Here is a 144,179-nt window from a genome sequence, read left to right as displayed (position 1 = left end):
CTTTTTCAGTTCTGCCCACAGATTTTCTACAGGATTGAGGTCAGGGCTTTGTGATGGCCACTCCAATATCTTGACTTTGTTGTCCTTAAGCCATTTGGCAAAGCACCCCCACAACATGATGCTGCCACCCCAGTGCTTCACGGTTGCGATGGTGTTCTTCGGCTTGCAAGCCTCCCTCTTTTTCCTCTAAACATAACGATCGTCATTATGGCCAAACAGTTCTATTTTTGTTTCATCAGTCCAGAGGACATTTCTCCAAAAAGTACGATCTTTGTCCACGTGTGCAGTTGCAAACCATAGTCTGGCCTTTTTATAGCGCTTTTGGAGCAGTGGCTTCTTCCTTGCTGAGCGGCCTTCCAGGTTATGTCGATATAGGACTCGTTTTACTGTGGATATAGATACTTTTGTACCTGTTTCCTCCAGCATCTTCACAAGGTCCTTTGCTGTTGTTCTGGGATTGATTTGCACTTTTCGCACCAAAGTACGTTCATCTCTAGGAGACAGAACGTGTCTCCTTCCTGAGCGGTATGATGGCTGCGTGGTCCCATGGTGTTTATACTTGCGTACTATTGTTTATACAGATGAACGTGGTACCTTCCGGCATTTGGAAATTGTTCGATGAATCAGACTTGTGGAGGTATACAATTTTTTTCTGAGGTCTTGGCTGATTTATTTAGATTTTCCCATGATGTCAAGTAAAGAGGCACTGAGTTTGAAGGTAGACCTTGAAATATATCCACAGGTACACCTGCAATTGACTGAAATTATGTCAATTAGCCTATCAGAAGCTTCTAAAGCCATGGCATCCTTTTCTGGAATTTTCTAAGCTGTTTAAAGTCACAGTCAACTTAGTCTACGTAAACTTCTGACCCACTGGAATTGTGATACAGTAAATTATAAGTGAAATAATCTGTCTGTAAACAATTGTTGGAAAAATGACTTGTGTCATGCACAAAGTAGATGTCCTCACCGACCTGCCAAAACTAACTTTTTCTCAACAGTTGGCCCCATTTCTGTTGGAGGTCTTTTCTTAATGCATTACAAATAATGCTCTCCCTCCCAGTTTGACTCAAGGTCTGATTACATTAATACATAAGCCCAGGAAAGACTTGCTTCTACTCAATAATTGGCATTCAGTCTGTCTGCTCAATAATGACTACAAAATATTAGCCTCTATAAAGAATGAAGGCAGTATTGAAGAGACCCAATCTGGCTTCATGAGGAATAGACATATATCTAATATTATCCGACTGGTGTTAGACCTTATTGACTATTCTGATTTAATCTTCGAAGATAGTTTTATTGTCTTCCTAGACTTTTATAAAGCCTTCGATACAGTGGAACATGAGTTTCTATTTCTCTCCCTTGAGAAATTTGATTTGGGGGAATTATTTTGTAGTACTATTAAAACTCTTTACATGAATGGGAACAGTTCAATTAAATTAAAGCATGGCACTTCTCCTAGATTTGATTTGAAAAGAGGAATTAGGCAAGGTTGCCCAATTTCGCCTTACCTTACATACCTTGGGATTACCATATCTAAGGATCAACAGGAAAGATGCTCATTCAATTTTATACCTATTATTGAAAAAACAAAAAATAAGTTGAGTCATTGGTTGCAGAGAGATTTATCCATGAAAGGTTGAGTATTGCTTTCTAAAGCTGAAGGTATCTCCAGACTTACTTATGCAGTCCAGTCCCTATATCTTGACAACAAAATAGGTAAAGCGGTTGACCAGGTGCCTTTCAACTTCATCTGGAAAATTCGTTACCATTATATTATGAAATATGTAGTTATGAACTTATATGAATATTTTGGTCTCAATTTTTGGGATTTTCCTAGTTTGAATAATACTTAAGATAAATTGGGCTAAACATATTTTAAAGAATCCAACTTCAATTTTGAATTTCATCCCTCATTATATCTTCTCCCGTTTTGGTGGCCTCAATTTTATGTTACTTTATAACTATAACATTGATAAGATTCCTGCAAAATTATCTGCTTTTCATAGACAAGTATTCATAGCTTGGTCGTTAATATATAAACATAAGTTTTCCCCGCAAAGGTATTTCATTTGCAACAATAAGGACATTTTGTATAGAAAAAAGTATTTATTTTTTAAGAACTGGTTCAATAATCATATCCTGCTGGTGAGTCAACTTTTTAATGCAGAAGGATTGTTACTCAATTATGAGGATTTTTATCTCATTACAATATCCCTGTAACACCTAGAGAGTTCGCCATAGTCTTTGATGCTATTCCATCTGGAACTCTCATGTTATTTAGAGGTGTAGCCAGACCTCACCTTCTTGACCTACCCTCGCTTAATCCAGTCGACTCTCCAATAGGGAAAATATGTTTCTCCTTGCTCCCTCAGAACAACAGATCTATACGTGCTTTATTTCAAAGGTATATTGTATCCATTCCTTATGTCACAAGTTACTGGAATACATGGGTCAGTAATATCTTTTGGAAAAAGGTATGGTTATTACCACACAAATACTTGCTTGTTGACGAGGTCAAAGAGGTCTCTTTCAGAATGATCCATAAGTATTACCCTGCGAGTCATTACCTGAAGAAACTCAAAAAGACAATAACATTGATTGTACTTTTTGTGTTGAGCATCCAGAAACCGTTTCACATTTATTTTGGCATTGGCTACATGTAAAACAATTATGGAAAGATATTCACAGTTTTATAATTGTTAATATTCTTCATGACTTTTGTTTATGGGAGAATGTGCTGCTCGGTTTCCTTAGCCATAATAAAGATAAAGAAAAACAAGTTTACCTCATAAATCTAATTGTGCTAATGGAAACATTTCATATTCATAAATGTAAATTCACTAATAAAAAAAACACTCTTCCTTGTTTTCTATAAGGAATTCGAGCAGTACATTAAGACCATTCTACATTCTTCTAATAAGAAAGCTGTTAAAACAATCAATATGTGTTTCTTTTAAGGTCTTTGTATAATTTCTAATTTGTTGTACCCCCTAGCATATGTTATCATTGTCTATTTATGTACTTATTGTATGTATAAAGACTTTTCTACATTGGTAATAAAAAAATAAAAAAATATATATAATAATTATAAAAAATTCAAAATGAATTAAATTCTTTTTGCCAAAACTATAGTTTGTTTTAACAAGAAATTTGTGGAGTGGTTGTGTATGTAAACTTCCGACTTCAACTGTACATATGGACAAGCGATGTCAGAGCGGAACGGACTAAGATGGAGTAGAATAGTATAGAGAAAAAAACGGTATAAACTGTACATATGAGATGAGTAATGTATGATATGTAAGCATTATTAAGTGAATGAGATACTGTAGATTAGTATAGAAAAGAGTATATACACATGAGATGAGTAATGCCAGATATGTAAACATTAATTGTCTAAGATACCGTAGAATATTATAGAATACAGTATATACATATGAGATGAGTAATGCAAGATATGTAAACATTATTAAGTGACTGATACCATAGAATAGTATAGAATACAGTATATACATATGAGTTGAATAATGCCAGATATGTAAACATTATTAAAGTGACAAGTGTTCCATTCCTTAAAGTGGCCAGTAAATCCTAGTCTATGCCTAATGGCAGTAGCCTCTGATGTGCTAATGATGAAAGAGGGGTGAACAGGCAGTGGCTCGGGTGGTTGATGTCCTTGATGATCTTTTTGGCCTTCCTGTGACATCGGCTGCTGTAGGTGTCCTGGACGGTGGGAAGTTTTCCCCCGGTGATGTGTTGGGCAGACAACACCACCCTCTGGAGAGCCTTGCGGTTGCGGGCAGTGCAGTTGCCATAACAGGCGGTGATACAGCCCGACAGGATGCTTTCAATTGTGCATCTTGAAAAATTTGTGAGAGTTTTAGGTGACAAGCCAAATTTCATCAGCCTCCTGAGGTTGAAGAGGCTCTGTTGTGCATTCTTCACCACACTTTCTGTGTGGGTGGTCCATTTCAGTTTGTCAGTGATGTGTACGCAAAGGAACTTGAAGCTTTCCACCTCCTCCACTGCGGTCCCGTTGATGTAGATAAGGGGGTGCACCCTCTGCTGTGTCCTGAAGTCCACGATCATGTCCTTTGTTTTGTTGATATTGAGAGAGAGGTTGTTCTCCAGGCACCACACTCCCAGTGCCCTCACCTCCTCCCTTTAGGCTGTCTCGTCTTTGTTGGTAATCAAGCCCACTACTGTTGTGTTGTCCTCAAACTTGATGATTGAGTTGGAGGCGTGCTTGGCCATGCAGTCATATGGGTGAACAGGAAGTACATTAGGGGGATGAGCATGCACCCTTGTGGGGCCCCTCCTCCTGCACAAATGTGCCAGTAAAATATTTTGCACAAACATTTTTGCACACAACATTCCAGTCAATTTTTCGGTATATAATAAACATTACAATAACTCACTTTTTTGTTGTTGAATTGATTGAAACTATATCTCCAAAGTTTAGTAGTGCTGTAAATTCCATGTCAAAGCTAAATATGAGTTGTGGTTAAACTTTTACTGCAGTGTGCTAAATCCAGGTCACACAGTGTTTTTCGGTAGTCTTAAACAAATCTACTTTGAAAGAAAGGTATAAACCTCACACACATGGTTATCGGCAAAACAAAGACCTGTACCATGTCAGATATACACTACCATTCAAAAGTTTGGGGTCACTTAGAAATGTCCATGTTTTGAAAGAAAATTAAAAAAATGGTCCCTTAAAACCTGTTTGGGATAGGGGGCAGTATTTTCACAGCCGGATAAAAAAGGTACTCGATTTAATCTGGTTACTACTCCTACTCAGAAACTAGAATACGCATAATTAGTAGACTTGGATAGAAAACACTAACGTTTCTAAAACTGTTTGAATGGTGTCTGTGAGTATAACAGAACTCATATGGCAGGCCAAAACCTGAGAAGATTCCATACAGGAAGTGCCCTGTCTGACAATTTATTGTCCTTCTGTAGCCTCTCTATCGAAAATACAGCATCTGTGCTGTAACGTGACATTTTCTGAGGCTTCCATTGGCTCTCAGAAGGCGCCAGAAAGTGGAATGAGAGCTCTGCAGTCTCTGGGCTAAGCACAGCAGCTCTGTTTGTTACTGGCCTGCCTGGGGACAGTGACACTGGAGATGCGCGTCCACGAGACTACTCCATTTTGTTCTTTCAGTCTTTGAATGAATACAATGTCGCCCGGTTGGAATATTATCGCTATTTTACAAGAAAAATAGCATAAAAATTGATTTTAAACAGCGTTTGACATGCTTCGAAGAACGGTAATGGAATATTTTGAAATTTTTTGTCACGAAATGCGCCCGCGCGTCACCCTTCGGATAGTGACCTCAATGCACGAACAAAACGGAGCTATTTCAATATAACTATGGATTATTTCGAACCAAAACAACATTTGTTGTTGAAGTAGAAGTCCTGGGAGTGCATTCTGACGAAGAACAGCAAAGGTAATCCAATTTTTCTTATAGTAATTCTGAGTTTAGTGAGCACCAAACTTGGTGGGTGTCAAATTTGCTAGCCTGTGATGGCCGAGCTATCTACTCAGAATATTGCAAAATGTGCTTTCGCCGAAAAGCTATTTTAAAATCTGACACCGCGATTTCATAAAGGAGTTCTGTATCTATAATTCTTAAAATAATTGTTATGTTTTTTGTAAACGTTTATCGTGAGTAATTTAGTAAATTCACCGGAAGTTTGCGGTGGGTATGCTAGTTCTGAACATCACATGCTAATGTAAAAAGCTTTTTTTTTTTATATAAATATGAACTTGATTGAACAAAACATGCATGTATTGTGTAACATAATGTCCTAGGAGTGTCATCTGATGAAGATCATCAAAGGTTAGTGCTGCATTTAGCTGTGGTTTTGGTTTTTGTGACATATATGCTTGCTTTGAAAATGGCTGTGTGATTATTTTTGGCAGGGTACTCTCCTGACATAATCTAATGTTTTGCTTTCGCTGTAAAGCCTTTTTGAAATCGGACAATGTGGTTAGATTAACGAGAGTCTTGTCTTTAAAATGGTGTAAAATAGTTGATTGTTTGAGAAAATTGAATTGTGGTATTTTAGTTGGTTTTGTATTTCGCACTGTGCGATGCCATTGGCTGTTGGCTAGGGGTTCCGCAGGAAACTTGAACATTTAAAATTGATCAGAAATACAGTGTAGACATTGTTAATGTTGTAAATGACTATTGTAACTGGAAACGGCAGATTTTTTATGGAATATCTACATAGGCGTACAGAGGCCCATTATCAGCAACCATCACTCCTGTGTTCCAAAGGCACGTTGTGTTAGCTAATCCAAGTTGATCATTTTAAAAGGCTAATTCATCTTTAGAAAACCCTTTTGCAATTATGTTAGCACAGCTGAAAACAATTCCAAGGCTATTCCATGTGAGAAATTGCCAAGAAACTGAAGATCTCGTACAACGCTGTGTCCTACTCCCTTCACAGAACAGTGCAAACTGTCTCTAACCAAAATAGAAAGAGGAGTGGGAGGCCCCAGTGCACAACTGAGCAAGAGGACAAGTACATTAGAGTGTCTAGTTTGAGAAACAGACACCTCACAAGTCCTCAACTGGCAGCTTCATTAAATAGTACCCGCAAAACACCAGTCTCAACGTCAACAGTGAAGAGGCTATCCCTCCATTTTGCAACACCATGCCATACCCTGTGGACAGCACTTGATTGGAGCCAATTTCCTCCTACAACAGGGCAATGTCCCAAAGCACAACTCCAAACTATGCAAGAACTATTTAGGGAAGAAGCAGTCAGCTGGTATTCTATCTATAATGGAGTGGCCAGCAGTTACCGGATCTCAACCCTATTGAGCTGTTGTGGGAGCAGCTTGACCGTAGGTACGTAAGAAGTGCCCATAAAGCCAATCCAACTTGTGGGAGGTGCTTCAGTAAGCATAGGGTGAAATCTCTTTAGATTACCTCAACAAATTGACAACTAGAATGTCGAAGGTCTGCAAGCCTGTAATTGCTGCAAATGGAGGATTCTTTGACGAAACAAAGTTTGAACGACACAATTCTATTTCAATTAAAAATCATTATTTATAACCTATTTCCTATTCATTTTGCAACTCATTTCATGTATGTTTTCATGGAAAACAAGGACATTTCTAAGTGACCCCAAACTTTTGAACGGTAGTGTTGAGTTGAAACATATTACATTTTGAGTTTGCATCCCAATATTACACTTTATATACATCACATAAGACTGATAAATAAATAGTTGATTAATTGTGAAATTATCAAATCAAATGTATTTATTTATATAGCCCTTCTTACATCAGCTGATATATCAAAGTGCTGTACAGAAACCCAGCCTAAAACCCCAAACAGCAAGCAATGCAGGTGTAGAAGCACAGTGGCTAGGAAAAACTCCCTAGAAAGGCCAAAACCTAGGAAGAAACCTAGAGAGGAACCAGGCTCTGAGGGGTGGCCAGTCCTCTTCTGGCTGTGCCGGGTGGTGATTATAACAGAACATGGCCAAGATGTTCAAATGTTCATAAATGACCAGCATGGTCAAATAATAATAATCACAGTAGTTGTCGAGGGTGCAACAAGTCAGCACCTCAGGAGTAAATGTCAGTTGGTTTTTCATAGCCGATCATTGAGAGTATCTCTACCGCTCCTGCTGTCTCTAGAGAGTTGAAAACAGCAGGTCTGGGACAGGTAGCACGTCCGGTGAACAGGCCAGGGTTCCATAGCCGCAGGCAGAACAGTTGAAACTGGAGCAGCAGCACGGCCAGGTGGACTGGGGACAGCAAGGAGTCATCATGCCAGGTAGTCCTGAGGCATGGTCCTAGGGCTCAGGTCCTCCAAGTTTGGATTCTTCACACACCACAGTAAGACATTATCCCATTATGTTACCTTCTCATGCTTTTTTTATTTAATGAAAGTAAGCTTTGCTTTTATACTTACAAGACCATCAGGCTTGATTGAGCTGTTTTTGTGTAGTAATGTGGTGCATGCCTGTATTTCCTTAAACGTTTATTTTAGCAATACATGTCATTGAATAAAAATATCATAATAAAATATTTTTTAGGTTAGTAGGTGCCTGACATAACAGCAGGTGGAGTTGTGTTGGACACAGTACCTCAGATAGATAGAGCCTGTCTGCCTTCCTGATTTCTGTAACTGTTAGCATACCTATGTAATATTGACATAAACTCAGGACCACTTGTGTTTCAAACATGGTCCTGTCTTATTTATGTGGTGATCAATGGAGAGTTCATTACCTCTGTCAAAAAAATATGTATATTAAAGTTGTTTGTACTTGAATACATGTTTTCAACAAAGATGTTGATGCAACAATATTACACATTAGCTCTATGTCTAAAAAACACGCAGCCAAATGATATGCATGTACATATATATACCAGTATCATTTGAATAGCAGGACAATGTAAAGTCCATTATCCTTCTGAAGAGAATGAATTAGGCTGTTTGAGAAGGCAACTTTCCTACACGTAGGTTGAAGTACGATACCAACATAGCTACTGTAGTGGGTCAAAGCTGTGTGCTGGAAAATCTTGGTAGAGCATGGGTGGAATAGGCATTGTAGTGCTCATGAATTTCCTTTTTTTTCAGCTTCAGGCCAATGCTTATGCTCACTTAAAACGTTGTTTTCTGTTTTTAATTTCCATGGTTTGACACCAGAAGGTGATTATGCAACATTATTATACAACATTATAATACAGCATAACAAAGCAATACAATTTAAGTAAAAGTAAACAATAATGACAAATGGCAAAATAATGTAGTTGTTAGTATTTATTTAATATTAACAGCTGATTTTCCAGTGGGATGCAAGCAACCAAAAACCCATTTAAGCCAATATGGAGTAAACCGGGAAATATTTAAGACAATCGAGCAAGCACCTGGAAAATATACAAATAATTAACATGTTCCCATTAACTATTTACATGAAAATGTTCCTTAAAGTTTACTGAATAAAGGCCTAGTATTACGTTATGAACTAACCAAAGTGATTCATCATTAAATATAACACTTACAACCAAACGCACATTCACCAGATGTAGTCAACTTTGTAAATACAACTCAGCGGTGGCCACAATTGCTCTTGACAAGCTACAGGTTTATGCAGGCTTTTTTTTCAAGCCCAGTTCTAACACACCTGATTCTACTATTCATGGTATTGATGAACAGCTGAGGTCTTGATGAACAGCTGAGTAGTAGAATCAGGTGTGGTAGCGCTGGGCTTGAATAAAAAAGAACATGCATAACCCTGTGGATTATCAAGAGCAAGTAGTACAGTAGCTCCTGATACAAACACTGCTGTGAAACACATGTAAAGTACAAAGTCATTAGACAAGTACAAAACACTCTTAAGAAAAATTCTAATAAAGCACTGAACATATTTACAAATCTGAAATTGGACAGGTGCTCTAAGTCCTTTAGCTACAAATGTTGTTAGTACTTCTGTACACAGTTGTCCAACTCCAGTAAAATAGCATACATTCCCACATTTATAAATGGCTGTATAAATATGAAAACAGATGGGAGCACTCCAAGATTTGTAACAGAACATTTAAATATTGATAGTGTGTTAAGTAACATGTGTAAACATGTGTACTGTGTGCATTTTAATTGGCATAAATCGTTTGTCAGCTCTACATGGGCCAGCTTGCATTTCTCTGTGACCGGCCAATGCCTACAATCCGCCACACTGCCATAAAGCACTGTGTCCCTGGCAGTACCGTAGGGATGGCGTGCATCTCAATGATGAGGGCAGCAACCCTTTTTTTCCTTGAGAGTCTGATAGCTGGTCTCTCCTCTGTTCTAGCAAGACGCACGCACAAACCTAAATGCTATTTTAAGAGCCACCAAATCAATTAAAATCAGTGCGTGTGTGTGTCGGGAGGGGGCTGTCAAAACTATCAACAAAATAATGGTTCAAATGTATCCTCCGTGAGGCGAACCCACAATCTTCAGATCCACAAGCAGTAACTCTAACCATTCCAATACGAACATTGTTCTAAAACAATAGTTTTGACAGACTATTTATAGTAAATGGACAGTCTAGAAGTGTTCGTTCCAAATTTATTTTGTTCATTCAATCAGTACTGTTTGAATGTTTATTTATCTTGCTTGGTTAAAATACAATAGTCTAAAACAGACTAATTTAACAGACTCACCAAATTAGCAAGCATGTCATCTCCTTTTGGCAGAGAGGGGGTTCGATTAATCTGGCCCTGGTACACCGGGCTATGGCCCTTCACTTCATCGGGCGAAAGCGGGGAGGGAAGGTATATAAAGTGTTTTTATCAAAAAGCAATCACTTTTACATGTGAAATCACAGTATCCTACTCATTACTACACATGCTTAATTACGTCACTTTTGTTCTGAGCCGACTTCGCCGTCAGACAGGGCTCAAGATCGAACGCAATCAACTTTCAGCCAGCACAAAAACACACCAACACGGGAGACCAGGAGAGATTAATCTAACCCCCTCAATGACTGATGTTTTACAAGGGTGCACCATGTGCAGCACCCACACCCCCTGAATACTTTTTACTTGTGGATGGTGACTTCAGATTTTCTGGGAGTACACTGAAAAGTAACTTGACACTGTGTTAATCAGTTACCACACATTTGGATTACAATAATGACAAGGCAGGAGCTGGAATTTATTATACATACATAACATTACATGTTTGAAACCGTGATGCTGTCAGTCGTGGTTATATCTCAGATATAAAATACTTTTATCCGTAGGTTATTTTCAATATGTTACCACCTATAATAACAAACGACATTCGACTGAATGCTAAGTAGTCATGTTCCTAACTGCCCACATGCTCTAGCGCATGCGCACAATAAACAACATGAATTAACACATGCATCACATCTTCCCCCCCTTTCAATAAAACATTGTTTATCAACGGTATGTCTCCACATGTCCATTACTCTGTGGGAAGTGGGGGCTGCTTGTCACATTTATGAAGTCATGCTCCTTACTGAGTTCTTTTAGCTCTGTACTTGCCAACTGGGGGCCATTATCGCTAACCAGGATCTCCGAAGCTAGCAAAGGTTGCTTTGAGCTTCGCTATGACCTGGCTATTGCTCATGGTTGGAAGGTGGAGGATTAAGTAGTTTTTATTTTTGTACTCACACAGCTCTGTTGTTATTTTCTGCCATGGTCTGGAGGGAAGCTCACTGAACATTAATCACTCTTTTCTCTGTGTGCTCTTAGTTTCACAGCAAAATGCACACATTTGCACCTCTGTGATAATCTCCTGTGAGATTTTAGGCCACCACACTGACTGGTTAGCTCTCTCCCTGCACTTAACCAGCCCATGGTGTCCATCATGAATCCTATGTAGGACTTCTTTCCTCATGCATGTGGGAATGACTATGGGCTTTCGCCTGATCACTAGCGAATGCGTCTCTGATAGTTCCCCTCTCACCTGATAAGTCTCTTATCGATTCAGGCCACCCATTTCTGATGAACCACAGCACTGACTGCAGCTGTAGGTTGAATTCTGTGTCCAGTCTGATGTCCTCCATTCACTGTGGGGAAGCAGGTAGATTACTTACAACTGATGTGACATACACGGCCACGTCGCTGTGTGAGCTGCTCCACCCTTGTGGTTTCTCAGTGGACCCCTGGACAGAGCATCAGCTATGGTGAATGTCTTTCCTGGTGCGTAATCTGCGATTCCACTGAAACGCAATCTGAGCGTACCCTGTCTCTGCATCACTCAGATGCCTGCTGCAGTAGGCGACTGGTTTCCAGTCCTCACCATGCTGTTGAAGTAGGACACCTACTCCGTAGCTGCTGGCATCAGCTGACACTGCTGTAGGCTTCCTGGAATCATAATAAGTTAACACTGGAGCAATGGTTAGTGAGTGTTAAAGTCTCTGAAATGCTAGCTCCTGTGTGTGTCCCCAGGCCCACTCTACCTTTGTTTTGAGGAGCTCGTAGAGCGGCGTAGATAGCTCCGGAATGTATTTCCCCAAATACTGAACCATCTTGAGAAAACGCTTCAGCTCGCTGACGTTCTGGGGCTGGGGGAAGTTGCTTATTCCCATGACCTTTTCTGGGTTTGGCCCGACACCTTTTGCGTCAATGATGTGCCCCAGGAAGCGAAGCTGGTTTTGTTTGAACTTACACTTGTCCTTGTTCGATGACTTTGAGCACATTTCCCAGGCGCTCGTCAAGATCCTGCTCAGAGTTGGCATAGATCAGTACATTGTCCATGTTTATACTGTAGCCACACCCTTGCAGAGTTTCCGTCATTTTTCTTTGAAAAATCTCAGGGGCACTGGTTATTCCGAACAGGAGACGTTTGAAGCGGTATCTTCTAAAAGGTGTGATGAAAGTGGTCAGCTTGCTTCTTTCCTCATGTGGATGGAATTGGTAGAACCTGCTAGCTGCATCTGGTGAGGTGAACACTTTGGCTCCTGACAGTTTCGACACGATTTCCTCCATCATGGGAAGAATGTTCTTTTCCCTTTCCACTACTTTGTTCAATGGTTTTAGATTGACACCGATTCGGACGTTGCCTTTTGGCTTTAGCACTGGCACCATAGCGGCACACCATTTTGTCAGCTCTGTTACTTTTACCACCATGTTCTCGTTTTCCATGCGATTTAGCTCCATTTTAACTTTAGCCATTAGCAGCAGAGGTACTCGCCTAGCTGCATGTACTGCGTAACGCTGGGCATCCTCTTTTAGGACTATTTTCACTGGTTCAGTTCTTGGCCTCCCACAGGACCCGAAAACATCACTGACCTGGTTTATGCGCGTAACCAGGCCGATATCTGCAGCAGTTACATGGCTAAGCAGATTGTTGACACCCCCTCCTGGTATCACGTACACAAGGAAACTGTGCTGTTGTCCCTTGTAGCTAGTGTTAGCCTGAAACTGGCCTAGACAATTTAACTCCCCCCAGGGCTGCTCAGACACGCTTCAGCGGGGTGCAACTGTCTCCTTGGTGAGAGCTGCTTAAAAGTCTCTTCACTAACAATTCTTGTGTCTGTGCCTGTGTCCATTTAAAAGCTTGTAGGGGTGTCCCCTATGTTGAGCAGTACAGTACAGCTAGCCTGCTTGCTAACTGAGCCCAGAAAATGGACTTGATCCATCTCTTCTGTGATCTCCCTCACAGATTGTGGTTTACTTTTACACACACTTTCCCAATGTCCTTTCTTATTACACTTGTTGCAAGTGCTTTCGAATGCTGGACATCTTTCCTGGTTAGCATTCCTGCTTTTACCACATCTTTTACAGTTTCTTGCATTGTGGCTTGTTTTAGCGTTGCCATGTCCTTAACTCGCACCCTTTTTCTCCCAGTAGCCCTCTCTCATCCTAGTGGAGCTGCTGCAAGCTACATACTGTATTAGCCCATGCTGCGGTTCCCCCGTCTGCCTAGCAACATCCTCAGACTTTCACACTTGTTGAATAGCCTGTGCTAACGTCAATGTCGGCATCAACTGCAACTTTTGAGAGAGTTCTTTGTCTGTGACGCCCACTACTAAAAGGACTCAGATATGTTAACCTCTCTGGACTAGGCGGGACGAATTCGTCCCACCTACGCAACAGCCAGTTGAATCCCGTGGCGCGATTTTCAAATACCTTAGAAATGCTATTACTTCAATTTCTCAAACATATGACTATTTTACAGCATTTTAAAGACAAGACTCTCGTTAATCTAACCACACTGTCCGATTTCAAAAAGGCTTTACAACGAAAGCAAAACATTAGATTATGTCAGCAGAGTACCCAGCCAGAAATAATCAGACACCCATTTTTCAAGCTAGCATATAATGTCACAAAAACCCAGAAGACAGCTAAATGCAGCACTAACCTTTGATGATCTTCATCAGATGACACACCTAGGACATTATGTTATACAATACATGCATGTTTTGTTCAATCAAGCTCATATTTATATCAAAAAACAGCTTTTTACATTAGCATGTGACGTTCAGAACTAGCAAACCTCCGGTGAATTGACTAAATTACTCACGATAAACGTTCACAAAAAACATAAAATAATTGTTAAGAATTATAGATACAGAACTCCTTTGTGCAATCGAGGTGTCCGATTTTAAAATAGCTTTTCGGTGAAAGCACATTTTGCAATATTCTCAGTAGATAGCCCAGCCATCACGGCTAGCCATTTAGACACCCACCAAGTTTAGCCCTGACCAAACTCCGATTTACTATTACAAAAGTTTGATTACCTTTGTTGTCTTCGTCAGAATGCACTCCCAGGACTGCTACTTCAATAACAAATGTTGGTTTGGTCCAAAATAATCCATCGTTATATCCAAATAGCGGCGTTATGTTCGTGCGTTCCAGACACTATCCGAAGTGTAAATAAGGGTCACGAGCATGGCGCAATTCGTGACAAAAAAATTCTAAATATTCCATTACCGTACTCCGAATGTCAACCGCTGTTTAAAATCAATTTTTATGCCATTTTTCTCGTAAAAAAGCGATAATATTCCGACCGGGAATCTGCGTTTAGGTAAACAGAGGAAAGAAAACAAAGCATTCGGTCGACGCGGGCACGCGCCTGAGTCTCACAGTACTGTGACCAGCCACTATGCAAACGCGCTACTTCTTTTCAGCCAGAGCCTGCAAAGCCACGATTCAGCTTTTTGCCGCCTTCTGAGAGCCCATGGCAGCCATAGGAAGTGTCACGTAACAGCAGAGATCCTTTGTTTTGGATAGAGATGGCAAAGATGGCCAAGAAATGGTCAGACAGGGTACTTCCTGTACAGAATCTTCTCAGGTTTTGACCTGCCATTTGAGTTCTGTTATACTCACAGACACCATTCAAACAGTTTTAGAAACTTTGGAGTGTTTTCTATCCAAAGCCAATAATTATATGCATATTCTAGTTACTGGGCAGGAGTAGTAACCAGATTAAATCGGGTACGTTTTTTATCCAGCCGTGTCAATACTGCCCCCTAGCCCTAACAGGTTAATCCTTTTTAGCACCGAAATCACAGTTCTCAGCTAGCTCAAAAAGAGCTCTGATGTATATTTCTGCCTTTTCTTTCTCTCTCTCTTTGGCAGCGTTGGTATTAACCTGCCCTCTCGTGAATGAGAGTCCATTGTGGAATGAAGTAGTCATCATACTTTTATAACACTATATCAAAGTTTGTTTTATCCTCCTGAGCGAATTGAAATGAGCTGAGTATATTCTCTGCCTCACTGCCCATCATGTAGATTAGCGAACTGACCTGAATGACTCCAGCTTTGTCTAGTTTTGTTGCAGTCCTGAAACGGCAGAATCCCCTTATCCACTCCCGCCATTCCGAGGGGCTTTCGAACTTGAATTGCTCTGGTTGAATTTGGACATTTCGGCGCTATCGTCGTTAGATTTGATGGTCGGCTACACTTCTGACACCATGTAATGACCTTAGTTATCTCTCAGATATAAAATACTTTTATCCGTAGCCTCTTTTCAATGTCTTACCACCTTTAATAGCATACATGCCAAATAACAAATGACATGTGACTGAATGCTAAGTAGCCATGTTCCCAACTGCCCTCATGCTCTAGCGCATGCGCACATGTAACAAAATGAATTAACCCATTCATCACAGTCTTACCTTACCGTAGCTTGGTCTATGGAATAGCCTATCTAACTAGTTTTGCAATGCCCATTGCATGCATTGCAAGGTAGCTAGCTAGCAATGTGACAGTTTCCCAAAGTTTGGCATTGGCTTTGATCCTGCTTTGAACCTATTTAGCTACAGTGAGGGAAAAAAGTATTTGATCCCCTGCTGATTTTGTACGTTTGCCCACTGACAAAGAAATGATCAGTCTATAATTGTAATGGTAGGTTTATTTCAACAGTGAGAGACAGAATAACAACAAAAAAATCCAGAAAAACATGTCAAAAATGTTATAACTTGATTTGCATTTTAATGAGGGAAATAAGTATTTGAGCCCCTCTCAATCAGAAAGATTTCTGGCTCCCAGGTGTCTTTTATACAGGTAACGAACTGAGATTAGGAGCACAGTCATAAAGGGTGTGCTTCTATTCTCAGCTTGTTACCTGTATAAAAGACACCTGTCCACAGAAGCAATCAATCAATCAGATTCCAAACTCTCCACCATGGCCAAGACCAAAGAGCTCTCCAAGGATGTCAGGGACAAGATTGTAGACCTACACAAGGCTGGAATGGGCTATAAGACCATCGCCAAGCAGCTTGGTGAGAAGGTGACAACAGTTGGTGCGATTATTCGCAAATGGAAGAAACACAAAAGAACTGTCAATCTCCCTCGGCCTGGGGCTCCATGCAAGATCTCACCTCGTGGAGTTGCAATGATCATGAGAACGGTGAGGAATCAGCCCAGAAATACACGGGAGGATCTTGTCAATGATCTCAAGGAAGCTGGGACCATAGTCACCAAGAAAACAATTGGTAACACACTACGCCGTGAAGGACTGAAATCCTGCAGCACCCGCAAGGTCCCCCTGCTCAAGAAAGCACATATACATGCCCGTCTGAAGTTTGCCAATGAACATCTGAATGATTCAGAGGACAACTGGGGGAAAGTTTTGTGGTCAGATGAGACCAAAATGGAGCTCTTTGGCATCAACTCAACTCGCCGTGTTTGGAGGAGGAGGAATGCTGCCTATGACCCCAAGAACACCATCCCCACCGTCAAACATGGAGGTTGAAACATTATGCTTTGGGGGTGTTTTTCTGCTAAGGGGACAGGACAACTTCACCACATCAAAGGGACGATGGACGGGCCATGTACCGTCAAATCTTCGGTGAGAACCTCCTTCCCTCAGCCAGGGCAATGAAAATGGGTCGTGGATGGGTATTCCAGCATGACAATGACCCAAAACACACGGCCAAGGCAACAAAGGAGTGGCTCAAGAAGAAGCACATTAACGTCCTGGAGTGGCTTAGCCAGTCTCCAGACCTTAATCCCATAGAAAATCTGTGGAGGGAGCTGAAGGTTCGAGTTGCCAAACGTCAGCCTCGAAACCTTAATGACTTGGAGAAGATCTGCAAAGAGGAGTGGGACAAAATCCCTCCTGAGATGTGTGCAAACCTGGTGGCCAACTACAAGAAACGTCTGACCTCCGTCATTGCCAACAAAGGTTTTGCCATCAAGTACTAAGTCATGTTTTGCATAGGGGTCTAATACTTATTTCCCTCATTAAAATGCAAATCATTTTATAACATTTTTGACATGCGTTTTTCTGGATTTTTGTTGTTGTTATTCTGTCTCTCACTGTTCAAATAAACCTACCATTAAAATTATAGACTGATAATTTCTTTGTCAGTGGGCAAACGTACAGAATCAGCAAGGGATCAAATACCTTTTTCCCTCACTGTAACTATGTTTTGTGTAAGAAAGTATGATATATTGTGGTGCATGAACTGGTCATATGCTTTAGCTAATGTTACAGTCTTATGATGGCTAATGTTAACTGGCTATCATAACAGCCAGGGACGTTCACTAGCTTATTTGTGCATATTTATTTGTGCTCTGATTACACGCAGATGTCTATGTCAACAGTTTACACATGATGACTTCAGCCTTATATGAAAAACCTTACTAGGCAAAATATAGCTAGCTTTTCTCACTTGATGGTTAGCTATCTAGCCAGGTTAGCGCTTATCTGCCTTGTATAACGTTACTTTAGCTAGCTATCTAGCTAGCTACCCAATCAAAATAAAAACACATTAAATGGTTAGCTACCTTTTCTTTGCCTGTTTGTTAGCTAGTTAGCTTTCATCTGACTGGTAGCTAGCTAAAGAGGCTAGCTGCTGGACTTTGGACAAGCAACCTAATGTTAGCTAACTACCTAGCTAATCAAAATATCTGTTTGCATTTATTGATTAACCTCAGCTTGAATACCACCATATAGCTAGTGTTGTGACTTGACTTTAACCTCAATCTGAAGACTGTTATTTATCGAATTACCTATATATGTTTAATTGTTACACAAATTAATAATTTAACAATTAACTCATTAGGATCTGGGGCACCACAAGAGCGGTTCTTTAAAGAGTTACCTATCACATCTATAAACAGTCAACGTATTAATCATAAGCTCGTATCATATCATCATTCTGAACAGTCATAACCTCCTTGCATCTGCAAAAACCCGCTGAGCCTTACTTATGATTCAGTACTACACAAATTGGTTAAATTATTTATTTACTAGCTAACTAAATGGTAACACAGGATCAACACACACTTAATACATTAAAAACAGGTCCCTAGCGGACTGACAATACGCCTGCTTGTTACCAAAGACATGGAGTGGGCGAGAGAGAGGGACAGAGACACTTAACGTTGGTACATTTTAGAAACTACTTCTCACTTATTAGTACTCCTATACCTTGCACACAAATTTCCACATGCTTGGAAAAAGAAATCATGAATGTATTTACGTGAAACTCTGGCATTCTCTATGGGGGTGCCACAGGGTTCAATTCTCAGGCCGACTCTTTTCTCTGTATATATCAATGATGTCACTCTTGCTGCTGGTGATTCTCTGATCCACCTTTACGCAGACGACACCATTCTGTATACATCTGGCCCTTCTTTGGACACTGTGCTAACAAACTTCCAAACGAGCTTCAATGCCATACAAGATTCCTTCCGTGTCCTCCAACTGCTTTTAAATGCTAGCAAAACTAAGTGCATGCTCTTCAACTGATTTGCTGCCCGCACCCTCCCGCCAGACTAGCATCACTACTCTGGATGGTTCTGACCTAGAATATGTGGACAACTACAAATACCTATGTGTCTGGTTAGACTGTAAACTCTCCTTCCAGACTCACATTAAGCATCTCCAATCCAACATTAAATCTAGAATCAGCTTCCAATTTCGCAACAAAGCCTCCTTCACTCATGCTGCTAAACATACACTCGTAAAACTGACTATCCTACCGATCCTTGACTTCGGCGATGTCATTTACAAAATAGCCCCCAACACTCTGCTCAGCAAACTGGATGTAGTCTATCACAGTGCCATCTGTTTTATCACCAAAGCCCCATATACTACCCACCACTGCGACCTGTATGCTCTCGTTGGCTGGCCCTCACTAGAATATCCGTCGCCAAACCCACTGGCTCCAGGTCATCTATAAGTCTTTGCTCGGTAAAGCCCCGCCTTATCTCAGCTCACTGGTCATCATAGCAACACCCACCCGTAGCCCAAAAATACCATAGCGACACCCACCCGAAATATACCGCAGCAGGTATATTTCACTGGTCATCCCCAAAAAAGTATTCTTAAAACAATGCACGTTCTTTGGGTGAATTTGGAGGTAGACCTAAATCTTTTCTCCTTGATTTACAACCGGGCGTGAGTTGTTAACCCACAATAGTTCCCTGAGAGGGGGTCTGGTTGAAGTAATTTATTGCAAACCTGATCTAACCTATTTGGATCCTTGCAGGACAGTCATGACAGTAGACTAGGTTTGTTCACATACACTTCTTACGACTGGTAGTATTGTTTATTGTTATTTAACTAGGCAAGTCAGTTAAAACTTCTTATGGCTTGAATCCCTTTAGCGGGATTGATATGACAACAGCCAGTGAAAGTGCAGGGCGCCAAGTTCAAAACAACAAAAACTCATAATTAAAATTCCTCAAACATACAAGTATTGTACACCATTTTAAAGCTTTACTTCTTGTTAATCCAGCCACAGTGTCTGATTTCAAAAAGGCTTTACGGCGAAAGCAAACCATATGATTATGTTAGGTCAGCGCCTACACACAAAAAAACCCAGCCATTTTCCAGCCAAAGAGAGGAGTCACAAAAAGCAGAAATAGAGATAAAATTAATCACTAACCTTTGATGATCTTCATCAGATGACACTCATATGACTTCATGTTACACAATACATGTATGTTTTGTTCGATAAAGTTCATATTTATATCCAAAAATCTCAGTTTACATTGGCGCGTTATGTTCAGTAATCTTTTGCCTCCAAAACATCCGGTGATTTTGCAGAGAGCCACATCAATTTACAGAAATACTCATCATAAATGTTGATGAAAATAGTTGTTATACATGGAACTTTATATAAACTTCTCCCTAATGCAACCGGTGTGTCAGATTTAAAAAAAGCTTTACCGAAAAAGCAATAATCTGAGTATGGCGCTCAGACACAAAAACATGCCATACAATATATCCGCCATGTTGGAGTCAACAATAATCAGAAATAGCATTATAAATATTCACTTACCTTTGACGATCTTCATCAGAATGCACTCCCAGGAATCCCAGTTCAACAATAAATGTTTGTTTTGTTCGATAAAGTCCATCCTTTATGTCCAAATACCTCCTTTTTGTTCCCGCCTTCAGTTCACAAATCCAAATTCACGACGCGGAGGTCAGACGAAAACTCAAAAAATCCCATTACAGTTTGTAGAAACATGTCAAATGATGTATAGAATCAATCTTTAGGATGTTTTTATCGTAAATCTGCAATAAAGTTTCAACCGGAGAAATCCTTTGTCTTCAGAAATGCAATGGAACTGAGCTACCTCTCAGGTGAGTGCGCATGGCTGAGCCTCATGCCCTGCTGGCTGTGTTCTGACTCCAGGAGCTCTTATTCATCCTCACTTCACAGTTGAAGCCTCAAACACGTTTCTAAAGACTGTTGACATCTAGTGGAAGCCTTAGGAAGTGCAAAATGACCCCACAGACACTGTAGTTTGGATAGGCAATCACTTGAAAAACTAAAAACCACTTCCTGTTTGGATTTTTTCTCAGGTTTTTGCCTGCCATATGAGTTCTGTTATACTCACAGACATCATTCAAACAGTTTTAGAAACTTCAGAGTGTTTTCCATCCAAATCTACTGATAATATGCATATCTTAGTTTCTGGGAGTGAGTAGCAGGCAGTTTACTCTGGGCACGTCAGTCATCCAAGCTACTCAATACTGCCACCATCCATAAGAAGTTTTAAGAACAAATTCTTAATTTACAATGACGGCCTACCAGGGAACAGTGGGTTAACTGCCTTGTTCAGGGGCAGAATGACAGATTTTTACCTTGTCAGCTCGGGAATTCGATCCAGCAACCTTTCGTTTGCTGGCCCAACACTCTAACAACTAGGCTACCTGCCACCCCAAAGCATGGTGCCTGTAGCTGTGTTGTTTCTGAGCAACGCACCCAGTGTTAGAACTCTGAGCAACAAAGAAAATGTTTGCATGGACAGAAATGAGCACGCGAGAGTGATGTAAATTATAAATTTCATCAAAACTGTTGCCCCTAAAAACGTATTCAATCCGAAAGGTGTCAAGTCTAATGGTCACTTTATGAGCACTGTAGTCTTGTTCCTGTCTGACACCAAGATATTGAGCTAGTTCTGGGGAAAAAATTGTCTGATGACCCTAATGCTAACGACCCAGTTAAAAATCTGACATGTGTTTAACAATAATGTTTATTATTATTGCAGTGACCACTGAACCAGGGTCTCAACATACATTGTATTCTCAGGGTTATTACTGTATATAAATATCAATGATTATAGTAGGGTTGTTCCCTGAATAGAGTGCCTTTTGCGTCCCTTTGATATTTTAACCCTTATACCCTGACTACACCGGTCGCGTCGCGTGCGCGAGCGTGAGCGTTGCAAAATAAATTTAGAAATCTATGTTATTCAGTTATTGAACCCACACTGCTCGCGCGCGTTAACGAGCGTCTGCGTTGCCAAGGGCTAAAATAGAAGTCCTTTCTATTTCTGACGTAGATCGCGCTGCAAGTCCTGCCTCTCCCATCTCCTCATTGGTTTATAGAAGCAGGTACCCACATGCTATCTCCTCATTGGTTATACCCACGTGGGTGATTGAAAGACGAACTGTGTTGCCGGTCGTCGTAGTAATACTATGAAAGTTTAGATGCCAATCACCATATAAGTTCAAAGATGAAAAAGCCTGGAAGGAGGAGAGATGACTAGAAATGATTCGGTTGACTGTTTTATGTGTGGATTCATTGTCGGAGTAAAGGACCTTGTGCATTTCAGGTAAAATAACAACTCAATGTTTATATCCCAGGACAAATTAGCTAGCAACAGCAAGCTAGCTAAATAGGACAAATTAGCTAGCAAGTGCAAGCTAACTAGCTAAATTGCCATAAATGTTTCATGCTTTTCGACCTGTCCCCGAATTAATGTAATTGGTTCGGGGAGGTTTTGATATTTTAACCTGCGTGTCGTGATCACGTTTGGTGTGGGGGGACAAAATAAATGTATGCATGATGGTGCATGATGGCGTACCCGCGCAGCCGGTTTGTGTTCCGTGTTATACTACCAACATATTGTACTTGCATGGATTAACAACTGTGGTCATTTTGACCCCAAGAAGAAACTATTGGAAAAAGAAACAATCATGGCAAAATATCAACTTAATTATTGAATTCTTTAAATAAAAAATAAGCAAAATTACAGTTAATTTGCATGTTATGTAAAACAAAAATATAAATGTTTCCCTTAAAAAATGTGTAGCTTCCCAATTATTTAGATTTTTGAAGAACAAGTTGATTGACAAAGTCATGAATGAAGCACCTTTTGGGCTATGATCAAAAATATGCCTCTGGGGTCAACGGTAGTAGAAATTGTGCATTGGTGCACAATTATGTGACATTTTTAATATAGACCATATGGAACATTCAATGAATCTGCATTTTGACATGTCCCTCACATTTTTTTTCAACTTCTGTGAAGATATCCTTTAAAAACATGTTTTTAAACGATTTAACATATATTCAAATCATAGTGTAAAAGCAGGTGAGCTCATTTTACTCCTATTGGCCATTTTGTGGTCGAGCATAACACCTCAACCCTGTTACCCATACTCTTCATGACATAATTAGGTGAAATAAATAGTTTTAAAATACCAAAAATACACTCTATTGGTGGAATGACCCAGTACATAGTCTCCAAATCATGTGGTCATATGCTTTATCTGACTCATCCAATCACAACCTTTATCTCAATTATGTTCAGTTACTTCAGGACTCTACGTGGACCAACAAGAAGTGACTGGAGTTGTAGGAGGGAATGTCAACATTCGATGTTACTATAGTGAACCTGGAGCCATAGGGAAGTGGTGCAGGATGAATGGCTCTGGCTCTTGTGTGGCTGTGGGAAGTTCTGGGACTTTAGATGGAACATTTGTGATGTTAAAGCAGGAAATAATTAACTCCAGCAACTTTGTCTTTATGGTGACTATGGGTGGACTGAGGATTGAGAACACTGGCTAGTACTGGTGTGAAAAGGGAGACCTACAGATGCCTATTCATATCACTGTCAATCAACCAATCATAACACAGAGTACCACCATGAGTACGTACAGATTAAACACTTATCCAATGTCCAATCCATGTTATATCTACCATCTGTATCACTCTCGTACCATATGGATTCATTGTAATCAACATCGCAATTACCAGGTTTTAATCATATCAATCTAAATTATACGCTGTCAGTTTATTGGAGCTACTGTATAATTTCTGCCTCTCACAGTGATAAAAGCTCCAACCACTTACTAAACTTCACTAACAAGTGCTGAGTCTAACACTTCTTAGCCCATAGTCACCTCTTCTGTTACAGACCAGAACAATGGGGGAACTGACGAGAAGCGACAGGAAAGGATCCAGAGGTTTGTATTCAGTCTGTTGCATATCTCTCACTTTTTAAAATTCATGGTGATACTGTAAGGGTGTGGGACACCTGACTAGAAAGACTGATCAGAGCAGAGACAGGTGTCTGGGTTAACAATAATACTTTAGTTTCCCAAATTACAAAGAAATCTGTATTTATATCTGTTCTTGTTTCAACATTTACCACTTTCCCATGGTTAGATATATTTTTGTGTGTCCTGTGACATACAGTATATACACATTTGTGGCGTTCTTCTCTCTTTTGGTCAAGTTCCTTTTTATGATGCGGTTAATGTGTTAGGCCATGAAGTATTTCCTCTCTGTTGCAATAGTGCAAAGAAAATGATTCCTTTGACATGTAGATCAATGACTGCAGTAGCTGTGCGTGGGTAAAATGACTGGGGAAGCCAAGGCAAGAAAAAAGCCATATTACAACCTACAGTATGTGTTGTGATAATTGCGTTGTTTGCTCTATAACCTGTTAGTTCATATGACTTGCCACAGTGATATATATACACTACCGTTCAAAAGTTTGGGGTCACGTAGAAATGTCCATGTTTTTGAAAGAAAAGCACATTTTCTGTCCATTAAAATAACATCAAATGGATCTGAAATACAGTGTAGACATTGTATATGTTGTAAATGACTACTGTAGCTGGAAACGGCAGATTTTTTTTATGGAATATCTACATAGGCGTACAGAGGCCCATTATCAGCAACCATCACTCCTGTGTTCCAATGGCACGTTGTGTTAGCTAATCCAAGTTTATCATTTTGGTTTTTCTAACGACTGCCTCGCCTGGTTTACCAACTACCTTGCAGACAGAGTTCAGTGTGTCAAATCGGAGAGCATGTTGTCCGGACCTCTGGCAGTCTCTATGGGGGTGCCACAGGGTTCAATTCTCGGGCCGACACTTTTCTCTGTATATATCAATGATGTCGCTCTTGCTGCGGGTGATTCCCGCAGCATTTACTCCTGAGGTGCTGACCTGTTGCACCCTCTACAACCACTGGGATTATTATTATTTGACCCTGCTAGTCATCTATGAATGTTTGAACATCTTGAAGAATGATCTGGCCTTAATGGCCATAATCTCCACACGGCACAGCCAGAAGAGCACTGGTCAGCCCTCAGAGCCTGGTTCCTCTCTAGGTTTCATCCTAGGTTCCTGCCTTCTAGGGAGTTTTCCTAGCCAGCGTGCTTCTACATCTGCATTGATTGCTGTTTGTGGTTTTAGGCTGGGTTTCCGAATAAGCACTTTGGGACATCTGCTGATGTAAACAGGGCTTTATAAATACATTTCATTTGATATTTAATTTCAATTTGAATAAATTGTTATATTATTGAATGGTTATATTGTCAATATTATATAGTTTATCTGACACATAACCTTTGTCTTTTTTTCTCTAAGAGAGTTCAGGTATTCCAGGCCTATATGTTGACCAACAACAAGTGACTGGAATTTTAGGAGGGAGTGTCATTGTCAATTGTTATGGTAATTCTGAAACTATGAGGTTGTGCAGGCTGAGTGGCTCTTGTGTGGAGAGTAGTAATTGGGAATTTAGATGGAGCATCAGTCGAACTAAAGCGGATCATTGATGCCAGTGGAAAAATAGTTGTAACAGTGACTATGAGTGGACAAAAAATGAAGAACACAGGCTGGAACAGGTGTGCATTGGGAGACCTACAGGTAACTGTTTGTATGACTGTCAATAAACAAACCACAATACAGAATCCCACCACCATAAGTAAAGACAGTGATAATTTACAACGATCCATGCTTTAATCCATAATTTCCCAATTTAGAAGTTAGTCTCAGAAATGCTGAAAGTAGTGTTATTTTCTTAAAACCTTTACAGCAATGCAAATTCCAGCAACCCAAGACATCTCTGCAGTTATGACTGGATAATCTGCAGCCACCTTTACCTGTTAGGCTTCAGCCAACACTTACAAGCTCCAGATGTAAGTGTACAAAAACACCCCTAAAAGATCACCACTGATGTTAAACAAAATGTAAACATATATATGCCTGAAAAGTGTTGATAAAAGGCATGTTTTATATAAATAAATAAAATGTATTCTTGCCTGCACAAGGTCTGTGGATGAAACTTCTAAGTTTGACAGTTCTGCATTGATATTAAGAAAACTAAGATGTTAGTGGTTAGAAAATAAATAACTAAATATGCAAATATATTCTGGAGAAGAAAGGTATAGTACAGGTAAGTAAGGAGGTAAGTATAAGTGTCTAGAAATAAGAAGTGTCCCCTGTACACCCGCTCTCCAAAAACTGTCTGTCTGACTGAGTTTCAGAATGACCCGTAAAAACAATGTTCTTTATACATATTGGAACAAACAATTTTGTACCTGGTGAAAGCTGGAAATGCACTTATCTTCCTCCTGTGCACCATCATTGCTGTGATGAAGTTCAGGGAAAGCCAACGATGATGATGATGATGATACAGACAATATATAGAAACCAGAGAAGTCTGTCTGGAGCAGCCAAGGGCCACGTTTATACCAACAGTTTGCAACAGGTGCAAAGCTTGAACCTTTTTTCTCAGCAGGAGATTAAACACACACAAACAATAAGATAAAAACTGTCATTATGGTGTTTTGCAGGTACTTTTTAATGAAGCAGCTAGTTGAGGACTTGTGAGGCGTCTGTTTCTCAAACGAAACACTCTAATGAACTTGTCCTCTTGCTCAGTTGTGCACCGGGGCCTCCCACTCCTATTTCTATTCTGGTTAGATTCTGTTTGCACGGAGAAGTGTATCTCTCCAAAAACTGTGGTCTTAAAAGAGATGTAAAAGTTGTTGAGTTGTTATTTTTATTGTGAATGAAAATATGCTAGCCATTTATGTTCTGAAAATAGTCTACGTTTCCTCCTCTACATTTTCTGATATAAAAATGCCTATCATACCCATTTCTTAGAACAGACAATGAATACAATGTGTAATGTTTTTGTTGATTGATGTTGTCTTAAATTAAGATTAGCGTTTTTCACTATATCTTCCACAACCTTCTAAGGTATATGAATTCTTCTGAGAAAGCGTAATGTAATATGTTTTATTTTTTACGGCTGTCTATCCGGTCTTTCCATTTATAATCTACTGCTAGATTACAGGTTTTGCAGAGTATATTATTGTCTGCAAAGAGCATCCCAGAGGGGTATTGGCAGACAATTTTTTCAAGCAATATTGTGATTTTAAATGTTTGATCTTTTCTGGTTTGATTCGTAGTCTCATCCCTTTAACTGTACTAATTGTTCACTTTTTTTACAACTTCTGATGATCAGGGATTGAGTGTGTTGAAGAGCATCAGCTTGAGCAAAGTGAGTTGCCAAATAATAGGTTTTGTGCAATTAAGATTTTAATTTAGGCGATCCCCCCCAACAAACAATCACGCACAACCAGACATTGAATGTTTGATTGGAGGCAGCTTGTGTCAATTAGCATTTCGTAGTATTTTCTGCCTGCAGCAAACCCAATGGGTCATTCTGGAATACTGGTCAAAGAACACCCCCCACAAAAACAACCAAAATGCCTGGCCCTAGTCAGATGCCCTGTCTTTTTCCCTGCTGCAAATCCATTCATTCATTCAAGCTTTGCTAAAATCCTGGCTGTGGTTCAATTGCATAATTTTTACCGCCTCGGCCCTTGGGCTTACCACTTTCCCTCTGGGAATCCCCGCCGAAACCGGATGCAGTTTGATTGCCATCTTAAGTTCAATTCACAAAAGTTACCCACTCGGCTTTAGATTTAGCTCGAGGGAGCGAGTGAACAACTTTGATCACTTGCAGGGTTGTAATTCAATGAAAAATGTAGTGTCAAACACAAGTGGCATTAAGATAAAATTACTATGCTTTCTTGCTAGCTACAAAATGTGTATAGATAACATTAATTTTAGCGGTGGCAAATGGGAATATGATGCTCAAAGTTACACACAGTCATAGTGAGGAGCATATAAAGCATAGCTAGCTAATAGCTACATAAACATATATTTTGGTGTATTCCAAAAATGTATTGGAATAAATAACCAAACTATGAAGAGGGAGGAAGGAATGATTTTTGAATGGACCACCCTTGCCCGGAAATTCGTTCATCCCGCGATGATTATGTTTTCAGCCACCGGTAGCTTGTGGGTGCTTTTTATGCGCTACAGTCAATTATGATTGCATGTCTACTTACATTAACTATATCATTATTAATATACACCTACTGTATGATAACTAGAAAATTACTTAGCTTACTAACGTTAGCCTGCCTAGCTGGAACTTCTGAAGAAGGACAATTTTTTAATTATTATTTATTTATTTAGTACCACAATTTCTAACTTATGTATATTCGTTTTTACTTACACTTGTATGCTGACTACTCCATATTGACGTTGAGGTTTAAGGTTTCAGCTGACTTTTCTTAGTAGATGTACAATCCTCGCGAATTGAATTATGGGGCGTTTCAGGCCCCGAAGTGAACATAATTGTACACTTGCAATCTCGATTAAAAATGAGGGCTGAGGGGCTTACGTTGCGAACTTCCCTTGTTTGGCTAATTGTTTGGACCGACGTCCAAGATGGCGACGGGGATTCCCCCAAGGGCATAAGGTGAGGGTAAGTGGACAAGGGTGTCTTTTATGAGTTTGAAACGCAGCCCCAGTTTCTGGTTGGTGTTGAAACGCAGCCCCAGTTTCTGGTTGGTGTTGAAATGCAGACCCAGTTTCTGGTTGGTGTTGAAATGAGAGAAAATAAATAATGGTTCTACAACTTTTTATTTTTCCTTTGTGGTGGAAGGAATTAAAGTTTTAGGCTATTATTTGGGGAGAGAAATATGATGGTGCATCAACTAGCAGTGAAGTAGAGGAAGGTGACGGTAAGTTGAGCTGTTCAGACTGACCTTGGGGTGGCAGGTAGCCTAGTGGTAAGATCAGTGGGCCAGTAACTGAAAGGTTGCTGAATCGAATCCCTGAGCTGACAAGGTAAAAATATGTTGTTGTGCCCCTGAACAAGGCAGTTAACCTACTGTTCCCAGGTAGGCTGTCATTGTAAATAATAGTTTGTTCTTTACTGACTTGCCTCGTTAAATAAAGGCAGATGTTATACGTGTCCTATGGAAGTTAGGATAGCCTGACAAATGTGAAAGTTGGTTTGGTGTCTCGAGCTTCAACGGTTCAATAGGTACTTTTGGTGAGTTATTTTATGCAAATAGTTATAGTTGATAAAGATTTTAAAGAATTGTATCCTGAATGTTTTAAAGTTGGTCTTCTAGCTTAATTGGCCAAGGAGTAGTACCATTTTGAATAGCTACCTCTGTAATCCCATGGTTCTCATTCAAACCCACGTTGATTTATCAATATGCTAAATGGTTGTAGTTCAAAAAGTATATAAAGTATAACAAATATTTTTACCATCAACCTAAGTAAGGTCAGTCTAAACAGCTCAACGTTGGTTTGGAGTTGATAGCTTAAATGGTGAAAGAGGAGATTTTTATTTATTTTACCTTTACCAATGAAGATTCCAGATTGAAATAGCAGAGATGTAGCCCAAGATGTCATACCCTCTAATGTTTTGTCTAATCTGTTGGAAAAGTGGTAAACATTTCAGTTGTTTATAAGAAGTTAGAGGAAATGTCGTTGTTAGTAAAACAGCTGTATTGTTTGGTCGGTAGACAATATTTTGGTTTTCAATTTCCGATTTTGAATAGCAGAGAAGTTGAGGAAGATTTTATGCGCTCTAGCTTTTTGTCTAAGTTGTTGGAAAAGTCGTCAAATTAGCTGATTGTGTCAACAGTTAGTGTTTACAGTGAATAGTTTAAAAAGTATAAAATATTGAAAAAAGTTGTGGCTTTTATTAAGTATGAGGAGTAGAGGAGGATATAAAAAAAATAAGAAGCATGTTGAAGATTTAAAGTGAGGACTCCATTAATTACTGAGTTTATCAGTGAACTGAAGATGGGGAATAAACCACAAACAAATTCAGATCTTAAATGCAGTCGTATCATATTTATACAGTGAGGGAAAAAAGTATTTGATCCCCTGCTGATTTTGTACATTTGCACACTGACAAAGACATGATCAGTCTATAATTTTAATGGTAGGTTTATTTGAACAGTGAGAGACAGAATAACAACAAAAAGTCCAGAAAAACGCATGTCAAAAATGTTATAAATTGATTTGCATTTTAATGAGGGAAATAAGTATTTGACCCCTCTGCAAAACATGACTTAGTACTTGGTGGCAAAACCCTTGTTGGCAATCACAGAGGTCAGACGTTTCTTGTAGTTGGCCATCAGGTTTGCACACATCTCTGGAGGAATTTTGTCCCACTCCTCTTTGCAGATCTTCTCCAAGTTATTAAGGTTTCGAGGCTGACGTTTAGCAACTCGAACCTTCAGCTCCCTCCACAGATTTTCTATGGGATTAAGGTCTGGAGACTGGCTAGGCCACTCCAGGACCTTAATGTGCTTCTTCTTGAGCCACTCCTTTGTTGCCTTGGCTGTGTGTTTTGGGTCATTGTCATGCTGGAATACCCCATCCATTACCCATTTTCATTGCCCTGGCTGAGGGAAGGAGGTTCTCACCCAAGATTTGACGGTACATGGCCCCATCCATCGTCCCTTTGATACGGTGATGTTGTCCTGTCCCCTTAGCAGAAAAACACCCCCAAAGCATAATGTTTCCACCTCCATGTTTGACGGTGGGGATGGTGTCCTTGGGGTCATAGGCAGCATTCCTCTTCCTCCAAACACGGCGAGTTGAGTTGATACCAAAGAGCTCCATTTTGGTCTCATCTGACCACGACACTTTCACCCAGTTGACCTCTGAATCATTCAGATGTTCATTGGTAAACTTCAGACGGGCATGTATATGTGCTTTCTTGAGCAGGGGGATCTTGCGGGCGCTGCAGGATTTCAGTCCTTCACGGCGTAGTGTGTCACCGATTGTTTTCTTGGTGACTATGGTCCCAGCTGCCTTGAGACCATTGACAAGATCCTCCCGTGTAGTTCTGGGCTGATTCCTCACCGTTCTCATGATCATTGCAACTCCACGAGGTGAGATCTTGCATGGATCCCCAGGCCGAGGGAGATTGACAGTTCTTTTGTGTTTCTTCCATTTGCGAATAATCGCACCAACTGTTGTCACCTTCTCACCAAGCTGCTTGGCGATGGTCGTGTAGCCCATTCCAGCCTTGTGTAGGTCTACAATCTTGTCCCTGTCATCCTTGGAGAGCTCTTTGGTCTTGGCAATGGTGGAGAGTTTGGAATCTGATTGATTGATTGCTTCTGTAGACAGGTGTCTTTTATACAGGTAACAAACTGAGATTAGGAGCACTCCCTTTAAGAGTGTGTTCCTAATCTCAGCTCGTTACCTGTATAAAAGACACCTGGGAGCCAGAAATCTTTCTTATTGACTGGGGGTCAAATACTTATTTCCCTCATTAAAAAGCGAATTAATTAATAACATTTTTGACATGCGTTTTTCTGGATTTTTTTTGTTATTCTGTCTCTCACTGTTCAAATAAACCTACCATTAAAATTATAGACTGATCATTTCTTTGTCAGTGGGCAAACGTACAAAATCAGCAGGGGATCAAATACTTTTTTCCCTCACTGTATATTTTACCATTAATTAAGCAGGGAGTTACCATTGAGTCCAGGGTCTATTTTACAAGCCCTACATATACAATTGCATATGAACCAACGTGCATTTGCATCATTATAGAAAGTAATGTCCTATCTTTGTTTGATGCTCCCAACCGAAAAAAAGGTATTTACAACGTTTTGACCATGTTGGTCGTCGTCAGGTTCAACCTCTATTTCACCAGGATGTTGCGCAGGGCACAGAGCTGCGTTAAAGATAGAGATGTCTATTTGTGGATCGGGAAGTAGAAGACACACACCAGGTCACCATTACAAAAACACCCACTCTCTCTCATCCACTCATGGCTCCACATCTCCTCCTTGTCCTGCACATCCTTTTCTTCCTCACTGGACTTTCAGGTAAGAGAGGGTACGCCATTTCTTCATTGATGTTAGTATCAAGGCTCAGTTCCTCCAAATCAGACACTGAGTACATTCTGACATTCATTGGACTTGTGCGTTCTGTCTACTTTGCCCAAGGACATGCTAGTCACATTGTGCATTGTCATATTTTGTCTGATGTGTTGATGAGAGCTATTTTTAATGATAGGTCTCCACATTCAACATATGTATTTTTCAGCAGTTCTCTTTTTTACTTTTTTTTCAGTAAAAAATTAAGAAATAGAAAAGGCAAAATCTCCCATGTCTACAAATATATTTGTAGATTACAAATATTCATACCTATATGTTTTCTAACAAATGTTTAGTAACATATTATACACTAACATTTAACATTTTTTTATGTTCAAGGTTGTACTACAGTAGTACAGTATCAGAACAACCATTCAGAGTATGTTTCAATATATAAAATATTACAACTTCAACTCCTTATTCTTTTCAAACAGCACTATTAATTAATTGTAACTAGAGATTATCTTTTTAGTTTAGGGGTGTAGTATGTCAAAGATAAGTATGATTTTAATGGTCAAAGTGTTGCCTCTGATCATGGCTGGACTTGGGTGTGACAACATCAGCACATAAAAGTAGATATCTCAGTCATTATCTGCTGTCACAACCACTTTTGGCCAAATTTCCAAAGTAATTTGGTTGATCAGCTGGTGGGACTTGTTGAGTAAAATGTTTTAATTCAAAACTATTTGTTGTTTCTTGTTGTGTCTACAGATACACAGAGTGTGTCCACAGTGAGTCATGTGTCTGTAAAGCAAGGAGGCTCCATCACCATCCCATGTCTCTATACTCAGAGATATAGAAACAATGTGAAATACTGGTGTAAGGGATATTATTGGTTAGGTGGCTCTACTGTTGTACGCACTGACCATCCTAAGACCAGTGGTAAGACCCCAATCTCTGATGACATCAACCAGCACATCTTCACTGTGACCATGACAAGTCTTAGTCCTAGTGATTCTGATTATTACTGGTGTATTGTGGTGAGGAAGAACAAGGCAGATGATGGGGTTAGACTGCAGCTATCTGTTACTCCAGGTAAGATGCACTGCTTGAAAATCCAGTAATGCAGGTTGAATAGTGCTCAGTAATGTTGCATGGACAACTTTAAATCCATAGAGGAATATTGGTGAATTATAAAATAGGATTGAACATACCAATCACTGCAAAATATGCTTTATCAAACAAACAGTCTGTTCTGACCCAGGAGGCGTACACAAATAATTCATTTCATTTCATCTTGAATATACACTGCTCAAAAAAATAAAGGGAACACTTAAACAACACAATGTAACTCCAAGTCAATCACACTTCTGTGAAATCAAACTGTCCACTTAGGAAGCAACACTGATTGACAATACATTTCACATGCTGTTGTGCAAATGCAATAGACAACAGGTGGAAATTATAGGCAATTAGCAAGACACCCCCAATAAAGGAGTGGTTCAGCAGGTGGGGACCACAGACCTCTTCTCAGTTCCTATGCTTCCTGGCTGATGTTTTGGTCACTTTTGAATGCTGGCGGTGCTTTCACTCTAGTGGTAGCATGAGACGGAGTCTACAACCCACACAAGTGGCTCAGGTAGTGCAGCTCATCCAGGATGGCACATCAATGCGAGCTGTGGCAAGAAGGTTTGCTGTGTCTGTCAGCGTAGTGTCCAGAGCATGGAGTCGCTACCAGGAGACAGGCCAGTACATCAGGAGACGTGGAGGAGGCCGTAGGAGGGCAACAACCCAGCAGCAGGACCGCTACCTCTGCCTTTGTGCAAGGAGGAGCAGGAGGAGCACTGCCAGAGTCCTGCAAAATGACCTCAAGCAGGCCACAAATGTGCATATGTCTGCTCAAACGGTCAGAAACAGACTCCGTGAGGGTGGTATGAGGGCCCGACGTCCACAGGTGGGGGTTGTGCTTACAGCCCAACACCGTGCAGGACGTTTGGCATTTGCCCGAGAACACCAAGATTGGCAAATTCGCCACTGGCGCCCTGTGCTCTACACAGATGAAAGCAGGTTCACACTGAGCACGTGACAGACGTGACAGAGTCTGGAGACGCCGTGGAGAACGTTCTGCTGCCTGCAACATCCTCCAGCATGACCGGTTTGGCGGTGGGTCAGTCATGGTGTGGGGTGGCATTTCTTTGGGGGCCGCACAGCCCTCCATGTGCTCGCCAGAGGTAGCCTGACTGCCATTAGGTACCGAGATGAGATCCTCAGACCCCTTGTGAGACCATATGCTGGTGCGGTTGGCCCTGGGTTCCTCCTAATGCAAGACAATGCTAGACCTCATGTGGCTGGAGTGTGTCAGCAGTTCCTGCAAGAGGAAGGCATTGATGCTATGGACTGGCCCGCCCGTTCCCCAGACCTGAAACCAATTGAGCACATCTGGGACATCATGTCTCGCTCCATCCACCAACGCCACGTTGCACCACAGACTGTCCAGGAGTTGGCGGATGCTTTAGTCCAGGTCTGGGAGGAGATCCCTCAGGAGACCATCCGCCACCTCATCAGGAGCATACCCAGGTGTTGTAGGGAGGTCATACAGGCACGTGGAGGCCACACACACTACTGAGCCTCATTTTGACTTGTTTTAACGACATTACATCAAAGTTGGATCAGCCTGTAGTGTGGTTTTCCACTTTAATTTTGAGTGTGACTCCAAATCCAGACCTCCATGGGTTGATAAATTGGATTTCCATTGATTATTTTTGTGTGATTTTGTTGTCAGCACATTCAACTATGTAAAGAAAAAAGTATTTAATAAGATTATTTCTTTCATTCAGATCTAGGATGTGTTGTTTAAGTGTTCCCTTTATTTTTTTGAGCAGTATATTATTTGAATATTAAAAATGGCTTCAATGCAAAAAGGCACAAAATAACTACATTTGTCTTACAAATTTCATTCAGCATTTGATTGAAATCCATAGACAGTTGCATATTGCTGTTATGAGATCATTCACTTATGTGTTATTTTATAGGGGCTAGTGTATCTTTGACAATATTTATAACATTGGTGACTTTAGGAAATCTCCCAATCTTATGGGTGTGGGCTTTTATCTGACTCATCATATCACAACTTCCTATCTCCATTGTGTTCAGATACTCCAGGACTCTATGTGGATTCACAAGAAGTGACTGGAGTTGTAGGACAGAATGTCACTGTGCGTTGTTACTATAGTGAAGCTGGAGCCAGAGGCAGGTGGTGCAGGATGGGTAGGGGTGGGAAATGTCTGGTGAATTCTGGATTTCTAGATAGAACATCAGTGACATTACACCAGCAGACCAATATTGTCACCAATGGCAATGTTTTAACGGTGACTATGAGTGCACTGAGGATGGTGGACACTGGCTGGTACAGGTGTGAAAATGGAGACTATCAGATGCCTGTTCATATCACTGTCAATCAGCAAACCACAAAGCAAAATACCACCACCTTCAGTAAGTACTGAGTGACAATTATTGGTAATGTTAGCTTCTAATTTTCAGAGTACAAACTCAACGGACACTATGACAGCTTTAAACTAAGTTTATTCTGCCCCGAGGGTCAATACAGCTGCATTAGACAAAGACATGGTTTCACCCGTGGTAGTATACATACCCCACTTAGGGTGGAGTCTCCTCCTTATCGCTACACATTGCATCATTATTGCTAGGCAGGGAGCTGAGTATATGGGTCTTAAACGGTTCCTCCCTTATCAGTACTGCCACATGTGACCATTTCCCTGCACTCCGCCCCTCCCAAGCTTCATTATGGCACCCCTCATGTCTCTTTTTTAACTAATGATAAACAATAGTTAAAGCTCAGAAACCAAACCTATCAATAAATAATGCTTTACTTCCCCACTTAGAAGCTAGTTTGAAAAATGCTGAAAGTAGTGTTTTTTTTATTCTACCTTGACACTGACAACTTTTCCAATTCCAACAGCCCAAGACATCTCTGCTGGTAAATCCGGAGAATCTGCAGTCTCTTCTCAGCCGTCAGTCAACAACATCCAGACGTAAGTGTACACAAACACCCCTCAAAGATCACCACTCAATCTAAATGTAAATGGCTGAAATTTGGATTGATGAAAACCATGGTTTCAAAACATTGTTCTAGCCTACAAAAGGTCTGTGGATGACTTTACAGCAAATGTTGACACTTCTACATTGAAATATGAAAACTAAGATGTTGACTGGTTATGAAATAGCTGCCAATATTCTGAGGAAGGAAAGTATAGTGTGATGTGTACGTTATCTCTATTAAAAAGAAAATAAGGAAGTATCCCCGGGACTGTCTAACTGTGCAGTTTCCAACAGGCCAATATTCTACAAAGTTTAGCGCATAAAACTTGGTAATTAACTACAATGACCATAATCCATTGTGCATCTACTTGTCCGGTCTGTGTTTCTTTTACGCCTGCTACAGAAATGGCAAAATAATGCACAATCGTGAGGTGGTATAGAGAGCAGATGTTGCTTTGCAAGGTATCTCTACCTGAAAATACATGATCTAAGTGATTAATAGCTGGTATTCAGCAGTCATAAAAGTATGCCTTATTTACTTTGAAGATTTACAAAATAGTGATTTTGTCACACAGCACATGCAGCAGCTCTACAGAGATGAAATGTTGACTTGGAATGAAAAAATGTAATATACACAACAACTGAAATATTTGAATAAAGTAAAGTAATGTGCATCAATTGTTAATATGTGATAAGCAGTAATGGGCAGTCACTACCATCATGGGACTTTTATGAATTGTTTAATTCTGTGTTGTTACAGCATTCAAACCAAATAATAGAAAACGAAATCGAAAACCGTGATATTTTTTTAAGAATTTAACCGAAACCGACCGGCCTCAAAAAGCACTAATTGCTCAGCACTAACTCTTCTACAGATTGGAACGTACATTCTTCTACCTGCTGAAAGTTGGTAATGCACTGCTCTTCCTCCTGTGCAACATCATTGGAGTGGTGAAGTTTAGGAAAAACCGGCATCAAGATGATACCAAGGATGTATAGAAACCAAAGAGGTTTGTCTGGAGTGATCAAGGGTCAAATTTACCAACGGTTTGCACCAAATGCAAAGCTTGCACCTTTGTTTCCAAGTACAGGGAGGAAAAATATAAAATATGCCGCTGTCATTAGGCTTACCCTTAATGTATTTTTCTTTATCACAACCTTCATTTGACATATTTGTAGAATAAGACCAAGGTATTAGATTATATTCAAACAACACATTCTATTTTCTATATCCAGCTTTATCTGTATGATTCATTTTATTCAAATTATTCTATTATTATGTACATGTGTTGTGGAATTAAAGTATTGTCCAATGTGTCTCTAACCCTTTTCCTGATGGTTATTTCTCATGGTTTAATGTAACAAATCACAGCCTGGTTGAACTGTTCCGTTAATAGTTCCTCTAGCTTTATAAATAAAAATATCCATGCTAATAAACTACATTGTTGATAAACATTGTTAATAAAGAAACTAGACCAACACAGGACTCAGGAGTTAATACATGGCTGAGGTTATCAGTGTGTTGAGGATGGGGAATAACCCACAAACAATCATCAAATTAACCACTATACGTAGTAGCATCATTTTGACTATATCACACTTAGTCAGGTTCAACAGTTCAACACCAGTTTTACACAAGGTCTTGCACTGTGCACATGGTTGCATTGTGTCATTAAAACAGGAAGAGCCTTAAAGAAGTGATGGGTCAGGAAGTAGTGTCAGTTGCTTGGGTTTCTTGGTCCCTGACACATACCAGCGTGCCCATAAAAACATAAACACTCACAGACCCTCTGTCTCTCATCCATGGCCGGCTCCAGGTATAAGTGACATAAGCGGTCGCTTAGGGCCCAAGGCCTCTAGGGAGCCCCCAACCACCCCAAAAAACTCAGTCAAGGTCTCAATTTACTGTCGAGAATTAGAATAGGAGAATACACAAGGCGCAAGTTCAAAATGGGGCTGTTCATCAACAGTTTTTTCTTGTTTTGTCAGTCACTGACAGTCACTCAATTAGCCATGTCAGCTAACAATTTTTAGATTGGTAAATTAGTCTAGCCAGCTATCTAAACTTTTACTGTATTAATCATGATCGAATAACAACCGGTCACACAGGGCACGTGCCCAGGGGCCCCGACTTCCAGGGAGCCCCCATTGATTTTGCCTGGTATGGCAACTGCTCGGCCTCCGACAACAAGGCACTACAGAGGGTAGTGTGTACGGCCCAGTACATCACTGGGGCAAAGCATCCTGCCATCCAGGACCTCTTTACCAGTCGGTGTCAGAGGAAGGCCCTTATAGTTGTCAAAGACTCCAGCCACCCTAGTCATAGACTGTTCTCTCTGCTACCGCATGGCAAGAGGTACAGGAGTGCCAAGTCTAGGTCCAAAAGGCTTCTTAACAGCTTCTACCCCCAAGCCATAAGACTCCTGAACAGATAGTCAAATGGCTACCCAGACTATTTGCATTGCCCCCCCCCCCTTTTTTTACGCTGCTGCTACTCTCTGTTTATTATCTATCCATAGTCACTTTAACTCCATTTTAGGGCTCCCAAAAAGCTAGTTCCGGCCCTGTTCTCATCCACTCATGGTTCCTCATCACCTCCTTGTCCTGGACATCATTTTCTTCCTCACTGGACTCTCAGGTAAGTGAGGGAAGACATTTTGTTGTTTGATATTGTTAGGCTCACTTCCTCCAAGTCAGACACTGAGACTGAATAAATGCTGAAAGTTATAACACTTGTAATGTCCTATTTACTTTGCCCATGGACATTTTAGTCACATTATTTTTGAGGGACTCAATATTGTACAAAATAATCCATTCAGTGTTTCATTATCTAATAAACATGCCAGTAACTTATTTTTTTCAAACATAACTTTGAATTGATTGAAACTAGAGATTGTCACCATAGTTTAGGGGTGCAGTAAATGTCAAAGCTACAGTATATATACAAAAGTATGTGGGCACCACTTCAAAATAGTGTGTTTGGCTATTTCAGCCACACCCGTTGCTGACAGGTGTATAAAATCGAGCACACAGCCATGCAATATCCATAGACAAAAAATTGTTCAGTGACTTTCAACGAGGCAGCTAGAGCTGACCCTGTCAACTGTGAGTGCTGTTATTGTTAAGTGGAAACGTCTAGGAGCAACAATGGCTCAGCCGCGAAGTGGTAGGCCACACAAGGTCATAGAAAGAGACCGCAGAGTGCTGAAGTGAGTAGAGCTTCAAAATTGTCTGTCCTCGATTGCAACACTCACTACCGAGTTCCAAACTGCCTTTGGAAGCAACGTCAACACAAGTACTGTTCGTCGGGAGCTTCATGAAATGGGTTTCCAGGGCCGAGCAGCCGCTCACAAGCCTAAGATCACCATGCGCAATGCCAAGCGTCGGCTGGAGTGGTGTAAAGCTCGTCGCCATTGGACTCTGGAGCAGTGGAAATGCCTTCTATGGAGTGATGAATCACACATCATCATATGGCAATTCGAAGGGCGAATCTGGGTGTGAAGGATGCCAGAAGAATGCTACCTCTACCAATGCATAGTGCCAACTGTAAAGTTTGGTGGAGGAGGAATAATGGTCTGGGGCTGTTTTTTATGGTTTGGGCTGGGCCCCTTAGTTCCAGTGAAGGGAAATCTTAACGCTACAACATAAAATGACATTCGTGATAATTCTGTGGCAAGAGTTTGGGGAAGGCCGTTTCCTGTTTCAGCATGACAATACCCCCGTTCACAAAGCGAGGTCCATACATGGTTTGTCGAGATCGGTGTGGAAGAACTTAACTGGCCTACACAAAGCCCTGGTCTCAACCACATCGAACACCTTCGGGATGAATTGGAACGCCAACTGCGAGCCAGGCCTAATCGCACAACATCAGTGCCCGACCTCACTAATGCTCTTGTGGCTGAATGGAAGCAAGTCCCCGCAGCAATGTTCCAACATCTAGTGGAAAGCTTTCCCAGAAGAGTGGGGGCTGATAAAGCAGCAAAGGGGGGATGAACTCCATATTAATTCCCATGATTTTGGAATGAGATGTTCGACGAGCACGTGTCCACATACTTTTGGTCATGTAGTGGAAATATGAGTTGAATGGTAGAAGTGTTGTCTCTGTTCTCATGGCTTGACTTGTCACAACATCAGCACTTTCTGAGTCAATAACTGATGTCACAAACACATGGTGTGGCAACCAACAACAGTTTGCCTCATTTTTCTCCAGACGTCACAAGATCATGCATTATGTTTGGCTAATGGGACACTAACAGTTTAGCAGACACTCTTATACAGAGCAACTTACAGTTGTGACTGCTTATGTAGTGGTCCCCTGTGGGAATCAAACTCTCTACCTTGGTGTTGCAAGCCCCATGCTCTACCAACTGAGCCACACAGAACTCTTGAGCAGCTGGGTAAAATTAAACTGTCAAATTGTGTTTTATGTTGATGTGTCTGCAGGTACACAGAGTGCATCCACAGTGAGTCATGTGTCTGTGAGGAAAGGAAGCTCCATCACCATCCCATGACTCTATGATCAGAGCGACCATTCAAAATCCTGGTGCAGAGGATCTGATTGGTTTGGTTTCTCTACTGTAGAACTCACAGACCATCCTAAGAGCAATGCTACAAGCTCAATTTTGTGTGACCATGACAAGTCTAAGTGATTCTGATTAATATTGGTGTATTGTGGAGATGACAGATTGGGTAGATGATGGGGTTGGACTCCAGCTATCTGTTACTCCAGGTGAGATCCATGCACTGCTGGAATTAATTGTAGTGCTCAGTAATGTCCCATAAAGTAATATCCCATAGTTGTCCTGTTGATGAGGGTATTACTTGTAAGCAGTCATACACATATTCACCACATTAATAAATTGGTAGATTACAAACATTCCTGTGCATCTCCTGGGTCAGAACAGACTGTCATCCACTCATGGTTCCTCATCACCTCCTTGTCCTGGACATCCTTTATTTCACCGGACTCTCAGGTAAGTGAGGGAAGACATTTTGTTGTTTGATATTATTAGGCTCACTTCCTCCAAGTCAGACACTGAGACTGAGTACATGCTGAAAGTCATAACACTTGTAATGTTCTGTTTACTTTGTCCACAGACATTCTAGTCACATTATGGATTTTCAGTACTTTGTCGTCAGAGGTATTGATTCATTTTATATGATTGAATAGTGATAGTGTCCATAATATATGCTTTATCTGATACATTACATTAGTATTTCTGTCTCTATGAGTTCAGGTATTCCAGGCCTTTATGTTGACCAACAGGTGACTGGAATTGTAGGGGGGAGTCTCACTGTCAATTATTACTATGGTAATTCTGGAGCTATGACGTGGTGCTATGAGGTGCTATGGTTCTGTTGCAGTGTTTGGAATTTAGATGGAGAATCAGTAGAATTAAAGTGAATCATTGATGCCAATGGAAAACAAGTTGTGATAGTGACTATGAGTGGACTATAATGAAGAACACATGCTGGTACCAGTGTGCATTGGGAGACCTACTGATAACTGTTCATATGACTGTCAGTCAACGAACTACAAAACAGAATCCCAACACCATAATTAAAAACTGAGTGACTATGTACAACAAACCATACTTTAATCCATGCTTTACTTCCCACAAAGACAAACATGTGGTGAAGAAAGACCTCAGTGCAGTACCTCTGAAAGTCAGTGAATGGCTAGCTGACAATAAGAGTCCATCTTGTTCGGGTCCAAAGTTCAACTGAGGAAATCCCCTAGCTTTAAGGTGGTAGTAGGTGACACATTCCTGAGAGAATTATTTTAACAAAGACTATGAAATAATGAAGAACGTTTTTAAACATTATTTTTGGCTTATATTTCTCATGGAAGTTGATGAATAACACCCAGGGACATTACATTTACATTTACATTTATTAAGTCATTTAGCAGACGCTCTTATCCAGAGCGACTTACAAATTGGTGGATTCACCTTATGATATCCAGTGGAACAACCACTTTACAATAGTGCATCTAAATCTTTTAAGGGGGGGGGGGGGGAGGGGGGGGGTAGAAGGATTACTTTATCCTATCCTAGGTATTCCTTAAAGAGGTGGGGTTTCAGGTGTCTCCGGAAGGTGGTGATTGACTCCGCTGTCCTGGCGTCGTGAGGGAGCTTGTTCCACCATTGGCGTGCCAGAGCAGCGAACAGTTTTGACTGGGCTGAGCGGGAACTGTGCTTCCTCAGAGGTAGGGAGGCGAGCAGGCCAGAGGTGGATGAACGCAGTGCCCTTGTTTGGGTGTAGGGCCTGATCAGAGCCTGAAGGTACGGAGGTGCCGTTCCCCTCACAGCTCCGTAGGCAAGCACCATGGTCTTGTAGCGGATGCGAGCTTCAACAGGAAGCCAGTGGAGAGAGCGGAGGAGCGGGGTGACGTGAGAGAACTTGGGAAGGTTGAACACCAGACGGGCTGCGGCGTTCTGGATGAGTTGTAGGGGTTTAATGGCACAGGCAGGGAGCCCAGCCAACAGCGAGTTGCAGTAATCCAGACGGGAGATGACAAGTGCCTGGATTAGGACCTGCGCCGCTTCCTGTGTGAGGCAGGGTCGTACTCTGCGAATGTTGTAGAGCATGAACCTACAGGATCGGGTCACCGCCTTGATGTTAGTAGAGAACGACAGGGTGTTGTCCAGGGTCACGCCAAGGTTCTTAGCACTCTGGGAGGAGGACACAATGGAGTTGTCAACCGTGATGGCGAGATCATGGAACGGGCAGTCCTTCCCCGGGAGGAAGAGCAGCTCCGTCTTGCCGAGGTTCAGCTTGAGGTGGTGATCCGTCATCCACACTGATATGTCTGCCAGACATGCAGAGATGCGATTCGCCACCTGGTTATCAGAAGGGGGAAAGGAGAAGATTAATTGTGTGTCGTCTGCATAGCAATGATAGGAGAGACCATGTGAGGATATGACAGAGCCAAGTGACTTGGTGTATAGCGAGAATAGGAGAGGGCCTAGAACAGAGCCCTGGGGGACACAGTGGTGAGAGCACGTGGTGCGGAGACAGATTCTCGCCACGCCACCTGGTAGGAGCGACCTGTCAGGTAGGACGCAATCCAAGCATGGGCCGCGCCGGAGATGCCCAACTCGGAGAGGGTGGAGAGGAGGATCTGATGGTTCACAGTATCAAAGGCAGCAGATAGGTCTAGGAGGATGAGAGCAGAGGAGAGAGAGTTAGCTTTAGCAGTGCGGAGAGCCTCCGTGACACAGAGAAGAGTAGTCTCAGTTGAATGACCAGTCTTGAAAGTGAATGGTACAAACGTCTACATCCACTGAAAAAAGTGCTAAAATATTTTTGTGTTTTTAAGGTAAAGGACAACTGACTTTCTATTAATACTTTTTGGAAACCACATTTGAAACTATTTTACACTGAATAAGATGTGATATTTCCTAAAAACAGAAAAGCCACCGCGAAGTAGGAATGACCCAACCAGCAACATGACATTTTACATGTACTTTATCTGTACCATTGTAACTCATTCGATGACCATAGCGAGGGTGTAAAGTGGTTATGAGGTTATCAGTGTATTAATTAAGGATGGTGAATATTCCACAAATAATCATCACATAAACAAGCATATGTATTAGCATACATTTTGACACATTTTGACCATATCAGCCTTGGTCAGGTTTTCAACAGTTCAACATCATTGAACACACAAGGTCTGGCACAGGGCAATGGTTGAACTATGTTGTTAAAGCAGGAAGAGAGTTGAAGATAGTGATGTCTATGTGTATCAGGAAGTAGTCAGTTGCCTGGGTGCCTTGATTGCTGACACACCAGTACTCCCACACAAACATAAATACTACCAGAGACATCATCTCTCATCCATTCATGGCTCCACATATCCTCCTTGTCCTGCATATCCTTTTCTTCCTCACCGGACTCTCAGGTAAGTGAGCGAAGACCTTTAGTTGTTTGATATTATTAGGCTTAGTTCCTTCAAGTCAATCAGTGAAAACATGCTTAAAGTCATAACACTTGTAATGTTCTGTCTTCTTTGCCCATGGACATTGTGGTCACATTATGGATTTCAGCATTTTGTGGTCAGGTGATAGATAAATGCTGTTTTTAATGATTTATCTTGTGAAACAGTTGTACTTTTCAACAGTTCTATATTTCTAGTTGTTGCATAACACATTTAAATAAGACTTCAAGTAAAAGAGAACTAACATATTATTAATAAATAGAAGAGAAAAAGTGCCGGTGTCTATCAATATGAATTTTAACAAATGTGCAAATGTATTGTGATCGAATAAGAGCTGTTTCAACAAGTGTTCAAATTGAAATACATTAGTTTAGTCTCGCGCGTAGACGCGAGCACGACACTCGTTCTCTTTCCTTTCTAATGACAACGGAATTGTCCGGTTGGAATATTATTGAAGATTTATGATAAAAACATCCTAAAGATTGATCATATATATCATTTGACATGTTTCTACAAACTTTAATGGAACTTTTTTGAGTTTTCGTCTGGACTTTGTGCCCGGGCTTTGTGCATTTGGATTACTGGACTAAACGTGCAAACAAAAAGGAGGTATTTGGACAAAAAGTGGAACTTTAACGAACAAAACAAACATGTATTGTCTAACATGGAGACCTGGGAGTGCCATCAGATGAAGATTATCAAAGGTAAGTGATTCATTTTAACGCTATTTCTGACTTTTGTGACACCTCTCCTTCTTTGGAAAATGGCTGTATGGTTCTCTGTGGCTAGGCGCTGACCTAACATAATTTCATGGTGTGCTTTCGCCGTAAAGACTTTTTGAAATCGGACACTGTGGCTGGATTAACAAAAAGTTTAGCTTTAAAATTATGTATAATACTTGTATGTTTGAGGAATTTCAATTATGAGATTTCTGTTGTTTGAATTTGGTGCCCTGCAATTTCACTGGCTGTTGGCGAGGTGGGACGCTCATGTCCCAAACGATCCCAGAGAGGTTTTAAACAGCTTGGAAAATTCCTGAAAATAATGTCATGGCTTTAGAAGCTTCTGATAGGCTAATTGACATCATTTGAGTCAATTGGAGGTGAACCTGTGGATGTATTTCAAGGCCTACCATCAAACTCAGTGCCTCTTTGCTTGACATCATGGGACAATCTAAAGAAATCAGTCAAGACCTCAGAAAAAAATGGAAGACCTCCACAAGCCTAGTTCATCCTTGGGAGCAAACACCTGAAGGTACTACGTTCAACTGTACAAACAATAGTACGCAAGTATAAACACCATAGGACCACGCAGCCGTCAAACCGCTCAGGAGGAGACGCATTCTGTCTACTAGAGATGAAAAGTGCACACCAATCCCAGAACAACAGCAAAGGACCTTGTGAAGATGCTGGAGGAAACAGGTACAAAAGTATCTATATCCACAGTAAAACGAGTCCTATATCAACAGAACCTGAAAGGACGCTCAGCAAGGAAGAAGCCACTGCTCCAAAACCTCCATAAAAAAAGCCAGACTACAGTTTGCAACTGCACATGGGGACACAGATCGTACTTTTTGGAGAAATGTCCTCTGGTCTGATGAAACAAAAATATAACTTTTTGGCCATAATGACCATCATTATATTTGGAGGGAAAAGGGGGAGGCTTGCAAGCCAAAGATCACCATCCCAACCCTGAAGCTCGGAGGTGGCAGCAGCATGTTGTGGGGGTGCTTTGCTGCAGGAGGGACTGGTGCACTTCACAAAATAGATGGTATCATGAGGATGGAAAATGATGTGGATATATTGAAGCAACATCTCAAGACATCAGTCAGGAAGTTAAAGCTTGGTCGCAAACAGGTCTTCCAAATGAACAATGACCCCAAGCATATTTCCAAAGTTGTGGCAAAATGGCTTAAGGACAACAAAGTCAAGGTATTGGAGTGGCTATCACAAAGCCCTGACCTCAGTCCTATAGAAAATTTGTCGGCAGAACTGAGAAAGCGTGTGCGAGCAAGGAGGCCTACAAACCTGACTCAGTTACACCAGCTCTGTCAGGAGGAATGGGCCAAAATTCACCCAACTAATTGTGGGAAGCTTGTGGAAGACTAACTGAAACATTTGACCCAAGTTAAACAATTTAAAGGCAATGCTACCAAATACTAATTGAGTGTATGTAAACTTCGGACCCACTGGGACTGTGATGAAAGAAATGAAACCTGAAATAAATACTTCTTTCTACTATTATTCTGACATTTCACATTCTTAAAATAAAGTGGTGATCCTAACTGACCTAAGACAGGGAATCTTTACTAGATTAAATGGCAGGAATTGTGAAAAACTGAATTTAAATGTATTTGGCTAAGGTGTATGTAAACGTCCGACTTCAGCTGTATATACTAAACATTCCCAAACTTGAATCTTTATTTTTTTTATATATATATTTTAGTTGATTAGTTATAGATTGTCTCCATAGTTTAGTAGTATAGTAATTTCCATGTCAAAGCTAAATATGACTTTAATTGTTCAAGTGTTGCCTCTGTTCTAATGGATGGACATGGGTGTGTCAACACCAGCAGTTACATCTAAGTTACTGTCTGGTGTTACAAACACATGGTGTGGCTGCAGTTTGCCATTTTTTTTTACAGAAGTCACAAATCAAGCATTACAGTATGTCAAGTTGTTTGGCTGATCATATGATGGGACTTATGAGCAGCTGGGTAAAATGAAGTAATCTAAATGTGTTTTCTTTTGTTGTGTCTACAGATACACAGAGTGTGTCCACAGTGAGTCATGTGTCTGTAAAGCAAGGAAGCTCCATCACCATCCCATGTCTCTATGATCAGAGATATAGTAACAATGTGAAGTACTGGTGTAGGGGATATTATTGGTTAGGTGGCTCTACTGTTGTACGCACTGATCATCCTAAAACCAGTGGAAAGACCACAATCTCTGATGACATCAACCAGCGAGTCTTCACTGTGACCATGACAAGTCTTAGTTCTAGTGATTCTGATTATTACTGGTGTATTGTGGAGAGGAAGAACAAGGCAGATGATGGGGTTGGACTGCAGATATCTGTTTCTCCAGGTAAGATCCAAACACTGCTATGTCTATTAAAGCAGAATTAATAGTAGTGCTCAGTAATGTTCCATAATAGTCGTGTTGATGAGGGTATTACTTTTCCCTCTACAAAGCAGTCATACATATTTTCACCAAATGAAATCCATAGAGGATATTATATTGGTTGATTACATCTCTGTGCAGTTCCTGGGTCAGGACAGACAGTGTGTTTGATAGAATCACATGTTGCTGTATCATCATCAAACACACTGTCTGTTCTGTATGCTCTAGTCTATATCTATTGTACATACTATCAGTGACTGAACCAGTGTTTCAACATACACTTTCTCAGTGTTATATGAATATCAATGATGACTAAGTAGTCGCCAATATATATATTGGTGTATTCTTTGTCAGACTCATCCAATCACAGCCTCTATCATTGTGTTCAGGTACTCCAGAACTCTATGTGGACCAACAAGAGCTGACTGGAGTTGTAGGAGGGAGTGTCACCGTGTGCTGTTACTTTAGTTCATATGGAGGCAGCGGGAGGTGGTGCAGGATGGGAGGCTCGTGTGTGGCTGTGGGACATTCTGGGGATTTAGATGGAACATTTGTGAAGTTAGTGCAGGAGCAGAGAGAAACCACCAACGGTTATGTCTTAATGGTGAATATGAGTGGATTGATGATGGAGAACACTGGCTGGTACTGGTGTGAAAAGGGAGACCTACAGATGCCTGTTCATGTCACTGTCAATCAACCAACCACAACACAGAGCACCACCACCATCATCACAAGTAAGTACAGAGCAATCCCATATAACCAAGTATGATTCCCTTTTTATTCATCCATGTCACGCCCTGACCATAGAGAGCCCTCGGGGTTCTCTATGGTGTTTTAGGTCAGGGCGTGACTAGGGGGATTTCTAGTTAGTTTATTTCTATGTTGGTGTAGGTGTATGGTTCCCAATTAGACGCAGCTGAATATCGTTACCTATAATTGGGGATCATACTTAGTGTGTGCTTTTTCCCACCTGCGATGTGGGATATTGTTTTGTGTGAGTGCCTTTGTGTGCTACATTTTGCATGATCGGTATATCTTTGTTTTTTTCTGGGGGGAAGTTTCACGAGCAATACAAATGTGGAACTCTACTCACGCTGCGTCTTGGTCAAATTGTTTAAACGACGGTCGTGACAATCCAATGTTGTTAGAGATTAAGGAACATTGAAATGCCTTTTCTGAAACAAAGTGGAAATCTGTTGACCACGCATTCTCTTGAGATTATCCTGTCAGTCATGATAAAGATCATTAAGAAAATGAAATGAAACGTTTTCATCATAGCTACCAACCAGATTTTAAATGAATACTGATAATAAGAATTGGATTTTAATACATGTCACAAATGAGCTAAAATAGTGATTAGTTATAATCATCATCTGAATTACCTGGTTCAATTTATTTGAATGTCAATGATACACCAGTCAGTTTATTGGAGATACTTTATCATTTCTGTCTCTCACAGCAACACAAACTCCGACCACACACCAAACATCACTAATCAGTGCTGAGTCTATTACTTCTCAGCCCACAGTCACCCCTTCTGTTACTACAGACCAGAACAATGGGGGAACTGACGAGATGCAACAAGAGAAGAACCAGAGGTCAGTATTCAGTCTGCTGCATATCCCTCACTTTAATAGCCATCCAAACAGTTGGTTATACTGTAAGGGTGTGGGGCACCTGACTAGAAAGGCTGATCAAAGCAGAGACAGGTGTCTGGGTTAACAATAATACTTTGAATTCCCCAAATTACAAATGACTCTATTTGATTTTCAGCTATAGAGGAGTGTATACAAAACAAAACACTTTCCTTAAATATTCTTGTATCACTTCCACATGGTTTGATATCTTTGTGCGTGTCCTGTGACTTGCCTACAGGAGGTCTGTGGATGACTTTAAAGCAACTTTTCACACTTCCACATTAAAATATGAAAACTAAGATGTTGAGCAGAGGAGGCTTGTGGGGTGAACTATAGGAGGATGGGCTCATTTTAATGGCTGGAATTGAATGAATGGAATGCTATCATTCCCTGTATTCCATTCCAGCCATTACAAGGAGCGTGTCCTCCTATCTCTCCTCCAAACAGCCTCCACTGATGTTGAGTGGTCAGGAAATCAATAGATATACAAGAAGTGTTCTGAAGAAGGACAGTAAAGTATGATAGCTTATGTTATCTCTTTTTTTAAATACAGGAAGTTCCCCCTGGACAGTTATCTCTCCAAAAACGGTCTATCTGACTGCAATTTTTATAATGTCATGACAAAGTGATTGTGTTCTTCTACAGATTGGAACGCATTTTCTACCTGGTGAAAGCTGGAAGTGCACTGCTGTTCCTCCTGTCCACCATCATTGCTGTGGTGAAGTTCAGGGAAAACAGACATCAAGATGATACCAAGGATGCATAGACACCAGAGAGTTGTTTCTGGAGAGATCAAGGGCCAAATTTACCAACAGTTTGCACCAAATACTTTTTTCCTGAAAGAAACAACAACACACTGAGTGTACAAAACATTATGAAGGAGTCACTTTTACTGTAAATAGAATATGTTTCTAAACACTTCTACATGAATGTGCATGCTACCATGACTACGGATAATCCAGAATGAATAGTGAATAATGATGAGATAAAGTTACAGATGCACAAATATCATACTCCCAAGACAATTACAATAACAGAGGAGGTTAGCATTTTTTGGAGGGTGGGAGGGGTGGTACGATATTTGTGCGTCTGTAACTTTCTCACTCATAATTTTTCACTGTTCATTCAGGACTTTCCGTAATCATGGTAGCATCCACATTAATGTAGTAGTGTTTAGAAATGTATTCTATTCTTATTTACAATAAAAGTGACAACAAAAGTGACGACACACTACATTACTTACCATTAATTTCTATTGGGCACAAAATAATCTGAAACACAACCAAAACAAAAAGCAAATGGACTAATTTAATATGTATAAATGAATTTGTCCCAAAACGTTTAGTCCCCTAAAAGGGGGGACTGTGAACAATAGGTGTTGTAATTTCTAAACATTTCACCCGATATGAAAGAAAATATACTCAAATTAAAGTTCACAGTCTGCAATTTAACCTCACAGTAATTGAGGTTAAATTGCAGACTGTCAAAATTCAAAGTGTTGAAGTACAGAGCCAAAATAACAAAACATGTGTCACTGTCCCAATACTTTTGGAGGTCATACTTTTGGCCAGGTGAATCCAGGTGACTGTTATGATCCCTTATTGATGTCACTATTTAAATCCAATTAAATAAGTGTAGATGAAGAGGAGAAGACAGGTTAAAGAAGGATTTTTAAGCATTGAGACAATCGAGACATGGATTGTGTATGTGTGCCATTAACCTCTACAGGATCGGTGGGATCCCCGTGGGAACGTTGAGCTAACATAGGCTAATGTGATTAGCATGAGGTTGCTCCTTGGTCGAATCATTACGACACCCGTTACAGAACTACCCACCACAAACGGAACAAGCAGCGGGGTAAGGAGCTGGAGAGGAATTATGTGGACTACAGGGAATCGTGGACATGGGAGGAGATTCTGGACGGGGCTGGACCATGGCACCAGGCTGGGGAATACCGTCGCCCACCAGACGAGATAGAGGCAGCCAAGGCAGAGCGGCGCCGGTATGAGGCGTTATACACGCCAATTGGGAAGCACGAGAGGCACCCCAAGACATTTTTGGGGGGGGGCACACGGATAGTTTGGCTGGGCCAAGGGTGAGCCCTAAGCCAACTCCCCGTGCTTATTATGGGGAGTGTATGGAGTGGAGAGCGCCGGAGTATGCGGAGGTGCGCACGATCTCGCCCATGCAAGTGCCGTGCTAGAGTGGGCAAGCAGCCTGGAAGGAGGATGCCTGCACAGCGCATCTGGCCACCGGTGCGCCTCCTAGGCCCAGGCTACCCTACGCTTGCTCTACACACGGCAACCATCAGGCCTCTGCACAGCCCAGTTCTCCCTGTGCCAGCACTCCGCTCGTGCAGGGCTGCTATTACCATCCAGCCAGAACGGGTTGTGCAGGAGGTGCGCTCCAGACCTGCAGTGTTTACCCATGGCCCGGTGTATCCAGTTCCTGCTCCTCGTACTAGCCCTGAGGTGCGTGTCTCCACTCTGGCGTGTCCAAAGCCAACATCACGCACCAGGCCTCCAGTGCGTCAGCCCAGTCTAGTACGTCCTGTTCCCGCTCCTCGCACTAGCCTTGGGGTGCGTGTCACCAGTCTGGTACCTCCACTACCAGCCCCACGCACCAGGCCTCCAGTGCGTCAGCCCAGTCCAGCTCGTCCTGCTCCTCGCACTAGCCCTGTGGTGCGTGTCCTTAGTCTGGCACGTCCTAAGCAAGCCCCACGCATCAGGCCTTCAGTGCGCAGTCCCCGTCAAGAGCTTCCGGTGACAGTGCCTCGTCCAGAGCTTCCGTCAACAGTGGCACGTTCAGAGCTTCCGGCGACAGTGCCCCGTAGAGAGACGGCCCACAGTCCGGAGCCGAGAGAGACGGCCCACAGTCCGGAATCGGCGCAGCGAGAGTCGCCCTACAGTCCGGAATCGGCGCAGCGAGAGTCGCCCTACAGTCCGGAATCGGCGCAGCGAGAGTCGCCCTACAGTCCGGAATCGGCGCAGCGAGAGTCGCCCTACAGTCCGGAATCGGCGCAGCGAGAGTTGCCCTACAGTCCGGAATTGATGCAGCGAGAGTCGCCCTGCAGTCCGGAATTGACGCAGCGAGAGTCGCCCTGCAGTCCGGAATTGACGCAGCGAGAGTCGCCCTGCAGTCCGGAATTGACGCAGCGAGAGTCACCCTGCAGTCCGGAATTGACGCAGCGAGAGTCGCCCTGCAGTCCGGAATTGACGCAGCGAGAATCCCGTGGCGCGTTATTCAAATACCTTAGAAATGCTATTACTTCAATTTCTCAAACATATGACTATTTTACGCCATTTTAAAGACAAGACTCTCGTTAATCTAACCACACTGTCCGATTTCAAAAAGGCTTTACAACGAAAGCAAAACATTAGATTATGTCAGCAGAGTACCCAGCCAGAAATAATCAGACACCCATTTTTCAAGCTAGCATATAATGTCACATAAACCCAAACCACAGCTAAATGCAGCACTAACCTTTGATGATCTTCATCAGATGACAATCTTAGGACATTATGTTATACAATACATGCATGTCTGTTCAATCAAGTTCATATTTATATCAAAAACCAGCTTTTTACATTAGCATGTGACTAGCATGTTACTAGCATTCCCACCGAACACTTCCGGTGAATTTACTAAATTACTCACGATAAACGTTCACAAAAAACATAACAATTATTTTAAGAATTATAGATACAGAACTCCTCTATGCACTCGATATGTCCGATTTTAAAATAGCTTTTCGGTGAAAGCACATTTTGCAATATTCTAAGTAGATAGCCCGGCATCACAGGGCTAGCTATTTAGACACCCAGCAAGTTTAGCATTCACCAAAGTCAGATTTACTATAAGAAAAATGTTATTACCTTTGCTGTCTTCGTCAGAATGCACTCCCAGGACTTCTACTTCAATAACAAATGTTGGTTTGGTCCCAAATAATCCATAGTTATGTTCCAACAGCAGCGTTTTGTTCGTGCATTCAAGACACTATCCGAAGGGTAAATAAGGGTTACGAGCATTGCGCATTTCGTGACAAAGAAATTCTAAATATTCCATTACCGTACTTCGAAGCATGTCAACCGCTGTTTAAAATACATTTTTATGCCATTTTTCTCGTAAAAAAGTGATAATATTCCGACCGGGAAAGCCTGTATACGTACAAAGAGAGAGAAAATAAATACATCTCGTGCCCTCGTGCACGAGCGTGAGTCTCAGAGTACTCTGACCAGCCACTATCCAAACGCGATAATGTGTTTCAGCCAGAGGCTGCCTCGATATCATTCAGCTTTTTCCCTGGGTTCTGAGAGCCTATGGGAGCCGTAGGAAGTGTCACGTTACAGCAAAGATCCTAAATGTTCAATAAACAGAGGCAAGAAGAACAACCACTTGTCAGACAGGCCACTTCCTGGTGAGAATCTTCTCAGGTTTTTGCCTGCCATATGAGTTCTGTTATACTCACAGACACCATTCAAACAGTTTTAGAAACTTTAGGGTGTTTTCTATCCAAAGCCAATAATTATATGCATATTCTAGTTACTGGGCAGGAGTAGTAACCAGATTAAATCGGGTACGTTTTTTATCCGGCCGCGTCAATACTGCCCCCTAGCCCTAACAGGTTTTAACCTTCATACCATAAACAGTTCTAACTTGCCAGTGTCTGCTTATGATAGCCAAGTGTGTCCTTTCTCAGCAAAGTGCTTGCTCCCAGTTTACGAGAACACCTTACATTACATTACAGCGGTTTGATTTGTTTGATCTGAGCAATTTTTAGCTAGCTACATAGCTGTCTTTGTATCAACGATAATTGTGTAGTTTAGAGTAATTATCGAGGTTAGCTAGCCAGCTATTTTCGTCCGCTGCGACGCCGTTCTCCAAACTTAGTCAACACTGCTAGCTAGCCAACTTCTACCGACTAGCAGCACTGTAGAAACTAATACATTACAATGGAACGATTTAATTAGTGTAGTGTTAGCTAGCTAGCTACATAGTTGTCTTTGCTGTCTTTGTATCTAAGATAATTGTGTAGTTTTAGAGTAAGCTAGCCAGCTATTTTCGTCCGCCGCGACGCCGTTCTCCAAACTTAGTCAACACACCTAGTCAACATCAAACCCACTGCTAGCTAGCCAACCTTTACCGAGTAGCAGCACTGTAGAAACTAATACATTACAACAGAACGATTTGATTAGTGTAGTGTTAGCTAGCTACATAGTTGTCTTTGTCATAGTTTGATAATTGTGTAGTTTAGAGTAATTATCGAGGTTAGCTAGCCAGCTATTTTCGTCCTCCGCGACGCCATTTTCCAAACCTAGCCAACTTTTACCGACGAGCAGCATTGTAGAAACTAAATACATTACAAAGGAACGTCTTGATTAGTGTTATGTTAGCTAGCTACATAGTTGCCTTTGTATCATGATAAAGGTGTAGTACTGAAACTATCGAGGTTACCTAGCCAGCTACACTTTCAAACAAAGTAAAGAACGCAGCCACTGCTAGCTAGCCTACTTCACCAGCCAGCAGTACTGTATCATTTTAGTAATTTTAGTCAATAATTTTTGCAACGTAAGCTTAACTTTCTGAACATTCGAGACGTGTAGTCCACTTGTCATTCCAATCTCCTTTGCATTAGCGTAGCCTCTTCTGTAGCCTGTCAACTATGTGTCTGTCTATCCCTGTTCTCTCCCCTCTGCACAGGCCATACAAACGCTTCACACCGCGTGGCCGCTGCCACTCTAACCTGGTGGTCCCAGCGCGCACGACCCACGTGGAGTTCCAGGTCTCCGGCAGCCTCTGGAACTGCCGGTCTGCGGCCAACAAGGCAGAGTTCATCTCAGCCTATGCTACCCTCCAGTCCCTCGACTTCTTGGCGCTGACGGAAACATGGATTACCACAGATAACACTGCTACTCCTACTGCTCTCTCATCGTCTGACCACATGTTCTCGCATACCCCGAGAGCATCTGGCCAGCGGGGTGGTGGCACTGGAATCCTCATCTCTCCCAAGTGGACATTCTCTCTTTCTCCCCTGACCCATCTGTCTATCTCCTCCTTTGAATTCCATGCTGTCACAGTTACCAGCCCATTCAAGCTTAACATCCTTATCATTTATCGCCCTCCAGGTTCCCTTGGAGAGTTCATCAATGAGCTTGACGCCTTGATAAGTTCCTTTCCTGAGGATGGCTCACCTCTCACAATTCTGGGTGACTTTAACCTCCCCACGTCTACCTTTGACTCATTCCTCTCTGCCTCCTTCTTTCCACTCCTCTCCTCTTTTGACCTCACCCTTTCACCTTCCCCCCCTACTCACAAGGCAGGCAATACGCTTGACCTCATCTTTACTAGATGCTGTTCTTCCACTAATCTCATTAAAACTCCCCTCCAAGTCTCCGACCACTACCTTGTATCCTTTTCCCTCTCGCTCTCCTCCAACACTTCTCACTCTGCCCCTACTCGGATGGTATTGCGCCGTCGCAACCTTCGCTCTCTCTCTCCCGCTACTCTCTCCTCTTCCATCCTATCATCTCTTCCCTCTGCTCAAACCTCCTCCAACCTATATCCTGATTCTGCCTCCTCAACCCTCCTCTCTTCCCTTTCTGCATCCTTTGACTCTCTATGTCCCCTATCCTCCCGGCCGGCTCGGTCCTCCCCTCCTGCTCCATGGCTTGACGACTCATTGCGAGCTCACAGAAGAGGGCTCCGGGCAGCCGAGCGGAAATGGAGGAAAACTCGCCTCTCAGCGGACCTGGCATCCTTTCACTCCCTCCTCTCTACATTTTCCTCTTCTGTTTCTGCTGCTAAAGCCACTTTCTACCACTCTAAATTCCAAGCATCTGCCTCTAACCCTAGGAAGCTCTTTGCCACCTTCTCCTCCCTCCTGAATCCTCCTCCCCCCCCCCACTCCTCCCTCTCTGTGGATGACTTCGTCAACCATTTTCAAAAGAAAGTTGACAACATCCGTTCCTCGTTTGTTAACCTGTTTAGGATAGGGGGCAGTATTGACACGGCTGGATAAAAAACATACCCGATTTAATCTGGTTACCACTCCTACCCAGTAACTCGAATATACGCATATACTTAATGCACATGGATAGAAAACACCCTAAAGTTTCTAAAACTGTTTGAATGGTGTCTGTGAGTATAACAGAACTCATTTGGCAGGCAAAAACCTGACAAGGTTTCAGGCAGGAAGTGGCCTGTCTGACAAGGTGTCGTTCTTCTTGTCTCTGTTTATTGAAGAGTGAGGATCTTAGCTGTCCCGTGACACTTCCTACGGCTGCCATAGGGTCTCAGAAGGCGGCAAAAAGCTGAATCGTGGCTTTGCAGGCTCTGGCTGAAACAAAGTAGCGCGTTTGGGTAGTGGCTGGTTACAGTACTGTGAGACTCAGGCGCGTGCCCGCGTCGACCGAAAGCTTTGTTTACTTTCCTCAGTTTAGCTAAATGGACATTCCCGGTCGGAATATTATCGCTTTTCTACGAGAAAAATGGCATAAAATGGATTTTAAACAGCGGTTGACATGCTTCGAAGTACGGTAATGGAATATTTAGATTTTTTTTGTCACGAATTGCGCCATGATTTACCATTTCAGATAGTGTCTGGGACGCACGAACAAAACGCCGCTATTCGGATATAACGATGGATTATTTTGGATCAAACCAACATTTGTTATTGAAGTAGCAGTCCTGGGAGTGCATTCTGACGAAGACAACAAAAGGTAATCAAACTTTTATAATAGTAAAGCTGATATTGGTGAGTGCTAAACTTGCCGGGTGTCTAAATAGCTAGCCCGTGATGCCTGGGCTATGTACTTAGAATATTGCAAAATGTGCTTTCACCAAAAAGCTATTTTAAAATCGGACATATCGAGTGCATAGAGGAGTTCTGTATCTATAATTCTTAAAATAATTGTTATGCTTTTTGTGAACGTTTATCGTGAGTAATTTAGTAAAATGTTAGCGAATTCCCCCGGAAGTATGCTAGTTCTGAACGTCACATGCTAATGTAAAAAGCTGGTTTTTGATATAAATATGAACTTGATTGAACAAAACATGCATGTATTGTATAACATAATGTCCTAGGGTTGTCATCTGATGAAGATCATCAAAAGTGAGTGCTGCATTTAGCTGTCTTCTGGGTTTTGGTGACATTATATGCTAGCTTGAAAAATGGGTGTCTGATTATTTCTGGCTTGGTACTCTGCAGACATAATCTAATGTTTTGCTTTTGTTGTAAAGCCTTTTTGAAATCGGACAGTGTGGTTAGATTAACGAGAGTCTTGTCTTTAAATAGCTGTAAAATTGTCATATGTTTGAGAAATTGAAGTAATAGGATTTTTAAGGTTTTGAAAATCGCACCACAGGCTGCAAGTGGCTGTTACGTAGGTGGGACGAATTCGTCCCGCCTAGCCCATAGAGGTTAAGTCAAACGACACCGCTGGTCCACTTTCTACCACTGGTCCTGCTCACATTGCCCTACCCTATGCTTTGACCTCTTTCTCCCCTCTCTCTCCAGATGAAATCTTGCGACTTGTGACGGCCGGCCGCCAAACAACCCGCCCGCTTGACCCTATCCCCTCCTCTCTCCTCCAGACCATTTCCAGAGACCTTCTCCCTTATCTCACCTCGTTCATCAACTCATCCTTGACCACTGGATACGTCCCTTCCGTCCTCAAGAGAGCGAGAGTTGCACCCCTTCTCAAAAAACCTACACTCGATCCCTCCGATGTCAACAACTACAGACCAGTTTCCCTGCTTTATTTTCTCTCCAAAACTCTTGAGTGTGCCGTCCTTGGCCAGCTCTCTTGCTTTCTCTCTCAGAATGACCTTCTTGATCCAAATCAGTCAGGTTTCAAGACTGGTCATTCAACTGAGACTGCTCTTCTCTGTGTCACGGAGGCTCTCCGCACTGCTAAAGCTAACTCTCTCTCCTCTGCTCTCATCCTTCTAGACCTATCTGCTGCCTTTGATACTGTGAACCATCAGATCCTCCTCTCCACCCTCTCCGAGTTGGGCATCTCCGGAGCGGCCCACGCTTGAATTGCGTCCTACCTGACAGGTCGCTCCTACCAGGTGGTGTGGCGAGAATCTGTCTCCGCACCACGTGCTTTCACCACTGGTGTTCCCCAGGGCTCTGTTCTAGGCCCTCTCCTATTCTCGCTATACACCAAGTCACTTGGCTCTGTCATATCCTCACATGGTCTCTCCTATCATTGCTATGCAGACGACACACAATTAATCTTCTCCTTTCCCCCTTCTGATAACCAGGTGGCGAATCGCATCTCTGCATGTCTGGCAGACATATCAGTGTGGATGACGGATTACCACCTCAAGCTGAACCTCAGCAAGACGGAGCTGCTTTTCCTCCCGGGGAAGGACTGCCCGTTCCATGATCTCGCCATCACGGTTGACAACTCCATTGTGTCCTCCTCCCAGAGTGCTAAGAACCTTGGCGTGACCCTGGACAACACCCTGTCATTCTCCACTAACATCAAGGCGGTGACCCGATCCTGTAGGTTCATGCTCTACAACATTCGCAGAGTACGACCCTGCCTCACACAGGAAGCGGCGCAGGTCCTAATCCAGGCACTTGTCATCTCCCGTCTGGATTACTGCAACTCGCTGTTGGCTGGGCTCCCTGCCTGTGCCATTAAACCCCTACAACTCATCCAGAACGCCGCAGCCCGTCTGGTGTTCAACCTTCCCAAGTTCTCTCACGTCACCCCGCTCCTCCGCTCTCTCCACTGGCTTCCAGTTGAAGCTCGCATCCGCTACAAGACCATGGTGCTTGCCTACGGAGCCGTGAGGGGAACGGCACCTCCGTACCTTCAGGCTGTGATCAGTCCCTACACCCAAACGAGGGCACTGCGCTCATCCACCTCTGGCCTGCTGGTCCCCCTACCTCTGAGGAAGCACAGTTCCCGCTCAGCCCAGTCAAAACTGTTCGCTGCTCTGGCACCCCTATGGTGGAACAAGCTCCCTCACGACGCCAGGACAGCGGAGTCAATCACCACCTTCCGGAGACACCTGAAACCCCACCTCTTTAAGGAATACCTAGGATAGGATAAAATAATCCTTCTAACCCCCCCCCCCAAAAGATTTTTTTAGATGAACTATTGTAAAGTGGTTGTTCCACTGGATATCATAAGGTGAATGCACCAATTTGGAAGTCGCTCTGGATAAGAGCGTCTGCTAAATGACTTAAATGTAAATGTAAATGTAAACACCTGGCTATCACAGAGTCTGGGCGTTCAGCCAATATTCCACTCCCACTGACCTGACCTTGTGATAGCAAGCCTCTGTCTACAACAGACACATTTCTAAGTATGCAACAGGTCAAACATCACTGTCTTCAGCAGTAAAATGTAGCTCATCCTTCACATCCTGCATTCTGGCCCTTGTCATGGCAACAGTTAACATTACATTTGGCATTGAATTTGTTACCAGTTTTAAACACATATTGCCGCAAAACTTCAGCATGAGGATGAGCTGCAAAATCAATACAATGACTAAAACAACGGTCAGACACAGTTCCATGATCCACCCTCCAAACGTGGTATTATCTGGCCTAGCAAACAATGGGGGGCCTGTGTGGTGTAACAACAGAGAGATGTCATTAGGTCAGAGTTACGTGGTATCTCCACTAAGAATGGTAAATCCATTTGTATAGTCAGATTAACCCCTATGGGAACTCCCACAAGTTGTAAATCTGCTCCTACCTTTACTTGATTGTGTAATTTAACTTGACTGTGAAACATCCACTAAAAAAAAATAATAAATAACAAACATTCATAACATAAACATTGTTAGTTTTCACTTTGCTAAATCTTAATCAGTACAAACCATTTAAAATTAGAATTCTTACTTTCGGATTAACTTTCCAATCAACTTCACCTTCACATGGTGAAAAACATTCTCAAGAGAATCATTTAAACAATACAAAATTATACAAAAGTACACTCTTCATCTGTACAAAGAGGACAATCATCACGTTGATGCATTGATCTCCGTCTTCTTAAACCTGTCTGGGCTAGGGGGTAGTATTTTCACGCCGGATGAAAAACGTACCTGTCTAAAGCCTTCAGAAAGTGCTTTGAGCATTTTCCCTTCACTGGGCAGATAATAGGAGCTCAGTTTCTGAGTGGACTGCCTGGCAACAAAGGGATTGGATATGCTCGGTCCCGCGAGCGCACCCCTCCTTCTTTTTCTTCTTGAATGAATATGCTATTGTGCGGTTGGAATAATATCGCAATTTTACATTAAAAATACCATAAAGATTGATTTTAAACAGCGTTTGACATGCTTCTAAGTACGGTAATGGAACATTTTGACTTTTCGTCTCTCGTTCATCACTCGCGCGTTATGCCTTTGGATAGTGCTCTGAACGCACGAACAAAACGGAGGTATTTGGATTATTTCGAACAAAAACAACATTTCTTGTGGAAGTAGCAGTCCTGGGAGTGCATTCTGACGAAGATCAGCAAAGGTAAGAGAATATTTCAAATACTAATTCTGAGTTTAGCTTGCCCCGAACTTGGCGGGTGTCTGAATAGCTCGCCGTGTAGGCTGAGCTATGTACTCAGAATATTGAAAAATGTGCTTTCTCCGTAAAGCTATTTTAAAATCTGACACAGCGGTTGCATCCAGGGGTAGTCTATCTATAATTCTTAAAATAATTGTTATATATTTTGTCAACGTTTAAGATTAGTATTTTTGTAAATTGATGTGCACATTCACCGGCCGTTTTGGTGGGAATACATTTTCTGAACATCACGCTTCAATGTAAAATGCTGTTTTTGGATATAAATATGAACTTTATCGAACAAAACATACATGTATTGTGTAACATAATGTCCTAGGAGTGTCATTTGATGAAGATCGCCAAAGGTTAGTGCTTCATTTAGCTGTGTTTTGGGTTTTATTGACAAATGTCCTTGCATGGAAAATGGCTGTGTGATTATTTTTGTCTATGTACTCTCCTAACATAATCTAATGTTATGCTTTCGCTGTAAAGCCTTTTTGAAATCGGACAATGTGGTTTGATTAACGAGAAGTTTATCTTTAAAATGGTGTAAAATAGTTGTATGCTTGAGAAAGTTGAATTATGACATTTTGTTCTTTTTTAATTTTCCGCCCTGATATTTCACTGGCTGTGTCCCGCAGGTGGGACGCTGGCGTCCCACCTAGCCCATAGAAGTTAAACAATGGGAGGGCTATTGTTTGCTGGACTCCTGTACTGAGCCTGCCGTTGACTCGAGCTGGAGCGGCTGTTATTTAAGTCCCGCCATGGGACTGAGCGGTCATCAGTAAGAGTCCATACCATTTTGTCCATCTTTCAGGACCGGTTGTCCTTGAGTCACTGTCCATATGGTAACTGTAATGAGAAGGCTCAAGACAAGAGCAAAAAAAACATGATGCGTTGAGTCTGGGCCAGATTCTCCCATGGCCATCTAGTCGGTGACCTCCGGCATCTCGGCTCCTCCATCCTCTGGGTCTGGTGGGCAGTATGGCACCTTCCTACAGTGGCTGGCATGGATCCAAGTAGACCTCTCAGCTACGCGAACAGCAGTGGAGATAATCAGCAACACCTGGTATGGTCCAGTCCACCTCTGCTGGTTCCAATGCCTTCGTCTCAGGTCTTTCACCACCACCCAGTCACCTGGTTGCAGTTTGTGCAGGATCCCCACCAGAGGCTGGGGCAGAGCCACTTTCACCCTGGGGAAAATAGCCTTCAGAACATTGTTTAGAGCAGTACAATAACTTACCATGTCATCGTCACAGCCCATCAGTGTCAACTTGTTCTGTGGGAAAGGGGAATTGATCACTCTCATTGGTCTACCCGTCAGAACCTCATGAGGAGCCAATAGGGCCCTTCAGGGGTTGGATGAGCCAACATAGGCATGGGAATCCCTCTTCCCATGTTGTTAGTCATACAAATCACATATTTTGCACAAAATTGTTCAGCAAACACAGAAAACCCAGGTGCAAACCAAAATGTATTTACAAAATCAACCACTTTCCCCTTTGACACATGTTCTCTACCATGTAAGGAAAACAAGAACGTGTTAGGACTGGTAGCCCAGCCGGGCCCAGCCAGAGTTTCTGCCCCTGATCGTATGTACAAAGTCGTTTCCAGTTCCTTGATTCAACTGGACCTACAGAGGATTGTAAGTCAGATCTATCAGTAGGATACGAAAAAGTTAACAGGAAGTAAAACCATCAGTAACACAGGGGAATCAGCAGACACAGTTGCTGCATTGCTGCCAAATCAGCCATTGTGTTGCTCTTGGAGACAGGAGGAAAAGAGTTAGTATGAGCCAAACATTTACATACAGCTATTTCAGAAAGGGGAAGAATAGCTGTCAAGAGGTTATCAACAAGTTTCAAGTTAGAAATAGTTTCCCCAGAGGAAGTAATGAACCCACGCTGTTTCCACAGGGTGAAATCTGACCTTTGCTTTGATACCATGTCGACCAGAGCTGTGCAGTCATAGGGTTCTCCATCCATGGTCGGCAACAGTGTTGCTGGATTGAGCCTGAGTCAACACAGGAGAAATAAAACCATTCTTCTCACACACAAACAGATTGAAAGGGTTTAGAATGTGCACAGGGAGACCCAGATATGGAGAAGTAGTCATGAGTTGTTTCAGTTTCTTCAGAGCAGTCAGTCATTCAGAGGTCCATTTTATCTTATCATTCATAGCCATCTTGTGACTGTAAATGAGATCTGATAGAGGCTGGACTACCTCGGCATAGTCAGGCAGCCATACCCGACAGTACCCTGTCATACCAGTCAGTGACATCATACGTTGTTTGGTTACCGGCTGTGGGAAAGAGAGAATAGCTTGTACTCTCTCTGGACCCCAGCTGCCTGCCATGGGGTGGTATCATATCCCAAAATAAAAAATACATTGGGGTGGTATCATGTCCCAAAAGAAGTTGCAACTTTTTAAAAAAAAGTATACTTCGTGGCTTGAGTGTCAGTTTCACATGCCTTGAGAGTTTCAGAGCACAGTAACAAGTCATCAACGTATGACATCAATGGGCTCCCCTCCTGGGGAATGAAACCCTCCAAATTTTGTGCCAAACCGGATAAATATATTGCGGGGAATCAGTGTATTTCTTTCCAAGGAACATGAAAGCAAACCAGAACTGGGACTCTGGTGCAACGGAAATACTAAAAACCGCATTAGCCAAATCAATAACAGAAAACCAATTAGCTGTAACTGGGACTACAGATAACAACGTAGTTGGATTGGGAACTATGGGTAATTTTCCCGTACATGTGCTGTGAAATCTTAGAGTAGTAAACAGAATAATTATGGGCTTAAGGAAAGCTGTTATGGGCTTAAGGAAAGCTGTTATGGGCTTAAGGAAAGCTGTTATGGGCTTAAGGGAAGCTGTTATAGGATTAAGGAAATATGTTATTGGCTTAACAACAAGTTAAGCTTTATTTTGATGTATTACACTTGTGATATCATGAAAGTTAAATATTTATAGTAATTTAATTTGAATTTGGCGCTCTGCATTTCACCGGATGTTGGCCAGGTGGGACGCTACCGTCCCACACCCCCTAGAGAGGTTAAGAACCCCTATTGTGTATTCCTGCGCCTGTCTCCAAAATCCTTTATACCAGCGAGACATGCTTGTTACTTTGTAATAAAGTCTATTTTAAATTCACAAGCTATTTTTTAGAAGTATTTCCATGACAGAACCACAGGGGCATGGGCAAAGACAGCATTCTTAACTGGCCTTAATCTTGAACTAAACGCCAAACAAGGTGACTCTGGACACAGGACTAACGCTCCATACTCTAGCAATGAAGCATGTACTGGGGTAATACCAGCAATAGCTTTTTTACTGAGTGGATACTGTGCTCTGGAGGGGCGCCTGGTATCTGTATCAGTAATCACAAGCATTCACCAGCCCCTTCATCCAAAACCAAGTATCCGCCCACTCAACTCTATCTGATTCTGCCAGGGACACGTGTGGAGAGCTATCCTCAAACATGTAGAGCTCTTTCTGTGCAGGGGTTAGATTAACAGAAATCACTGCTGCAATACAAACCCTAATACTGTTCATATTATGATGCTACACTCTCTAACAGCCTATGGTTCTCATATCTCAGGTCTCCTGTCAATAGTGAAAAATGGGAAATGCAATGTAAGCCTGCTTCAGAGATGAAACTGCCCTCGTGGCCCCAATGGGTTTTGGTTATAGAGAAAACACAAGCAATATCGGGCACCTCATTATCAACGTCCCATGCATAATACCAGTCACAAAACTCAGACATCAACATCAATTGCTCCCCCTCCTCCTCCTCATATACAACAGGGAAGGGTCACACGTTATATTAATGCCTAATTTGCACAAGTGGTCCCTGCCCATTAGATTGACCGGGCAGTGATTGGAGTAGAGAAATTGGTGTTGACATTTCTCCTCACAGCATAGTTACATGCTCTCTGAATGGGAGGCCTGAAGCCCCAACAGTTTTGACTGTTTCACTAGACATGGGAGGCTTTTTCATAGCCTAGCAATTAATGACAGACATAGCTGCCCCAGTGTCAACAAGACATATTATTGACTCACCATTGACTCAAGCCTCCACAGTTGGCTCAATTCAAGGAAGGGTATGGTTCTTTAAAAACAATTGCCCGTGCTTGTTCTACTGGTTCTGGCGATTCTCCCTGTTCTTTCCCTGTCCCCTCATCATGCCATTACTCCTCCTCATGTCCTGGATTGCACAGGGTTGTCTGTGCAGGCGGACCCATCTGCCAGGCCCCAGGTTGGCCTCTGCCTTGAGGGCCCCCTTGTGGGCCCCACTATTGCTGAGGGGCCCCCTGTATTGGGTGGCCCTGGCCATTGGTTGGTTGGCAGCTGCCATGGCTGTTGTTGAGCAGAGGGTGTCCAAACAGGCCCTCCTCTTCCCTTCCTCTGGCCCCCTCCCCCCCACCACCCCTCCTTGGGGCCCCTCTTGTTGGTCCGCCCTTGCCTCTGTTGCCTTGTTGATTCGATGGCCGTGAGCAGTCAGCAGCGAAATGACCCTGCTTCCCACAGTTGTAGCACTTGCGCACGCCACCCCCTTGTCCTATCCTGCTGGGGCTGCTCCCTGGTAAAATGTCAGCTGGGCAGCCTGTAGTTTCTGTGTCTTCACTTTTTCTTCATTTTTCTTTTCTTCTGGCTGTTGCTGAGCAGGGGGAGCCCATCCCTGTCCTCCTGCTGGGCCTCCTCCTCTAGGGCCCCCTTGGGGATCTTCTACCTGTCACGTCCTGACCAGTAAAAGGGGTTGTTTGTTATTGTAGTTTGGTCAGGGCGTGGCAGGGGGTGTTTGTTTAGTGTGTTTTGTTTTTTTGGGGGGTAATGTTCTATGTTAGTATATTTCTATGTCTGTGTCTATTTAGTCTATTTCTATTTTCAGGGTTTTTTGGCTTGGCCTTCAATTAAAGGCAGCTGTTCTTCGTTGCTTTTAATTGGAGGCCATATATAAGTAAGGGGTTTTTGTCACTGTGTTTGTGGGTAGTTGTTCCATGTATAGCGTGTTGCCTTACAGGACTGTCTTCGTTGGTGTTTGTTATTTTGTTCAGTGTTCACGTTCCTTCTCAATAAAAGAAGATGAGTATTCACATTCCCGCTGCATTTTGGTCTAATCCATACGATGAACGTGACACTACCTCTTCCCCCTAGCTGCTGGGCAGTTTGCGTACAGCTTGCCTCTACCTCTTCCCCTCGGCTGCTGGGCAGTTTGAGTGCAGCTTGTCTCTATACCTCTTCCCCTCGGCTGCTGGGCAGTTTGAGTGCAGCTTGCGGCGAAATGGCCTGGTTTTCGACAGTTGTACCAGGTTCTTCCACCACTCGCACCCCATCCAGCAGCTGCTAGTGCAGCCCACTGGTAGAATGTCAACTGAGCAGCTGTTAGTTTCTGAGTCTTATCGTCATCTGGGATGATTGGGGGAGCGCCCTCAAGGAACGGGTTGTGACTCTTTCTGTCCGCTTGTCTGGCTCCTCCACCCGCAGTTGATGTCATCCCCACCGCCAGCATGGCTAGTCCAGAGAGCAGTTTGTCCACCGCTGCTGCTAGGGGAGATTCATACGTGAGGGGAGGCACAGGAGTGAACTGTGGAGTTGCAGTGGGGATGCAGTGGGGTGTAGAGCGAGGGCGTCCACTGGGTCATTTGGATCAGGTGGAGGGAAGTTGACAGCTGCAGCCACAGGCAAAGGCACCACTGGGTAGAGATTAGGAGGAGTAGAACAGGGAAGGGGGAAATCTCTTTCATCATCTTTCCTCTTTTTTTCTCACTACCATATTCTGACGGGGCTTTCCCCGAAATGGGTCCTGCCTTTGTGTGCACCTGTCTGCCTCTGTTTCCCATTTCCTAAATTTAACCGAATCTATCTTTCTTGCCTTTCTTGTTAGTCTTTCCCTGACTTCGTCTAACAGTGTCCCACTCAGTGTCCCTGTCAATGGTAAAACCTCATTCCCTATGCCATAATTTCACCTGGTCGAGAATGTCCCTGCCCACTTATCTGCCATGACCTTCAGGGCTCCCATGGGAAGACTTGGAATACCGCATCCCTTGCTCACGTGTGCTCCCATGGTTCCTGTTCCACTTACACACTCACAGTTAACACAGACACACACACACAGGGGTACACAAACAAAGAAAACTGGTTAGAAAAGAAAACCGGAAAAACTGTTTATGATTTTATATTTTATCCATATGAACAGGGAAATTCATATCTCCATTAAAATATTGGCTAATTAGTGACCTCAGAACAGGGTGTTATCTCCACACGGGGATATTGCCTACCGCGATTACTGTGGTATAGATTTGCTTATGTCTATCCAAATACAAAACTACCAATAGAATACCCGTGTCTCCTATCTAATTGACTCCACCTCAGGTGAAGTGACAGGAATAACAAAATGCTCATAAGCTTCAGACAGAGGTCCTTCATCCAATGGGACTTCACCAACTACATGTTTCCCTAGGAACACACCGTCTCTTGGCCCCTCGCCCCTACAGACCGCACTGATCCCCACTGTGATCAATTCAGTGTCAGGATGGCTCTAAGTCGCCAGCAACCGACCAATGATAGGTATCTTTGAGTATGCAAACTCTCAGATCATCTTCCACTGACTCGGCCCTGCTTACATCTCCACGGTGTCCCCTCAACACAGGACCACACTCAGAGCTCAACTTCGTGTGGTTCGCTCACCTCTATATTCGGGTTGTGGTATCCACTCGGCTCGCTTCCTCTCAGATCTTAGGTGGGTCCAGCTGCTCCGTTCATGGAGTGTGGTCGCGCTGAGATCCCAATTTTGAGGGATCCCTTGCTCACAATTTACCCAGGTAGTCAGGAGCGGTCACCAAGGGAAGATTCACATCCCATCCTCGGCGCCAAATGTGGTGGTTATTATCAAATGAGGAGAGACAAACTTATCACACAAGTCAGAGCTATACTTAACCTCCTACATCTAGACGTTCCGCTAGCGGAACACCTGCTCCAATATCAAATGATAGGCGTGGCGCGAATTACAAATTCCTCAAAAATACAAAAACTTCAATTTTTCAAACATATGACTATTTCACAGCATTTTAAAGACAAGACTCTCCTTTATCTAACCACACTGTCTGATTTCAAAAAGGCTTTACAGCGAAAGCAAAACATTAGATTATGTCAGCAGACTACCCAGCCAGAAATAATCAGACACCCATTTTTCAAGCTAGCATATAATGTCACAAAAACCCAGAAGACAGCTAAATGCAGCACTAACCTTTGATGATCTTCATCAGATGACACACCTAGGACATTATGTTATACAATACATGCATGTTTTGTTCAATCAAGTTCATATTTATATAAAAAAACAGCTTTTTACATTAGCATGTGACGTTCAGAACTAGCATACCCCCCGCAAACTTCCGAGGAATTTACTAACAATTTACTAAATTACTCACGATAAACGTTCACAAAAAGCATAACAATTATTTTAAGAATTATAGATACAGAACTCCTCTATGCACTCGATATGTCCGATTTTAAAATAGCTTTTTGGTGAAAGCACATTTTGCAATATTCTAAGTACATAGCCCAGCCATCACGGGCTAGCTATTTAGACACCCGGCAAGTTTAGCCTTCACCAAAATCAGATTTACTATTATAAAAGTTTGATTACCTTTTGTTGTCTTCGTCAGAATGCACTCCCAGGACTGCTACTTCAATAACAAATGTTGGTTTGGTCCCAAATAATCCATCGTTATATCCGAATAGCGGCGTTTTGTTTGTGCGTTCCAGACACTATCCGAAATGGTAAATCAGGGTTGCGCGCATGGCGCAATTCGTGACAAAAAAATTCTAAATATTCCATTACCGTACTTCGAAGCATGTCAACCGCTGTTTAAAATCAATTTTTATGCAATTTATCTCGTAAAAAAGCGATAATATTCCGACCGGGAATCTCCTTTTTGGCAAACAGAGGAAAAAGGAGATTCGCGATAATGTGTTTCAGGCTGGGGCTGGAATGACGACATTCTCTTTTTTCCCGGGCTATGAGAGCCTATGGAAGACGTGGGAAGTGTCACGTTAGAGCAGAGATCCTTAGTAAATGATAGAGATGGCAAAGAAGTTCCAGAAATGGTCAGACAGGCCACTTCCTGTAAAGGAATCTCTCAGGTTTTGACCTGCCATTTGAGTTCTGTTATACTCACAGACACCATTCAAACAGTTTTAGAAAATGTAGGGTGTTTTCTATCCATATGTAATAAGTATATGCATATTCTAGTTACTGAGTAGGAGTGGTAACCAGATTAAATCGGGTATGTTTTTTATCCAGCCGTGTCAATGCTGCCCCCTAGCCCTAACAGGTTAATTAGCTGTAAAATAGTCATATGTTTGAGAAATTGAAGTAATAGCATTTGTAAGGTATTTGAAAATCGCGCCACAGGATTCAACTGGCTGTTACGTAGGTGGGACGAATTCGTCCCGCCGGTCCTAGAGAGGTTCTGCTTAGTCATCCATTATTTCCAAGGTTATGTACAGAACGTCGGCATTTATCCCTTACATACTCACCATAGATCATGGTTGTCAACATTATTCAGCACTGCTGAAACACTTGTGACTTTTTATAATATGGGAGAAGAAGGAGCTTCAGATCCAAGGCAGAACGCTGGGACAGGACCACCTCCACTCCTACATCCAACCTACATCCAGCTCCAGTCCTCCACCGCGAACTGACGGGAAGGGTCAGGATGAACCAGGATGGGAGAAGTGGTGAAGAGGTGTTTGAGGTCCTGGAACACCTGGTCATCAGCAGGGGACCACGTGAATGGGACCTTGGGAAAAGTGAGTGCTGATGGGGGGAAGCCAGTGTGCTGTAACCCCGGATGAAGCGGCGATAGAAGTTGGCGAACCCCAGGAAATGTTGCAGCTGCACCCTGGATGCAGGCAGGGGCCAATCCACCACCGCACTCACCTTCCCGGGATCCACCTGGGCATTGCTAGCGGAGATGATGTGCCCCAGAAAGGGGATGGTGGAGCGATGGAACTCGCATTTCTCTGCCTTGACAAACAGCTGGTTCTCCAGGAGGCGTTGAAGAACCTGTCGGACGTGGAGCACATGTTTTTGGGGGAAGCGGGAGAAGATAAAGATGTCATCAATATTGATGAAGGCAAACCGGTTCAACATGTCACAGAGAACATCATTTACCAGAGCCTGGAACACAGCAGGGGCTAAGGTGAGGCCAAATGGCATGACCAAATACTTGTCGCTGGTTGTGTTGAAGGCGGTCTTCCACTCATCCCACTCCCGTATCCGCACCAGGTGGTAGGCATTCTGTAGATCCAGCTTGGAAAGCACGGTGGCTGCCTGGAGCGGCTCAAAGGCCAAGGAGATGAGTGGTAGCGGGTAGTGGTTCCTCACCCTTATGTCATTGAGTCCCTGGTAGTCAATGCTCGTCCCTTCTTCTCCACAAAGAAGAACCCTGTGCCGGTGGGAGAGGATGAAGGACGTATAAATCCTGCAGCTAGGTAGTCCCCAGTGTAGGTGTCCATAACCTTGGTCTCCATGCCCGACAACGAGTACAGTCGTCCCCGGGGTGGAGTGGTGCTAGGGAGAAGGTCAATCCCGCAGTCATATGGTCCACTTGTGCAAATTAGGCATTAAAGCACAAGAGGACACAAAATTACCAAGAGTCCCGCAATATAGACAACTCTTCGTGTAGATCCTGTATTGCCGTTCCGCTGGTGAAAATCCAGCTCTACCTAGTTGCAAAGGCTTCGGAAGCGGTGACTCAGCCGTCTTTGGCGACTCTCGGGAAGGTCGGGAAGCCTCGAGTTCTCTCGGCAACGGAATCATCGGGGACTTCCGGGAAGACTCGGAGGCAAGGTGAAATCCCTTGACATTAGAGCGAAGTTGAATTTCCTCTCCCTCTGTCATCCCCGTAGTTGCCCATCGATTCGGATAGTCAAAGCTCCCGAGAAGCAAGCTCATCCTTGACCACCTCCGAGACACCGTGCAGGAACATATCGAACAGTGCTTCCTGGTTCCAAGCACTCTCGCTGCCAATGTGCGGAAATCCACTGCATAGTCAGTCACACTGCAGGAGTCCTGGCGACGCTGGATTAGCTTCCGGGCAGCTTCTCTCCCGGAGAACGGGGCGTAAAAAAACGTAACCTCTCCCACAAACTCCTCCAGACTAACGCATATGGATGGCTGCTGTTCTCATATAGCAATAGCCCAGGTGAGAGCCCTCCCGGACATCAGCGTGATGAGATAGGCTACCTTGGAGCGATCCGAGGGGAAGGAGGAGGGCTGAAGCTCGAAAATGAGGGCACACTGAGCTAGAAACGCCCAACAGGTGCTCGACTCTTCATTGAAGCATTCCGGGTGGGGGGTAAACGGGGCTCCCGAGAAAGTGGAGTGGCCGATGAGACGGCGCTGCTAGCAGCTGGGTTACTGAGGGGCTGTGGGGTTACCTCCATGGTAGAGAGCCTCCCAGACAACCTGTGGAATTGCTCCAGCAAACTGTCCAATGCTGGCAACAGACAAACAGAGAACACAGGTTAAATACACAGGGGACAATGGGGTAGATGGGCAACACCTGGAGAGGGGTGGAGACAATCACAAAGATAGGTGAAACAGATCAGGGTGTGACAATATGTTTCTTTGCAAGGTATCTCAACCTGAAAATATAGGAACTAAGTGATTAATAGTTGGTATTCAGCAGTCATAAAAGTAGGCCTCATTTACTTTGAAGAAATACAAAATTGAGATTTTGTCAGAAATCATAGGTTGCAGCTCTTCAGAGATGAGATGTTGACTTGGAATGAAAACATTTAATATACACAACAACTGAAATATTTGATTAAAGTAAAGTAATGTGCATAAATTGTTAATAAATGATAAGCAGTAATGGGCAGTCACTACCACCATGGGACTTTTATTAATTGTTTAATTGTGTGTTGTTACAGCATTCAAACCAAATAATAGAAAACAAAATCGAAAACCGTGATACTTTTTTAGGAAACTGTCACGTCCTGGCCAGTATAAGGTTAATTGTTTTTGTAGTTTGGTCAGGACGTGGCAGAGGGTATTTGTTTTATGTGGTTCGGGGTGGTGTGTTTGTGTAAAGGGTGTTTGATTTAGTATTTCCGGGTTTTTGGTTGATGGTCTATGTGTTTGTATTCTATGGTTAGTCTGGTGTGTGTGTTTCTATGTTTGGTTAATTGGGGTTGGGACTCTCAGTTGAAGGCAGGTGTTGTCTATCTGCCTTTGATTGAGAGTCCCATATATTAGGGTGTGTTTGTGTGTGTGATTTGGGGGGTGATTGTTCTGTGTTGAGCCTATGCTTTGCAGACTGTTTGTTAGTTGTTCGTTTTTGTTATTTTGTATGTTCATTTTGAGAGTAATAAAAAATCAAGATGAGCATTCACGTACCTGCTGCGTTTTGGTCTTCCATTTCTACCAACGACAACCGTGACAGAAACGAACCGAAACCGACCGACCTCAAAAAGCACTAATTGCTCAGCACTAATTCTTCTACAGATTGGAACGTACATTCTTCTACCTGCTGAAAGTTGGTAATGCACTGCTCTTCCTCCTGTGCAACATCATTGGAGTGGTGAAGTTTAGGAAAAACCGGCATCAAGATGATACCAAGGATGTATAGAAACCAAAGAGGTTTGTCTGGAGTGATCAAGGGTCAAATTTACCAACGGTTTTCACCAAATGCAAAGATTGCACCTTTGTTTCCAAGTACAGGGAGGAAAAATATAAAATATGCCGCTGTCATTAGGCTTAACCTTAATGTATTTTTCTTTATCACAACCTTCATTTGACATATTTGTAGAATAAGACCAAGGTATTAGATTATATTCAAACAACACATTCTATTTTCTATATCCAGCTTTATCTGTATGATTCATTTTATTCAAATTATTCTATTATTATGTACATGTGTTGTGGAATTAAAGTATTGTCCAATGTGTCTCTAACCATTTTCCTGATGGTTATTTCTCATGGTTTAATGTAACAAATCACAGCCTGGTTGCAGGGGCGAAAATCTGATTTCAACTTTGGGGGGGACAATTACATGAAATTTTCTCAAGAGCAATTCCTGAGGGGGACACCAAAAGTAGTGCTGTAACACATAGCCTACATTGTAATATGGTAAATGTATATTGAGGAACCAAAGAAATAAGGTGTTTGCCGTACTCCTAACTACCGGTACCCAAAACTACACAACTACATTTTAGTCATTTAGCAGACGCTCTCATCCAGAGCGACTTACAGTAGTGAATGCATACATTTCATACATTTTTTTTTCTGTGCTGGCCCCCCGTGGGAACTGAACCCACAACCCTGGCGTTGCAAACACCATGCTCTACCAACTGAGCTACAGGGAAGGCTAACTACTCACAACAGCAATACCATTGCCTTTAACAAATCTTAGTTCAGTCACCAGTTTAAGTTGAGAGTGGGGGTATCCATGGCATTTTCCAATTATGTTCCTATTTTACAAGTAAAAAAAATGGAGAACCTTTCATAATGTTGCCAAACAAAGACTCAACAAAGTTACCTGAGACTCCCTGTCTCTGCCAGTCTGTCCCTGCATATCTGTCCCCAACTCTGCTGCCTGTGTGCCATCTGTTGCCTGCTCTTCCTAATGACATCATTGTGAAACATTTCCATTAGAATGCCGTGCTAGAGTGGGCATCCAGCCCGGTAGGAGGATGCCTGCGCAGCGTGTCTGGTCGCCGGTACGCCTCCTCGGACCAGGCTACCCTACGCCCGCTCTACGCACGGTAACCATCAAGCCCCTGCACAGCCCAGTTCTCCCTGTACCAGCACCCTGCTCGTGCAGGGCTGCTAGTTCCATCCAGACAGGACGGGCTGTGCAGGAGGTGCGGTCAAGGCCAGCTGTGCGCCTCCATGGCCCAGTCTTTCCGGTTCCCGCCTCTCGTGCTGACCCGGAAGTGAGTACCTCCAGTCTGGCACGACCAGTACCAGCACCACGGATCAAGCTTCCCATGGGTCAGCCTAGTCCTAGTCAGCCTGTTCCCGCTCCTCGCACTAGCCATGGGGTGCGTGGTTTAAAACTGGCAGTTCCAGTACCAGCACCACGCATTAGGCTTATAGTGCATAAAAGTAGTTCCTCTCGGCCGCTTTCTGCTTCCCGCACTAGCCCTAGGGTGCGTGTCTTCAGCCTGGTACCTCCTCTACCAGCCCCATGCATCAGGCTTCCAGTGAGTCAGCCCAGCCTCGAAAGTTTGGCAACAGTGTGCAGTCCAGAGTATCTGGCAACAGTGTGCAGTCCAGAGTATCCGGCAACAGTGTGCAGTCCAGAGTATCCGGCAACAGTGTGCAGTCCAGAGTATCCGGCAACAGTGTGCAGTCCAGAGTATCCGGCACCAATGTCCAGTCCAGAACCGAGGGAGTCTGCCTGCGACCCGGAACCGAGGGAGTCTGCGTGCGACCCGGAACCGAAGGAGTCTGCCTGCGATCCGGAGCCGTCAGAGCCGCCCGCCAGTCCGGAGCCGCCAGAGCCGCCCGCCAGTCCGTAGCCGTCAGAGCCGCCCGCCAGTCCGTAGCCGCCAGAGCCGTCCGCCAGTCCGGAGCCGCCAGAGCCGCCCGCCTGTCCGGAGCCGCCAGAGCCGCCCGCCTGTCCGGAGCCGCCAGAGCCGCCCACCAGCCTGATGAGTCCTGTGCCTGCGCCCAGAGCCAGGCCTCCTTCATGTCTCCCCAGCCTGGTGAATCCTGGGCCAGAGCTGCCAGAGCCGCCCGCCTGTCCGGAGCCACCAGAGCCGCCCGCCAGCCGGGCGCAGCCAGAGCCACCCGCCAGCCAGGCACAGCCAGAGACGCCCGCCAGCCGGGCGCAGCCAGGGACGCCCGCCAGCCGGGCGTAGCCAGGGACGCCCGCCCTCCAGCTGGGCGCAGCCAGTGACGCCCGCCAGCCGTGCGCAGCCAGGGACGCCCGCCAGCCGGGCGCAGCCAGGGTCGGTTGCCAGCCGGGCGCAGCCAGGGTTGCCCTCCAGTCCTCCGGCGCAGCCAGGGGCGCCACCTAAGTGGGAGAAGCCGAGGGTGGAGCGGAGGCCACGTCCCGCACCTGAGCCGCCGCCGTAGGAAGGCCCACCCGGACCCTCCCCTTCAGAGTCAGGTTTTGCGGCCGGAGTCCGCACCTTTGAGGGGGGTACTGTAACGCCCTGGCCATAGAGAGGGGTTTTTTGTTCTTTATTTTGGTTAGGCCAGGGTGTTACATTGGGTGAGCGTTCTATGTTCCTTTTTCTATGTTTTTGTATTTCTTTGTTTTGGGCCGAGTAGGGTTCCTAATCAGAGGCAGCTGTCTATCGTTGTCTCTGATTAGTAATCATACTTAGGTAGCCTGTTTTCCTTTGGGGTTTTGTGGGTAGTTGTTTTCTGTCTTGTGTGTGTTCACCTGGCAGAACTGTTGGCTTTCGTTTTCCCTGTTTGTTTTTGAAGTGTCTCATTAAAAATCATTATGACCACTTACCACGCGGCATCTTGGTCCCCTCTTCCAGACGATCGTTACAGTGTCATTAAAAAAGGAAGAGCCTTAAAGAAGTGATGGGTCAGGAAGTAGTGTCAGTTGCTTGGGTTTCTTGGTCCCTGACACATACCAGCGTGCCCATAAAAACATAAACACTCACAGACCCTCTGTCTCTCATCCATGGCCGGCTCAAGGTATGAGTGACATAAGCAGTCGCTTAGGGCCCAAGGTCTCTAGGGAGCCCCCAACCACCCCTAAAAACTCAGTCAAGGTCTCAACTTACTGTCGAGAATTAGAATAGGAGAATACACAAGGCGCAAGTTCAAAATGTGGCTGTTCATCAACAGTTTTTTCTTGTTTTGTCAGTCACTGACAGTCACTCAATTAGCCATGTCAGCTAACAATTTTTAGATTGGTAAATTAGTCTAGCCAGCTATCTAAACTTTTACTGTATTAATCATGATCGAATAACAACTGGTCACGCAGGGCAAGTGCCCAGGGGCCCTGACTTCCAGGGAGCCCCCATTGATTTAGCCTGGTATGGCAACTGCTCGGCCTCCGACAACAAGGCACTACAGAGGGTAGTGTGTACGACCCAGTACATCACTGGGGCAAAGCTCCCTGCCATCCAGGACCTCTATGCCAGTCGGTGTCAGAGGAAGGCCCTTAAAATTGTCAAAGACTCCAGCCACCCTAGTCATAGACTGTTCTCTCTGCTACCGCACGGCAAGAGGTACAGGAGTGCCAAGTCTAGGTCCAAAAGGCTTCTTAACAGCTTCTACCCCCAAGCCATAAGACTCCTGAACACTATTTGTGTTGTCCACCCCCCCACCCCCCCCTTGTCACTTTAACGCCATCTTAGGGCCCCCAAAAAGCTAGTTCTGGCCCTGCTCTCATCCACTCATGGTTCCTCTTCACCTCCTTGTCCTGGACATCATTTTCTTCCTCACTGGACTCTCAGGTAAGTGAGGGAAGACATTTTGTTGTTTGATATTGTTAGGCTCACTTTCTCCAAGTCAGACACTGAGACTGAATAAATGCTGAACGTTATAACACTTGTAATGTCCTATTTACTTTGCCCATGGACATTTTAGTCACATTGTTTTTGAGGGACTCAATATTGTACAAAATAATCCATTCAGTGTTTCATTATCTAATAAACATGCCAGTAACTTATTTTTTTCAAACATAACTTTGAATTGATTGAAACTAGAGATTGTCACCATAGTTTAGGGGTGCAGTAAATGTCAAAGCTACAGTATATATACAAAAGTATGTGGGCACCACTTCAAAATAGTGTGTTTGGCTATTTCAGCCACACCCGTTGCTGACAGGTGTATAAAATCGAGCACACAGCCATGCAATATCCATAGACAAAAAATTGTTCAGTGACTTTCAACGAGGCAGCTAGAGCTGACCCCGTCAACTGTGAGTGCTGTTATTGTTAAGTGGAAACGTCTAGGAGCAACAATGGCTCAGCCGCGAAGTGGTAGGCCACACAAGCTCATAGAAAGGGACTGCAGAGTGCTGAAGTGAGTAGAGAGTCAAAATTGTCTGTCCTCGATTGCAACACTCACTACCGAGTTCCAAACTGCCTTTGGAAGCAACGTCAACACAAGTACTGTTCGTCGGGAGCTTCATGAAATGGGTTTCCAGGGCCGAGAAGCCGCTCACAAGCCTAAGATCACCATGTGCAGTGCCAAGCGTCAGCTGGAGTGGTGTAAAGCTCGTCGCCATTGGACTCTGGAGCAGTGGAAATGCCTTCTATGGAGTGATGAATCACGCTTCACCATATGGCAATTCGAAGGGCGAATCTGGGTGTGAAGGATGCCAGAAGAACACTACCTCTACCAATGCATAGTGCCTACTGTAAAGTTTGGTGGAGGAGGAATAATGGTCTGGGGCTGTTGTTTATGGTTTGGGCTGGACCCCTTAGTTCCATTGAAGGGAAATCTTAACATAAAATAACAACATAAAATGACATTCGTGATGATTCTGTGGCAAGAGTTTGGGGAAGGCCATTTCCTGTTTCAGCATGACAATACCCCCGTTCACAAAGCGAGGTCCATACATGGTTTGTCGAGATCGGTGTGGAAGAACTTAACTGGCCTGCACAAAGCCCTGATCTCAACCACATCGAACACCTTCGGGATGAATTGGAACGCCAACTGCGAGCCAGGCCTAATCGCTCAACATCAGTGCCCGCAGCAGAACTCTTGAGCAGCTGGGTAAAATTAAACTGTCAAATTGTGTTTTATGTTGATGTGTCTGCAGGTACACAGAGTGCATCCACAGTGAGTCATGTGTCTGTGAGGAAAGGAAGCCTCATCACCATCCCATGACTCTATGATCAGAGCGACCATTCAAAATCCTGGTGCAGAGGATCTGATTGGTTTGGTTTCTCTACTGTAGAACTCACAGACCATCCTAAGAGCAAAAAGTTTTCCTGAGACAATCGGTTAGGGATTGTTCAGCTCTAAACTAGGTTCTGTGCCCTGAGACCTCCCCTATTGGGAGAAGAGCTGGGAAACAGCCAGTGACTCAACAGAAGGTATCATATGGTCTCCACAGCACTGTTGTACTGTATGTCCCATAAAGTAATATCCCATAGTAGTCCTGTTGATGAGGGTATTACTTGTAAGCAGTCATACACATATTCACCACATTAACCTCTTGGGGCTAGGTGGGACGCTAGCGTGCCACCCGTGGTGCACTCCATCAACAGCAGGTGCATTTCAAGAGCGGCAAATTTGAATCCAAATAAATGTCAAAATTCAAATTTTTCAAAAATACAACTATGTTACACCATTTGAAAGATAAACATCTCCTTAATCTAACCACGTTTTACGATTTCAAAAAGGTTTTACGGCGAAAGCATAAATTTAGAGTATGTTAGGACAGTACATTTACAAGAGTTGTGTGTAATGTTTTGTCAAGTCAAAGACAGGGTCACCAAAACCATAAAACCAGCTAAAATGATGCACTAACCTTTTACAATCTCCATCAGATGACACTCCTAGGACATTATGTTAGACAATGCATGCATTTTTAGTTCTATCAAGTTCATTTTTATATCCAAAAACAGCGTTTTACTATGGCATTGATGTTGAGGAAATCGTTTCCCTCCAATAACCGGCAGTCAAGTCAGCGTCAGAAATTAAATAATTAAAATTAGAAAACATTGTTAAAATATTATATTGTCATTTAAAGAATTATAGATTTACATCTCTTGAACGCAATCAACTTGCCAGATTTAAAAATAACCTTACTGGGAAATCACACTTTGCAATAATCTGAGCACTGCGCCCAGAAAAATACGCGTTGCGATACAGACTAGACGTCATGTTGGGGAGATCTAAAATCGAAAATACTATGTAAATAATCCATTACCTTTGATTCTCTTCATCAGATGTCACTTCCAGGTATCACAGGTCCATAACGAATGTAGTTTTGTTCAAAAAAGCTCATCATTTATGTCCAAAAATCTCCGTCTCGTTAGCACATGATGTAAGCCAGCCGGACTTCTCGTCATGAACGAGGGGAAAAAATATATTTCCGTTCGTTCAAACATGTCAAACGTTGTATAGCATAAATCATTAGGGCCTTTTTTAACCAGAACATGAATAATATTCAAGGTGGACGAATGCATACTCTTTTATAACGTATTGGAACGAGGGTACCCAACATGAAGTAGCGCGCCAGGTGTCTAATGGGACATCACCGTTCCATGGCTCTTGTTCGGTCAGATCTCCCTCCAGAAGACTCAAAACACTTTGTAAAGGCTGGTGACATCTAGTGGAAGCAATAGGAAGTGCCAAAATATTCCTAAACCCCTGTGTTTTTCAATGGGATAGGTTTAAAGTCAATACAACACATCAGGTATCCACTTCCTGTCAGAAAATGTCTCAGGGTTTTGCCTGCCAAATGAGTTCTGTTATACTCACAGACACCATTCAAACAGTTTTGGAAACTTTAGAGTGTTTTCTATCCATATATAATAAGTATATGCATATTCTAGTTACTGGGTAGGATTAGTAACCAGATTAAATCGGGTAAATTTTTTTTATCCAGACGTGCAAATGCTGCCCCCTAGACCCAACAGGTTAATAAATTGGTAGATTACAAACATTCCTGTGCATCTCCTGGGTCAGAACAGACTGTCATCCACTCATGGTTCCTCATCACCTCCTTGTCCTGGACATCCTTTTCTTCACCGGACTCTCAGGTAAGTGAGGGAAGACATTTTGTTGTTTGATATTATTAGGCTCACTTCCTCCAAGTCAGATACTGAGACTGAGTACATGCTGAAAGTCATAACACTTGTAATGTTCTGTTTACTTTGTCCACAGACATTCTAGTCACATTATGGATTTTCAGTACTTTGTCGTCAGAGGTATTGATTCATTTTATATGATTGAATAGTGATAGTGTCCATAATATATGCTTTATCTGATACATTACATTAGTCTTTCTGTCTCTATGAGTTCAGGTATTCCAGGCCTTTATGTTGACCAACAGGTGACTGGAATTGTAGGGCGGAGTCTCACTGTCAATTATTACTATGGTAATTCTGGAGCTATGACGTGGTGCTATGAGGTGCTATGGTTCTGTTGCAGTGTTTGGAATTTAGATGGAGAATCAGTAGAATTAAAGTGAATCATTGATGCCAATGGAAAACAAGTTGTGATAGTGACTATGAGTGGACTATAATGAAGAACACAGGCTGGTACCAGCGTGCATTGGGAGACCTACTGATAACTGTTCATATGACTGTCAGTCAACGAACTACAAAACAGAATCCCAACACCATAATTAAAAACTGAGTGACTATGTACAACAAACCACATTTTAATCCATGCTTTACTTCCCACAAAGACAAACATGTGGTGAAGAAAGACCTCAGTGCAGTACCTCTGAAAGTCAGTGAATGGCTAGCTGACAATAAGAGTCCATCTTGTTCGGGTCCAAAGTTCAACTGAGGAAATCCCCTAGCTTTAAGGTGGTAGTAGGTGACACATTCTTGAGAGAATTATTTTAACAAAGACTATGAAATAATGAAGAAAGATTTTAAACATTATTTTTGGCGTATATTTCTCATGAAAGTTGATGAATAACACCCAGGGACATAGTAGAAGCGTCTACACCCACTGAAAAAAAAGTGCTAAAATTAGTAAAACTTTCTTTCAAGATCCATATTTTTGTTTTTTTAAGGAAAAGGACACCTGACTTTCTATTTAAAGCTTTTTGGAAACCACATTTGAAACTATTTTACACTGAATAAGAAGTGAGATTTCCTAAAAACAGAAAAGCCACCGCGAAGTAGGAATGACCCAACCAGAACATGACATTTTACATGTACTTTTTCTGTACCATTGTAACTCATTCGATGACTATAGCCAGGGTGTAAAGTGGTTATGAGGTTATCAGTGTATTAATTAAGGATGGTGAATATTCCACAAATAATCATCATATAAACAAGCATATGTATTAGCATACATTTTGACACATTTTGACCATATCAGCCTTGGTCAGGTTTTCAACAGTTCAACATCATTGAACACACAAGGTCTGGCACAGGGCAATGGTTGAACTATGTTGTTAAAGCAGGAAGAGAGTTGAAGATAGTGATGTCTATGAGAATCAGGATGTAGTCAGTTGCCTGGGTGCCTTGATTGCTGACACACCAGTACTCCCACACAAACATAAATACTACCAGAGACGTTATCTCTCATCCATTCATGGCTCCACATCTCCTCCTTGTCCTGCACATCCTTTTCTTCCTCACCGGACTCTCAGGTAAGTGAGCGAAGACCTTTAGTTGTTTGATATTATTAGGCTTAGTTCCTTCAAGTCAATCAGTGAAAACATGCTTAAAGTCCTAACACTTGTAATGTTCTGTCTACTTTGCCCATGGACATTGTGGTCACATTATGGATTTCAGCATTTTGTGGTCAGGTGACAGATAAATGCTGTTTTTAATGATTTATCTTGTGAAACAGTTGTACTTTTCAACAGTTCTATATTTCTAGTTGTTGCATAACACATTTAAATAAGACTTCAAGTAAAAGAGAACTAACATATTATTAATAAATAGAAGACAAAAAGTGCCGGTGTCTATCAATATGAATTTTAACAAATGTGCAAGTAACATATACTGCTCAAAAAAATAAAGGGAACACTTAAACAACACAATGTAACTCCAAGTCAATCACAATTCTGTGAAATCAAACTGTCCACTTAGGAAGCAACACTGATTGACAATAAATTGCACATGCTGTTGTGCAAATGGAATAGACAACAGGTGGAAATTAGCAAGACACCCCCAATAAAGGAGTGGTTCTGCAGGTGGTGACCACAGACCACTTCTCAGTTCCTATGCTTCCTGGCTGATGTTTTGGTCACTTTTGATTGCTGGCGGTGCTTTCACTCTAGTGGTAGCATGAGACGGAGTCTACAACCCACACAAGTGGCTCAGGTAGTGCAGCTCATCCAGGATGGCACATCAATGCGAGCTGTGGCAAGAAGGTTTGCTGTGTCTGTCAGCGTAGTGTCCAGAGCATGGAGGCGCTACCAGGAGACAGGCCAGTACATCAGGAGACATGGAGGAGGCCGTAGGAGGGCAACAACCCAGCAGCAGGACCGCTACCTCCGCCTTTGTGCAAGGAGGAGCAGGAGGAGCACTGCCAGAGCCCTGCAAAATGACCTCAAGCAGGCCACAAATGTGCATGTGTCTGCTCAAACGGTCAGAAACAGACTCCATGAGGGTGGTATGAGGGCCCGACGTCCACAGGTGGGGGTTGTGCTTACAGCCCAACACCGTGCAGGACATTTGGCATTTGCCAGAGAGCACCAAGATTGGCAAATTCGCCACTGGCGCCCTGTGCTCTTCACAGATGAAAGCAGGTTCACACTGAGCACATGTGACAGACGTGACAGTCTGGAGACGCCGTGGAGAACGTTCTGCTGCCTGCAACATCCTCCAGCATGACCGGTTTGGCGGTGGATCAGTCATGGTGTGGGGTGGCATTTCTTTGGGGGGCCGCACAGCCCTCCATGTGCTCGCCAGAGGTAGCCTGACTGCCATTAGGTACCGAGATGAGATCCTCAGAACCCTTGTGAGACCATATGCTGGTGCGGTTGGCCCTGGTTCCTCCTAATGCAAGACAATGCTAGACCTCATGTGGCTGGAGTGTGTCAGCAGTTCCTGGAAGGCATTGATGCTATGGACTGGCCCGCCCGTTCCCCAGACCTGAATCCAATTGATCACATCTGGGACATCATGTCTCGCTCCATCCACCAACGCCACGTTGCACCACAGACTGTCCAGGAGTTGGCGGATGCTTTAGTCCAGGTCTGGGAGGATATCCCTCAGGAGGCCATCCGCCCCCTCATCAGGAGCATGCCCAGGCGTTGTAGGAAGGTCATACAGGCACGTGGAGGCCACACACACTACTGAGCCTCATTTTGACTTGTTTTAAGGACATTACATCAAAGTTGGATCAGCCTGTAGTGTGGTTTTCCACTTTAATTTTGAGTGTGACTCCAAATCCAGACCTCCATGGGTTGATAAATTGGATTTCCATTGATTATTTTTGTGTGATTTTGTTGTCAGCACATTCAATTATGTAAAGAAAAAAGTATTTAATGAGATTATTTCATTCATTCAGATCTAGGATGTGTTATTTTAGTGTTCCCTTTATTTTTTTGAGCAGTGTATTTTGCAGATTTTTTTTTGCTGGGTTCAATGTACTACAGTAGATGTCAAGAACAATCCAGTCAATTGTTTTACCACAGTTGAAGTCAGAAGTTTACATACACTTAGGTTGGAGTCATTAAAACTTGTTTTTCAACCACTCCACAAATATCTTGTTAACAAACTAAAGTTTTGGCAAGTCGGTTAGGACATCTACTTTGTGCATGACACAAGTCATTTTTCCAACAACTATTTACAGACAGATTATTTCACTTATAATCACAATTCCAGTGGGTCAAAGTTTACATACACTAAGTTAACTGTGCCTTTAACTTCACTAGGATAGGGGGCAGCATTCGGAATTTTGGATGAAAGTGTGCCCAAACTAAACTGCGTGCTACTCAGGCCCAGAAGATAGGATATGCATATAATTTATATATTTGGATAGGAAACACTCTACAGTTTCCAAAACTGTTAAAATATTGTCGGTGAGTATAACAGAACTCATATGGCAGGCAAAAACCTGAGACAAATCCAACCAGGAAGTGGGAAATCTGAGGTTTGTAGTTTTTTTAAGTGATTGCCTATCCAATATCCCATATCTGTGGGGTCAGATTGCAGTTCCTAAGGCTTCCAGTAGATGTCAACAGTCTTTAGAAGTTGTTTCAGGCTTGTATTGTGAAAGGGGATCGAATAAGAGCTGTTTCAACAAGTGGTCAAGCTGAAAGACATTAGTGTTGTCTCGCGCGTGGCCGTGAGCGCGACGCTCGTTCTCTTTCCTTTCTAATGACAACGGAATTGTCCAGTTGGAATATTATTGAAGATTTATGATAAAAACATCCTAAAGATTGATCACATACATCGTTTGACATGTTTCTGCTAACTTTAATGGAACTTTTTTGACTTTTCGTCTGGACTTTGTGCCCGCGCTTTGTGCATTCGGATTACTGGACTAAACGTGCGAAGAAAAAGGAGGTATTTGGACGAAAAGTGGAACTTTAACGAACAAAACAAACAGTGATTCATTTTAGTGATTCATTTTAATGCTATTTCTAACTTTTGTGACACCTCTCCTTCTTTGGAAAATGGCTGTATGGTTTTCTGTGGCTAGGCGCTGACCTAACATAATCGCATGGTGTGCTTTAGCCGGAAAGCCTTTTAGAAATCGGACACTGTGGCTGGAATAACAAAAAGTTTAGCTTTAAAATGATGTATAATACTTGTAGGTTTGAGGAATTTCAATTATGAGATTTCTGTTGTTTGAATTTGCGCCCTGCAATTTCACCCGGCTGTTGGTGAGGTAGGACGCTCATGTCACGAACGATCCCAGAGAGGTTTTAAACAGCTTGGAAAATTCCTGAAAATTATGTCATGGCTTTAGAAGCTTCTGATGGGCTAATTGACATCATTTGAGTCAATTGGAGGTGTACCTGTGGATGTATTTCAAGGCCTACCATCAAACTCAGTTCCTCTTTGCTTGACATCATGGGAAAATCTAAAGAAATCAGTCAAGTTCATCCTTGGGAGCAGTTTCCAAACACCTGAAGGTACTACGTTCAACTGTACAAACAATAGTACGCAAGTATAAACACCATAGGACCACGCAGCCGTCATACCGCTCAGGAGGAGACGCGTTCTGTCTACTAGAGATGAACGTACTTTGGTGCGAAAAGTGGAAATCAATCCCAGAACAACAGCAAAGGACCTTGTGAAGATGCTGGAGGAAACAGGTACAAAAGTATCTATATCCACAGTAAAACGAGTCCTATATCGACATAACCTGAAAGGACGCTCAGCAAGGAAGAAACCACTGCTCCAAAACCTCCATAAAAAAGCCAGACTACAGTTTGCAACTGCACATGGGGACAAAGATCATACTTTTTGGGGAAATGTCCTCTGGTCTGATGAAACAAAAATAGAACTGTTTGGCCATAATGACCATCATTATGTTTGGAGGAAAAAGGGGGAGGCTTGCAAGCCAAGATCACCATTCCAACCCTGAAGCTCGGGGGTGGCAGCATCATGTTGTGGGGGTGCTTTGCTGAAGGAAGGACTGGTGCACTTCACAAAATAGATGGCATCATGAGGCAGGAAAATTATGTGGATATATTTAAGCAACATCTCAAGGAAGTTAAAGCTTGGTCGCAAACGGGCCTCCAAAATGGACAATAACCCCAAGCATATTTCCAAAGTTGTGGCAAAATGGCTTAAGGACAACAAAGTCAAGGTATTGGAGTGGCCATCACAAAGCCCTGACCTCAGTCCTATACAAAATGTGTGGGCAGAACTGAGAAAGCGTGTGTGAGCAAGGAGGCCTACAAAACAGTTACACCAGCTCTGTCAGGAGGAATGGGCCAAAATTCACCCAACTTATTGTGGGAAGCTTGTGGAAGACTACCCGAAACATTTGACCCAAGTTAAACAATTTAAAGGCAATACTACCAAATACTAATTGAGTGTATGTAAACTTCTGACCCACTGGGACTGTGATGAATGAAATTAAAGCTGAAATAAATAATTCTTTCTACTATTATTCTGACATTTCACATTCTTAAAATAAAGTGGTGATCCTAACTGACCTAAGACAAGGAATCTTTACTAGGATTAAATGTCAGATATTGTGAAAAACTGGGTTTAAATGTATTTGGCTAAGGTGTATGTAAACTTCCGACTTCAACTGTATATACTAAACATTCCCAAACTTGAATCTTTATTTTTTTTATAGATATTTTAGTTGATTGTCTCCATAGTTTAGTAGTATAGTAATTTCCATGTCAAAGCTAAATATGACTTTAATTGTTCAAGTGTTGTCTCTGTTCTAATGGATGGACATGGGTGTGTCAACACCAGCAGTTACATCTAAGTTACTGTCTGGTGTTACAAACACATGGTGTGGCTGCAGTTTGCCTTTTTTTTTACAGAAGTCACAAATTCAAGCATTACAGTATGTCAAGTTGTTTGGCTGATCATATGATGTGACTTATGAGCAGCTGGGTAAAATGAAGTAATCTAAATGTGTTCTCTGTTGTTGTGTCTACAGATACACAGAGTGTGTCCACAGTGAGTCATGTGTTTGTAAAGCAAGGAGGCTCCATCACCATCCCATGTCTCTATGATCTGAGATATAGTAACAATGTGAAATACTGGTGTAGGGGATATTATTGGTTAGTTTGCTCTACTGTTGTACGCACTGATCATCCTAAAACCAGTGGAAAGACCACAATGTCTGATGACATCAACCAGCACATCTTCACTGTGACCATGACAAGTCTTAGTTCTAGTGATTCTGATTATTACTGGTGTATTTTGGAGAGGAAGAATGAGGCAGATGATGGGGTTGGACTACAGATATCTGTTACTCCAGGTAAGATCCAAACACTGCTGTGTCTATTAAAGCAGAATTAATAGTAGTGCTCAGTAATGTCTCATAAAGTAATGTCCCATAATAGTCGTGTTAATGAGTGTGTTACTTTTCCCTCTACAAAGCAGTCATACATGTTTTCACCAAATGAAATCCATAGAGGATATTATACTGGTAGATTACATCTCTGTGCACTTCCTGGGTCAGGACAGACAGTGTGTTTGATAGAATCACATGTTGCTGTATCATCATCAAACACACTGTCTGTTCTGTATGCTCTAGTCTATATCTATTGTACATACTATCAGTGACTGAACCAGTGTTTCAACATACACTTTCTCAGTGTTATATGAATATCAATGATGACTAGGTAGTCGCCAATATATATATTGGTGTATTCTTTGTCAGACTCATCCAATCACAGCCTCTATCATTGTGTTCAGGTACACCAGAACTCTATGTGGACCAACAAGAGCTGACTGGAGTTGTAGGAGGGAGTGTCACCGTGCTCTGTTACTATAGTAAACTTGGAAGCAGCGGGAGGTGGTGCAGGATGGGAGGCTCTTGTGTGGCTGTGGGACATTCTGGGGCTTTAGATAGAACATTTGTGAAGTTAGTGCAGGAGCAGAGAGAAACCACCAACGGTTATGTCTTAATGATGAATATGAGTGGATTGATGATGAAGAACACTGGCTGGTACTGGTGTGAAAAGGGAGACCTACAGATGCCTGTTCATATCACTGTCAATCAACCAACCACAATACAGAGCACCACCACCATCACAAGTAAGTACAGAGCAATCCCATATAACCAAGTATGATTCTCTTTTATTCATCCAGTGTTGTTAGAGATTAAGGAACATTGAAACGCCTTTTCTGAAACAAAGTGGAAATCTCTGGACCACACATTCCCTTGGGAGGATCCTGTCAGTCATGTTAAAAATCATTGAGAAAATGAACATTCTTTATACAACTTTTAATCATGTCTATCACCTAGATTTGAAATGAGTACTGAAAATGTTAAGAATTGGATTCAAATGCGTGTCACGTTAGCTAAGGAAGCCTGATAGTGATTAGTTTCAATCAACATCACAATTACCGATTTTATTCATTTGAATATTAATGATATACCAGTCAGTTTATTGGAGCTTCTTTATCATTTCTGCCTCTCACAGCAACACAAGCTCCAACCACTCACCAAACGTCACTAACCAGTGCTGAGTCTAACACTTCTCCCATAGTTACCCCTTCTGTTTCAAACCGCGAAAATGGCGTAACTGATGGGAACACAGGTGAGAAGAACCAGAGGTCAGTATTCATTCTTCTGTATTTCCCTCACTGTTAGTCATCCCAAAAGTTGATGATAGTGTAAGGGTGTGGGGGCCAAGGCTATTAGAGTAAATAGAAACAAATCATGAAAAAACAATTTAGTAAACTTATGACAAAAAACAATTAACACACCTGTTTAAAAAACTAAAACTATACTGAAATTATTTTTTTTGACTCCAAGCCATCTAAAATATAATAGAAATAATTACGATCATGTTCAGTTTTAGTTTTTGGGCAAAAATTACATGGGGTTTTCAATGTTGTTTTAAAGCTCCTGAATCTGACGGGTCACATTGAGACTGACTTCCCTTTAAAAGTATACTCTGCAAAATGTTGTTGCCACCAGCAGCACTGCTGATATTGGTCGCGCTCCCCTGCTCAGACATTACATGTATCAACCAATGGTAGCGTGCAATGTCATCGACTGTGCAGTCAGACACCAGATTGCTATAACATGTCAGTCATATTCCAATGCTCAGACGTTGCTGATGCCTGCCAGATCTTACAACACCTGGATAGATATTTTACGTACATGTTATCTCACCTGACCACATCGTATGGTAAAACAGTCTGGTGCCTGACTGCACAGTCGATGACGTGGCATGAAACTATTGGTTGATAGAGCCTGTAAGTAAGCATTTCACTGTAAGGTCTACTACACCTGTTGTATTCGGCGCACGTGACAAATAAACTTTGATTTGATACATGCAATGTCTGAGCAGGGGAATGCGGCCATGATGTGGTTGGCTGATATGTAAAATAACTTTCAAGGTGTTGCAAGTTCTGGCAATCACACAGAGTTTCTGCCCATGTGCACGGGTGCGCTTCACGCTACTACAACGTCGTAGCTACTAGACCAAAACTACTGAGAAGTTTAGCCTCTCGCTACAATGTTCCTGGTTGTTGCGGCTATTGACACACTACTACTGTTTACTGTGTGCATCTCTGTCATCTCGCTGAGTCTACCTTTAAACCCAACCTAACCTACGACCTGACCCATCACCTTGTGCATTACTGTCCCACAGTTGCAAGAAGTGACATCCCCAAAAACCACAACACTATACAACACATAAACAGCTCCTAACCTCCCATGCGTTGGCTACTTTCTGTCCCTAACACTACAACTGAATCTAAGTAATTTAAAAAATAAATGTTAAAGTTTGTATTAACCTTAAACTAAATAAAACTAGTAAATCAGATCTGAAAACTAACTGAAACTAAACTGAATTTCAAATAAAAATATTAAAACCAATAGAAATAAAAACTAATATCAAAACACAAAACTATAATAACCTTGGTGGTGTGACTAGCAAGGCTGATCAGACCAGAGACCAGTGTCAGGGTTAACAATATTAACTGTAGTTCTCCACATTACAAAACTATAATAACCTTGGTGGAGACACCGGTGACTAGCAAGGCTGATCAGACCAGAGACCAGTGTCAGGGTTAACAATATTAACTGTAGTTCTCCACATTACAAAACTATAATAACCTTGGTGGAGACAACTGTGACTAGCAAGGCTGATCAGACCAGAGACCAGTGTCTGGGTTAACAATAATAACTGTAGTTCCCCAAATTACAAAAATAAATCTGTCAGTTTCATTTTCAGATAAAGAAAAATGTATACAAAATGAAACATCTTCCTTAAATGTTCTTGCTTAAGCATTTACCACTATGCCTGTGGTTATCTATATTTTACATTTTATTTTATATTCCAGTTTGCTGGTAGTCCTGGTCATTCCTCTGAGCCTGTTGGTGGTGTTGATAGCTGGTACCTTGGTCACATGGAAGATGTTCAGAAAACATAGTAAGTATTTGTTAAAGAAGAATGGTAATGTTTATGACTAATGTCATTTGCAGGAATATTATAAATACAGTAGAGTTGTTGCTTCTACAAATGAAAGGTTTGACATGAAAGATCATTAGTATGGTCATCCTCTTTTCTTTATTTCAGAGGACAGGAAGGCAAAGGACCAACCTCCAAACACCCCAGTAGTAAGCTATGATCATGTTATCTTCTCACTCATCTGTTCCTTTCTCTGCTTGATATTCTAGGGCTCGCTTTGCTTAGTAGTTAGTCATAACTAACACTTTATAACCCGATCTCTTACAGTATGTGAATATTAAAATAAACAGTTTAAAGATAACTTTAAGTTTTTTATTTAGTCCTGCACTAAGTGTACATCTTTGACCAGAACAGACTTCCTCAAATCACTCACCACAACTACTGACACTTGAACAATAACACATTTTGTGTTATCACTGGAGAAAAATGAAACAGCAAAACATTTTCTAATTCATGTCAGTATGCATGAGGTACAACATCCTTCAATGGCGTATTGTAAAACTGTTAAATGTTAACAAGGTTTGTGTTTCATTCCATCAGCAGCCTGCTGACCCTGAGCAGAACATTACCTACAGCACTGTGAGTCACATCAGTGGAACAGCACAACAGGTTAAACCAAACCCCTTTGACCCAACCCCCCTTCAACCCAACCTAAACCCTCTGCAACCCAACTCAACCCCCCTCAAACCCCCCTCAAACCAACCTAACCCCCTCCAACCCAACCTAAACCATCTGCAACCAAACTTAAGCCCCCCCTTCAAACTCAACCCAAACCAACTCAAAGTGAAAGTCCACAGTGTCTGTCTCTCTCTGAGATGATGTGATCATGTTGCTCTCTGTCCTCCATCAAACAGGACCTGAACCCTGAGAGCCACATGGTGACTTGTACAGCACTGTGATTCCTAAGCAGCACAGGACAGCACAAAGGGTACATTTAAAACTAAATAAACACATAAGCACTGCTGGTCTTGTAGAGTTGTTATGTCTTGAAAGGCAGAACTTATTGACAGCTGTAATGTATTGTAGAATGTCAAATGGATGTACATTTTTTTCTGAATATCTCCTTGTGTAACAGGACTCATTTCCTGATGATGCAGTGACATACAGCACCGTGGTCACCAAGAACAAGACCCAACCAAATGTAGGCCTACATAAAAAGCTGCTCTACTGCGTTGATGACTTGACTAACTTATTCATGCCTGTATGTGTCTACTGTTACTGCATCAATACAGAAGGCACTGTATATCACCATTAAAACTGTGAGTAACTGTGTGTGACTGTGTGTGCGACTGTGTGTGCGACTGTGTGTGCTACTGCATGTGTGACTGCGTGTGTGTGTTCCTCCCCTCTTACAGGCAGCAGAACCAGATGATGTGGTCTATAGCACAGTGGCCCAACACCAGAGATAGGTCTGTGTAAAGCATTAACATAACTCTTCAGTCATGCAGCATGTTTGCCTTTTCATTTGCTGTCATGTTGCTATGATTGTGAATCCAGTAGGAAACCATACTGCACACAAATTATGGTTTTAGGTGAGTGACTGAAGGTTCACTTTCTCTCCAGCAGGGGGTAGCAGCACAGCAGTGACTGAATTAAATCCTTGGTCCCAAAGACCCAGACAAGCTTTATGGGAATAATACTGGAGGATCTCAGTGTACTAAGGGATCAGAACAAAAGTGTCCAGATTGACAGTAAAACAGATACTTTTATTTGTCACCCCCTGCCCCAACCATTTGTCCTAATTATTTTTATTGGTCTCTTTTTCAAGGATGAATCGAAATGTACAGAATGGTTATGTGGAGGGAAATGGGGGACAGTAATGCTTTTTCAATTTCAGTCAAGGGGAGGGTTCAGTATTTTTAATTCTAGTCCAGGGGAGGGTCATGTAATTTGTAATTCATCAAATTTCAATATTTCACAGTATTTTAGAATTAGTTGCTTATTAGGCTATGTGTGCCGTATGCCGCCCCTCATCTCTGATTTTCCACTGGCGCGCAATATCAAGTTCCCTTATAGGCTATTTAATGTGTGCATGCTCGGAGAAGCACAGAGCAACGTTATATTTCTAAGATACCGTAGCAGCTGGGATGGTGTAAATAAAACACACTGCAATGGATATTCTAACCCTGAGCCCCAGGATGCTCTGCTCTTGCTAAACAAATACTTTTTTTGTGGGCTGCCTTACCAATGGCTGTGTTGTGTTGGCCTTCAGCGGCAGTTCATGAGGAGAGTCAAAGGAGTTTTTGCTTTGATTATGCCTTTCTTTTTGAGAAGGAGAGCACTAAGAGGAGGAGGACTGGAGATGACTTGATACTACTATAAATTATTTGACTAAAAACAAAATGTTCCTGGCCAATGATGTATTTATCAGAGTTATTGACCTCACAATAAACCAGATTGGAGTCATTTACATTTGGCTGCTGACACTTGAAGCAGCAGCTGCGGCACAAACATTCGGAAATGCACAGCTCATGGTGCCGGAAGTAGGCAAATTCGAGAAGACATAATTCAATTCAACAGTCTTCGTTTAAATTAGACTTTACTAACAACAAGAGGGCTTTGTGTTGGAGCCTATTTCTTCCTAGTTTAGAAATAAGAGTTAGGCCTAACTGTTTGACAGATGGAATTAGGCTATATGCTGTTATATCCAAAGATTTGTCAGTCAATTCCTCCACCCACCATACACTCTTTAAATAGCCTACCTCTATGTCAGTGATGAACTGTTATGTTAAAACCAAGACTCAAATTGCAGGGTATGAGAGGGATTGCCATAATCCTACCTTTTATTAAAGAAAATGGCAAAAAGCACAGGCCTAGCCCTTGTTAGCTTAAGATTTTGAATAAAATAAAACAGATCTGATTATATAAAGTGATCCACAAAAGCGCTTTGGTCAGCAATGCTTTATCCTAGAAACAAGCTGTAAAATACGCGGGAAAGACGTGATACTGATGCATATGGGGATACTGTATCATTGTTTAATTTCTTTGACATTCAGAGGCTAAGCTACAACCTATACTCGAGGAGACAAAAAATAGACTTTGATTGGTAATTTAATTTTGTCACTATCAATTGATTTAGCTATTCACTTTTTGTACAGTAGAAGATGTTTAAACCCAGTCAGCTTTTAGGGAAAGACTTGTAACCTTCAGTTAAAATGTACATTTGTCTGCGTTGGTACAGTTCCATGTCGAACTGAGGATCTGAGGACCCATGCCAAATATTTTCAGTCTCCTGAGGGGGAATAGGTTTTGTCGTGCCCTCATCATGACTGTTTTGGTGTGCTTGGACCACGTTAGTTTGTTGGTGATGTGGACGCCAAGGAACTTGAAGCGCTCAACCTGCTACACTACAGCCCCATTGATGAGAATGGGGGCGTGCCCGGTCCTCCTTTTCCTGTAGTCCACAATCATCTCCTTTGTCTTGATCATGTTGCGGGAGAGGTTGTTGTCCTTGCACCACACGGTCAGGCCTCTGACCTCCTCCCTATATGCGGTCTCATTGCTATTGGTGATCAGGCATACCACTGTTGTGTCATCAGCAAACTTAATGATGGTGTTGGAGTCGACCCTGGCCGTGCAGTCATGAGTGAACATGGAGTACAGGAGGGGACAGAGCACACACCTTGAGGGGCCCCTGTGTTGAGGATTAGCGTGGTGGATGTGTTGTCTAGGATCCAATTGCAGAGGGAGGTGTTTAGTCCCAGGGTCCTTAGCTTAGTGATGCGCTTTGAGGGCACTATGGTGTTGAACGCTGAGCTGTCATCAATGAATAGCATTCTCCCATAGGTGTTCCTTTTGTCCAGGTGTGAAAGGGCAGTGTGGAGTGCAATAGAGATTGCATCATCTGTGGATCTGTTAGTGCAGTATGCAAATTGGAGTGGGTCTAGATTTTCTGGGATAATGGTGTTGATGTGAGCCTTGACCAGCCTTTCAAAGCATTTCATGGCTACACACGTGAGTGCTACGGGTCGGTAGTCATTTAGGCAGGTTACCTTAGTGTTCTTGGGCATAGGGACTATGGTGGTCTGCTTGAAACATGTTGGTATTACAGACTCAGACAGCGAGAGGTTGACAATGTCAGTGAAGACGCTTGCCAGTTGGTCAGCGCATGCTCGGAGTACACGTCCTGGCAATCTGTCTGGCGGTTTTAGTGCCAGCATCGGTCAGCGGTGGTATGAAGACTGCTACGAAAAATACAGCTGAAAACTCTCTAAGTAGATAGTGTGGTCTATAGCTTATCATGAGATACTCAACCTAAGGCGAGCAAAACCTTGAGACTTCCTTAGATATTGTGCACCAGCTGTTGTTTACATAAATGCATTGGCCTCCGCCCCGTGTCTTACCAGAGGCTGCTGTTCTGTCCTGCCGATAGAGAGTATAACCCGCCAGCTGTATGTTCTTAATGTCGTCGTTCAGCCACAACTCGGTGAAACATAAGATAATACAGTTTTTAATGTCCCGTTGGTAGGATAAACGTGCTTTCAGTTCGTCCCATTTATTCTCCAGCGTTTGAACGTTAGCTAGCAGGACGGAAGGCAAGGGCAGATTAGCCACTCGTCGCCTGATCCTCACAAGGCACCCTGATCTCTTTCCGCGAAATATCAGTTTCCTTCTCCAGCGAATAACGGGATCTGGGCCTGGTCGGGTGTCTGTATTATATCCCTCCAGTCCGTCTCATTGAAGAAGAACTCTTTGTCCAGTTTGAGGTGAGCAATCGCAGTTGTGATGTCCAGAAGCTCTTTTCGGTCATAAGAGACGGTAGCAGCAACATTATGTACAAAACAAATTACGAACAACACGAAAAAACAAACAAATTGGCATGGTTGGTTAAGAACCGATAAGACGGCAGCCTTCCCCTCTAGCACCATCATAAGGGGGTTTGTTGGCTGTTCCAATAGGATAACCCTTCCTGGTTCAAGGTAGAACCCTTTTTGGTTCCAGATAGAACTTTTTGGGGTTCAATGTAGAACCATTTACACAGAGGGTTTTACATGAAACTCAAAAGGGTTCCACCTGAAACCTTAAAGGTTTTTCAAAGGGTTCTCCTATGGGGACAGCCGAATAACCGTTTTATGTTCGTGATGGCACACCTTTTTCTAAGAGTGTAGGCTGACTGTCTTAAGTGGGAATGCAGGCCAAACTTTTTAAAGTACAATGCTCAGATTCCTGATTTAATTACTTGCAAACAGGGACAGTTTCGTTGCAAACAAGACACACTGATTTGGCATTGGAGAATGATAGGCCTATGTGTTCATCTTATCTGTCCATTCTTAGCCTGTAATTTAGATAATTTGTGTGGTATTAAAAATTATTCTGCAAATATGTAAAATGAAATCAAATTGCATGAAATGTATATAAAGGGCTATTTTTTTCCATGGACCTGAAAATACCATGATAAATTCATGCAATAATTCTACTATAAAGGAGATCTTTCCACCCCTATACATGTCCAAAGTTGCCTGCGAACTCACAACCTTCTGGCCCACAGCCATGTACTCTGTCAAAACTCCTGCATTGCCATGTAATGCTTACAATACAAAGAACAGTTTCTAAAACTGGATATCTAAGGCTCTGGTCTGTCCAAGAAGTGAGGGTAAATGGTAGACATTTTCTCTGCATCCACTTGGTTTAAATTATTATTTTGGGTATATGGGAGGGTAACTTGTTTTCTTTCTAGGGTTTAGGTCAAATATATTTAGCTGAAGGGAGGGCCATCCAATTTCATTTCAGAGAGGTCTGCTTTTCTCCATGTAACCCTTATTATAATTAACGTTCACTCCCTAATCTGTATATTTTTTGGACTGAACGTCTTGTATTAAACTGTCACAATTATGCCCATGTGGATACTTAACTGTACATGTGTGTTTCTTCAATAAAAAGTAAATAAACAGAATAAACCTGAATGTTTTATTTTTATTAAAGAATATTGAGTAAGTGCCTTATGTCAAAACTAGTCTATTGAATGCAATTGTTGCTATCTGCCACTGAGGGGGGCATTGGGACCCAAACAAAAGCAGGAAGAGAATAACAGATAATCAGCGATGTCTATAAAGATTACGAAATAGAGTCATTTTACTCAGTGCCTCAGATCTGTGGGTTTTGGATTTGTATGTCTTGTGTTATTTATGCACACTTGTGTGTGAACAAGTGTGCATAAATAACACAAGACATACAAACCCAAAACCCACAAATGTTTCTTATACATCCCTCTCCCTCCTACTTATTATCTTCTCCAGACTGTCAGGTTAAACTGTTTATATCATTAAGAAGCAGTAGTGTTTTGATTATCTCTTCTCTAATCAATGCATTTACTGTATATGTATACATTCCCCTACATACTGTAAGTATTTAGACAGTGAAGCTAAAACTTTTATTTTGGAGCTATACACCAGAATCTTGGGTTTGAGACAGTACAGCAGTGGTGGAAAAAGTACCCAATTGTCATAACTGAGAAAAAGTAAAGATACCTTAATAGAAAATGACTCAAGCAAAAGTCACCCAGAAAATACTACTTGAGTAAAAGTCTGAAAGTATTCGGTTTTAAATACACTTAAGTATCAAAAGTAAATGTAATTGCTAAAATATACTTAAAGTATCAAAAGTAAAAGTATAAATCATTTCAAATTCCTTATATTAAGCAAAGCAGATGGCCACGTTTTCAAGATGTTATTTCATTTACAGATAGCCAGGGGCTCCAACACCCAGACACCATTTACTGTACAAACAATGCATGTGTTTAGTGAGACTGCCAGATCAGAGGCAGTTGGGATGACCAGGGATGTCCTGTTGCTAAATGTGTGAATTAGACCATTTTCCTGTCCTGCTAAGCATTTAAAATGTAACAAGTCCTCTTGGGTGTCAGGAGTAAAAAGTTAAAAGTATATCATTTTCTTTAGGAATGTAGTGAAGTTAAAATAAAAGTTGTCAAAAATATAAATAGTAAAATAAACTACAGATACCCCCCAAAAACTACTTTCAAGTATTTTTACTTAAGTACTTTATATCACTGCAGTACAGCATGTCACCTTTTATTTGAGGTTATTTTCAGACATATTTGTTTTACTGTTTAGAAATGAAAGGACTTTAGATATCTAGTCCCCCCATTTGAAGGTGTCATAAGTATTTGGACAAATTCATTTATATGTGTATTAAAGTAGTCAAACGTTCAGTATTTGGTCCCAAATGCATAGCATGCAATGATTAAATCAAACTTGTGGCTCTACAAACTTGTTGGATGCATTTGCAGTTTATTTTGGTTGTGTTTTAGATTCTTGTGTGCCAAGTATATATTAATGGTAAATGTGTCATTTTGGGGTCACTTTTAACGTAAATAAGAATAGAATAATATGTTTCTGATCACAAAATATATACATTGTTTTTGTCAAAATTGCTATAACTTAGTAAAAATGGTTGGGAATCATTGATGGACAGCAATATTCAAACATTTAAGTAAGAACTGAGACTGGACCACTCATGTTATGGGTATGCTTGTCATCGGCAGTGATGAGGGTCACCTTGGGGTCATGATAGGGGCTGCACCAAATGATTGATGTATTATAATAATTGATTATGCTTATGTTGTATTAATAGAAGGGGAAGGTCTATAAGACCCTCCCCCACTACATTTATAGGGTCCTGGACCACAGATTAGCAATATATGCATTATAAGGTTTAATATTGTTCCACAGTTATTTTCTAGTCTCTGCCTCTGATAAGAAACGGTCTGAGCAGATGTGTGAGCCATTGCAGTTAAAACTGGGTGTCTGTGAGAAATCGCCTCAAGGCTAAAAGATACATAGACACTGACCCCTGCAGGGGAGTAAATAGATAAGAGACAAGTCAGACACACCACTGTAAGCCACACGGGAATAGAAAACTACTGTTGAGCCCTTAGAAAACACTGGAATATTGTTTTCTCCTGCAAGTTTGTATAATTGTATATGCATGGGCTTGGTCTCATGAGTAGAAGGTGTTGACGTAGGCATTTACATCACTAGGGATTGACTGCAAGTATATTAAAGCAACTTTGACCTTTTTTATTTTGCAGAATTTACTCTGAAACATACACGCTATGTTTCCATTGTCAACTTCTGTCTGCAATTGCATTAATAAAGGTTTAATTGATTTACTTAAAGAAGATATTGTCGGATTGCTGATTTCACCAATAAGCCAATGATTGACAAGGAATCTACCTCAACAGCAGGGACTTGGGAGTTTGTCAGGATCAAAAGAAATAAGAAAGGATCAAAGCCCAGTAATGAACTGACACCCCTATGAGCAGTGATCAGACACTTAATCACTGATGATGTCAACAAGCAAATCTTGACAGTGATCTAGACCTGGATCGAGGGGACACTGGGTATTACTGGTGTGACCTTGGTATCAAAGGAGTAGTGGATGACGACGTAAGAGTGTATACGATCTATATATTGCTAGCATCTCTGTTCAGTGAAGCAGAATGAATAGGATGAAGTAATGTTACATAAACAGTCCTATGTAATGTGATGCTACTTTTCCCACTACCCCATACTGTCAACACTTCACAGAAACGATTACTCAACTTGAGTGGGTTGAGTAAACGACGTGATCTTCCTGTCCGGTTTTGCGCCCCCCTCGGGCTAGTGTGGTGGAGGAGATCTTTGTGGGCTATACTCAGCCTTGTCTCAGGGTAGTACGTTTGTGGTCTGTTGATACCCCTCTAGTGGTGTGGGGGCTGTGCTTTGGCAAAGTGGGTGGGGTTATATCCTGCCCGGTTGGCCCTGTCTGGGTGTATTGTGGGACAGTGCAACTGTGTCCCCCGACCCACCCTGTCTCAACCTCCAGTATCTATGCTGCAATAGTCTATGTGCCCGGGGGGCTAGGGTCAGTCTGTCCTATCTGGTAAAATTTTCCTATTGTATCTGGTGTCCTGTGTGAACTTAAATATGCTCTCTCTAATTCTTCCATCTATCTCTTTCTCTCTCCCATCCCGGAGGACCTGAGACATAGGACCATGTCTCAGGTCTACCTTATCTGATGACTCCTGGCTGTCCTCGTCCCCAGTCCACCTGATCGTGCTGCTGATCTAGTTTCTGCTGTTTTACCTGTGGCTATGGAAACCTGACCTGTTCACTGGATGTACTACCTTGTGCCGGACCTTCTGTTTTCAACCCTCTCTATCCATCTCCCTCTCTCTCTCCTTCTCTAATGCTGTCTCGACCTATGAATGCTCGTCTAAGAAAAGCCAACTGACATTTACTCCTGAGGTCCTGACTGTTGCACCCTCTACAACCACTGTGATTATTATTTGACCCTGCTGGTCATATATGAATGTTTGAACATCTTGAAGAACGATCTGGGCTTAATGGCCATAATCTCCACCCGGCACAGCCAGAAGAGGACTGGCCACCCCTCAGAACCTGATTCCTCTCTAGGTTTCATCCTAGGTTCCTGCCTTTCTAGGGAGTTTTCCTAGCCAGCGTGCTTCTACATCTGTAGTGATTGCGGTTTAGGGTTTTAGGCTGGGTTCTGGATAAGCACTTCGTGACATCTGCTGATGTAAAAAGGACTTTATGAATAAATGTAATTTAAATTTGAAGAAATTCTTATATGATTGAATAGTTATGGTCTCCATATTATATAGTTTAGCACACATAACCTGTCTTTTTGTCTCTCAGAGAGTTCAGGTATTCCAGGCCTCTATGTTGACCAACAACAGGTGACTGGAATTGTAGGAGGGAGTGTCACTGTCAATTGTTATGGTAATTCTGGAACTATAAGGTTGTGCATGCTGGGTGGCTCGTGTGGAGAGTAGTAATTGGGAATTTAGATGAAGCATCAGCAGAACTAAAGCGGATCATTGATGGTAAAATAGTCGTAACAGTGACTATGAGTGGAATAAAAATGAAGAACACATGCTGGTACCAGTGTGCATTGGGAGACCTACTGATAACTGTTCGTATGACTGTCAGTCAACGAACCACAAAACAGAATCCCAACAACAGTAAGAACTGAATGACTATTTACAACAAACCACACTTTAATCCATGATTTATTTACTATTTTAGAAGCTAGTCACAGAAATGCTGAAAGTAGTGTTCTTTTCTTAAAACCTTCCCAGCAATGCAAATTCCAGCAACCCAAGACGTCTCTGCAGTTATGACTGGAGATTCTGCAGTCACTTTTACCTGTCAGGCTTCAGTCAACAACATCTGGAGACCAGATGTAAGTATCAGTTATCAAGGTAAGACCCAATTGCAGACTGTGTGAAGTAACAATGTTTATTGTAACAGGGGCAGGCAAATGACAGGTCAAGGCAGGCAGGGGTCGATAATCCAGAGTAGGAGCAAAGGTACAGGACGGCAGGCAGGCTCAGGCAGAGTTCAGTTATCCAGAGGTGGAGCAAAGGTACAGTACTGCAGGCAGGCTCAGGGACAGTCGGAGTGGTCAGGCGGGCGGGTACAGGGTCAGGACAGGCAAGGGTCAAAAACCAGGAGGACGATAAAAAGAGCGGCTGGACAAAGACAGGCGCTGACAGGACAAACGCTGGTAAGCTTGACAAACAAGACGAACTGGCACAGACAGACAGAAAACACAGGTATAAATACCCAGAGGATAAGTAGGGAAGATGGGCGACACCTGGAGGGGGTGGAGACAAGCACAAGGACAGGTGAAACAGATCAGGGCGTGACAGTAAGTGTACAAAAACACCCCTAAAAGATCGCCACTAATGTTAAACTCAATGTAAACAATATAGAGGCCTGAAAATTGAATTGGTAAAAGTCATGTTTTCTATAGATAAATTAAGTAGTTCTTGCCAGTGCAAGGTCTGTGGATAAAGTAATCCTTCTAACCCCCCCCCCCCTTAAAAGATTTAGATGCACTATTGTAAAGTGGTTGTTCCACTGGATATCATAAGGTGAATGCACCAATTTGTAAGTCGCTCTGGATAAGAGCGTCTGCTAAATGACTTAAATGTAAATGTAAGTAAATACACTTCTGCAATGAAATTATGAAAACTAAGATGTTAGTGGTTCAAAAATAAATAACCAGATATGCAAATATATTCTGAAGAAGGAAGGTATAGTACAGGTAAGTATGAAAGTCTTTAAAAAAAGGAAGTGTCCCCTGTACTGACTTTGTCCCCTGTCTGACTAAATGTCAAAACAATGTTCTTTATAGAGATTGGAACAAACACGTTTTTACCTGCTGAAAGCTGGCAATACACTGCTCTTCCTCCTGTGCACCATCATTGCTGTAGTGAAGTTAATTGAAAACCAACGATGATGATGATGATGCAGAGAGTGTGTGGAAACCAGAGAAGTCTGTCTGGAGCAACCAAGGGACACATTTACCAGCAGTTTGCACCAGGTGCAAAGCTTGCAAATTTTTTCTCACCAGGAGAACACACACAAAAAAGCTAAAAACTGTCATTATTTATTTTATTAAAACCTTTATATTTCAATATTTATTTCCTGCTGGGAGTAAAAGCTATAAATCTTCAATCTGGTCCTTTATGTTGTATGGTCATACTGTACATGTGTCAGATTGTATCACATTGTATAATTCTATATACAAAATCTGTCTAAACATCACACATTAACAATAAAAAATACTTGATGTGTGTACTTTAACTATTTTATCTGTACATGTTTATTCATGGTTTTATGTGAATTATACTTTCAGGTGGTGTGAAGTGAAACTCTTGACCAATGTCTTGTTGCCTGCAGTGCCTCTAACCCTTTCCTGTTGGTTGATTCTAACTGTAATGCAACAAGTCACAGCCTAGGTATACTGTTCCATTTATAATTACCAGCATTATAGTTGAATTGTTGGGTGGTCCTTTGCATGGGGTGATGTAAGTTTCCTTCAACAATCAGTCTTCCAGATAGAGACACAGACACAGGAACCTTGGTATAAAACTCTTGAGTAATAAAATTGAATTGCAGACAGAGATTCACATACAGAATACCTCAGTAGTCTATAGTAAAGATCTGTGTGGCGAAACAGGAGACAACGCTCCTTATACTAGTTGGTGTGGACAACCTACCGTCAATCATACCTTAACATTGTCGCATTGGATTAGATACAAAGTATCTAAGATGAGAAAAACATATCTAGACTGTGGTTTCTCACTCTACTATCTCGGCCTTGAGCCTGCGTGACTATCAGCTGGTGCAGACAATTCTCAGCCTGAGAACTAAAGCAGTACATCTCCATTTATCCAGTACTTTTCCATCATTGTGCATCGCAAGCATATAAAGGTAATCACATATATACAGAAATCATGGCACTGGTCTCATATAACCATGTACAGAAATCGACGTTAGACATTTGGAACTTTTAACCATTCACTTATAGGTAGTATAGTAATCATCTTCTGGGTCAGTTGGGCAAGCAGGGGGTCATAGTTGGGGTCAACATGAGTGGCATCATAGTATTCATCATAGGAGGCAGGTAAAGCCAATACCATTAAACCAGGCATGGTCTTCTTCACTCCCCATTTACCAAGACAACAAAAAATCTAAAAACAGCAAAAGCCTATCAACATAGGAACTACAAATGACAAGATACCCATTAAAATCTGGCCCATAACATTTCCAAATTTCCCAGTGAACCATTTACCCTTTCTGGTCAGAACATCATCGTTACTAGGGCTGAGAGTATTAGAGAGCTTAGACATATCAAGCAAGATTTTGGTAATGTTATCGGAGGAATCAGGAAGTAACATTACGCATTCGTCATCGAGGTCCAGTCCCAGGGCCTTACACTCGCCTCCCTGTGCTGCCAGCAGGTAATCCAAAGCCATACGGTGCCTAGCCATAACTGCCTTAAGATTCTAGACATCCAGGGAGAGCAGGCTAAAACCCTTGTAGATCAAATTAATATGAGCTTGTAGAGAGTAAGTCAAATTATTACTCCATATATCTAATATGGATACACCAATGCTAGTAATAATGGAGATACCAAATATCTCAGCTGGTTTAACTTCTTTGGGCTAGGGGGCAGTATTTTCACGTCCGGATGAAAAGCGTGCCAAGAGTAAACTGCCTGCTACTCTGGCCCAGAAGCTAGGATATGCATATTATTAGTAGATTTGGATAGAAACACTCTGAAGTTTCTAAAACTGTTTGAATGATGTCTGTGAGTATAACAGAACTCATATGGCAGGCAAAAACCTGAGAAAAATCCAACCAGGATTGCCTATCGAATATACAGTGTAAATGGGGTCATATTGCACTTCCTAATGCTTCCACTAGATGTCAACAGTCTTTAGAACGTTGTTTCAGGCTTCTACTGTGAATGGGGAGAGAATAAGAGCTGTTGGAATCAGGTGTCTGGAAGAAAGGCATGAGCTCAGTCACGCGCGCAGCCTTGGGAGCGAGCTGAGTTCCTCTTCATTCCTAAAGACAAAGGAATTGTCCGGTTGGAATTTTATTGAAGATTTATGATAAAAAACATCCTAAAGATTGATTTTATACATCGTTTGACATGTTTCTACAAACTGTAGTATAACTTTTTAGACTTTTCGTCTGGACTTAGTAAGTGCGCGCCTTGTGCATTTGAAATAGTAAACCAAACATGCAAACAAAATGGAGGTATTTGGACATAAAGATGAACTTTATCGAACAAAACAAACATTTATTGTGGAACTGGGATTCCTGGGAGTGCATTTCGATGAAGATCATCAAAGGTAAGTGAATATTTATAATGCTATTTCTGACTTCTGTTGACTCCACAACATGGCGTGTATCTGTATGGCTTGTTTTGGTGTCTGAGCACTGTACTTAGATTATTGCAAGGTGTGCTTACTCCGTGAAGCTTTTTTGAAATCTGACACAGCGGTTGCAAACCTTTTACATCTAGACGTTCCGCTAGCGGAACACCACTCCAATATCCAATGATTGGGCGTGGCGCGAAATACAAACTCCTCGAAAATCCGAAAACTTCAATTTTTCAAACATATGACTATTTTACACCATTTTAAAGACAAGACTCTCCTTTATCTAACCACACTGTACGATTTCAAAAAGGCTTTACAACGAAAGCAAAACATTAGATTATGTCAGCAGAGTACCCAGCCAGAAATAATCAGACACCCATTTTTCAAGCTCACAAAAAACATAACAATTATTTTAAGAATTATAGATACAGAACTCCTTTATGCAATCGCGGTGTCCGATTTTAAAATAGCCTTTCGGTGAAAGCACATTTTGCAATATTCTGAGTAGATAGCTCGCCATCATGGGCTGGCTAATTTGTTTTCATTCAAAGACTCAAAGTTGAAAATGGAGTCGTCTCGTGCACGCGTGCGCCCGTCTCATTGTTCTCAGATCGACCACTTACCAAATGCGCTACTGTTTTTCAGCCAGAGACTGCAAAGTCATCATTCAACGTTCTGGCGCCTTTTGAGAGCCTATGGGAGCCTTAGAAAATGTCACGTTACAGCAGAGATCCTTTGTTTTGGATAGAGATGACAAAGAAGGCCAAGAAATGGTCAGACAGGGTACTTCCTGTACAGAATCTTCTCAGGTTTTGGCCTGCCATTTGAGTTCTGTTATCCTCTATGGGCTAGGTGGGACGCTTGCGTCCCACCAACTCAACAGCCAGTGTAATCCCGTGGCGCGATATTCAAATACCTTAGAAATGCTATTACTTCAATTTCTCAAACATATGACTATTTTACACCATTTTAAAGACAAGACTCTCGTTAATCTAACCACACTGTCCGATTTCAAAAAGGCTTTACAACGAAAGCAAAAGATTAGATTATGTCAGCAGAGTACCCAGCCAGAAATAATCAGACACCCATTTTTCAAGCTAGCATATAATGTCACATAAACCCAAACCACAGCTAAATGCAGCGCTAACCTTTGATGATCTTCATCAGATGACACCCCTAGGACATTATGTTATACAATACATGCATGTTTTGTTCAATCAAGTTCATATTTATATCAAAAACCAGCTTTTTACATTAGCATGTGACTAGCATGTGACTAGCATTCCCACCGAACACTTCCGGTGAATTTACTAAATTACTCACGATAAACGTTCACAAAAAACATAACAATTATTTTAAGAATTATAGATACAGAACTCCTCTATGCACTCGCTATGTCCGATTTTAAAATAGCTTTTCGGTGAAAGCACATTTTGCAATATTCTCAGTAGATAGCCCGGCATCACAGGGCTAGCTATTTAGACACCCAGCAAGTTTAGCACTCACCAAAGTCAGATTTACTATAAGAAAAATGTTATTACCTTTGCTGTTCTTCGTCAGAATGCACTCCCAGGACTTCTACTTCAATAACAAATGTTGGTTTGGTCCCAAATAATCCATAGTTATATCCAAATAGCGGCATTTTGTTTGTGCGTTCAAGACACTATCCGAATGGTAAAGGGTGACGAGCACGACGCATTTCGTGACAAAACATTTCTAAATATACCATTACCATACTTCGAAGCATGTCAACCGCTGTTTAAAATCAATTTTTATGCCATTTTTCTCGTAAAAAAGCGATAATATTCCGACCGGGAGTGGTGGTTTTCGTTCATCGTGCACGAGCCCCAGTCTGACGGTCCTCTGACAGGCCACTATCCAAACGCGCTAATGTGTTTCAGCCAGAGGCTGCCTCGATATCATTCAGCTTTTTCCCGGGTTCTGAGAGCCTATGGGAGCCGTAGGAAGTGTCACGTAACAGCAAAGATCCTCAGTCTTCAATAAAAAGAGCCAAGATGAACAAGAACTTGTCAGACAGGCCACTTCCTGTAAGGAATCTTCTCAGGTTTTGGCCTGCCATATGAGTTCTGTTATACTCACAGACACCATTCAAACAGTTTTAGAAATTTTAGGGTGTTTTCTATCCAAAGCCAATAATTATATGCATATTCTAGTTACTGGGCAGGAGTAGTAACCAGATTAAATCGGGTACATTTTTTATCCGGCCGTGTAAATACTGCCCCCTATCCCCAACAGGTTATACTCACAGACACCAGTAAATCTGAGTTTGGTGAGTACCAAACTTGGTGGGTGTCAAATTAGCTAGCCTGTGATGGCCGGGCTATCTACTCAGAATATTCGCAAAATGTGCTTTCACCAAAAAGCTATTTTAAAATCGGACACCGCGATTGCATAAAGGAGTTCTGTATCTATAATTCTTAAAATAATTGTTATGTTTTTTGTGAACGTTTATCGTGAGTAATTTAGTAAATTCACCGGAAGTGTTCGGTGAGAATGCTAGTTCTGAACGTGACATGCTAATGTAAAATCTGTTTTTTGATATAAATATGAACTTGATTGAACAAAACATGCATGTATTGTATAACATAATGTCCTAGGAGTGTCATCTGATGAAGAACATCAAAGGTTAGTGCTGCATTTAGCTGTGGTTTTGGTTTTTGTGACATTATATGCTAGCTTGAAAAATGGGTGTCTGATTATTTCTGGCTTGGTACTCTCCTGACATAATCTAATGTTTTGCTTTCGTTGTAAAGCCTTTTTGAAATCGGACAATGTGGTTAGATAAAGGAGAGTCTTGTCTTTAAAATGGTGTAAAATAGTCATATGTTTGAAAAATGGAAGTTTTCGGATTTTCGAGGAGTTTGTATTTCGCGCCACGCCCTATCATTGGATATTGGAGCGGTGTTCTGCTAGCGGAACATCTAGATGTAAAATTAAGGACATGGCCATACGCCTCATTGTTAATTGGAATCAACCTTTTCATACGTGTGGAAATGGGATCAGTGGAACGGTTAGTTAGTATAGCAGAGGCGGGGACTGAGAGCATTGGTAAGATAGTTTCACAGAGGAAACAACACCCACGCCAGTTATTTGGAATTACCAGATCACCTCTAATTACACTTGCTCTGCTTGTCTTTTCCCTCCTCATAAAATACAACATTCCACAGGCCTGATCTGTCTCTGTCATTGGTCTACCCATGGAACCAAACAACTCTCTCATGGATTTGGGTTTAGACAAAATGAACACCGCAGTCCTGTTCGGGGACACTTTTCTACCTAAATCTCGAACAAACTTTACCCACGTGTTGACAGGGCCGGCTTCACCCACACAAACAAGTAGTGTGGATAGAACCAACACAGTCAACCACCAACGACCACATGCTGTCGTCTTCCCTGTCTTATACCCCCTAAGTGTTTGTTTATTTACAACATAACCTTGCTGATCATGCAAAACAGTTGGTTCTTCAGGGCTTTGGTCTTGCCCTTAATTTTTTTCAAGTCTTTGGTCTCCTTCAAAACTGTTGGAAAAGCATTCCAGGTGAAGCTGGTTGAGAGAATGCCAAGAGTTTGCAAAGTTGTCATCAAGGCAAAGGGTGTCTACTTTGAAGAATCTAAAATCAAAAATATATTTTGATTTGTTTAACCTCCATGGGCTAGGTGGGACGCTAGCGTCCCCCCCGTGGTGCACTCCATCAACAGCAGGTGCATTTCAAGAGCGGCAAATTTGAAACCAAATAAATGTCAAAATTCAAATTTTTCAAACATACAACTATCTTACACCCTTTGAAAGATAAACCTCTCCTTAATCTAACCACGTTGTCCGATTTCAAAAAGGTTTTACGGCGAAAGCATAAAGTTAGATTATGTTAGGAGAGTACATTGACAATAGCTGTGTGTAATGTTTTGTCAATTCAAAGACAGGGTCACCAAAACCATAAAACCAGCTAAAATGATGCACTAACCTTTTACAATCTCCATCAGATGACACTCCTAGGACATTATGTTAGACAATGCATGCATTTTTAGTTCTATCAAGTTCATATTTATATCCAAAAACAGCGTTTTACTATGGCATTGATGTTGAGGAAATCGTTTCCCTCCAATAACCGGCAGTCAAGTCAGCACCACAAATTAAATAATTAAAATTAGAAAACATTGGTAAAATATTATATTGTCATTTAAAGAATTATAGATTTACATCTCTTGAACGCAATCAACTTGCCAGATTTAAAAATAACCTTACTGGGAAATCACACTTTGCAATAATCTGAGCACTGCGCCCAGAAAAATACGCGTTGCGATACAGACTAGCCGCCATGTTGGGGAGATCTAAAATCGAAAATACTATGTAAATAATCCATTACCTTTGATTCTCTTCATCAGATGTCACTTCCAGGTATCACAGGTCCATAACGAATGTAGTTTTGTTCAAAAAAGCTCATCATTTATGTCCAAAAATCTCCGTCTTGTTAGCACATGATCTAAGCCCGCCGGACTTCACTTCATGAACGAGGGGAAAAAATATATTTACGTTCGTTCAAACATGTCAAACGTTGTATAGCATAAATCATTAGGGCCTTTTTTAACCAGAACATGAATAATATTCAAGGTGGACGAATGCATTCTCTTTTATAACGTATTGGAACGAGGGTACCCAACATGAACTCGCACGCCAGAGTCTAATCGGCCATCACCGTTCCATGGCTCTTGTTCGGTCAGATCTCACAGTAAAAGACTCAAAACACTTTGTAAAGGCTGGTGACATCTAGTGGAAGCAATAGGAAGTGCCAAAACATTAATCAACCCCTGTGTGTTTCAATGGCATAGGCTTAAAGGTAATTCAACACATCAGGTATCCACTTCCTGTCAGAAAATGTCTCAGGGTTTTGCCTGCCAAATGAGTTCTGTTATACTCACAGACACCATTCAAACAGTTTTAGAAACTTTAGGGTGTTGTCTATCCATATATAATAAGTATATGCATATTCTAGTTACTGGGTAGGATTAGTAACCAGATTAAATCGGGTACGTTTTTTTATCCAGCCGTGAAAATACTGCCCCCTAGCCCCAACAGGTTAACACTTTTTTGGTTACTACATGATTCCATATGTGTTATTTCATAGTTTTGATGTCTTCACTATTCTACAATGTAGAAAATATGGCAAATAAAAAAAACACTTGAATGAGTAGGTGTGTCCAAACTTTTGACTGGTACTGTATATGTTTAATGACAAACGGTTTATGCAGGATTAATTTTACACAAACATTTTATGCAGGATACATTTTTTGACATTTTCAAGGTTGTACTACAGTAGCACAGTATCAGAACAACCATTCAGAGTATGTTTCAATAAAAAATATTCCAATAACTTCAACTCAGTTATTTTCAAACAGCACTATTAATTAATTGTAACTAGAGATTATCTTTTTAGTTTAGGGGTGTAGTATGTCAAAGATAAGTATGATTTTAATGGTCAACGTGTTGCCTCTGATCATGGCTAGACTTGGGTGTGGCAACATCAGCACTTACAATTGATATCTCAGTCATTATCTGCTGTCACAACCACATTTTGCCAAATTGTTTTTATTTTTTACATTGCAAAGTAATTTGGCTGATCAGCTGGTGGGACTTGTTGTGTAAAATATTTTTGTTGTTGCTGTTGTGTCTACAGATACACAGAGTGTGTCCACAGTGAGCCATGTGTATGTAAATCAAGGAGGCTCCATCACCATCCCATGTCTCTATAATCAGATATCGTAGGTATGATGCCTGGTTCCCTCCAGACGTGATGCTTGGCGTTCAGGCCAGAGAGTTCCATCTTGGTTTTATCAGACCAGAGAATCTTGAATTTTCATGGTCAGAGTCCTTTAGGTGCCTTTTGGCAAACTCCAAGCGGGCTGTCATGTGCCATTTACTGAGGAGTGGCTTCCGTTTAGCCACTCTACCATAAAGTACTGATTGGTGGAGTGCTGCATAGAGGGTTGTCCTTCTGGAAGGTTCTCCCATCTCCGCAGAGGAACCATGGAGCTCTGTCAGAGTACTCTTCTCCCTGACCAAGGCCCTTCTCCACCAATTGCTTAGTTTGGCTGGGCAGCCAGATCTAGGAAGAGTCTTAATGGTTTCGGCGGAAACCTCATGGCTTGGTTTTTGCTCTGACATGCACTGTCAACTCTGGGAGCTTATATAGACAGGTGTCTGCCTTTCCAAATGATGTCCAATCAATTGGATTTACCACAGGTGGACTCCAATCAATTGTAGAAACATCTCAAGGATGATCAATGGAAACAGGAGGCACCTGACCTCAATTTCGAGTCTCATAGCAAAGGGTCTGAATTCTTACGTAATACATTTGCAAAAAAAAAACTGTTTTCACTTTGTCATTATGGGATATTGTGTGTAGATTGATGAGGGAAAAAATAATGTAATCCGTTTTAGAATAAGGTTGTAACGTAACAAAATGTGGAAAAAGTGAAGGGTTCTGAATACTTTGTAAATGCGCTGTATGTTACTCCTTGGCAGTGTTATCAAAAAGCACAACATTGATTTTCACTGCTACGCGGGCGATACACAACTTTACGTTTCTGTGTCACCAGAGGATTTTAGCTCCACAAATAATTATTAGACTGTATTAGTGATTTAAATATTTGGATTTCTCACAACTTTCTCCAGCTAAATCACGACAAGACCGTGGCACTTATTATTGGTGCCAAAGCACAGAGAGAGAATCTGGCCTCACATTTTTATTCACGGGCAATAAAGATAAAACACCAGGTCTAAAACTTAGGTGTCATTTTAGATTCTGAACTAAATTTTAAAATACACATTAGAAATTAGACCAAAATAGCTTTTTACCACCTGAGGAAGATAGCGAAGGTGCGGCCGTTTCTATCTCAGGCTGATACAGAGAGACTCATCCGTGCTTTTATTAAAAGCAGGCTTGACTACTGTAATGCTCTCCTGTCTGGTCTGCCTAAGACATCCATTGGTCAACATCAAAACATACAGAATGCTGCAGCACGGGCACTGACCAAGACTAGATGGAGAGCACACATTACACCGGTTTTAAAGTCTCTGCACTGGCTGCCTGCGAGTTTTTGAACTCATTTTAAGATTCTTCTATTGGTTTTCAAGTCAATCCACGATTGTGCACCCCAATACATATCAGACATGCTTTTACGTTATGAACCCAGTAGGACTGTCACGACTTCCGCCGAAGTCGGCTCCTCTCCTTGTTCGGGCAGCGTTCAGCGGTCGATGTCACCGGCTTTCTAGCCATCGCCACTCCATTTTTCATGTATCAATTTGTTTTGTCTTGTTCCCTGCACACCTGATTTTCATTCCCCAATCAATTCATATCTATTTATTCCTCGGTTCCCCATCATGTCTTTGTGTAGGATTGTTTGTGTTACGTGTATTTTGATATTGTGGATATTGTTACGCGCATTACTTTTTGTGTATGTTCCGTGCTTTGGGCACATTTTATGTTATTTTTGTGCTGTCATTTTGACCGGAATAAAAAGTGTCACGTACGCTCCCGCTCTTCCCTCCCCTGGAGCTTGAGGGCGTCAGGCTGCCCTGCATCACGCACACCTGCTTTCCCTCGTCACGTGCATCAGCGTTATTGCACTCATCTGGACTCATTCATCATCTGTTTATTCATCATCTGTTTATTTCCTCCTCTATATTTTTTTGTTCCCCAGCTCTGTTCCCTGCTGCTGCATTGTCTTTTGTTTGTATTACTATTTTATTGACACTGTTCCTGTCTCGTGCCAAGTCTGTTATTCATTAAATGTTTTACTCCCCGTACCTGCATCGTCTCTCCATGTGACAATTGCATTCATGTCTAAAATTTTCTATATAAATAAAGCTTGATTTGATTTGGTATCAGTGATACAGAAAATCTTAAATAAGATTAAATACAATAATCATGAAAAAACTGTTATTGATGAGAGAATTTAACTAGGACTATGAAATAATGAAAGATTTTTTTATGTTACTATTTTATAGCTTGATTAACACTCTGGGACATGGTAAAAATTCTACTTCCACAGAATATATATTTTCTTAATGCATTTTTGTGTTTTTAAGGTAAAGGACACCTGCCTTTCTATTTAAAGCCTTTTGGAATACACATTTTACACTGTTTTACACTGAATAAGAAGTGATTTTTCCTGAGACCAGAAAAGGCACTACAAGGTAGGAATGACCCAACTAGCAAATTGACAAATTGACATACGTACCATTGTAACTCATTCGATGGCTATTGCAAGGGTGTAATGGGTTGAATCAAGCAATATGACATACACTATTTATAAAGATCTGTGAGAATATGGATCAGCAATACTGACAGGTTCTTCTTAGCAGTAACACCACTAAGGCTGCATTCGTAGCTCATTACTATCATACAGGAACAGACCAACACAGGACTCAGGAGTTAATACATGAGATTATCAGTGTATTGAGGATGGGGAATAAACTAGAAATAATCATCAAATTAACAAGCATACTGTATGTATTAGCAGACGTTTTACAACATTTTGACAATTTCTGCCTTGGTCAGGTTTTCAACTGTTAAACATCAGTGAACACACAAGGTCTTGTACAGGGCACTGGTTGCATTATGTCTTTAAAACAGGAAGAGTTAAAGAAGGAAGTAGTCAGTTGCCTGGGTGCCTTGGTCCCTGACACAGCAGTTTGCCCGTACAAACATAAATACTACCAGAGTCTTTTTCTCTCATCTACTCATGGCTCCACATCTCCTCCTTGTCCTGCGCATCCTTTTCTTCCTCACCGGACTCTCAGGTAAGTGAGGGAAGACATTTTGTTGTTTGATATTGTTAGGCTCACTTCCTCCAAGTCAGATACTGAGACTGAGTACACGCTGAAAGTCATAACACTTGTAATGTTCTGTCTACTTTGCCCACAGACATTGTAGTCACATTATGGATTTCAGTATTAGGGTGGCAGGTGGCCTAGTGGTTAGAGTGTTGGCCAGTAACTGATAGGTTGCTAGATTGAAACCCTGAGCTGACAAGGTAAAAATCTGTCATTCTGCCCCTGAATAAGGCAGTTTACCCACTGTTCCTAATTGACTTGCCTAGTAAAATAAAGGTTACATTTTGTGGTCAGGTGATCAACGAGTGCTGTTTTCAATGATTTATCTTGTGAAACAGTTGTACTTTTCAACAGTTCTACATTTATAGTTGTTGCAAAACACATATAAATAAGACTTCAAGTAAAAGAGAATTAACATATTATTAAGAAATAGAAAATAAAAAGTTCCTGTGTCTATCAATATGAATTTTAACAACTGTGCTTGTGACTTATTTTGCACAAACATTTTTGTGGGATTCAATGTACTACAGTAGATATCAAGAAAATCCAATCAAATGTTTTACTATATACTAATTTATTAAACAGAAATGTTAATTGAAACCAGAGATTGTCTCCATAGTTTAAGGGTGTCGTAATTTCCATTTCAAAGCTACTTTAATTGTTGCCTCTGTACTCATGGCTGGACTTTGGCGTGACAACATCAGCACTTACATGTATCAATTACTGTCTGGTGTCACAAACACAGTTTGCCAAATTTTCTACAAAAGTCACAACTTCAAGAATTATGTCAAATTGTTTGGTTGATCATCTAATGAGCAGCTGGATAAAATGAAAGTATTTAAATCTGTTCTCTGTTGTTGTGTCTACAGATACACAGAGTGTGTCCACAGTGAGTCATGTGTCTGTAAAGCAAGGAAGCTCCATCACCATCCCATGTCTCTATGATCAGAGATATAGTATCAATGTGAAGTACTGGTGTAAGGGATATTATTGGATAAGTTGCTCTACTGTTGTACGCACTGATCATCCTAAAACCAGTGGAAAGACCACAATCTCTGATGACATCAACCAACCGATCTTCACTGTGACCATGAGACGTCTTAGTTCTAGTGATTCTGATTATTACTGGTGTATTTTGGAGAGGAAGAACAAGGCAGATGATGGGGTTAGATTGCAGATATCTGTTACTCCAGGTAAGATCCAAACACTGCTGTGTCTATTAAAGCAGAATTAATAGTAATGCTCAGTAATGTCTCTTAAAGTAATGTCCCATAATAGTCGTGTTGATGAGGGTATTACTTTTCCCTCTACAAAGCAGTCATACATGTTTTCACCAAATGAAATCCATAGAGGATATTATATTGGTAGACTACATCTCTGTGCACTTCCTGGGTCAGGACAGACAGTGTGTTTGATAGAATCACATGTTGCTGTATCATCATCAAACACACTGTCTGTTCTGTATGCTCTAGTCTATATCTATTGTACATACTATCAGTGACTGAACCAGTGTTTCAACATACACTTTCTCAGTGTTATATGAATATCAATGATGACTAAGTAGTCGCCAATATATATATTGGTGTATTCTTTGTCAGACTCATCCAATCACAGCCTCTATCATTGTGTTCAGGTACTCCAGAACTCTATGTGGACCAACAAGAGCTGACTGGAGTTGTAGGAGGGAGTGTCACCGTGCTCTGTTACTATAGTAAACTTGGAAGCAGCGGGAGGTGGTGCAGGATGGGAGGCTCTTGTGTGGCTGTGGGACATTCTGGGGATTTAGATGGAACATTTGTGAAGTTAGTGCAGGAGCAGAGAGAAACCACCAACGGTTATGTCTTAATGGTGAATATGAGTGGATTGATTATGGAGAACACTGGCTGGTACTGGTTTGAAAAGGGAGACCTACAGATGCCTGTTCATATCACTGTCAATCAACCAACCACAACACAGAGCACCACCACCACCTCACAAGTAAGTACAGAGCAATCCCATATAACCAAGTATGATTCTCTTTTATTCATCCAGTGTTGTTAGAGATTAAGGAACATTGTAAGGCCTTTTCTGAAACAAAGTGGACATCTCTGGACCACACATTCTCTTGAGTTTATCCAGTCATTCATGTTAAATATAATTGATAAAATGAACATTCTTTATACAACTTGTCATCATATCGACCACTTAAATTAGAAATTAATACTGAAAATTATAAGAATTGGATTTTAGTGTATGTCACATATTAGATAAGAAAGCATCATAGTGATTAGTTTCAATCAACATCACAATTACCTGGTTTTAATAATATCAATCTTAAGTCAGTTTATTGAAGCTACTTTATAATTTCTGCCTCTCACAGCAACACAAGCTCCAACCACTCACCAAATGTCACTAACCAGTTCTGAGTTTAACGCTTGTCCTCCCACAGTTACCCCTTCTGTTACAAACCGTGACAATGTTGTAACTAATGAGAACACAGATGAGAAGCACCAGAGGTCAGTATTCCTTCTTCACTATTTCCCTCACTTTTACAGTCATCCAAATAGTTGGTGATAGTGTAAGGCTGTTGGGGATGTATTATAGTAAATAGAAAAGAATAATGAAAAAACTATTTAGTGAACTTCTGAAATAAAATAATTAACACACCAAAATATTATCTATACTGAAACAATTTTCTTTGACTCCAAAGCAAACTAAAATATAATAGAAACCATTATGATTATGTTCAGTTTTAGTTTTGGGGCAAAAAATGTAACTGCACTCAACTGAATTTCAAATAAAAATATTAAAACCAATAGAAATAAAAACTAATATCAAAACACAAAACTATAATAACCTTGGTGGAGACACCTGTGACTAGCAAGGCTGATCAGACCAGAGACCAGTGTCTGGGTTAACAATATTAACTGTAGTTCTCCACATTACAAAACTATAATAACCTTGGTGGAGACAACTGTGACTAGCAAGGCTGATCAGACCAGAGACCAGTGTCTGGGTTAACAATATTAACTGTAGTTCTCCACATTACAAAACTATCTGTCTGTTTCATTTTCAGATAAAGAAAAATGTATACAAAATGAAACATCTTCCTTAAATGTTCTTGCTTAAGCATTTACCACTATGCCTGTGGTTATCTATATTTTACATTTTATTTTATATTCCAGTTTGCTGGTAGTCCTGTTCATTCCTCTGAGCCTGTTGGTGGTGTTGATAGCTGGTACCTTGGTCACATGGAAGATGTTCAGAAAACATAGTAAGTATTTGTTAAAATTATGTAAAAAAAAAAAAAAATGTTTATGACTAATGTCATTTGCAGGAATATTATAAATACAGGAGGGTTGTTCCTTCTACAAATGAAAGGTTTGACATCAGAGTTCATTAGTACCAACATCCTCTTTTGTTTATTTCAGAGGACAAGAAGGCAAAGGACCAACCACCAAACACCACAGTAGTAAGCTATGATCATGTTATCTTCTCACTCATCTGTTCCTTTCTCTGCTTGATATTCTAGGGCTCGCTTTGGTTAGTAGTTAGTCATAACTAACACTTTAAATCAATCCGATCTCTTATGTGTAGTATTAAAATAATCCGTTTTAAGATAATTGAAAAAAATTATTTAGTCTTGCACTAAGTGTACATCTTTGACCAGAACAGACTTCCTCAAATCACTCACCACAACTACTGACACTTGAACAATAACACATTTTGTGTTATCACTGGAGAAAAATGAAACAGCAAAACATTTTCTAATTCATGTCAGTATGCATGAGGTACAACATCCTTCAATGGCGTATTGTAAAACTGTTAAATGTTAACAAGGTTTGTGTTTCATTCCATCAGCAGCCTGCTGACCCTGAGCAGAACATTACCTACAGCACTGTGAGTCACATCAGTGGAACAGCACAACAGGTTAAACCAAACCCCTTTGACCCAACCCCCCTTCAACCCAACCTAAACCCTCTGCAAACCAACTTAACCCACCTCAAACTCAACCCAACCCCCTCCCACCCAACTCAAAGTGAAAGTAAACATTGTCTGTTTCTCTCTGAGTTGATGTGATCATGTTGCTCTCTCTCCTCCATCACACAGGACCTAAACCCTGAGAGACATGGTGACTTATACAGCACTGTGATTCCTATGCAGCACAGGACAGCACAAAGGGTAAACATTAAACTAAATAAACACATAAGCACAGCTAGTCTTATAGAAAATGTTTTCTGTCTTGAAAAGCAGAACTTGAATTGGCAGCTCTGATGTGTTGTAGAATGTACAATGAATTCAAAATGGACAGTGTTTTCTGAATAACTCCCTCTGTAACTGTCTACCATCAGGACCCATTTCCATAGTGACATACAGCACTGTGGTCACCAAGACCAAGGCCTACATAAATAGCTGCTCTACTGTGTTGATGATTTGACTAAGTCATTCATGTGTGTGTGTGTGTATGTGTATGTGTATGTGTATGTGATGTAGGTATGTCATTTCCTCCTCTCTTACAGGCAACAGAACCAGACTATGTGGTCTACAGCACAGTGACCCAACACCAGAGATACAGTAGGTCACAAAAAAACAGACGAGATGTTGGGGAAAATACTGGATGATCTCAGTGTACTAGGGCATCAGAACAAAATACTCCAAATTTAGTAACATATAAAGTTATTTTATTTGTCACCTCCTGCCCCAACCCTTTGTCCTCATTATTTTATTGTTCTATCTTGTTAATCTGCATATTTTATAGAGTGAACGTCTTGTACTTGTAATAAACTGTGCCCATGTTGACACTTACATGTGTTTTTTCAATAAAGAATATCAAATAAATAAACAGAATAAACCTGAATGTTTTACTTCAGGTTTATTCTGTTTATTTATTTGATATTTTTTATATATACAGTGAGGGAAAAAAGTATTTGATCCCCTGCTGATTTTGTATGTTTGCCCACTGACAAAGAAATGATCAGTCTATAATTTTAATGGTAGGTTTACTTGAACAGTGAGAGACAGAATAACAACAAAGAACATCCAGAAAAACGCATGTCAAAAATGTTATAAAATGATTTGCATTTTAATGAGGGAAATAAGTATTTGACCCCTCTGCAAAACATGACTTAGTACTTGGTGGCAAAACCCTTGTTGGCAATCACAGAGGTCAGACATTTCTTGTAGTTGGCCAACAGGTTTGCACACATCTCAGGAGGGATTTTGTCCCACTCCTCTTTGCAGATCTTCTCCAAGTCATTAAGGTTTCAAGGCTGACGTTTGGCAACTCGAACCTTCAGCTCCCTCCACAGATTTTCTATGGCTAGGCCACTCCAGGACCTTAAGAACAAATTCTTATTTACAATGAGGGCCTACCCCAGCCAAACCCAGACAACACTGGGCCAATTGGGCACTGCCCTATGGGACTCCCGATCACAGCCGGATGTGATGCAGTCTGGATTTGAACCAGGGCACCTCTTGCACTGAGATGCAGTGCCTTAGACCGCTGTGCCACTTAGGAACCAATGTCAATTAACCAACCACAACACAGAGTAACACCACAAGTAAGAACAGAGCAATCCCATATAACCAAGTATGATTCCTTTTTATTCATCCAGTGTTGTTAGAGATTAAGGAACATTGAAAGGCCTTCTCTGAAAAAAGTGGAAATCTATTGACTACACATTCTTTTAAAATGATCTTGTCAGTCATGTTAAATATCATTAAGAAACTGAACATTCGGTAACTCTTCCTTTTAAGGGGTCCTTATTACAGTGTAGATGTTATGTGAGCTAACTTCTAGCTAGCTAGTCACCCATCTCGCATTGTTGATATGGACCATTTTCTGATCAAGAGAAGAATGCGTGTAGAAAATGAAAATCCAGACCCTGTCTTCGTATGGGGGCCAAAAAAGAAGAGGGCGATAAGAAAGATTGTAGAGAAACTAGTGAGCCACAACGTGAGGGAGCACCAGAGCAGTTCGTTGCTGCTAGCTGCTCCACAGCCACCGTTAGCTGCACTGTCAGCACAGTCACCGCTCCCTCTGATTTAAGCCTGTTGAAGAACCAAGGCGCTCTCTTCTTTGACATTATCCAGCCACAAAAGTTGGACAGCATACCATCGTAGATGGTATGAAGATTACAAATGGCTGGAATATTCTATTTCAAAGAACTGTGATTTCTGCTTTGCACAACTGCCACTTTCAACGTCCAGGAAACCATGGTGGAGAGAAGGCGGCATTTACCCACAATGGCTACCAGAACTGGAAGAAGGCAACAAGTTCGTTCAAGACACACAATGCTAGTGTGGAGCATAAATATGCAATGCTCTAAGTGATGGACATTCGAAAATAGTCTGAGAGAACAGAGAGTATATGAGAGCAGTTGTGGAGTCATTGCGTTACACTGCATACCAGGGACTTTCACAGAGAGGAGACATTGAAAACGACATGGCTGTCAACCAGGGAAACTTCCTTGAACTTTTACAGGTCATAGGCAAGTTCGTCAAAACAGTTACACAGAAATTCTCAGATAATCCTAGAAATGCTAAGTACACGCATCAGATACCTAGAGCAGCACCACCCCCTCAAGATTCTGAGCCTGCTTGGCAGGGTTGGTCCTGCAAAGCCAAAGCCCCCTGAAGGGAGAGCATAATATACAAGGAAATTGTCACGTCCTGACCAGCAGATGGAGCTAGTGTTTTAGTTTTGGGGTCAGGACGTGGCATGTTTGTGTTGGTTAAATGTTGGGTGGATGATTGGGACATCCAATTGAAGGCAGGTGTGTATAGTTGCCTTTGAATGAAAGTCCTATATAGGTGTGTGTGTTTGTCTTTGGGGTGGTGGGGAATTGTTCTGTGCTTAGCCGTGTGCCTAGTCAGACTGTTATTGTCGTGTTATTGTTTTCCTGTGGATGCCTTACTGGAGTCTATTAAAGTATGAGTATTCACGGTCTCGCTGCGCCTTGGTCCTCTTCTCTCCAGTACGACATTTTCAAGGATGAGTACAACTTATTTTATGACAGAATGCCCCACCAACAAAGGACCAAGCAGCGGAAGAAGGCTGGCGATGTAAGGGAGACCGAGAGGCACCCCCAATAATTTTTTAGGGGGGGGGCACAAGGGCTGTTTGACGGGGCAAGAGCTGCCCGCCAGTCAACAGTCGTCGCCAGAGCTGCCCGCCAGTCAACAGTCGTCGCCAGAGCTGCCCGCCAGTCAACAGTCGTCGCCAGAGCTGTGCGCCAGTCAACAGTCGTCGCCAGAGCTGCGCGCCAGTCAACAGTCGTCACCAGAGCTGCCCGCCAGTCAACAGTCGTCACCAGAGCTGCCCGCCAGTCAACAGTCGTCACCAGAGCTGCCCGCCAGTCAACAGTCGTCACCAGAGCTGCCCGCCAGTCAACAGTCGTCACCAGAGCTGCCCGCCAGTCAACAGTCGTCACCAGAGCTGCCCGCCAGTCAACAGTCGTCACCAGAGCTGCCCGCCAGTCAACAGTCGTCACCAGAGCTGCCCGCCAGTCAACAGTCGTCAGAGCTGCCCGCCAGTCAACAGTCGTCAGAGCTGCCCGCCAGTCAACAGTCGTCAGAGCTGCCCGCCAGTCAACACTCGTCAGAGCTGCCCGCCAGTCAACAGTCGCCAGAGAGGTCAGACTGCGCTGAACTGCCGGAGTGGCCAGACTGCGCTGAACTGCCGGAGTGGCCAGACTGCCCTGACCTGCCGGAGTGGCCAGACTGCCCTGACCTGCCGGAGTGGCCAGACTGCCCTGACCTGCCGGAGTGGCCAGACTGCCCTGACCTGCCGGAGTGGCCAGACTGCCCTGACCTGCCCGAGTGGCCAGACTGCCCTGACCTGCCCGAGTGGCCAGACTGCCACGACCGTCCCGAGTGGCCAGCCTGTCCCCCGTCCCAGCCCGAGGGGCCAGCCTGTCCCCCGTCCCAGCCCGAGGGGCCCTCCTGTCCCCCGGCCCAGCCCGAGGGGCCCTCCTGTCCCCCGGCCCAGCCCGAGGGGCCCTCCTGTCCCCCGGCCCAGCCCGAGGGGCCCTCCTGTCCCCCGGCCCAGCCCGGGGGGCCCTCCTGTCCCCCGGCCCAGCCCGAGGGGCCCTCCTGTCCCCCGGCCCAGCACGAGTGGTCCGTCTGCCAGGGTCAGCCCAAGTGGCCCATCTGCCCGGCGCAGCTAGCAGCGCCACCGAAGTGGGCTACGCCGACGGTGGAGCAAGGTCCACGCCCTGCACCTGAGCCACCTCCAGGATAGGTGGGTTGGGGAGGGAGGGTGTAGCACAGTGCCGTCGGTGACGGCAGCCACCCTCCCTTCCCTCCCTTATTGTTTTAGGGTTATTGTTTATGGGTTTTGTGTTGGGGTTTTTTGTTGGTAGGTGCATTCCGGGGTCTGCACCTTGAGGGGGGGGGTACTGTCACGTCCTGACCAGCAGATCGGTGCTAGTGTTTTAGTTTTGGGGTCAGGACATGGCATGTTTGTGTTGGTTAAATGTTGGGTGGATGATTGGGACTTCCAATTGAAGGCAGGTGTGTATAGTTGCCTATGATTGGAAGTCCTATATAGGTGTGTGTGTTTGTCTTTGGGGTGGTGGGGAATTGTTCTGTGCTTAGCCGTGTGCCTAGTCAGACTGTTATTGTCGTGTTATTGTTTTCCTGTGGATGCCTTACTGGAGTCTATTAAAGTATGAGTATTCACAGTCTCGCTGCGCCTTGGTCCTCTTCTCTCCAGTACGACATTTTCAAGGATGAGTACAACTTATTTTATGACAGAAATGGTCAATACGGGGGGCCATGTTGTGGGTGTTTCAGGGGAAGGGGGTATATCTGACCTCCATCATCTAGGACGTGACAATGGTTAATCAAATCTCCCCATTTCTGGCCATTTTTTTGACACAGTTTTGCAGGCCTTCTCATACAGCTGCAACTGTATATGCATTCGTAAATCAAGACCTTTCTTGAGTTGGGCTCTGGGATGGTGCAACTGTTGAGAATCTGAGTCTATGGTTGTTGTGGGGGAAAGGGGTTGAGTGTGTATGAGTGTGTATGAGTGTGTGGGTGTGTGTGTATCCCACAACTGTTGTGACGGAGTAAAATATGTTAGGGACAATATAGGATGATTCACAATAATTGTTTGCTAATATAATAATTGCTTGCCATAATGTTATTTTGGTAATGGCGAAACTGGTGAGAGGTAAAAATCCTTCGCATAAATTGCATTATTGCATTTTTGCATTATTGCATTACATACATAATTGCATTATGTATGTAAGCCAGTGCTGTTGTAGGCCTGAGGGAAGTCATTGCCTGGTCCTGTGACTAGCTTTAAGGCATGTGATTCTATTGTATATGTATGTCTGTGCCATTACAGGCTTGGGGAGAGCCATTGTGTAGTCCTATGAGTATCATTGGACAGACACCTGCATTTGTGTGTGGATACACCACCAATAGAATCAGTAAACAAGCAAGAATTGAGACAGAAATATAACGGTGGCAAGAGGCCAAGGGGTGTTAATCATCTACATAGAGGGGAGTGACCATGTGTGTTATCTGAAAGTGGAAACCTATAAAGCCTGAGGTCTGTGGCAAGATAATTTAGTTATTCCATGGAATTGGCTTTGTTACTTTTGTAATAAAGTCTTATTGAATTTACAAGTTCCGGTATCTGTGAAATATTTGATTCAATATTTCCACAACAGTATATATATATATATTTACCTGGCTAAAAGAGAAGGAATATAATATCTATGCGGTCGGATCATCACATAATTGGCATATATATTACTCTTACAGAATTTCCACGTGGGTTAGGATATTGGAAATGTAATCAAAGCCTACTGGATGATAACTTGTTTATAACTAGGACAGAATAATTTGTAACTTACTCTTTCTGACATAACATAGGTACAGCAGATCCCCTTATTGTATGGGACACTTTTAAATGTGCCTTTAGAGGCCATGCAATTCAGTACTCATCTATAAAACAAAAGCAATTTAGATCAAAAGAGTCCATATTAGCCTGTCTGGGCTAAGGGGCAGTATTTTCATGGCCGGATGAAAAATGTACCCGATTTTAAACTGGTTACTACTCTTGCCCAGAAATGAGAATATGCATATTATAAGTATATTTGGATAGAAAACACTCTGAAGTTTCTAAAACTGTTTGAATGGTGTCTGTGAGTATAACAGAACTCATATGGCAGGCAAAAACCTGAGAAAATTCCAAGCAGGAAGTGGCCTGTCTGAGAATTTGTAGTTCTTCTTTCTAGTCCCTTTCAAAACTACAGTATCTCTGGGGTTACATAGCACTTTCTAAGGCTTCCATTGGCTCTCTAAAGCCTTCAGAAAGCGGATTGAGGCGTCTCCTGTCTCTGGGCAGACTATGGTAGCTCAGTTTGTCAGTGGTCTGCCTGGTGACTAAGAGATTGGATATGCGCATTCACGAGACCACGCTGTTTTTTATTTTCCTCTTTGAATGAATGCACTATTGTCCGGTTGGAATATTATCGCTATTTTACGAGTAAAATACCATAAAAATAGATTTTAAACAGCATTTGACATGCTTCTAAGTACGGTAATGGAACATTTTGAATTTTTTTGTCTCGAAATGCGCTCGCGCGTTACCCTTTGGATGGTGACCTGAACGCACGAACAAAACGGAGGTACAGTGCCTTGCGAAAGTATTCGGCCCCCTTGAACTTTTCGACCTTTTGCCACATTTCAGGCTTCAAACATAAAGATATAAAACTGTAATTTTTTGTGAAGAATCAACAACAAGTGGGATACAATTATGAAGTGGAACGAAATTTATTGGATATTTCAAACTTTTTTAACAAATAAAAAACTGAAAAATTGGCCGTGCAAAATTATTCAGCCCCCTTAAGTTAATACTTTGTAGCGCCACCTTTTGCTGCGATTACAGCTGTAAGTCGCTTGGGGTATGTCTCTATCAGTTTTGCACATCGAGAGACTGAAATTTTTGCCCATTCCTCCTTGCAAAACAGCTCGAGCTCAGTGAGGTTGGATGGAGAGCGTTTGTGAACAGCAGTTTTCAGTTCTTTCCACAGATTCTCGATTGGATTCAGGTCTGGACTTTGACTTGGCCATTCTAACACCTGGATATGTTTATTTGTGAACCATTCCATTGTAGATTTTGCTTTATGTTTTGGATCATTGTCTTGTTGGAAGACAAATCTCCGTCCCAGTCTCAGGTCTTTTGCAGACTCCATCAGGTTTCCTTCCAGAATGGTCCTGTATTTGTCTCCATCCATCTTCCCATCAATTTTAACCATCTTCCCTGCCCCTGCTGAAGAAAAGCAGGCCCAAACCATGATGCTGCCACCACCATGTTTGACAGTGGGGATGGTGGGTTCAGGGTGATGAGCTGTGTTGCTTTTACGCCAAACATAACGTTTTGCATTGTTGCCAAAAAGTTCGATTTTGGTTTCATCTGACCAGAGCACCTTCTTCCACATGTTTGGTGTGTCTCCCAGGTGGCTAGTGGCAAACTTTAAACGACACTTTTTATGGATATCTTTAAGAAATGGCTTTCTTCTTGCCACTCTTCCATAAAGGCCAGATTTGTGCAGTATACGACTGATTGATGTCCTATGGACAGAGTCTCCCACCTCAGCTGTAGATCTCTGCAGTTCATCCAGAGTGATCATGGGCCTCTTGGCTGCATCTCTGATCAGTCTTCTCCTTGTATGAGCTGAAAGTTTAGAGGGACGGCCGGGTCTTCGTAGATTTGCAGTGGTCTGATACTCCTTCCATTTCAATATTATCGCTTGCACAGTGCTACTTGGGATGTTTAAAGCTTGGGAAATCTTTTTGTATCCAAATCCGGCTTTAAACTTCTCCACAACAGTATCTCGGACCTGCCTGGTGTGTTCCTTGTTCTTCATGATGCTCTCTGCGCTTTAAACGGACCTCTGAGACTATCACAGAGCAGGTGCATTTATACGGAGACTTGATTACATACAGGTGGATTCTATTTATCATCATTAGTCATTTAGGTCAACATTGGATCATTCAGAGATCCTCACTGAACTTCTGGAGAGAGTTTGCTGCACTGAAAGTAAAGGGGCTGAATCATTTTGCACGCCCAATTTTTCCGTTTTTTATTTGTTAAAAAAGTTTGAAATATCCAATAAATTTCGTTCCACTTCATGATTGTGTCCCACTTGTTGTTGATTCTTCACAAAAAATTACAGTTTTATATCTTTATGTTTGAAGCCTGAAATGTGGCAAAAGGTGGAAAAGTTCAAGGGGGCCGAATACTTTCGCAAGGCACTGTATTTGGATATAACTATGGATTATTTGGAACAAAAACAACATTTCTTGTGGAAGTATCTGTCCTGGGAGTGCATTCTGACAAAGATCAGCAAAGGTAATGCAATATTTCTAATACTAAATCTGAGTTTAGTGTGCCCCGAAGTTGGTGGGTGTCAAAATAGCTAGCCGTGATGGCTGAGCTATGTACTCAGAATATTGCAAAATGTGTTTTCGCCGAAAAGCTATTTTAAAATCTGACACAGCGATTGCATAAAGGAGTTCTGTATCTATAATTCTTAAAATAATTGTTATGTATTTTGTCAACGTTTATGATGAGTAATTTAGTAAATTCACCGGAGGTTTTCGGTGGGGATACATTTTCTGAACATCACACACCAATGTAAAAAGCTGTTTTATGATATAAATATGAACTTGATTGAACAAAACATGCATGTATTGTATAACATAATGTCCTAGGAGTGTCATCTGATGAAGATCATCAAAGGTTAGTGCCTCATTTAGCTGTGTTTTGGGTTTCTGTGACGTATATGCTTGCTTGGAAAATGGCTGTGTGATTATTTTGGGCTATGTACTCTCCTAACATAATCTAATGTTTTGCTTTCGCTGTAAAGCCTTTTTGAAATCGGACAATGTGGTTAGATTAACGAGAGTCTTATCTTTAAAATGGTGTAAAATAGTCGTATGTTTGAAAAATTGAAATTATTGCATTTTTGAGGTTATTGTATTTCGCGCCACGCTGTTCCACTGGCTGTTGAATAGAGTGGGACGGTGACGTCCTACCTAGCCCATAGAGGTTTTTAACAAAGGAAATTTAAGGACTAACAGTACAGTTAGACAGCAATAAAAACTGTACCATAGAGGCACAGAATAAGTTAGAGGAAAAACAAAATGAAATGGAGGAACTTATTCAAGAAAGATCCAGTGTAATATATTATAAAAAATAAAGCGAACTGGATGGAATATTGGGAAAAATACACCAAATTATTTTTCCATCTTCAACATATAAATGCGTGGGTTCGAGTCCAGGCTCTGTCGCAGCCGGCCATGACCAGGAGGCCGATGGGGCGGCACACAATTGGCCCAATGTCGCCCGGGTTAGGGGAGGGTTTGGCCGGCAGGGATATCCTTGTCTCATCGCGCACTAGTGACTCCTGTGGCGGGCCGGGCGCAGTGCACCTGGCGACCGCTGACACGGTCGCCAGGTGTACGGTGTTTCCTCCGACACATTGGTGCGGCTGGCTTCCGGGTTGGATGGGCATTGTGTCAAGAAGCAGTGTGGCTTGCTTGGGTTGTGTTTCGGAGGACGCATGGCTCTCGACCTTCACCTTTCCCGAGTCTGTACGGGAGTTGCAGTGATGAGACAAGACTGTAACTACTACCAATTGGATTAGACACCCCCCCCCCAAAGGTGCGGACTCCGACCGCAAAACCTGAAACAAAAAGGGAGGGTTAGGGGGGGTATCTAGTATCGGTAGCGGCTCTGGTGCAGGATGAAGAACCCTCTCATCCTGCGGATCCGCCAGCATTGGAGGTGGCTCTGGTGCAGGACAAAGAACCCTCTCATCCTGCGGATCCGCCAGCATCGGAGGCGGCTCTGGTGCGGGACGAAGAACCCACTCATCCCGCGGATCCGCCAGCTTTGGTGGCGGCTCTGGTGCGGGCCGAAGAACCCGCTCATCCTGCGGGTCCAGCCATGGACCCAGGCTGAACACTCGCCTGGACTGGGCACCAATGCAGAAGAAGACTCTGGCCTTGGAGCTGGACTGGACGCCATGCTTAGACTGAGCATTGGCGCAGGGGAAGGCTCCGGCCATGGGGCGGGACTGGACGCTGTGACTGGACTGGGCACCAATGCCGAAGAAGACTCTGGCCTTGGAGCTGGAGGTCCCGAACCGTTGACCGTCTCAGGAGGTTCCGGACCGTGGGCCGTCTCAGGAGGTTCCGGACTGTGGACCGTCTCAGGAGGTTCCGGACTGTGGACCGTCTCAGGAGGTTCCGGACTGTGGACCGTCTCAGGAGGTTCCGGACTGTGGACCGTCTCAGGAGGTTCCGGACTGTGGACCGTCTCAGCAGGTTCCGGACTGTGGACCGTCTCAGGAGGTTCCGGACTGTGGACCGTCATTGGAGGTTCCGGACTGTGGACCGTCGTTGGAGGTTCCGGACTGTGAAAAGTCGTTGAAGGTTCCAGACTGGGAACTGTCGCCGGAAGCTCTGGACTGGGAACTGTCGCCGGAAGCTCTGGACTGGGTACTGTCGCCGGAAGCTCTGGACTGTGAAGGCGCACTGGAGGCCTGGTGCGTGGAGCCAGGACAGGTGGCACCAGACTGGTGACACGCACTTTAGGGCGAGTGCGGGAATCAGGCACAGGACGTACCTGACTGGGGACACGCAATTCAGGGAGAGTGCGAGGAGCAGGCACAGGATGTACCTGACTGGGAACACGCACTTCTGGGAGAGTGCGAGGAGCAGGCACAGGACGTACTGGGCTGTGGAGGCGCACTGGAGACCTGGTGCGTAAAATCGGTACAAGATATACTGGACCGTGGAGGCGCACTGGAGGTCTGGAGCGCAAAGCTGGCACAACCCGTCCTAGCTGGATGTTCACTTTAGCCTGGCAAGTGCGGGGCACTGGCACAAGACGCACTGGGCTGTGGAGGCGCACTGGAGACCAGAAGCGCTGAGCCGGCACAACCCGTCCTGGCTGGATGCTCACTTTCGCATGGCAAGTGTGAGGAGCTGGCACAGAACGCACCGGGCTGTGGATGCGCACTGGAGACACATTGCCTATCTCCGCAAAACATGGTGCCTGACTAGTCCCACGCTCCTCACGGTGACTGTCTTGCTCCAGACACCAAACCATCCACTCTACCTCATCACTCCCCTCAACTATCTCACAATACTCCTCGCCCAGTCTCTCCCAATATTCCTCTTCGCTCTCTGACTCGCCCCTCGGCCTCGCCGACCACTCCATGTGCCCCCCCAAAAAAACTTTTTCGGGCTGTCTCTCGGGCTTCCGTCATTGTTGCGAACCCCGGAGTCATCGTTGATCCTCCTTCGGTGCCTCCGCCTGCTTCCATGGCAGGCTCTTGTCTCCTGCCATGATCTCCTTCCACGTCCAGGAAGTCCTCCACTCTCTTCTCTCCCGTGCCCAGGATCCCTGCTCCTCCTGGTCACGCTGCTTGGTCCTGGTTTGATGGGATATTCTGTCACGTTTGTTGGAATGATCGGACCAAGGCGCAGCGTGAGTAGCGTTCCACATAATTTATTAGAAAGTGAAACTTAGAAAAAATACAAAACAATAAGGAATAAACGAACCGTGACGACAATGCAACTACACATAAACAACATACAATATCCCATAACCCACAGGTGGAAAACATGCTACTTAAGTATGATCCCCAATTAGAGACAACGATTACCAGCTGCCTCTAATTGGGAATCATACACAATCACCAAAATAGAAAAACAAACCTAGAACCCCACATAGAAATAATAAACTAGACTAACCCCCCTGTCACACCCTGACCTACTGTACCATAGAAAGAAAAGCTTTCTATGGTCAGGACGTGACAATCTCAGAAAGTTAGGAGTAATAGGAGTAAAACAATAGGAGTAAAACAAGGTTGTCCACTATCGGCATATCTATTTATTATTGCCATCGAAATGTTGCTGTTAAAATTAGATCCAACAATAATAGGAAGGGATTAGAAATCCGTGGTTTAACTTCTCTAGGGCCAGTGGGACGATTTCGTCCCACCTACGTAACAGCCAGTGAAATCCCGTGGCGCGTTATTCAAATACCTTAGAAATGCTATTACTTCAATTTCTCAAACTAATGACTATTTTACACCATTTTAAAGACAAGACTCTCGTTAATCTAACCACACTGTCTGATTTCAAAAAGGCTTTACAACGAAAGCAAAACATTAGATTATGTCAGCAGAGTACCCAGCCAGAAATAATCAGACACCCATTTTTCAAGCTAGCATATAATGTCACAAAAACCCAGAAGACAGCTAAATGCAGCACTAACCTTTGATGATCTTCATCAGATGACAACCCTAGGACATTATGTTATACAATACATGCATGTTTTGTTCAATCAAGTTCATATTTATATCAAAAAACAGCTTTTTACATTAGCATGTGACGTTCAGAACTAGCATACCCCCCGCAAACTTACGGTGAATTTACTAAAGATTTACTACACTACTCACGATAAACGTTCACAAAAAGCATAACAATTATTTTAAGATTTATAGATACAGAACTCCTCTATGCACTCGATATGTCCGATTTTAAAATAGCTTTTCGGGGAAAGCACATTTTGCAATATTCTAAGTAGATATCCCGGCATCACAGGGCTAGCTATTTAGACACCCAGCAAGTTTAGCCTTCACCAAACTCCGATTTACTATTAGAAAAGTTTGATTACCTTTGGTGTTCTTCGTCAGAATGCACTCCCAGGAATTCTACTTCAATAACAAATGTTGGTTTGGTCCCAAATAATCCATAGTTAATCCAAAAAGCGGCGTTTTGTTCGTGCGTTCAAGACACTATCCGAAAGGGTAAAGAAGGGTGACGAGCACGGCGCATTTCGTGACAAAAAAATTCTAAATATTCCATTACCGTACTTCGAAGCATGTCAACCGCTGTTTAAAATCAATTTTTATGCAATTTTTCTCGTAAAAAAGCGATAATATTCCGACCGGGAATCTGCATTTAGGTAAACAGACGAAAGAAAATAAAGCACGGGGTCGACTCGTGCACGCGCCTAAGCCCATTGTCCTCTGATCGGCCACTTGCCAAAAGCGATAATGTGTTTCAGCCTGGGGCTGCCTCGATATCATTCAGCTTTTTCCCGGGCTCTGAGAGCCTATGGGAGCCGTAGGAAGTGTCACGTTACAGCAAAGATCCTCAGTCTTCAATAAACAGAGACAAGAAGAACAAGATCTTGTCAGAGAGGGCACTTCCTGTAAGGAATCTTCTCAGGTTTTTGCCTGCCATGAGTTCTGTTATACTCACAGACACCATTCAAACAGTTTTAGAAACTTTAGGGTGTTTTCTATCCAAAGCCAATAATTATATGCATATTCTAGTTACTGGGCAGGAGTAGTAACCAGATTAAATCGGGTACGTTTTTTATCCGGCCGTGTCAATACTGCCCCCTACCCCCAACAGGTTAAAAACAAAGGTGTCACTGTACGCTGATGATTCATGTAAAACCACAATTAGAATCCCTCCACAGCCTCATAGAGGATCTAGATACTTTTGCTAACCTCTCTGGATTAAAACCAAATTATGATAAGTGTACTATATTACGTATTGGATCACTAAAAATGCAACTTTTACATTACTGTGTAGTTTACCAATAAAATGGTCTGACGGGGATGTGGACATACTCGGTATACAAATCCCGAAAGAAAGAAATGATCTCACTCCAATACATTTTTATAGAAAGTTAGCAGAATATAGATACAATCTTGCTACCATGGAAAGGAAAATATCTGTCTATTTGTGGAAAAATCACCCTGATTAACTTTAGTCATATCACAGTTTACATATTTGCTTATGGTTTTGCCTACACCTAGTGACCTGCTCTTTAAATTATATGAACAAAAAATATTCAATTTTATTTGGAATGGCAAGCCAGACAAAATTAAAAGGGTCTATTTATTTAACGGATATGAATTCAGAGGACAGAAATTATTCAATATTAAAGCATTAGAAATCTCACTAAAGGCATCAGTCATACAAAAATTATACTTAAATCCAAAATGGTTCTCTAGTAAATTAGTAAGAATGTCTCACCCCATGTTCAAGAATGGCCTTTTTCCCTTTATTCAGATTACAACTGCTCACTTTAGGTTATTTGAAAATGAAATAATCTCCAAAATATAGTTTTTTTTAAACAAGCCTTAGAAAGTTGGTTGCAATTTCAGTATAATCCATCTGAAAAGACAGAACAAATAATACAACAAATATTGTGGTTAAATTCAAATAATTGATAAAAAAAAAAAAATAGATAACATTTTTCAAAAAGGTCTTGTTTTTGTCTCTGCCTTGCCGGTTCCCCTCTTTCCACTGGGATTCTCTGCCTCTAACCCTTTTACAGGGGCTGAGTCACTGGCTTACTGGTGTTCTTCCATGCCGTCCATGGGAGGGGTGCGTCACTTGAGTGGGTTGAGTCACTGACGTGGTCTTCCTGTCTGGGTTGGCGCCCCCCCCCCTTGGGTTGTGCCATGGCGGAGATCGTTGTGGGCTATACTCGGCCTTGTCTTAGGACGGTAAGTTGGTGGTTGGAGACATCCCTCTAGTGGTGTGGGGGCTGTGCTTTGGCAAAGTGGGTGGGGTTATATCCTGCCTGTTTGGCCCTGTCCGGGGGTATCATCGGATGGGGCCACAGTGTCTTCTGATCCCTCCTGTCTCAGCCTCCAGTATTTATGCTGCAGTAGTTTATGTGTCGGGGGGCTAGGGTCAGTCTGTTACATCTGGAGTATTTCTCTTGTCTTATCCGGTGTCCTGTGTGAATTTAAATATGCTCTCTCTAATTCTCTCTTTCTCTCTTTCTGTCTTTCTCTCGGAGGACCTGAGCCCTAGGACCATGCCTCAGGGCTACCTGGTATGATGACTCCTTGCTGTCCCCAGTCCACCTGGCCGTGCTGCTGCTCCAGTTTCAACTGTTCTGCCTGCGGCGATGGAACCCTGACCTGTTCACCGGACGTGCTTGTTGCACCCTCGACAACTACTATGATTATTATTATTTGACCATGCTGGTCATTTATGAACATTTTAACATCTTGACCATGTTCTGTTATAATATCCACCCTGCACAGCCAGAAGAGGACTGGCCACCCCTCATAGCCTGGTTCCTCTCTAGGTTTCTTCCTAGGTTTTTGGCCTTTCTAGGGAGTTTTTCCTAGGGAGTTTTTCCTAGCCACCGTGCTTCTTTCACATGCATTGCTTGCTGTTTGGGGTTTTAGGCTGGGTTTCTGTACAGCACTTTGAGATATCAGCTGATGTACGAAGGGCTATATAAATAAATTTGATTTGATTTTGATTTGATTTGTAAATGATATCATAAATAGGATTGGTGGAGTTATGTCACACATGCAGCTAACACAGACATGGAAATATCTGCTCTACCCAAAATTACAACCAACTAATTGCAGCATTACCAGAAAAATACAAGAGGCAAGTAGAAGGGGGGAAAGTAAGGAACTTGTCTGTCGGCCCTGCATTAAAGATCATAAATGGTTAAAGAAAATTGTGATAAATAAAAACATATACCAATTTCATTTAAAGACCAAAAAAATGACAGATGTGCCATATAAATTGCAAAATTGTTGGGAAGAGAATTTCGATGTACCTATTCCATGGCACATGGTTTATGAATTGACACATTATTAAATGAAATTCTTGCAACCAATACAATGTTATATGTATGGGGGATACAATCTTCCCAGCTCTGCAGATTTTGCTGTGAGGAGGCAGTCATTAGATCATTTATTTTGGTACTGTCACGTCCTGGCCAGTATAAGGGTTAATTGTTATTGTAGTTTGGTCAGGACGTGGCAGAGGGTATTTGTTTTATGTGGTCCGGGGTGGTGTTTTGGTAAAAGGGTGTTTGAGTTAGTATTTCCGGGTTTTTGGTTTATGGTCTATGTTTATGTATTTCTATGTGTAGTCTAGTAAGTGTGTTTCTATGTAGAGTTAATTGGGGTGGACTTCCAATTGAAGGCAGCTGTGTGGTGTTGCCTTTGATTGGAAGTCCTATATTAGTTGGGTGTGTTTGTCTGTGTGTTTGTGGGAGATTGTTCTGTGTTTAGCCTTGTGCCTTGCCAGACTGTCTGTGGATCGTTCGTTCTCTTGTTTGTTGTTTTTGTGTTCATTTTGATTTAATAAATGTTCAAAATGAACAAACACAGTCCTGCTGCATTTTGGTCCTCCTTCACCGACGATAACCGTGACAGGTACTGTCCATATGTAGCTCGTTTTTGGTCACAGGTCCAGGAATGGCGGAAGAATTGTAACATTTACCTAGAACTAACGCTGCAGATAGCAATACTGGGTGATTTGAAAAGTTATAGTCAATCACTCAATCATATAATAATTATTTTAGCAAAAATGTTTATCTTTAATTTATAATCTGTAGAAGCTATGAGAATAGAAAGGTTCAGTACTTTTGTGAAGCATCAGAGTACATTTGAAAAAATATGGTAAATAGAAATCCAAAATGGATGGTGTTAATAGATAGATGGTAGGGGTTGAATGGAGCTGAAGGGTGGGACTAATAACAACAAGATAACCAATGTAAAACATACAGGGTCTGTAAAATGTATATAGGTTCAGAAATGATGTGAAATAGCACAGTTACAAATATAAATCAAATTGGATGGACATCAGAAATAGAGGAAGGACTAAAAACAAACAAAATATAACTATTGTAAAATAGATTGTGTCTGTAAAATGTGTATAATATGTATAAACTGAAGGTAGAAGCCAAAGTATGATTGTTTATTAGTTTACTCCAATTGGGGGAGGGGTGGTAGGGTTTGCGGAGAATAATAAAGGTATATTCTAAAAAAAAGTGTGTATGTATGTATGTGGATATATATATTTACCCCAAAAATATGAGGGATTGGAAATGATGCAGACAATTACATTAATGGAAGCAACAATCTATCTGCAATATTAAAGCTGATCCACCCCTTAAAAAAAATATTAAAAAATTACCAAAAAAAGTACATAATGATATAGAGAATTAAATATTGGGCAAACCCTCGACTCAGCAACCTTCCCTGCCTGCCTGTCCATACACGCAGAAAGAACCAAGGTCCTGGATGTCCAGAAGATTATAGACTCATTTGCACTGAACCACAACAACAGATGCATCATCCTTCTATAAAACAACACTTGGTGAGTAACTGAAAGGCCTTTTATTTATTGACAGAGTGCGCCTGTCCAGTTGTGGGAACATGATTCAATCGCGCTGATCTGGATCTGGATGGAACAAGAAGACACATGCATATTTGACAGTCACAGGGTAAATGCACTTCTCGTTGTGGCAGCACTGTGGATATTATTAATTTCATTTCTGACATTGTGATAGCCATTTCATTTGAAACATTATTACAAATGCACAGTTGTCAGATTATGCATATGGAATGAATGCACTAGTCATGAAAATCAACTATTTTATAAGCATCCCCACGTATTGGTCAAGCCCCCCTTAGCACCGGGAGAGAAAAAATCCTGGCGCCGTGCCTGATCACACCATTTACCACAGGTATGACAAAACATGTATTTTTACTGCTCTAATTGCATTGGTAACCAGTTTATAATAGCAATAAGGCACCTCGTGCGTCGTGCATAAGAACAGCCCTTAGCTGTGGTATATTGGCCATATACCACACCTCCTCTGGCCTTATTTCTTAATTATAGAGTACCTACATAGTATGTTACCCATCCTGACAATCTAATCGTCAGCTTCTGAAAGTGCCATCCAAGTGAGAAATAAACACACTAGTACACCACAGAGTACATGTAATATCTGCGTAAGTACAATGTACTTACACAGGATTTAGCCATTTCTAAATACAGTAATTACTTAGGCCTACAACTCATTACCAATTTAAAATACCTACAAACAATATTCGAGCTTCTACTTTAGTCAACTTTATTGCAACACTTACATTTCTTAGAAAATATTAAGGATTTTTATTGTTAGATGAATAATTTCATGAATTACACTAAACAAAGATATAACATAAAAATAACTGTTCTAGTGGTGACTCAAATCTGTAGCCTATGCAACGGTGAAGAGCCTAGATAGCTAATTTAGAAAAACGGGATTGTCTTTTTCTCCCATTTTTTACATTACAAGTAACAATGGAAATCAACAACTCTGTCTTCATTTGATGATTTCTTGTAAGCATTTTCCCATCCTGGAGTCTGAGACCTTGTGGAAATATGTGGTAGAGAAGAACACTGCATAACAATTTAGCATTAGACACTATGTTACCCTATACTAGTTATCATCATCATGCTTTCTATAGTTTAAGCCTGTAGATAGCTACTTAGCTAGTTCTTGTGTTATCCAGCTAGCTATAAAAGTGCATTCTAACACCAAAGATTTGTATAACTAACCCAAGATAGACCACACCCTGTTGTTTCCAATAGGAAGCTAGTGTGTCGAGTGGACAGAACAGGCAAGGTGGTGGGCAGAGCCAAGCAAGAGCTAGCAAGATCCTATTGGCTAGATATAACATTTATTAGCATTTTTCCGTTAGGGAAGACTTAGTCACAATTTTTTTTTAATTTGGCAAAGGGAGTCCACTCTGTTAATAAAATATTCTAGTTTTAGGAACAGAAAACTGTATTGAGATCAGAGCATGTGACCAGAGTTGAGCAGTTGGAAATCCTGCTCTCCATGTCCTTTCCAACCGCTCCACTAATTTTATCACAGTTGCAGTCAGATTTATTTTCTAACTAGAGGTTTTCCCAAGTTGGTCAGGGCTGCACAGACAATGAATATTCCTAACAGCATAGGTGGGGGTCCCCTCGATGTCCAAGGGAGGTGGAGGGTTGTCACAGGGGACGGCATCAGCCAGTGGACCAAGAACCACCAGCCTGAGGAAACCATGAAATGAGGGTGAGATTGGGTAGTTGGTGGGGAGTTCTAAATGATAGGTTACCTCATTGACCCTCCGGAGGATCTTGAAGGGCTCCACAAACCGAGGGCTCAGCTTCCGACAAGCGGAGCGGGAGGTTCCTTTTGGAGAGCCAGACATGATCACCAAGATGGAACATAGGAGCCTCACTGCGGTGACGGTCCACCTGATCCTTCTGACTGCATGGGGCCTCGGTCTGGCTTGGAGTCCACGGAGCCAGGGGCCAGCTGATATTCAAGGATGCACTGGAAGGGAGTCAGCCCAGTGGAGGAGTGACAACGTGAGTTCTGGGTGTATTCCGCCCCAGGGAAGGAACCGGGCCCACTCCCCCTGCCGGTCTTGGCAGTTACTCAAATGTATTTATAAAACCCTTTTACATCAGCCGATGTCACAAAGTGCTGTACAGAAACCCAGCCTAAAACCCCAAACAGCAAGCAATGCAGATGTAGAAGCACGGTGGCTAGGGAAAAAGTCCCTAGAAAGGCCAGAACCTAGGAAGAAACCTAGAGAGGAACCAGGCTCTGGTGGCCAGTCCTCTACTGCCTGTGCCAGGTGGAGATTATAACAGAACATGGCCAAGATGTTCAAATGTTCATAGATGACCAGCTGGTTCAGAGAATAATAATCACAGTGGTTGTAGAGGGTGCAACAGGTCAGCACCCCAGGAGTAAATGTCAGTTGGCTTTTCATAGCCGATCATTCAGAGTTAGAGACAGCAGGTGCGGTAGAGAGAGAGTCCAAAACAGCAGGTCCGGGACAAGGTGGCACGGCCAGTGAACAGGTCAGGGTTCCATAGCCGCAGGCAGAACAGTTGAAACTGGAGCAGCAGCATAACCAGGTGGACTGGGGACAGCAAGTACTCCTTAGGAACCTCCCCAGTTCCTGGTTGATTCTCTCCACCTGTCTGTTAGACTGAGTCATATACAAGGATGTGAGGCTGACCGTGGCCCCCAGCTTCTCCTTAAAAGCTTTCCAGACCCACGACGTGAATTGGGGACCACGGTCGAAAATGATGTCCTCCGAAAGGCCATTATCACATCCTGACCAGTTTAGGTATTATTTGTATTGTAGTTTGGTCAGGACGTGGCAGAGGGTATTTGTTTTGGTTGGTTCGGGGTGGTTGGTTGTGTTTAGGGTGTATTTCACACTGCTAGTTGTCGTAGCCTGTGAAACTGTCGTCTGTTGTTCTCTTTGTTTATTGTTTTTTCCGTGTTCACATTTACTTAATAAATAATAATGATGAACATGCAACCCGCTGCGCCTTGGTCCTCTCTCTTCTACGACAGCCGTGACAGCCATAGTGCCGGAAGACCTTCTGGAAAAGTGCCTCAGCAACCTGGAGAGCGGTAGGTAGACCAGAGAGAGGGATAAAATGGCAGGATTTAGAGAATCTGTCAACAACAACCAGAATAGTGGTAAAACCCATCAGAAAAGGGGAGATCTGTTACAAAGTCTATGGACAGATGTGGCCTAGACCAATGAGGCACTGGGAGGGGAAGAACTTTCTCTGCTGGAGCGGGCAGGGGAGATTTGGATTGAGTACATACCAAACATGAGTTGACATAGTGGGTGACGTGCTGCGCCAAGGTGGACCATCAGTATTTATCGGAGAGGGATTGGATGGTGCGGGTGATACCTGGGTGTCCAGCAGCGAGGGATGCGTGTGCCCAGGTCAACAGCTGATCTCTCACCCCCGTGAGTACTTAGGTGCGCTCTGGAGGGCAGGTGGCAGGAGTGGGTTCCCTCTCCAGAGCCTGGCCGATGTCCACATCTACGTTAACAAAACACAGCGCCAACAAAACGGGAGGACTGATTGATGGGCTGAAGGACACTCACAGGATCCTCCACCAACGTGGAACCACAGGGTGCAGGAAAGCAGGTCCTCCGGTATCCTGGTCCTCAGGTAGTGATTCTCATCTTTGACCAGGAGATGGCAGAGTCATGAAGTTAAAGCCACGGGAGGCCGAGGACCTTGTATACGGGTGTGGTGATGAGGAAGGGAAGGTTTTCCTGATGCTTGGGTCCCACGGCGAGGGTAAGTGGTGCTGTAATGTGTGTAGTTGTGCTGGATCCCAATGGTCGCATATCCAGGGCTTGGATATGCCATCCTGTCAGCAGGGAAATTATTGTATGATTGTGGCAACCTTTGACACCTCGGTGGTGGGGGCTCCCGTCTGACAGGCGAAATAGAGGGACCACTGGAGTAGGAAGCGACAGCATTTCGATGGCATGCCGTCATACTTTACCCCGGAAGGGACAGTCGGGTGACGCTGACCTGGGCGGCTGGCTGGGTAGGCTGAGGGACTGGCTCACTGTGGTAGGAGGCCCTTCGTCAGAGGTATGGAGAACCTTGCTGGTGGTGTCGAGGCGGTGGAGAACGCAGAGGACCTCCTTCATGGTCGTACCCAGTAAATAGCTGGTCGTGGTGTTGATGGAGAAGATGACCCTGTTCCTCGACCATCTGGAAGATAGTATAATCTATTGCTGCTTCCATAATTTCTGAGGCAGTATTCTTTAATGTATACGCAGGGAGTCAGGAAGCAGGTGCATAAGGTGAGTTTATAATAATAATAATAATAAACATGAAGAAAATACAAAACAGTAGAAGCGTACAGAACGTAACCAAAACCAATACTGTCTGATGACTGAGGCTGCTGGGGGCTATATGAAGGGAGAGTAATCAGGGTGGTGAGGAAGTCCAGGTGTGCTTAACAATGGAGAGCAGGTGTGCGCAATGATGGTTGCCAGGTGTGCGCAATGTGGGTTGCCAGGACGGGTGGTTAGTAGACCGGCGACGTAGAGCGCCAGAGGGAGGGAACAGGAGTAGGCATGACACCACTGTGTAGAAATTGTCATCCTTGTTCCTCTTCACCATGCTCACAGGCAAGTTGTTTAGTAGAATCCGAAACACCTTCAGTCTCTCTACTGCTCATTCCACACAAATCCTGATGCATGACATCCTCCTTGAACCTGACACCTCTGACCCACAGAGTTGACTTCTTCCCCTTGTGGATGATGGGACCATGAGGACCATACACTTGACTGAAAATGAATTGTGAAGTGGAAGCCCCGATATGACGTCACAGAGTCCTCTTATTCAAGAAGGTCAATCAACCTAGAGTACTTTGTTATGACCTTGTCACTTGCACGGCCACCCCAGACTCTAGACAGTGGGGCTGATAACCAAAAATAAACTTGACAGTGTTGTGTGACTTATAATGGGAATATGTTACAGCTCTTGTGTGTAGACTTGTGGGCCTCTCTATGAAAACTTCACTGCAGTCTATGATGCACCTAACACGTCTGAACTTGGATGTTTTCTGAGCTCTTTCCTGGACAGCCAGTGGATAAGACACTGAAGTTCTCTTACCATGACTTCCAACCACTCATGAAAGATGCGTAACACTGTCCCAGCACTAACATTGAAGCGAAATGTTAAGTCTTTGTGGGTAAGACCAAGACGCAGCTTCATCAGCAAAAGAAAGAGTTCAGAAGGAGTGAGAATTGAGTATGAGGCAGCCATGCTGTGGTAACGTTTGTGAGAATGGTAAAAAAAAAAAACTCTGGCAGAGGGAAGACAGGTGTAGAATTTGGTGGTGGAATCGTGGTCATCTTTTCCAGGAGTTGACTTTAAAGGGATTTCACTTTTTCTTCTCGAGAAGACACTTTTCTCCTCAGTTCCTTGTTGTCTTCTTTCTTAATGATACACCAGTCAGTTTATTGAAGCTACTTTATAATTTCTGCCTCTCACAGCAACACAAACTCCGACCACTCACCAAACTTCACTAACCAGATTTTACACTTCTCAGCCCACAGTCACCCCTTTGGTTACTACAGACCAGAACAGTAGGGGATCTGATGAGATGCAACAAGAGAAGAACCAGAGGTCAGTATTCAGTCTGCTGCATATCCCTCACTTTAATAGCCATCCAAACAGTTGGTTATACTGTAAGGGTGTGGGGCACCTGACTAGAAAAGCTGATCAGAGCAGAGACAGGTGTCTGGGTTAACAATAATACTTTTAATTCCCCAAATTACAAAGAAATCTGTATTTTTTATTTTCAGCTATAGAGGAGTGTATACAAAACAAAACACCTTCCTTAAATGTTCTTGCTGAAACATTTACCACTTCCCCATGGTTCGATATCTTTGCGCGTGTCCTGTGACTTGCCTACAGGAGGCCTTTGGATGACTTTACAGCTAATTTTGACACATGTGAAAACTAAGAAGTTGAGTGGTTAAGACATAAATAGATATGCAAGAAGTATTCCGAAAAAGGACAGTACAGTATGGTAGCTTATGTTACCTCTCTTGTTAAATACAGGAAGTGCCCCCTAGACACCTGTCTCTGTCTGACTGCAATTTTCATTTACATTTTTTACATTTAGCAGACGCTCTTATCCAGAGCGACTTACAGTAGTGAATACATTTCATTAAAAAAAATTCTGTGCTGGCCCCCCGTGGGAATCAAACCCACAACCCTGGCATTGCAAACACCATGCTCTACCAACTGAGCCACAGGGGATGACATGACAAAATAATTGTATTCTTCTACAGATTGGAACACACATTCTTCTACCTGGTGAAAGCTGGTAATGCACTGCTGTTCCTCCTGTGCACCATCGTTTCTGTGGTGAAATTCAGGAAAAACCAAGATCAAGATGATACCAAGGATGCATAGAAACCAGAGAGTTCTTTCTGAAGCAATCAAAGGGTCCAATTTACCAACAGTTTGCACCAAATGCAAAGTTACTTGTCACGTCCTGACCAGTATTAGGGATTATTTGTAATTGTAGTTTGGTCAGGACGTGGCAGAGGGTATTTGTTTTATGTGGTTCGGGGTGGTTGGTTGTGTATGAGGGTGTTTGATTTGTTAGTTCTGGGTTTTGGGTATGTTCTAGGTTTGTATTTCTACGTTCTGTCTAGTTTAGTTTTCTATGTTTAGGTTTGGGTGTTGGACTCTCAATTGGAGGCAGGTGTTTCTAGTTGCCTCTGATTGAGAGTCCTATATAGAGGTAGGTGTTTGGGTTTGTGAGTTGTGGGAGATTATATGCTGTGTATAGCTTTTTGCCTTACGAGCGTGTTAGTCGTCGTTGTGTTTTTCCTGTGTATGTTTTTTGGTTTACCTTCTTGTCCATAATAAAAAGAAGATGAGTACACATAACCCCACTGCATATTGGTCCACTTTCTCCGACGATGATTTCTCTATATCTTCAGACGAAGAAGAGTGTGACATTACTCAAACATGCAGGTGTCATTAGTTTTAAATGTATTTTTCTTTATCGTAACCTTCATTTGACATTTTTGTATACCTTCAATATTTAATTCCCTCTGGGAGTAAGAGCTATACATCTTCAATCTTAGATCTACGTGCTGAATGCCATGCTGTAAATGTGGGTATCAGATTCTATTCCCAACAACACATAGTATTTTTCAATATCCAAAATGTGTCTAAATACCACACTATACCAATAACAAATACTTGATGTGTGTACTTATCTGTACATTATGTTTGTTTCATTTTATTATAATTATTCTACTCAAATATGTATGTGTTGTGAAATGAAACTCTTGAACAATGTTTTGTTGTTGACTTACCTCTGGTGAATTACCTCTGGTTCGCCATTCCTATGGGGAAAATTAATGGGAAAATAATAGGGTTTTGAAATAAACACTGAAAATAAGGTCTGAGGTTAACGTCGGGTTATGAGATCTTATATGTTTTGTTCTGAGATAATATTAGTCAGTTAACATGACTTTATGAAAAAAGAGAACTTTACGTGCTTTTTTTATGACATAAATCCTTTAAAATTCACAAAAAGTGACTTTAGCTGATGAAGATTTTCTCATAGAACAAAACGTATAAGATCTTCTAAGCCTGTGTTTACCACAGAACCTATAAAAACCCTATAAAAACACATTTGGCCATAGGCTTTGTCCAACAAACCATGGCGGAGTTAGCACCTACAAAAAGATGCCATTACTATTGCTCTCTATTGGCAGTGTCTCTAATTATTATACATGCAAATAAACTAACTTGCTAATAAATATAATTTGCCTCTTAAAACGGACCCTTTTCAATTTCCGCCTAAAATTACATACCCAAATCTAACTGTCTGTAGCTCAGGACCTGAAGCAAGGATATGCATATTATTGATATTTGAAAGGAAACATTTACATTTACATTTACGTCATTTAGCAGACGCTCTTATCCAGAGCGACTTACAAATTGGTGCATTCACCTTATGATATCCAGTGGAACAACCACTTTACAATAGTACATCTATATATTTTTCTGGGGGGGGGGGGTTAGAAGGATTACTATATCCTATCCCAGGTATTCCTTAAAGAGGTGGGGTTTCAGGTGTCTCCGGAAGGTGGTGATTGACTCCGCTGTCCTGGCATCGTGAGGGAGCTTGTTCCACCATTGGGGTGCCAGAGCAGCGAACAGTTTTGACTGGGCTGAGCGGGAACTGTGCTTCCGCAGAGGTAGGGAGGCGAGCAGGCCAGAGGTAGATGAACGCAGTGCCCTTCTTTGGGTGTAGGGACTGATCAGAGCCTGAAGGTACGGAGGTGCCTTTCCCCTCACAGCTCCGTAGGCAAGCACCATGGTCTTGTAGCAGATGCGAGCTTCAACTGGAAGCCAGTGGAGTGTGCGGAGGAGCGGGGTGACGTGAGAGAACTTGGGAAGGTTGAACACCAGACGGGCTGCGGCGTTCTGGATGAGTTGTAGGGGTTTAATGGCACAGGCAGGGAGCCCCGCCAGCAGCGAGTTGCAGTAATCCAGACGGGAGATGACAAGTGCCTGGATTAGGACCTGCGCCGCTTCCTGTGTAAGGCAGGGTCGTACTCAATGTTGTAGAGCATGAACCCACACGATCGGGTCACCGCCTTGATGTTAGCGGAGAACGACAGGGTGTTGTCCAGGGTCACGCCAAGGCTCTTAGCACTCTGGGAGGAGGACACAATGGAGTTGTCAACCGTGATGGCGAGATCATGGAACGGGCAGTCCTTCACCGGGAGGAAGAGCAGCTCCATCTTGCTGAGGTTCAGCTTGAGGTGGTAATCCGTCATCCACACTGATATGTCTGCCAGAAATGCAGAGATGTGATTCGCCACCTGGTTATCAGAAGGGGGAAAGGAGAAGATTAATTGTGTGTCATCTGCGTAGCAATGATAGGAGAGACCATGTGAGGATATGACAGAGCCAAGTGACTTGGTGTATGGCGAGAATAGGAGAAGGCCTAGAACTGAGCCCTGGGGGACACCAGTGGTGAGAGCATATGGTGCGGAGACGGATTCTCGCCACGCCACCTGGTAGGAGCGACCTGTCAGGTAGGACGTAATCCAAGAGTGAGCCGCGCCGGAGATGCCCAACTCGGAGAGGGTGGAGAGGAGGATCTGATGGTTCACAGTATCAAAGGCAGCAAACTTTGAAGTTTGTGGAAATGTGAAATTCATTTAGGAGAATATAACACATTAGATCTGGTAAAAGATAAAACAAAAGATGTTGTCCACAAGAGGGGCAGCAGTGGGTGTGAAAAGTTTCAGACTGGATGAGAGCTCTACATAATATTTTGTATCAAGTCTCCCAGGTGTTCTTCACGAATTTTCCCAAATGTGACCCAAGTGGCCGAATTGGTCAATTGATACATTCCCAAGTACATAACTATAGAGAAAATACAGAAATGTTATGGTAATAAAACATTTAAGTTTACATACTCCCAGGAACGTCATACATGTTGGATCATTAGCTTCCCTACATAAAAGACACTAACTTTCACACATCTAGATGGCCGGGTGGGGTGGGTGTGGAGCCAGAGAAAGCCAAGGGGTCAGACAGGAGGGTCCAGGTCCTACGTTTGAATAGGTGGGGGATGGTGGAGTCTACCACTATTGAGGATTTTTTTTTATTCAGTTAGAACTCAAGTTAAGTATTACTTATTTGATTTAACTTTTATTTTAGCAAGGGGTGAGCCCTGCATCAATCATTTTACGGATGAGCCATTCATTAATCCTTTTACGGATGAGCCCTGTATTGGGAACACAATCAATATAATGAAATATGTGGACCAATAGACAATAAGACATAAAAAATGCACAGGCACACAATGTCATAGCCAAAATAACATACACATAGGTTATACTAATATATTGTATCCCACAAAAATGTAAGGAATGATCACCGTTATGCACAGCTCAAGCATAATGGCTGCTTGTCAGACAAAGGGCATTCACATACTACAGGAAAGTTGGCTATCTAGCTAGATTTGTTTCAAAACGATAGGTGGTCATTGGACTAAGAGACTGTCAATCAAGTGAACACCGCCCATCTCATTGGTGCGTAATGATGTCTGTCCTTCGTGGGCTAAAAGAGGTGTTGTGTAGCCAATTCGTAATGTGGAATGAAAGTTTGGTTGCCTTCCAGAGTGTCTGAGGATTGCACAGAAACTGAAATTGACTGGGTGAAACAAGGTTTAGTGGTCATATTTCATAGATTGTTTTGTTGCAAGTTGGAATTCATGCAAAACGTTGTGTACAACATGGATCATGTTAGGATATAAAAATGGATTTTATCAAACAAACTACATTTTATCTCTGGGACCGTCAGGATGACAAATCAGAGCAAGATTACTGAATGTATGTATCAAACCAGTTTTTTCGGTGTAATAGCTACTGTAAATTGGACACTGCAGTTAGATTAACAATAATGTAAGCTTTCTGCCCACATAAGACATTTCCATGTCCCGGAAAGTTGGCTGTTGTTTTCAACATCATTCTATTCACATTATCGCATTTTGAACAACTACTGTCCCGATTTCAGGACACCGATCCAATAGAGGTTTTAATGTTACATCTGCATTTAATAACCAGCAAAAAAAACACTTTAAACACTGCCTTATGATATCTTACATACAGTATATAGTAACTGTACCTATTAAGGCCTCATAAGCCTATTCCAAGTCACCTGCTATTTTCCATGCCCTGGGTCAGTGAGAAGGTGTCTTTGAACAACTGACTCTGACTTAGATCATTTTTTATCTTTTTAATTAATGCAGATCAAACAAAAATGTCCCTTCACTGCCAAGTGAGATTGAGATGAACCATTACATTTTATTCAACTTCTTCATTCAGATTCAGTTATCTAAATTCAGATTCAAAACCATAGACAACATCTTGAAACTTTGCCAGCCAGGAAAGGTAGAGGAGCACACAGTTATATTGGTGTTGTGATGTATGAGGTCAAAGGGGGGGGGGTGAAATGTAACCGAGGTGGTTCGATGAACCATGGTCTTTTGATGAGCAACCTTGCTGGAGTCTTGAAGACTTGTGTTAGCTTCATGAACTCATACCTATGGACTTTAGCTAAGTGGGCTAACACAGTCTTGTGACATGCAGGAGGCCTGGTTCGAACCCAGTCAAGTCACAAGAGCAAGATTAAATAGGGAGTGAAAGGATATCCTTAGAAGGGATATGATAGGGCCATTCAACTATCTTGTTATGGGGGCCTAATTGCGTTTTTTTGTGACACTCCATTCTAACGAGTCCTGCACCGCCTGAGATCAGCATAGAGGGGAACAGAAGGCACGTCCATGTTCCCGAGAGTCTAGGCTTCAGGAATAGGGTAGCTGACAGCCAAAACGGTTCAAAAGCTCAAGCCAAATTCATAGGAAGAAAATAAATTCAACATGCCACATTGTCTTCAGAAACCGCCAAAAGTTTCTGTTTACCACAGAGAGCATTTCACTCTGTCTGTTGTACCAGGATGTTGCCTCTGGTTTAAAATCTTAATTTAGAGAACTGAATGTGAAAACTGAATCTGAATTCATCCGAATTCATCCGAGAAATATTAATATTGAATTTGAATTAAATTGAAATTAAATAGAATGTTATAACTGAATGCAATATTCATTCAATTCAGTTCAAATTATGAATTATATGATTCAATTTGTGCATTACAAATTCAAAAATATACTAATACAAATGCTAAATTATGGTATTCAAATACAATTTCTGTTCGCACTGAAATCACTCCATATTACAGTTACATTC

At 42.4% G+C, this 144,179-nt stretch overlaps 3 protein-coding genes, 1 long non-coding RNA gene and 1 other non-coding gene across 7 annotated transcripts; all 5 read left to right on the top strand.

The window, feature by feature from the left end:
* Positions 1-31,529: 31,529 nt before the first annotated feature.
* Positions 31,530-36,963, top strand: LOC106576993 (CMRF35-like molecule 1). 2 transcript variants are annotated; one of them, XM_014154621.3, is made up of 5 exons: positions 31,546-31,651; positions 32,414-32,737; positions 34,796-35,134; positions 35,622-35,694; positions 36,577-36,963. In XM_014154621.3, exons 1-5 carry the CDS (start codon positions 31,594-31,596, stop codon positions 36,698-36,700), a joined length of 918 nt encoding a protein of 305 aa, XP_014010096.1. In that variant the 5' UTR covers positions 31,546-31,593; the 3' UTR covers positions 36,701-36,963. The 2 variants fall into 2 exon arrangements, with proteins under 2 accessions (XP_014010097.1, XP_014010096.1); XM_014154622.3 differs by lacking the exon at positions 34,796-35,134 and having other exon boundaries at positions 31,530-31,651; positions 36,577-36,958.
* Positions 36,964-43,484: 6,521 nt separating this feature from the next.
* LOC106577086 (polymeric immunoglobulin receptor) lies at positions 43,485-131,380 on the top strand. Of its 2 annotated transcripts, none has more exons than XM_082964778.1 (10): positions 43,485-43,607; positions 46,406-46,729; positions 47,155-47,499; positions 113,624-113,690; positions 114,360-114,448; positions 114,606-114,646; positions 115,036-115,074; positions 115,285-115,356; positions 115,695-115,749; positions 130,040-131,380. In XM_082964778.1, the coding sequence occupies exons 1-10, from the start codon at positions 43,550-43,552 to the stop codon at positions 130,051-130,053; spliced, it is 1,104 nt and encodes a 367-aa protein (XP_082820904.1). In that variant the 5' UTR covers positions 43,485-43,549; the 3' UTR covers positions 130,054-131,380. The 2 variants fall into 2 exon arrangements, with proteins under 2 accessions (XP_082820904.1, XP_082820903.1); XM_082964777.1 differs by having other exon boundaries at positions 115,036-115,104.
* On the top strand, positions 88,507-89,246 carry LOC123728700 (uncharacterized). The gene is made up of 3 exons (XR_014381362.1): positions 88,507-88,597; positions 88,745-88,785; positions 89,177-89,246. It is a non-coding gene; the product is annotated as an uncharacterized LOC123728700 (transcript).
* LOC145861730 (uncharacterized) lies at positions 89,486-90,045 on the top strand. Its single transcript, XR_014381361.1, has 3 exons — positions 89,486-89,564; positions 89,712-89,777; positions 89,992-90,045. It is a non-coding gene; the product is annotated as an uncharacterized LOC145861730 (long non-coding RNA).
* On the top strand, positions 111,033-113,235 carry LOC145861827 (CMRF35-like molecule 5). The gene is made up of 4 exons (XM_082965440.1): positions 111,033-111,162; positions 112,065-112,388; positions 112,829-113,172; positions 113,227-113,235. Exons 1-4 carry the CDS (start codon positions 111,105-111,107, stop codon positions 113,233-113,235), a joined length of 735 nt encoding a protein of 244 aa, XP_082821566.1. The 5' UTR covers positions 111,033-111,104.
* Positions 131,381-144,179: the final 12,799 nt, after the last annotated feature.

The sequence above is a fragment of the Salmo salar genome, chromosome 18 (genome assembly GCF_965601325.2).
Source record: "Salmo salar chromosome 18, fSalSal1, whole genome shotgun sequence".
NCBI lineage: Eukaryota > Metazoa > Chordata > Actinopteri > Salmoniformes > Salmonidae > Salmo > Salmo salar.
This window is presented reverse-complemented; position numbering and strand designations above follow the sequence as displayed.

Excerpts from the sequence above, each read along its gene's own strand:
- LOC106576993 (XM_014154621.3), top strand. The coding sequence starts at position 31,594 with ATGGCTCCACATCTCCTCCTTGTCCTGCACATCCTTTTCTTCCTCACT. Across the intron at positions 31,652-32,413 it reads CTTCCTCACTGGACTTTCAG|ATACACAGAGTGTGTCCACA; the intron begins GTAAGAGAGGGT and ends TTGTGTCTACAG. Across the intron at positions 35,695-36,576 it reads TCAGTCAACAACATCCAGAC|ATTGGAACGTACATTCTTCT; the intron begins GTAAGTGTACAC and ends ACTCTTCTACAG.
- LOC106577086 (XM_082964777.1), top strand. The coding sequence starts at position 43,550 with ATGGCTCCACATATCCTCCTTGTCCTGCATATCCTTTTCTTCCTCACC. Across the intron at positions 43,608-46,405 it reads CTTCCTCACCGGACTCTCAG|ATACACAGAGTGTGTCCACA; the intron begins GTAAGTGAGCGA and ends TTGTGTCTACAG. Across the intron at positions 113,691-114,359 it reads ACAGATGAGAAGCACCAGAG|TTTGCTGGTAGTCCTGTTCA; the intron begins GTCAGTATTCCT and ends TTTATATTCCAG.
- LOC145861827 (XM_082965440.1), top strand. The coding sequence starts at position 111,105 with ATGGCTCCACATCTCCTCCTTGTCCTGCGCATCCTTTTCTTCCTCACC. Across the intron at positions 111,163-112,064 it reads CTTCCTCACCGGACTCTCAG|ATACACAGAGTGTGTCCACA; the intron begins GTAAGTGAGGGA and ends TTGTGTCTACAG. Across the intron at positions 112,389-112,828 it reads GCAGATATCTGTTACTCCAG|GTACTCCAGAACTCTATGTG; the intron begins GTAAGATCCAAA and ends CATTGTGTTCAG.